Source organism: Mercenaria mercenaria, chromosome 6 (genome assembly GCF_021730395.1).
Source record: "Mercenaria mercenaria strain notata chromosome 6, MADL_Memer_1, whole genome shotgun sequence".
In the NCBI taxonomy this organism is placed as follows: domain Eukaryota; kingdom Metazoa; phylum Mollusca; class Bivalvia; order Venerida; family Veneridae; genus Mercenaria; species Mercenaria mercenaria.
Genome location: NC_069366.1, coordinates 35,295,331 through 35,439,509, shown reverse-complemented (window position 1 = coordinate 35,439,509; position 144,179 = coordinate 35,295,331). Strand labels below are relative to the sequence as shown.

Genomic DNA, 144,179 nt, shown 5'->3' with positions numbered 1-144,179 from the left:
GATAAGACTCGAAATGATGAATGAAATTCATCTTGTATATGATTTTGAATTTGAAATCATACATTGGTATACATCTATTCTGTTTATTTAATTCATTTTGCACATTTATGCTGCATATAAACATTTTAGCATACACGTGTAGTAAAATGACGACTGACATACATTTTCACATCAGCCAATCAGAGTGTGTCTGTAATCTAGAACGGAACTTCACCAGGGAAGTTCAAGCAAGTTTTTTGTGTACCTTTGAAAAAATTGTAAACTACACGTTGTTTTTCTAAGATAAGAAGTATTGAAGAATTGTGACCGGTACACAACGGAAGATAACTTACTGCTTGTTTAATATTAATAGTACACATTTACTGAACTGCGTGTTTTCGGTATGAAATACCCGATTGAAATGGGTTAGTATATTTTCCCGTTCACGACCATGGTTCTTATAGAATACCTAGGGGTAGGGTATAACACGTACGGAGGCATTTTCTTTCTGATCTGGTGCCAGTGACTCTAAGCAGTAAATTGTTGTTTTTGGTGTTTTTTTGTTTGTTATTCTTTCTTTCATTTTTTATTTTCCACAAAGTCCATCGTTCCTTTCTATATCGGATTCAAAAAATTCATTTAAAAGTTCATATATGGAATCTTTATATCCTAATTGCGTGGATAGTCTATAAAGGTAATACTAGTAACAGTAATAAGGATTTGGCGGGTTTTAAAGTATCAATTTGTAAGTCTGGGCAAAGGATCAAGTCTCAACCAATAAATACTTAGATTTTCAAATGAAATTTCTGTTTTGTCGTTAGACAAGATAGGGTAGTCCTGTCGCTGGTGATGTGGAAATCAAAGTCATAGTTTCTATAATATATTTTTCTTCTTGTAAATATTTGCAAGTTTGTAAACATTTAAAGTGAATAGATTCCTTGATTTATAAAAGAAATGGCACTAGGACTGGCATTCTTTGTCCTTGAAGGATGGTCTATAAAAGGTTCACAGTTTTGTAATGAATATACCTCTTCTTTTGATTCAGTGGGAAATGACCATGAAAGAGGGTCGAACACGGTTGATGTGCCTGTTCCCTTTCTTCTGATAATTTCGGGGAAAAACTATATTACTTTATGATAGTTTAAGATACTCCCAACGTTTGGCTCATTTGCAGTAGCCTGATCAATTTCAAGACAATAGTAGAGATTTATTTGTTTTGTTACCTGAAAAGAAACTCGATTCAACATTTTACGGCACCATATTAAAATTTAATTTGTCTTTTTTCCACTATGGTATGCAACGTAGTATAGTTATCCTTAATAAAATATGGAGACAAATCATGTTAAAGTAAGTCACCCTGCTACTGCTTAAAGTGCCCCTAAGCTAAATGTGCATCAGATTATGGAGAGAAATATATTGGCAAGTACCTTTAATGATAAATTCTTTAATCCTGTAGACTTGTTAAATATTTGTCATATGTGGTACACTATCAGTTATAATGGAAGAAGTATGGTATATTATTTTCTAGGAAGGATGACTTACATACTTACGTAACAATTGGTTTTAAGCAAGCCAAAATGTAGTCTTAGCTAGCCCCTAGACTTTGATATATATCTTTTTTATTTGTAAGGTTGCGAATATAGCCTGTCTATATCCTAGGTCCGATCCCTGAGAGAATCTGTAAGATAGACTGGCATTTGTCACTGTTATTATAAAATAAAAGACAAAATCACGGAAATCACAAAAAATCTGAAATGACAAAATCTTTGTTATTATTCTAGTGGCTTAGTCTAGCCAAAAGGCAAATATCGTTAAGATTATGTACATGTATTAATTTCAGTATATAAATATTTGGACATTACATGTTGTCAACAAGAGGAAAATACTGTCTACCAAGGCAATAGGTACTGTCCCAAGAGAGCATTATATACAGAAAAAATAAAACAATGAATGCGCACATGACACATATTACTGTGAAACTATTTAATTTCGTGGACAGAAAAAAAAATCGTTGTTTCGGCGAACATCGGTTATTTCTTGAGGACATGCATTCAAGAATCTTTAATGTTAAAGATATTATAAAATGGGATTTTATTTGTTCGATGGGATAAGATTTTGTCGTGGAGTGACGCTAACACGAAATCCATGAAAATAAATCCCCCGCAAATAATAATGATTTTACTGTAAACTGAAAATTGTTTACGAAGACTATGATGACAAACCATTTACAAGTACATCCGCTGCCGCACATAACCGATAAACTGGCAACACATTGACAGCTTTTATATAAAAAAAATACTGATAAAGATAAGACAGTAAATAATAATAAAGAATAAAAGGTTTATAAAATGGAAGTCTTGCATTGGCAACAAAATGAGGTGCACTGTGTATAACAGTCAGCATTTTCTAACCTTTCTTTTTTTGAAAAGTTATTGGCTTTGTTTTAATAATTCGAGCCAATTCCTAATTGAAAAGAATAAATATTAAAAATATTTAATTAAACGTTGAATAATTTTTTTTCTAATTGTTTAAAAGGGTGGGGCGATTTACAATATATATATACACTCTCCTGCTGCTGTGTGTTGCTGTGTAAAAATATTATGAACGTTTTTTGATCAAGTTCCCCATAGAAAATGCGTATCCTTTTTTTTCTACATAATATTGTTCTTTTTTTTCATGCCACATTTAATTATATGTGTTACACTTTGTCGTTTTTAAAGGTTCATCAAATTGGAAAAAATAGTGGGGTCAATAAAAAAGATTGGCGGGTTTTTTTGGGGAAAAAAGTCAAAAAATATACACCAAAAATTCGTCGGGAACAAAGTATACACTAGAAATCAAATTTCGACACGATCTTTCAAAACCCGTGCGACACGAATTTTGATAACAAAATTGGCTTTTTTTTTAAAAACAATTTTTTCTTCAAAATACTGGGGCCTTTTAAAATGCTTAATAGACAGACAAAACAGTACTTTTTCCCCTGCACCCTTTAAATTACCCAAACTTTTTCAAAGGCTGCAATTTTACATTGAAAAAAAAAATTTTTTAAAAAACCCAGCGTTTGTTTTCTCGTGTTTTTTGACGTGACGGACTACTTTTTTGTTACAAAAATACAAATTCACGGTGAAAAACGGCCCATTCCCCGAAATATAAAAAAGGATAGTTCTTCACGCCTTTACCTGTGGGGAGATTTCTTTTTTCCCATTATCATTCCGGGAAATTTTATAGTAAAAACTTTCTAATAGTACATTTAAAAAAGTATTCAAAGAAAAATCCTTTTTTCTTTCTTCAAAAAAATCTAAACCTGAAATAAAAATCTAGAATATGAGTTGAACTACCAACATTTTTTCAAACGTCTACTTAATTTTAAAAAGCGTTATCTTTCCCAAACTTTGTAAAAAAATTCTTACACCCAAAACTTTTTTTTTAAAAAATTTGATACCTCAGGGGGGTTTTAAGATTTGGTGAAAGGGGGGGGCGTAAAATTTTTAAGACTAAGAAAATAGGGGGGGGGTTATTCCCCGGAAAAAACTAAAAATAATGGACCATTTGGTGCATTCGGGGGTATTTATTTTTTTGAAAAAGGACAGGTTTTTTGTGACAAAAAAAACACAAAAAACACCAAATTTAAAGTCCGTCTTAAAATTGTCAACTTTTTCTTCCGAGTATCTGGGAAATTCTTAGCCGTCTTTTTTTGAGGATTTTTCTTTGGAAAGGGTTTCCTGGACTAAATATTTTTGTCTCAGAAAACTGTCCCGTTTTAAATTGCCGCAAGCGAGCGGAAAAAAATGCTTTTTTTCCTCAAAAAAAAAAAAAAAACTAAAAAAAAAAGTAAGAAAAAATACCTAAGATAGGAAAAAAAAATGCATTTTTTTTTTTTTAAAAAACCCAAAACGAAGAAAAATTAAATTTTCGAGCGTAGCAACGGAAAAAATATGCATATTTTCAGCCGAAAAAAAATAAATCATTGTGCGGCGTAGCGATGAAAAAAAATGAATTTTTTTTTCTTCAGTCAAAAAAAACAAATTTTTTACCCAAAAGCGAAAGGGGCGAGAAAAAAATGAAATTTTTTGCAATTATTTACACAAAACAAAGAAAATTACCTATCTCCGGCGATTTTGGGGGCGGAGCGACCCGTGACCCCCCCACACACACAACCCACGCCCCCCGCTATGAACCCACTAATGGTAAATTTTGCGACGCAAAATGATTATGTACAACATTCAAACCTTTTGAACTTTTTATTCAAAATTGATGTGTTTTATTGTAAAAAACGGTTTCTTTTTTGGGTTTAAGTATGCCTGCATCTTAACCTCAACAAAAAACTTTAAGCTCTCCCCAAAGTCGTTGAAAGTTTAAAATTTTGAAAAACTTTGCTAATCCCTTTCCGCATCGCCCCTTAAAAAGGCCTTTACAAAAAGGGGGGCAGGTCCGGTCTAGCCTGGGAATCCAGTCTGACAATTTCTAACCATTTTCTACCTGCAACCTGAAAATATCAAAACTCGGAGAATGCCAAAACATAATAGCAAAATTTAATTTGGTCTTTAATGTAGGAAGTTTTTTTCTGACAATATTTGTCAAGGGCTTCCCAGGCTGCCCGGTCCAAAATGTTTTATTTGAGGCAGGAAACAGTTTAAAAGAATGGTCCCCCTGGACCTTAGCTCCCAGCGTGAGTAGGAGTCGGGTGTTCTCCCCCAAAAATTTTTAAAATATAGTTATGTAATGGGGCATCGATGAATTTTTGGCAAATTTTTGAAAAATATGTTGTAACGCATCTTCTGTGTATACTGTGCTATTTACGAAAAAAAGGAGAAAGTGAGAAAATTAAGTAATCAATGTGACTTTTTATTTTGCGTTAACAAGCTTGCGTTCACACAAATAAAAGTGTTATGTAAGGGAAAAGGGACAAAAAGGCGACGTTTGCAAAAAGGGAAAAAACTTTTCCCCCCTTTTCGGTTAGTTTAAAAAATTTTCCCTTCCGGAGGTTGCAAGGAACTAAATGAGCGACAAAAAGTCTCATTCATAACTTAAAAATAACGAGGGGTTAATGTTTTAAGGAAAATTTAAAAATTTAAAAAAAATGAACAAAACTTTGCGCATGTCTCCAAAATTTTTTATATGTTTAAAAAGTTTTTTTGAATAGAAAAGGGAAACTCAAGATTGTCATCCGTCTTTAAAAGAAGGGCCACAACTCCCCAAAAAAATCGATCATAAAAGTCGGGCCTATTTTCATTCAGTTGGAGGGATTTGTGATTTTAAATTCACATTTTTCACGATGTGATGATTAGTTAAAGATCAAATGGGGCAAAACTCCAAAAAAACAACAACAAATTTGAAACAGAGTTAGCAACGTCCCCTCCCTGGGGACATTTTCATAAAATACTGTACCCAATACAGCATTTTCATAAAAAAAAAAAATAAGAGTCCGGGATGTTAATATATCTCTCGAAGATGATATAAAACTTTTCTGTACAAAACTAAAGTTTGGTAACGAAAGCCAAAACAATAATTCCATTCAAACAACCAGCGTAAAAATTTCAAAAATAATCGTTTTATTATAAAACAAGGGAAGTAAGTTTTTGATTTTTAATCCCAAAAAACCCCTTTTCCTGAGGGGTACCTTAAAATACCCCTAAAAATTTTGAAAGAAACACAGAACAAGCTTCCGTAAACGCGCGCTCCACATTGGGGGTTTGACGAAAAGAATAATTTGAAAAAAGAGACCTCTATTTTAAAAAGAAAGTACACCAAAGGGGCATAATTCCAAAAATACACAATCTGAGTTATTGGATTGAACAGACTGCGATGTGAGATAAAGATTTTTTGGGTTTTAAAGTCATTATTTATAGGAACCAAATTTTGCCAAAAACAAAGTTTTAAAAATTTTTAAATTTTAAAAGGGGGGATAATTGGTCAAAATACAAATTTTTTGGGAATTGTTCCCCACACATCAGATATGTGATAAGATACATTTAAAGTTAAAGTCTTTTCAAATTGCAAAAAGTATATTCAAGGCGAAGATTGAAAAAAAGTTTAAAGCACAAAGAGCATAATTCTTAAAAAAACCAAAATTTAAAGGTTAGGGGGTTGTGCCAAAACTGCGGTATCAAAACAAATACTTTTAATTTCAATCATTATCTTTTAAAATAAAAAAGATATTTATAAAACAACTTTCGGAAAAAAACATGAAAATAATTTAATTAAACTCTTCGGGACCTTGACCTTGGGTATTGGGCTCACCCCTTACACTATTTTGTTTATTGGAAAAGTTGAACTTGCAGTTTTTTAAAAGCAAAAGAAAACAAAAGATTACGAAAAAAAAAGGTTGCCGAAAAATTTTAAACCCTTAAAAATAACCAAGTGTAAGCCTTGTTGACCTTGACCTGGTATAGGGGCCCACCCGCCAACTTTTTTTGTATCTGGACCATGTTTATGTAAAGTTACGAAAGATATAAAAAAAAAACAAAGTATGACTAAAAAACCCAAGGGCCAAAAAAATTTTAAACCTTAAAAAAAACCAAAAATTTAACCCCTTGGTGCCTTGACCTTGGGTTAATGGGCCAGCCCCCTATACAAACTTTTTTGTATTGGAAAAAGTTTTGGGGAAGTTACGTAAGATAAAAGAATTTTAACAAGAATACGAAAAAAAGGTTGCCGAAAACTTTAACCTTAAAAAAAACCGAAGATAACACCTTGGTGCCCTTTGCCTTTTTTTTGGGGCTCACCCCACACAAATTTTGTTTTAACGGGAAAATGTTATGTGAATTTCGTAGAAAAACAAAGAAAAAAAAATACAGAAAAAAAAAGGGTTTTCCCGAAAAATTTTAACCTTAAAAATAACCCCAATATAAACCTGGGACCTTGCCCAAAATTTTAAATGGGCTCACCCCCACAAAATTTGTTTGTATCTGGACAATGTTTATGTAAAAGTTACAGAAGAAAAAAATATTACAAAGAAGACAGAAAAAAAGGTTCCCGGAAAATTTTAACCTTAAAAAAACCGAAGTATAACACCTTGGTGCCCTTTCCCTTTGGGGGTAAAATAGGCTCCCCCTATACAATTGTTTTTAACTGGAGATGTTTTTGGAAGATACGTAAGATATAAGCAATAGAAAAAAGATATGCAGAAAAAAAAAGGGTTTTTGCCGAAAAATTTTAAAAAACCTTAAAAATAACCATTTAACCCTTTGGGTGCCCTTTTGACCTTGGGTAAAAATTAGGCCACCCCTATAAAAACTTTGATTTATACGGACAATTTTTTGAAGTTACAGTAAATTAAGCAATATTAAAAAAGATTGCAGAAAACAAAGGTTCCGAAAAATTTTAACCCTTTAAAAAAAACCCAAAATATAAAAATTTGGTGACCTTGCCCTTTGGGTAAATGGGCCCACCCCCTACACTATTTTGTTTGTATACGGGGAAAATGTTTATGTAAAGGTACAGTACATTAAGCAATGTAAAAAAGATATACAAAAAAAAAGGTTCCAAAAAATTTTAACCTTAAAAATAACCCAATAAACACCTTGGTGTCTTGACCTTAAGTATAAGGGTCTCGCCCCCACACTTTTCTTTTTTTTATACTGGAAAATGTTTATTAAATTTTACAGTAAATAACATAGTAAAAAGTTTACAGAAAAAAAAGGTTGCCGAAAAATTTTAAAAAAACCTTTAAAAAAAAAACCGAAGTAAAAACCCTTTGGTCCCCTTGCCCTTGGGTTAATGGGGTCACCCCTATACAAACTTTGACTGTATACGGACTGTTTAGGGAAAGTTACAGTAGATTAACAATATTAACAAAGATAGACGAAAAAAAGGTCCAAAAAAACTTATACCTTAAAAATAACCTAAGTAAAACACCTTGGTGACCTTGCCCCTTGGGGTATAAGGGGCTCACCCCTACACATATATTGTTTGTAACTGGACAATTTTTGTGAAGTTACAGTAAGAACAACAATAGAAAACAAAGATAGACAAAAAAAACAAAGTTCCGAAAAACTTTAACCAAAAAGGGGTAACGCCCCGACCCCCGACGCCGGGGGGCGAGTAGTTTACCCCCCCTATTTTCCCAAATAGTGGCGCTAAAAATGGTCTTGATTTTTTCCCTCGGCATTAAAAAATTTTGTTATATTTGTTTATAGGAAAAACAAAGAGAATTTTAACTAAAAAAAACCCCTAATCCACACAAAAGTACTTATCATTTACCTTACGTCAAATACATCAAAAATTGGATGTAAAATGCGTGTTGACTACAGAAAAAGTTCCCCAATTTTCTCCTAGGGGTAATAGTAATAAATAGAACTTTTCGTAAAGATTAATAGACGCAAAAGGTTGGGGGGTTCTTCTCTGCACACCCTCTCATAAATTTTTTTATTTTTGCCATTGTACACAAAATCCCCCAATATGACAAGAATGCCCACGGAAAAGTCTTTTTGTATTACCTTTTCCAGTGTGACCTTTACTAGGGGTCTTGGTCTTGGGCATGACACCTGGGTTTATTATGGTGAACTTTATCCAAATTACTAAAGTCCCTTCATGGGTCGCAGAGTTATTGCCAGAACCAAAAAGACCTTTAAACCTTTTACCTCTAAGTGTGCCTTTACCTTGGGCAAGGGTTTGGGTCTTGGCATAACACGTTGTCTCTTATGGGACATTTTGCCCAGAATTCCAAAATCCCTTATGTTTTTGGGTTTTTGACCAGACGAAAAGGCCCTTTTAAACCTTTACATCTAAGTGGGGAACCTTGCTACTTAGGGCTAGTGGTTGGGGCTAGCAAAAATTTTCATTGAAACATCCCGAAACATTTTTTATAAAAAAAAGTATGAAATCCCTTCACTTTTTCTACAAGATATTTTATAAAATTTACAATTTTTATGTAAAACATCCAGAGAAGTTGAAGATTAAACAAGTCCACACTTTTAACTTCCATATTCATAATTATTAAAAGTTGTGGGATAAAATTTTTGTAAATTAATAAAAAATAGTTCTCATTCTGCAATTATTTTTTTCCCCCTATTTTGATATTTCTTCTTGATTCCCCCAATCGTTTTGGGAAAAAAGATTAAACCTTTGTATTTCCCTTTTCCCCTGTTAAAATTTTTTTTCAGAAATTTTGCTCACAAAATTTGGGAAAAGAAATTTTGCACTGGACCCCATTTTCCCCGAACAGTACCCTTCCTTAAAATTCCTTTTCAATTGCAATTGTTACATTTAATGTTTTTTTGCAAATTATCTTAGGGGTTCTTTAACTATCATTTTCTTTTTTCTCTAATACTTGATATTTTATTTCTCTGATTCGGAAATATGGGGTACATTTGCAGATGTTTGATTCCAAATAGTTCAGTTTTTGTTACCAGTGTTTAAACAATTTTGGGCCCCTTTAGATGATCATCTAATGGGAAAAATTTTTGATTTTCACACTAGTTAAACTTACTGTTTTATATGTTCATAAAACCAAAATTAAAGAAAGTAAAAACTTACAATTTAAAAATTTTTCAGTCTGACAGCTTATCAACAAAATGTCATTAAAAAGTGGAAAAACCTACCTTACACAATAAAGACAAAAAAATCAGCTTTGAATTCAAACAGATGATTATTTTTGTATGCTTCATGCATTTCCTTTTCAACAACCTAAAATGGACTGATCACTTCAATGTCCAAAGTTACAAATTTCTTATAAATTGTTTGAAACTGTCGAGGATCACAAAGTAAAGGTATTTGTGATTTTTAAAGGCATCACTCAAAAAAGTAACCTAAATGAATCTTGAATATGTGCATGCCACTTCATGTTGATAATTTCTATCAACTTACTTTTGCACTGTGACACGTATGAAAACTGTAGGAGGGGATGAAAATTTTAAATTTTTATAAAATAAAAAGGGCAAAAACTCCAAATTTAGATTTTTGGGTAAAATAGTAAAGGCCTTAATTTTACATTTTAAATACAAAGTTATTAAATTTCAAAGGGCATTAGAAGAAAGTGGGGGAGGGTGAGTCACAAAGAAACAAAAGAAAAAAACGTACTCTTTCTTTAATTTAAGTTTAAAGGGCCAAACTTTAGAAAACTGTCATCAGATGTAAAAAACCATATGTTGTGTATATTCTCTGTTGGCCCTAAGTTTCCCCTGTCCCTTTGAAAATGATGGATCTGCAGAAAAGGGTTTTTATGCAAAAAGTATGAAGGAAGCTTGATAGACAATTTTTAAAAGAAAATGCAATACTGAAGAAACAAATATCAATTTGATAGTTGACATATGTGCCTTCCTTTTATGCTGATTTAAACCAATTTTCTTTTTTTAATGATAATGTAAATTCTAAAAAAATTAATTGCAGCCTGCTTTCCTTCCTTTTTATGCTACGTCATAGTCTAGCCAAAACTCTTTAAAATGGTGCATAGAGGCATTTTGTTCACCATATCAACTGTAAATAAAAAAAAACCCAAAATGTACTTTTTTTATACAAACTTTTTTTCCAATTAACAGTGTTTTTCCATAAATTTCCATTGCAACTTAATTAAAAAAAAAATTTAAAAGTAAATTACATAATTTTAAAAACAGTTTTTTTGTTTGTAAAAATAAGGCTGAAAGCCATATCATTTTCAAAACACTTTTAAAAAACCTACCGTTAAAATGGTGTGTTTTAAAATTGGGGTCTTTTGCTTTTTGGCAATTTTTTGCATTCATTTCCCATTATTTCTTTTAAAATTTATATCTTTAATGAAAAAAGTATTTAGCATAAAAAAAAAAAATATGGAAAAATATTGGTGGTTTTCAAAAAAAATGAAGCAAAAGTGTGCTGGGGTTGGAAATTAAATAATTTTTTTTTGGTGGTCCCTTTTTTTATTGCAATAATTCAAATTTGGGGGAAAACAAATTTGGGGAAAATGTTTGAAATACCATCGATAATATTTTGAACACCTTCATTCATAATTTTTAGAGAAATTTCCGTAAGTGGGGGATAAATTTGAGTGTTTTAGACAAGGGAAAATTTTAAACAGAAATGTTTTTAACATATATGAATGGTGTTGTGTTAGTTTTTAAACTTAAAAAATTTTTAAATGTTTGTGACTTTGGTTTTTAAAAAACCCTTTCTGCACAAATTACTTAAAAAAAAAATTTTTCCTAAAAAGTTGTTGCTGAAAAAAAAATAAATTTAAAATATTTTATAAAACTTTTTTTTCCCCCCACATTTTGCGGTTTATAACCAATTCCAAATTTTTAAAAATTTCTGGTGTTTTTAAGAGATCACAGGGGCACATACTAAAAAAACAGGTAAACCTGGGTTTTTACTTTTTTTCCCTTAAATGAAAAAACCTTTTTGTTAAAGAATCTTACAAGGGAATTTTTGGGGGTATAACTTAGAAATTCTGGAAATTTTTTTATAAAACAATAAAAACATAAGGGGTCTTCAGAGCTGTAAAGGGTAAGACTTTGTAAAACATTATGACTAAGAAAATAAAGGGGTTATGAAAATTGTTGTGTTCAAATTTTAAAATTTTCACAATTTTTTTTTGAAGGGCTTCCATCACAAAGAATGAACTATTGGTAAAATAAAATGTAGTAATGAAAAGAATATTTTTTTTAAAGTGGGTTTTGATTTCATAAGAAAACCAAAACGAACAAATTAAGTTTGGGTTTTAAAAAATTTTAAAAAACAGTTGAAAACTATCCTTCTGCAAAAAGTCACACTTTGGTGCAAAAAGGGGACAAAAATTGCTAATAAATTTAAAATAACTTTAAAAACTTTAGAGCCCCCTTCATCGAAAAAATTTGCCCCCCATTTCTTTTACATTTATTTGGGTATATTTGCCCCAAAAACACATTCAAAAATGAAAGAATTAAAAATGGTGAAAAAAAAGAAAAAGCTTTTTATTTTTAAAACCACCCTTTAAAAGGGAATCAATTAATTGGAATTTGACAAATGTGGTTAATTATCTTAAAATATCATTTGCTTTTATTTCTTTTTGCTGATTCTGTGGGCTACGCCAGTTTATTTTTTGAAGTTTAACAATTCATGCATGCCATGTAAAAAAATAATTATATATTTTTTAACACATCTTGCTGTATTAGGCCTATTGTATTTTTTTCTTCCATTGTTAAAAAATTTTTGATTTTTTGGGGCATGCATGTTTTTTTTTTAGACCCTTGACCCCTTTTCGCTATGCGAGGGGGTCCTTTTTTGGCTTTTCTTATACATTGTTCTTTTTTTTCAAATTATTTTGAAATGAACACTATAAACTTGACTTTACCTAGCTGTACTTTTGGCGACATCATTATTCCCTGCTTTAACAAGAAAGTCTGGGAACGCCCCCAGGTTAAAAAATTTGAAAGACTTTTTTTTCCATGGGGGCGGTATTCATTTATCGAAAAACAACAGACGGATTTAATGCCGTGACCCTTTATTCTAAATTTTTTTCTTTTAAAAAAATTTTTGGTTTTTTTTTCGGTGATTTGCCCCTCCGTCAACATTTTTGGCAAAATGCAGGTCTATGTTTAAATTATGTCAATTCAAAATCAAAATACATCAAAGTTTTTTTTTTTGACATGATCTTTTCGGCATTCACATTCACCCATTTTCCCCCATTAAAACAAGGGGGTTTTCTTTTCAGATCTATTTCAAGTCTGAGAATGATTTGTTGAGATCTACCAGTGGGCAATGAATCTATGGCGGCAGTGATACAAGCATGCTTTGCTATTTCTCCGCCCCAAATGGCAAATCATTTTCAGACTTAAAAAGAGTCGACTGATATCAAAAATTTTTTGAATCGTTTTCAAAAAAAAATTAATTTTTTTTAAAAAAATATAACTTGCATTACCATGTTCCTATCCCAGAACAAATGGGCCGTCAAAATTTGTAAACACGGGGAGGCCTTTTTACAAGACAGTCATTAAACTTTTCCCAAGGAAAAAATCCAAATTTATTCCGTTATTTCCTATGCGATTTATCGTGAAAATTTTAAATTTTAGGGATAATGTTCGCATTAGTTTAAGCATAAAATTTAAATTTTTGTGAACCCGTGCTTTTTAAATTTTTTTTACATTACGCCGAAAATCTGAAATCCAAGAGGCCATGTGCCACTTGATCACTTTCTCGCCTAACATTTTTGTGTTTTAAAAAATATGCTGAAATTTTTCATTTATTCTGTCAATTACTTTGTGACGCAAAAACCCTTTTTCAAAAATAAAATTTAACATCTGACTTTTATGTGTATTGCCCTTGTTGATATTTGGTTTTGTCATGATCCCATTTTATCTCAAATTATTGTGAAATGATGGTCTGCTGAAAAAAAGAGAAAATAAAAATTTTTTTTAAATTATCGCTAAAAGGCACTTTCAAACAAATTTTTTTTTAAAAAAATTGATTGCTGCGGGGGGAGATATATTATCCAGGGACGTTTTGGTTTCAATTTTAGGCAGAATAATGCTTAAAAGTGCAGCTTTCATTTTGAAAAAATAGCCCCCTAAAAAAATTTTTTTCTTTTCTGCCGGGTTTTCGGACAAATTGGCATTTTTTTTTTTCAAGATATTACTTCAAAGGAGAGCAAATCATTTTAATAGGGGATTTCATTCACAAAAATGAAATTTTTCATAAAATTCCAAAATGGTTGTAATCAAGCCAAAAGTCGATATTTTTGGGTATAGAAATTTTCCTTAATTTACCCAAAAAATTTTGACAATGGTCCAATTTTATTTTTAAAGCAATATCAAAATTTGATACTGTCATCGGTCACTTATCTCCATGTGACCTGTTATACTTTTCTGTATTTTTAGAGGTTTTCAACTGGTAGACCCGATTTATCGATATGAAGTGTCAGATAAATCATAATATTTATCATTATAATCCGCATTTTATAGTTACTTGGTTTTGTGGGGTTAGTTTGTGATGTCATCTGTAGGTTGGGTAAGGTAAAAATAATGAGGAAGTTAGAAAAGGGTCACTCGGTATAAATGATTATTTGGTTTCTACATATTTCGTTTTTAACTTTTGACGGATAATATTCAATCGAACTTAGTCTGTTATTTGGTTTCTGCACATTTCAGTACCTCTCGAGATCAGACTCAATACTGTTATTTGGTTGCTACATATTAATTTCATTACCTCTCAGAACAGATTCAATGAGATAATATTCAATCGAACCTAATCTGTTATTTGGTGTCTACATGTATCAATACCTCTCGAGATTTGACTAAATCGAATCTAGCCTGTATTCAAGTTTGGTTTCTACACATTTCAATACCTCTCGAGATCAGACTCAATCGAACAAAATTTGTTATTTGGTTTCTATGCATTTCGTTAAGTTTGGAGACCAGGCCTAATCGAACCTAGTCTGTAATTTGGTTTCTACACAATTCAATAACTTTCCCGATCAGACTTAATCAAACCTAGTCTGTAATTTGGTTTTTACATTCGAGATCAGATTCGATCGAATCTAGTCTGTTATTCGGTTTCTACACATTTCATCACCTCTCCAGATCAGTTTTAATCAAGCCAGGTCTGTTATTTGGTTTCTACACTTTTCATCACCTCTCCAGATCAGACTTAATCAAGCCTGATCTGTTATTTTGGTTTCTACAGAGTTCATCACCTTATGAGATCAGACTCAATAAAATAGGGTCTGTAATTTGGTTTCTACACATTTCGTTCCGTCTTGAGATCAGATTAAATCGAACTTGTCGTCTGTTACTTGGTTTCTACACACTCGAATACATCTAGATACCAGACACAAACAAACAGGGTCTGTTATTTGGTTGCTACATATTTCACTATCTATATCGAACAGAGTGTGTTATAATTTTATTATGGATGCGTTATTTGTTTCCAGAGACATCCCTTAAAGGTGTGAATCTGAATTTGGAGAGGTATCTTAATACGTTCGAAAAATGTAAAATTGTTTTAGTGTCATGTTCCCTTAACATTTTAAAGATTAATTTCCGGGCTTATTCAGCAACGCTTTGGTTCCTGCACTACTGAATTTGTTCTTTGTGTTAGGGACTTTTCTCTTGAAATGATGAAAGGCGGAGAAGAGATCACAGATGATGAATATTTAGAACATTGTCTTGAGAGTATCGCCGGAGATCGTGAGGTTACAGAACAAACCAACAAAACAAGAACGTTCTTAAAGCGAAAGTTTCCGGTCAGAAAGTGTTTTACTTTTGACAGGCCTGCTGGGAGAAAAAAACTGCGGGAACTTGAATCACTTAGGGATAAAGATTTAAGTGAAGCATTTATAGAAGATGCAGACAAGTTTGTGAGATATATTTATGGAAGAAAGCCAAAACTGCTGCCGGAGAGGGTCGCTGTTGATGGCAAGAGTAAGTGTAATTGATACGTTACTGAAACACGGATAGATTTAATGAAGACTCCGGAATACAATCAGTCATATTTGGTTATAGTGTACAAATGACAACTAAACAAGAATTATAAACAGGTCTCCATGATTATCTATTGTCGGTTTTTGTATTTTTAGAAATTTCTCCGAGTAAGGTATGGATATTTTTTAATGAAAAAAATGTTTATGGTGTATTTAAGAATCTGGCTGTAAACGAATAAATCTTAAACTGAGATAGATTCAGAAGCGTCCTAAATGTTAAGCTCCTTTGGAACGGTTGTTTACTTGAAACACTTCATCTGTTATATCTTTCCACTACACTGTCTATTTATGCATAAGTCGGTTTTGCCATTTAGAGCTTTGTTGGCATTAACTGTACACAGCTCCTCCATAAATTCTCTTACCTGTGTGATTGGTATTTTTTTCTTTCTTACAGGAACACTTTGTAAAACTCCGAATGTACGTTCACCCAGGCAATATACAACAAAGAATCTATTTACCAAATTTGTACATGTACGTCAATTTGCGTTATAGACATATTTCTGTTTACATGAAAGCCAAAGTTGTAAACTCCCCTTTTACATCTCTGATGTTTTTGTTCTCGCAGGATAACATACTATTTTGATATTCTGCTTCACAGTTTTCTCGTGTATGTTGGTGCAGCATGTTGATTCGCTTACGGCAGGAGCTATTCCGGATATACAGGATGCTTTGACCAGGGTAGTTGAGAAAGAAAATAAAGAACTTGTAAGAATTACAAAGGCAGCTTACAGTCAAGAGATGTATGTTTTGAGATCTAAACCAATGAGTTCTGCAAGCTTTAATGAGAAATCTGACCAAATTATTCAAAGTCTGATGGATGAGTTTAGGGAAAAAGTAAGGTTTGACAGCTATCACAAATTTGAAAATCTGGCAAAGGTAGGTTGTAATACATCTTTATTTGGGATTGTTTCATAAAAATACAATAAATATCCTACCATTCAAACGCGTTTAATCATGCGTCGTATTTAGTATATTCGGTGTATGAGTGAAATTGCAAAAACTGAAATGTAAGTTGACAATTGTTTTCATTTTCTCATAACCTTTCTTTACTTTTACGCAGTAAGTCCGTCCGTTTAATATAAGCAATTCTGGTGAATGAATCTGTCACATGTGCTAGCGTAATAGCTCTAGTTATTGTTAGTAACTTTAAGAAAATATGATGAACAAGAAGTGTCTCAGGTATAACAGAAGAGCAACAAAGCAAAGGTGTATATAAAAACAAAATTTACTTTTTGGCCACCCAGTAATCACGTCCACTTACCATTGGTGACTGTTGGTGGTATTATCGTACGCATGCGGTCTTTCGTAGCTATGATGACTGAATTATTAGGACAGTCACAATAGAACTTCCTTTCCCCAGAAGTATACCAAAGTCAGAAACATGCATTCTGTGAGTGACAAACTCCAGATTCCGCTGATAGACTTGTATTTTCTATCTTTTGTTTTAAGCGAGGTAAACATTTACATAAAAACTGTTTTATTTTGTTGTCAGAACAGTTTAGAAATGATAAAAGAATCATCAAGACACAAGAATTCAAAAAAGATTTTCAAGCATTGCTATTCGGTTGTGAAAAAGTTATATGACGAGCGTATCAGAGATGGAAGTCAGTTCTTCACAATAGGAGGTCATCAGGACTATAGAGAAGAAATAGAACAATTAAAAGAGCAATATGACCAGGAATGCAGACATTTAGACTACAAACAGGTATACACTTCTTAAAGGATTTTTCATAGATATTTGAGTAAAAATGAAAATAAAGAGGTGTTGTGTGGGCACACGTGCGTGTAGAATTTTATGCTTTATGTCTAAAAGCGTATAGCCTCAAACTGTGAATCTAAACTTTAAAACATGTAGATCTAGGAACGGTGAGACAAACGATACATAGAAGATATATTTCCTTAAAGGGTACCGTGTCAATACTCAAAAGCTAGCTCGTGCACTTGAAAAAGATAATATATCACCCATGTCCCTGCTGTGCTACCGTACGCATGAGTACAACATGTATTATAATCGGACATTACAATCTCTCTTATGTAATTTAAATATACTTTTAGATGATAAAGAGTATGTTTAATTTTTACACGTCCTTTAAGATTTTTTGACTTTGCACCACTGTTAAGTGTATACACACCAAACTCTTAGCAATGCTATTAACTCTCATTCTGCATTCAAGGTAGATTGCAAATCGAAGTGTGAGATAATGATGATATTAACATATATTTTGAATGAATAATTGTAATAATCGGCTATTTACGTTTTATATTTTCATGTAAACGAGCTGTTTTCCCTATAAAAATACATACGGGTAAATTTTAATTAACAATTAGGCTATTTGTGACAGTAACAGTGTTTTCTGACCTCTTTATATCAGTATTTGCGGTTGCAGTAATACTATAATTTGAGGTCAACTACGTTGACGGACATTATAACATTTCTCTGCTGACAACTTCATTTGTCAAGTAACACAAAATAAATCCGTGATATATTAACTAAATACAAAAAAAAATGTGCTTTGGTAGTGTGTTTTAAATTAAGGTTGTAGACCTGTAATGACAGTCGGTATTTTCCGTACGATAACGTTTCCTCCGTATGTGAGTCGACATTCTCCGGTTGTTATGGAAACCATTGCTCGTGTGAGCTTCATTTACGGCCGATAATTCCGATATAACAGACGAGAATACGAAATCTAACGGAAACTGTCGGCTGTCATTTACAGGTCTTCTACTTTAAGGTTTACACGCGATTTATTACGGAAAGAAACATTGGCAGTCAATCACACTCGCTGCTTCCTATGATCGAACTGTTGCGGAAAACAAGGACTGAGCTAAGGAATCGTCATGACCAAAGTGGAGTTTGAACACGTGACCTCTGCGTTTTGCTTTCCGCTTTATCACAGATTGTACATGTTTGTTCATATAAGTCAAAACGTAATGAAGGAACATCTTTAGAAAAGCTGTTAAGTTTTGTTCTGTTCTTTCTTTTGTTGCGTTTTAGGTATTTAATACAAACTTTAATAATCAACAGATATACATTTTAAATTGCATAGCTTATGATTCAATACGAGCTGAATTGTCGAAAATTCTTTTTTAATTGATACTTTCAGGCTGATTGGGCATTCATGGCTTTAATAAATGAAAGGTCAACAACGGAAAGAAATATTGTCATGGAGGACTGTAAACTGAGGAAGGAAAAAGATTATCGTAATATATTTTATTTATATTTTTGTATTTTTGGTTTTGTCTTTAAATAGTTATATCATCAGTCTGCCCGACCTCTCGTGTTTTCAACTGTTAAGAAAACCTTAGGATACCACTTCTGTTTCTTTTTAGAAACAAGCGGGTAATTACTCTTTAGAAAAAGGTTTTACATTTAGTAAGTAAAACAAATCAGCTGACTACAGAAGATGAAAGACTGCGATCCCTAAACAGCTGCTAGAATCTCCAGTGGAAAGAAACAAAAGATTTTAAAATCTGCAACCTTTAACATGCATTAACCGGTTTTATTTTCAGTTTAATGTTACAACATTTAACTATTTGATTTCCATGATATTCTATTAAATCATTCGTGCTGTATTTTTTTTTACCGTTTATATGACTTTCTTAGAAAGATTTGTTGTTTTGCAAGGAAAAAAGTAAGCAGGCAATAAAACACGAGAAACGTCTCCTAATCTGATACTTCAGAGCCGAGCGAATCATCACACAAGCGAATGCATAAATTCACAAATAATAGTAATTCACATATTCGTAATATATACATGACGTAGAAACTAATCAAGTAAAATTACAGCACGTTAATAAGTTTTCGAAACGACTGTTCTCATCGATTAGCTTGAAAAAACAGATATGATATAACGACTATTAAAACTCAATTTTTTAAATAAATTTTCTTCAGATAACATAGACCAACTGCGAAGAGAACAGGAAAATCAAAGACTTGAAGCGAGAAGAAAGGTTGAAACATTCCAGCAACAAGAAGAAGTTAACAGGGAACGTGATAAAGAAGCTCAAAGACAAGAATTTAATCAAAGAGACAAAGCACTTGATGCTTATGCAACGGAAACAAGAAACAGGCTACCTCCTGGTTACTAGTATTTTCCATAGACTGATGGTCGAAATGTAAACAGTAGTAGGCCTACCGTTTTGATCAGTGGATATAATTGTTAAGATAATAAAGTATTAAACAATACTTACTCATCAACGTTTTCTGGACTGAAATAATCCCTGATTTTAGTATTGCTCTATGGTAATTACTGTGACATGCTCAGTGACATGTTCAAATTTTTAGTTGTATAGTATTTAAAAAAAACTGCGATTGTCGTATGCTTGCAAACAGCATTTTGTTCCAATTTAAATTCCCTGATCTAAAAGTATTATTTTGTAAATAGTTTCTGTTGTAGACTGGTAAAAACTGTCATCATTTCTGAGTATCGAGTTCAAATTGTTGTGAATTATTTTCATGCATTCATTAAATTTAAATGGAAATATACTTTTGATTTTACGTTTGATGAATAACATATTTTTATATCCTACTCAAAACGTGAGCAAGATCCAAATGTTTAATAAGTAGGCCATGCGGTAGTCTGATCAAGATCTGCACTGTTCGCCGTATCTTTTTGGCAAGCACCCCTTTTAACAGTTGATGGTACTGACCACATTGAAAGTTGCCTTGTTCATTATAGAAATTTAGCAAGATAAGGGTAAGGATAAGCTATTTCTTAATTTGTATGATACAAAGAATGTAAAAAAACTCCTCACCATTTGAATGTCTATCAACCCTACTGTTTAAATAGCCTCGGTTTTTCATCAAAGGATACCGCGTTCAAAGAATCAACATGTCTAAGATGTTTTACATGCATTCTTGCATAAAAACTACTTTTTTTCACTGGATCCGCCCATGTATATACGGGAGAAAAATCGTGTGCAAACAAGGCAATTCACGTGCTGTTAATACATGATTTTTATTTTTGAAATGCTTTGCCAGGGATATATATGTGTATTTTTGCGCACACTGATATTTGGCATCTGCGTCATGTTTCTGCCTTTAAAAAGCGTCTGTTCAGTTATTGTAAATAACTGTGAATAAATAAGTATCGCGTGTAATTTGTGCTATTGTTCGTTTTTAGGTATTATATTTATGATTTTGGTAAGTATCAGTCAGTATGTTTTTATCTAATTTCTTGAAGAATTTGTATAAACAGCTTGGAAACTTGACACTACGTTCGTACTCATCCGTACTCCAAATGCGTGTCCGTACTCAATATAACTCGAATGTAAAGTTATTATTCTTGAAATTGTGATCGAGTCCACCAAATTGTGAAATGATATGAACAATTATTGGTAATTTTATGTTTGTAATAATGAGAGATAAAAAAATCGCTTAAAAACCTTCAGGATGTGCTTTTGATAGGGTTGTTTATTTCCGGGCCCTTGATACGGATATTTAAAACATGTTTACCGTTTCCAAGAACAACAGGAATGGTAAATAAAAAATGTACCGGAATCGTCAAGTCATCACATATGAAAACAATACATAAATCGTCGTGAAATATTTTTTTATGCAAGAATAGCGACAATACACGTTTGCTTTGTGTATTAACGTCTGCAGAAGCCCTTGGGATATGTTTGTGACCTCGACCTTCGGTCTCGGTCACAAACAATCCCGCGGGCTTCTGCAGACGTTAATACACAAAAAAAAACGTGTATTATCCCTACATTGGCCAGTTTATTTACCAAATGTATCTTCACAGTACTTTTTTGAAATATAAGAACTAATATTTCGCAATTTACTTGTCTTTCGTGTGAATATCAAGCAACATACAAACAAAACGTGTCAAAAGAGTCAGTGATAATTTTCACACCACCACTGTCATACATATGTAGACTCTCATTCTGGACGATACTTCAGCATGCAAGATGGCAAATGGAAGTAGCTATCAAATAATCTCCGCTGGTGAATATGGGCTGGGCCTACAAATACTTCATGGCATCCTACATTATTTGATCATTAAATTCCTGATGTTGGTATCAGGCTGTACTCACAAACATTAAATGTTGCATCAACCCCAAGCACTTAATATCTTTTAGTTTGGTACAGATCTACTTTATATCCAGTAACAGTAACTGCTGATCATTTTATAGGAGCATTGAAAGTTCTATTGACGTTGTTACTTCCCGAACAAACTGAACGTTATGTAAATGATAGTTATGCACAATTCCATAAGCTCTAAAACTGTTGTCAGAATAGTTTCTAGGGTATTCCTCTCGAAGTAAATATTCTCCATACCACTCTCTTTGTCTAACATTTAGAGTGTTGTTTTACCTAAATACTTAATATCAAAAATTGTTCTTAATTTCAAAATTGAAATAACTGTCACAGGACGATAAAGTCAGGTGAATAGCTGAACATCCTCAAGTTTTTCAAGGCCAATTCCACAACAAATCGAAACATTCCGTGTAGAGTCTCAACGTCCAGAAAATCTTCACACTCCACAGGTTATTAATCTATTCGTTATAATGACAAATACTATTGTAATGACGACGGCAGTAATGCTGATGGTACAACAACTGATAATAATAAAACATTTCATCCCTGTTATCAATTGTTAAAACAAACATAATAAAGTCATAATATACTAAAATATAATAATAAGGATGATGATTATGATGATGATGATGATGATGATGGTAGCACGAAGAAGATAGCAATTATGAATATACTGACGAAAGTCTAAAATTTTACCTGAATGTGGGTTCGCTGGTTGGTTCAAAACCGATGATCCTGCGGTTCTGTATAAACCCACGACTGCTACCACAATAAGATATGTGCATATTAAATAGAGGCATCTGTGTGTAAAGAAATGCAGAAAAAAAATATTTAAACCAAACTAAGAATATGATCTGTTATCTTTGAAAGTCAACATATTCCCGCACACTCTATGCCCCATTTGCAACACTGTTATCGTTTGTTTGTATGTAAGTTTATTTATAGTCGCCATCGGTAACCCATATGGGCGACTCTTCCAGAAGACGCTCCAATTTCAGAAGCTTCCCTAGTTCTTTGGTGTACCAGGTGTAAAACACCCGTAGTAATTTGTACTTGGAGGAACGGCAGCTCGAACTCACGATCCCTGGTTTTATAGTCAGACAGGTTTACCACTGGACCACGGCGTCCGCACTATTATTTTATTGTGGCTGTTGAAATACCGACAAACAAATATATACCATATTCTGTAAACAAACTTACAAATGAAACGTACCTTATAGAAATATAACTTTATATTTTGCCTTCTACAAGTTTCTTGCATTTCTATTGGTCAAGTGACGTCACGTGCAGACCAGTTATATTCCATATCCGTTTAGTAATTTTCCGATATGATATATGATTAAAACAAAAGTGGCTGCCGGATAATTAAAGCTGCAGCCGCAGAGAAAATTTAGTTTTTTACTTCCATCTTAGTCAAATGATATAAATCGGAAGTAGAAGAACGGTAACTCTATAAGTGAGATTATGCAGAAATTTTGTTTAATTCGTGTTTATAAGCAAAATAATAGTAAAGCAGAGGATTCAACATTTTCTTACTCTGCAGTTTGTTGCAGGATCATTGAAAATAATCTGTTCATAACCTACGTAAATGAGCTATTGTGTTTTGTGCGTCAGTCGAAATACAGTTCACTTCATATTTTATGACAGTACATTGTAAAAATAAAACATGATCAGCCAAACAAGTTATGATCAGATGATTGAAGATTCCAGTCTACACCGTGAGAAAGTATAGCTATAGTGTACAGAATGTTTGATCATACCATTATCCATCATCTCACAGGCATTTAACCTCTATCATTCTGTAACCAATTACCGTTCCGTTATACAGTTATTGTTTATTCAGCAAATACTGAAGTACAGAGTAACCGGCAAGATAATGGGCTTTTTAAATCGTTACACGGCTGTTAAATTGGTGACCAGATATAGATTTTCAAGACAGCGTATATCACCAATATCACCGACAATCTGTGTAACTAATAATACACATACATGTAAAATGCAAAGATAAACATATTGTTCAACCTGTAAAAAATGATTATTCAAATAAAGTATCATTTGAATAAATCAAAATACTACGATATATATGACATTTCTCTTCCCTATACAAAACAACCACTGTTCAGAGTATATCAAATTAATAAGATACACTGGGTATCTAATAATGACAAAGAAACGTATATTACGTGATAACATCAAGTAAAGGTTATGTTCCTTAAATGGGTTCTGTTAAAAGGGCTTTTTTGGCTTTTATTTGAATAATATCATCTCTGGGCACATTTTATATTAGTACTAATTAAAGCTCTGGCTGTAAGCACTTTGTTTGGTGCTGCATTCAGTTTGACATCTATTCTTTTAATCATTTATTTCACTGCATTCTTTTTGCAAACCTTTTATAAATAAATTTTACTTGATGGCTAAACCATACAGTCCCACATGTTCGGAGCCAGGGCCAATAAGAATGTCAATACAGAAACAACCTGCTGGAGTTACTTCCACTGTTAATGAAGTAAATTTGCATGTGAGAAATCTGACAGAACTAACATAGGGACGGGAGCCAGTCTAATTCAAATATTCCGCTTCAGGTCTTTTATGAATCCTCTTACCTGTACTTATTATGCATGACTTAAATTCATTTCGGATGAAATATGCAACAGTATTTTAAAAGTGTATAAGATACTTTTCACAGCCAAACTTTTGTAACACTCCTCAACCTTTATCATATACACTCACGCAGCGTCCGTTTCTTAGGCAAACGTAAACGCACAGTATAAGTACTCCATGTAACAGCATTGCTATATCTCTTTCTCTCAAATTTCACATGATAGAATTTGTGTGGGAGAAACGGCTAGATACGTCTTGTTTTAACTTATAATGGAATGGGAATCGTTTTCGAGGTAAGATTTTTTATTCATTACACGTACAAGTATCATTTTCATATCCTCTGAGTCTCTATTCCATCCACCGTGCGGTACTTAGAATGTCAATAATGATATTAAACAAGAAAACATGGATATTACGTATTGCAGGACTTGGAAGGAACTGGTGCCAAAAGAAGGACGGCTCTTGCATATCTTGTAATTAAACTGGTCCAGATCATCCATATATACGATTCGATAGTAAATCACCTTTGATATAAGCAACTCAGAAATATCTTATGCAACTTCTTCTAATATACGAACATTTTTTAATTGTGTTTAACTAAAATAGTTTGTATTTGAAACATACATTTATCCTATATTACATTACAAAATCAGTACCGGTTACTCTGTACTTCAGTATTTGCTGGCGCAATTCATGGATTTTCCGGTCCTAATTTTTCGTTCATTTAACATAGGACAAACTTACAGAGTAAAACTTATTTTAAAGTTTACAAATTAAAATATGTCTATTTATACTTTATTCATTATTATATACTTTTATCTAGATGACTCACTTGATTGTACTAATTATTAGAATATATGTAGGTTATATATTTATATTAGATTCAATAGTATCGTAAAGTTCACGATAATTACTTTGTGGACCAGGAACCTTCAGACTAGGTTATAGACTATGACATACCTTTATGTATGAAGTGAGTTAAATAAAGTACCTGTTCCATTTTTTCTGTTCTGCTAGTTGTAGCATTTTTGTTAAGATCCGTAACCTTCTGGAATGATGAAATACATATAACTGATATATTTATGTAATGAAGTAAGTTCTTGTCTGCTGCACACAGATAAGAAACTAAGCGAAGTTGTAGTTATGTAAGATAATGAAGAAAAAATATTTGTGAGACTGTCATGATTCCACTTTATAAGATTTAATGAGATTCACACTTCAAACAAAATCAAATAAATGATAAAATGAAGCAAATCTATTTTGAAATAATAATTGCACGAATGCACGAATACTGAAAAAAAAACTCCTAAAACTATTGTTTAGATTGTAAATGCTTTGTGGGACCACATGTTACATATGCGATCGCATTAGTAACACCTGTTACGAATGTGGTCCTACAGTGCTTTTATCTTATTATCCATTTGTAGCTTTTTACGTGTAAATTTTGTTCTAAGGTACATAATATGTGTAGTAATATAACGGAGCAAACTTTATATGCACAGTTTACCTAAGGACCTGTGAAAAGTCCAGAAATCTATCCTAGAACTTTACCTTCAAAAGTGCATGACAACGGAATTTTTTTTCAATCGCTTAATTCACCAATGTGAATTCAATTTTTTTGAAGATATGCATTTTATAGCACCATTTCAAAGAATCGCTGTGTTAGAACAAAAAGCAAAAGTTACTTAAAAATTAAGGAATTTCAATGTTTAAGACTTCTTTTATGAAAAGTAGTTCACTAATTTTCTGTAATTGTATACATTTCCATTGCCTGCACATCTGAAACATTTTAAACCTACATTTAACAATATCAGTCTTAAGTTATCGTTAATTTCTGTTCGATTACGTAATCTATATGGCGTTTTGTCAACCTTCGGATAAAAATGTTGCTCATGTCAGTCCCTGGTTTTCCGTTCATACCGGAGAATGCCGACTTCCCGTATGCTGAACATGTAATCGAACGGAATTTCCGATCGCCGTTACGGGTGCACTACCTTAAACGAATTAAAAGGTTAGGGGGGACTAGTCATGTATGATGCAAGGAAAACATTTATGCGTAAAAACACACACTGTCAAAATACGCTAAAGAAAAGACAGAAAAAAAAGTTATGATGTCAAGCATATACATAAATTCAGATGCCATATAATTGTGTTTATGTGCCGTTAAACCTAAAAAAAATATATTTTTAGGTAATCGTAATGACGTTAAAGTACAGTTCTTAAAACAAACGCAAGAAAATTCATGTATTTGTGAATCTAGAATTGCATGTATGTGATTACCACTTTTATGTGTGATTTCATATCATAAAGTACACTTTAGAAATAGAATGAGAATAGCTTCAAGATCGCCGTGGCCGAGTGGTTAAGGTCGCTGACTTCAAATCACTTGCCCCTCATCGATGTGGGTTCGAGCCTCACTCGGGGCGTTGAATTCTTCATGTGAGGAAGCCATCCAGCTGGCTTACGGAAGGTCGGTGGTTCTACCCAGGTGCCCGCTCGTGATGCACGGAGGGGCACCTGGGGTCTTCCTCCACTATTAAAGCTGGAAAGTCGCCATATGACCTATCATGTGTCCGTGCGACGTTAAATCCAAAAAAAAAATCGTTCAGAATGGTATGTATAAAAACACATACACAAGGCTAATGGGTTTTCCTTTCAAAAGTGATTTCTTACTTATAAAGGTTACCAGTATTTCAAGCGCCAATATGCCTGATAAGCAATTCGGAAGATGGAAAACTACAAGTGGAACCAGAGCCTCTGAAGCAGATCCAGCAAATAGATGTACCGTTGGTGGTGGTGGCTATAGCGGGGCTTTACCGGACTGGAAAATCCTATCTTTTGAATAGGTTAGCCGGCTCAAGCTCAGGTAGAACAGTAAAATTTATAATATTCTATTTACATTTTGAAATTATCCTTTTCATATATTTGTTGAAAACAGACCATTCGTATGGCGAAATATGTTTACAAAATATATCAACAGGACAAGTGATATAAGTCGTGACATATTGCAGAACTTTGAGCTTAAGGAGTTCGTTCACTATATCTGTATATACATATGTATAGAAATATTTATAATTTCGCTTTATCATGTGTTAGGTATGAGGGGTGTTGTGTTGCACATTTCATAATCTTTCTTCTCATGAACAGACTATAACATGTATACAGAGTATGCTAATATGGTTTGATACATTCAAAGGAACTTCTATATATCTTATTAACTTCTGTTTATTATTATTTTCAATTTTCTGCCTTTGTCTAAATAGCATAATGCAATATTTTTCTTTCTTATCATAAGGTAAGATTTCTGTGTAACACTATAAATGTTAAATAAGTTTTGTTAGATATACTGACAAGTATCCCCGGCTGAAAAAGGTTTCCCCGTACTTGTTTTCAGATTTGTTATTTTTCTTGTCTTTTGAGATTGTGGTTTACCATAATAGAAGCCGATGCTAGGATGTCATGAAGGATGTTGCCCATTTTATTACCTCTCATGAACAGAATCAGGCAAACCGATTGTGCTGTTATTTTTGCTTGGATACATTCTATGCTTCTAAAGGCCTCTTCTTATAAATTATATTACTTAGACCGCCACAGACCAGGTAATAAATGTTCAAAAAGATAATAAAATGGTGCTTTTCCGATCACTTATGTGTAACAGTTTGAACTTTAATCGTATAAAATGAAATTATTTTAGGATTTCCTCTGGGAAAAACAATCGAGTCTAAAACCAAAGGAATTTGGGTGTGGTGCCGAGAACATCCAGAGAAACCAAGTACGGTCCTGTTGCTGCTTGACACAGAGGGTCTTGGAGATGTGGCGAAGGTATGGCCGTATGGTTTGTGAGTATACTGGAATAAGATTATAGTGTAATAAGTTTCATTTTGATTCATATTGTTCCTTGTGTGCAATTTAATATTCAGCACACTTCCCGCCCATCCGACTTCCCCACTCAAGAAAAAAGACGTTTAACATACTGACACCACTTATTTTGGTTCATGCAAAACATGGTAAGGGTCCATGATAAAAATTGTTTAATAAAGAGCTCAAACGCATTTATAAATAAATTAATGGTTGGAAAATTAATATTAATTTAACTACATGTTTTCTGATAAATGTAAGCTTTAAAGTCTTACTATACTGACGGATGAGTGTATGTAAAATGAGAAAACCCTAGTAATTTCAAATTACGTATTGTTTGGGTGTGTGTTTTTTGTGTGTGTGAAAAAATTCTTTATCACATGTTTGGCGTCGTTGGAGTGAAACAAAACCATTACATCACTTTGGTATTACAGTAGTGTAATAAAGCTTCAAAGCTTTAAGTATACGAGACGTTGAGTTGGCCTGGTCTACCAAAAAAAAACAATTGATGACATACGTTAAAAAGAATATTACGTTTGCTTCTATCCACTTGAATTTATTAAACTCGTTTATAAAATTGATAAATTTTTCGTCATAGCCTCGAATTTTATTATTTTATTCAACTCGTATGAATAGACAATCATGTAAGTTTGTGCTACTGTTATTATTATTATTATTATTAGACCATTATTATTATAATCGTCATCGTCATTATCATTATTATTATTATACAGAACTCTAAATTATTCGTTGACAGGGTGACAGTGGCCATGACAACAGGATTTTCACCGTAGTAACGCTATTAAGCAGCGTGCTTGTGTACAATATGATGTCTGTTTTCAACCAAGACGCAGTAGAAAAACTAACGTATCCTTTAGAGTTTCTGTTTCTGGTTAATGTTTAAAATAATAAATAACTCTCGGGTCCGTATGCAAGTTGCGTTGTATAGTAAGACTCGAAACACTTCTACTGGTCCACAGTATGATTTCAAATAACTGATCTAATGTCTATACGTGTAAATAAAATAAATAAATAAATAAAAACATGCATGTTCTTTGCACAGCCACGTACGCAGTCTACCAGATTTTGCAATATATTCTACTAGTATTGTACAACCTTAAGGTAGTTCTGCACGTTAGGATCGAAATTTTTTCTACAATGTAGAATTTGATTAAACTCTGATTTTTCAAAACTTCGGAATATACTAAGAAAATTCAGCAAATAAAAAAGATAGGGTCGTGTGCTTGATTTTTTGTTAGATTGATTTGAAAAATTTCGACCTCACGCATTTTTTCATAATGGGAGTCTATGGGAAAAACGCAGTTTTCATAACAATTTCGCGAATAGAATTTTTTCTACAATGTAGATTTTTATGAAACTTCTCCCAGTCGTAAATAAACATATGGCCTATAATATGGTGAAATAAAATGTATAGGTCAGTTATATTTGAGATATTTGGTTACGATTAAAGTGAACCACCTATTTCAAGCTAATTTTAAGACATTATTTTGAATTATTTAGCGTGTAAGATGCTTTAATATCATTTTTTAACTTTAGAAAGAGAGTAACAGTGACATTTTTATACATTTACTCACAGGCTGTCCTTAATTCACAAACTGATTTTCGTTTCCGTATGCCGAATCCAGGCATTATTCTACGTCTTTCGGATAAATGACGTTCCGCCATCACTTCTGGTTTATCAAAAGTGCAGAACTACCTAAACTTGGCTGTTAAGGTCAATTTACACTTAAGTAAGTTTCTTCTGTCCATAAATAAATTTTGAAAATATTACTAAAACAACTTATCAAACATTTCAAAAACATATGACTTGGATTCTCAGGACTTGTCTGGATGTCAGACTTTTGGTGGCCTGAATTTTCCAACATAATTTTATTGGAGAAAAGGATTCTGACGCAATGAAATGCACATTTTAGACTTTTAATTTTTACCTGAACCGCAGGTAAGACAACATCGAGTAATACCATAATCAGCATATATTTATTCATTTTACGAATAATTAGAGTTTTGAATTCGGGTGACGATCTGATGACAAAAATTAGCAAAAATAAAAACTTTCATGATCGATACAGTTCAAAAAAACTTTCATTTCAGTTACAACTGTATAAAATGTCATACCGATTCTAATAACAGATGTTTTAAAAGAATTACACTTAAGCCTATGCAAATTCCTCGGAATAGGTTGTGGTAGTGCTATTACCTTTTATATCTAATAAAGCAGTAATCATTACTTACCATCTGAATAAACTTTACCTAACGAATAAAAAGACATTTAGTATTAGCCTGGCTGCATGGTTATTCTTTTTAATTCTGCATAGTCATATTACAATTTATAAGCAAATTTTAAGCCTCTAAAATGGCTCATTTTTATATGATGGCTAAACCATACTTTCGGGCCAGGGTCGATAAAAAAAGCAATATAGAAACTTTCTGAAGGTATATGAGAAATATGACAGAACAAACTTACACATTTTTTCTTTACATCAACCTATCAGCTTTATATCAGAAATATCAAAGAATATCCGATTCAGTAATGCCAAGGATGGTGATGTTGGCGATGAAGAGTTAGGTCTGATCTTACCAACGTTTGTCCTATGTCTTCGGGATTTCACGCTTGTTTTGGAAATTGATGGAATGGAAATAACGGTTGACGAATATCTCGAAGATTGTCTGAAACTAAAATCTGGAAATGATAGCTCAGTAACGAAATATAACATGCCTAGGGAATGCATTAGAAAATATTTTCCAAGACGCAAATGCTTCGTTTTCGACAGACCTGGCGATAGGAAAACCATGAAGTCACTAGAATCTGTACCTTTAGAGAAGCTAGCCGAGTCATTTGTGGAGGATACAAAACTCTTTTTAGAATATATTTACACCTGCAGCCCCAAAGTTCTGATAAGTAGTAAAGAGGTGAATGGGAGAAGTAAGTTATTATGTTTACTTATGTTTTGTTGATAATTGGTTTCCTTTATGAATCTTTGTTTACGAATCTGTTCATCGGGCCATCTGTCTCTGAGCGGTCACGGTTGCTGTCTTTGAATTACCTGCCTCATACCTCTGTGGGATCGAGCCTTAAACTGTCATTTGGGGTAACCAGTATCATACCACACCAGACCACGAAACAGTAACGATGGCATGTGTTGTAACCTATAGCATTGAAACATGGTATGGGTACCGACTATTCCCGCTTAAAAGGCAAACACATGAAGTGCAGGTCGTTTGATACAGCAATAATTGGGAGCAAAACATTATTAAGTTTTCTTCAAATTACTTTTAGCTAGGTCTGAAGCGTTGGATTAGCTTGGACATGACATTCTTGGTCCCGAACAACAAGGCATACTTTTGTCAGTTGGTTAATCAAACCCAAACGTTAAGCCAAATGTATAGTAATCTGAATTGCTGAATTTTATATTACGAAGCCGTTAGATTGACAGATTATAAATAAAACGCTGTCAGGCCGTTACTCGTCTTATAAACACGAATATCAGACAAGTTCACTGGAAGTTGATTATGGTTTATAAAAATGTTAAAGAAAACACAAAATTCAATAAACCGAAAGTTTTAGGGTTTTGGAGGAAAATAGATGATACAACGAAAGTGCCTCTATTGTACATTGAAAGGTGGTGCAGATTGAAAGGTTAATCATGATAAATGTTAGATAGTATCTAATAACAATTTATTTGCTAATGGAAGTAGAATATTAAACGAGACTCACATAACTGATATCACATCAAATGTTGAGACTTTAAGAAATGTTCTTATCTGACATTCGAAATTAAATTATGTACCTTTATCATTTGATAGTGTTTGTTTCACTGGTTGAAAGTTACTTGAATGCGATAAGAAATGGGGCAGTTCCAGATGTTGATGACGCAATTATAGTTGTCGCAAATATCGAAAACGAAAGACTGGCATCCGAAGCAGTACAGATATTTGAACAAAAGATAGAACTGATTCAACTCCCAATTCTGCACTTTAATAATTTCGAGGAGCTTTACCGAGACATGCAGAAAGCTGCTCTTGCAAACTTCAGAATTGAAACATTATTCAATGCTGAAAGGTTTGAAAAACAAGCGATGGTAAGAATGTTTGAAAACATTTAAAAACGATTTTTGATATTCTCATAAATTTTGTATATATTATCGAACACGTTCAAGGTGGTTTCATGCAAGGTGTTAAACTTAATATTCAAAAATACTTCTATTTAGTCGCATACTGCTGTTCTTTCCATTGATTCCTGTTAGATAGTCCGAATTCTCCTTAATAATCTTGGCTTTGAACTTCGGAATACTCAGGTATTTTTTCAAGACTAAGAGCCGTGATTTTTATTCTAATGTACTAGATAAACATAGCGCTTTGAAAAATCTTTAATGCACCCGGTATGAAAACGAAATAATACTTGTATCTCTTGATTTTATTAGTCAGAGATGGATGAATTGTGGGAAAGAATAAAAAAGAAAAATCTGCAGTTAGTTCGAAATCATTGTGAAAGTCTGCTCGTAGCACTATATGACAAGAATATAGGAGAGAAGATGAAGCGAAACGAATACAAAGTAACAGGTGGCTATCCATTGTACAAACTCGATATGGACGCAATGAAGAACGACTATGTTGTGAAAGTAAAGGACATCGATAGATATGAGGTATCAATGGCCCAATTTAAATTTCAGCTGTTTGTATCCACAACAACCGTTAAATATTTTAGTTCAAATTTATCTTCCGGTTAATAACCATATCAAACAATGTACATAGATTGGTGATCAAGTAACTTGGCACAAATATTTACACCGTATGGTGCAGCAAGCAGATTTCACCGTATTACCGGTAACAATGTTAACTGATTACTGTCTGATGACGGTTACATTCTTTTGTCGTTGGATAATATGTGTATAAGAAAATTGATTAGTTTAGTTTTGTACTGTTATGAAACTGAAGACAACAATAACACAACTCGATCAAAGTTAGAAATGCATTTCCAGTAGCCTTCCAAAGGAATAACTTTCCGTAGAAAAACCAATCCAATGCTTATAAAAGTAACCAAAAAAAACAGCGATTACAAAATAGTAGGTCTGCTTGTGATTGAGTGATGAGAAAAGGAACTACGGGCTTTTTATTCTTTCAGGCGCAAGAAGTTCTGATGAGTTTCTTGGACAGAGAAGCGGAAAATGAAAGAAATATCATGTTGGAAGACCAAAAAATGACAGAAGAAGATAAAAAGAGTAAATATGTATATTTCTTTATAATAATATTGATACTGACACATGAAATAGACGGTTTGGATACATTTTTGCTTCACTATAAAATCGCGGCTACTGACTTTGAATTACGAAATCATTCTGTTTCTAGAATAAGCCACAGTACTAGTTTTCATTCTTTCGTGATCAAAAGTATCTGATGAATTAATTTGCACCAGTTAAAAGTAAATAATATACAAGTCAGTTTAGATCATTCGCAGTTATATGTAAAACATATTACATGTTATGTAACAAATGCGGTCGACATAAGTAATATAGTTGAGTCTATATTTTCTCAAGCCAGAGTTTCATACTTATTTACCGTTTATTTCTTTAGATGCTATATAACTAATAACAAAAAGTGTACAAAATTGTGTGTAGGTCGATCTTTGGAACCCTTATTATTTTAAGTTATATAAGCATGTTGCTTTACTGAAAATGTGCTGGGTTTTTTTTGACCACGCCTGCCTAGATCCATCCTAAAATTTTCTTTGTCATTAGGCGTAAAAAAAATATTATTTGTTTCCGGTAATCCGACCTTCCCTAAATTTTTAGTCCGACCCTAAATGTTTTTATGGCCTTTGAAAATATTTTTTCAACATTTTAACAAAAACTTGCAAAACTGCACTTTTTTGCTTTAAACATGCTCGGTGATGTTAGAAATCAACTTAATGATGCTCTAAAGGCATAACCCCTTATTTGTATTCATTTTTTGACACAAAAATAATTTATGAAAAGTCTCACTTAATGAAAACAAATCAAAAAAAAAAATCCGACCTACCTATCCTATTTTTTTAGTATGTTACCGGAAACAAAGAATTTTTCAGGCCTTAGCTTCCGATTCAACATGTGACGAACATTTATTCTGGAAATTTTGTTTTGCAAGGACAGATATAATCTAAAATTGAATAATCGTATCTAGATTTAGTTTGAATTAAAAGGTGTAAATTATGTTTTCCTCGTATTCATGTATGTGGAATTCCTGCCTTTTCGCTAAATATAATGGTCTGTTTAAAGTACAGATGAATGCATTCGACCTCCAGACATTTTAAACAGCACTATGTATTTGTATCCAGACAGAACTACATAGTCCCTATCACTTCCCCAATATGTTCGTATTCATACATCAAACTTGAGTTACAAATGGTGTTAATTATATCAGCAGTAACATAACAGTATCTGGTTATAGCCAGTCCAGAGAATGTTAGACGTTGTCTGTGTACGATGTTTTCGTCCGTCCTGTTAATTAATATAGTTATTTTAGTCATAAAATTAACTGTGTGTTTTAATCAAACAGGAGAGCTAGAACGATTACACGAAGAACACCTGAAGGCCCAAGCATCACAGCAAACATTATTTGAGAGTAAACTGATGGAAGAGAAGGAACGCGCTGAAGAACATCAGAGGAAAATGGAAGAGGAACGGAAAGAATATATGATCAAGCAAGACGAAAATATGGCAGCTATAAAACGTCAGTGGGACGTTCAAAAGGAAATAAGTGAAAAGCAGATTCAAATGATGTGTGCGGAAAACGAAGCACAACGGAAATCGTTTCAGGAGCAGATTAGCAAATTGACTGAGCAGCATCAAAAGAAAGAACAGGAAAACAAGACCTGGTTTGAAAACTTGATCCAGAGTGAGAACAAAAAAGCTCAGCAACGAATTGATGATGTCACACAAAACTTTCAAAATATGTTAGAAGTTGAAAAGAAAATGTGTTCTAATATGGAACAAAATTTACAAATGCAGAAACAAGCATTGCAAGAGGAGAAAGAAAGCAGGCAACAAATGGAGCAAGAATATCTGGGAAAAATGGAAAAATACCAAAGACAAATCGATGAATTGATTAACAAGTCCGAAAGGGATGATAAAATGAATGCAGAGCTAATGAGACTTATCAATAGAAGAGACGAATACAGACGTCAAGCATCGAGACGCAAGTGTCATATAATGTAACTAGTTAATATTTTCAGGTCAGCTTTTACTTTCTTAACATAATGGTAAACGAGGAGCATTTGGAATGTTTGTATTTTCTATATAAGACATTATAATTAGATACTTCTGTAGTCAAACTGAAAAAAAGTGTATTCAAAGCTAAATAGAGATGTTATCATACATGACAATGTTATATAGAAGACTTTTTGTATATCTTCCGTATAGTTTATACATGTGTATAGATTATAACATTTACTGCAATGTATACACTGTTTCATATAGAATTATAAATAATTTGTAACGAAGGAAATAAGATATTCTGTTTGAAACAGTATCTGTTGATAGTATTCTCCTCGTGATGACAATATTTTGTGTCTCGCGCAAAGTACAGTAAAGACTGTCTACAGTGACCAACCTTCGGAGAATTTCAAAAAGGTCATTGTAGACAGGGAGTCTCTATACACAATCTGACTAGGAGAGTCTTGGGTTTAGGCATATAACAAATGTTCTAGTTAGCATTTTATTAAGGATCTTTAAACACTCTGTTAAAGCATGCAATTATTAAAATGATCTTTTAAAGCATAGTTTAATATATATATATATATGATTTGAAGTTTTCTCCCTTTGAGAGGATGGGTCAAAAAATCGTTATAAAGGTTCGAAGTCATGGTTCAGGGCAAAGAAATCACGGTCGCTAAACGCATCAGACAGGGAGTCGCTAGAAACAAGCCAGTTCAACGTGAAATGCATCGGGACGAAATAAAAAGGTCCTTTAGACAGAAAGTCGCTGAAAGCAAGGGGTCGCTAAGACAGTCTTTACTGTAATATGGTCTGGCATTGTACAGTATTGTACTGGGATTGTTTACTAGTGGTTTTGTAATGCAACACTTGTACGTCATATTTGTCCTTATCAATGTTCTTGGATTGCGCGTGTGTATCATAACTGTCCTGATATTCATCTTAATTGCATCAATAGTATATTTTCATGAACTCTGTTAGGATGAGAAATATGTTAACATTGTCGTTACCTTTAAACAGATTAAACTCCCTCATCATAACTTCAGAAATTGTGTGTGTTGTGTGGTAGTCCGATAAACTACCAAAGTGTGTCACAAATTTTCTCTAAATTGTCAGGAAAAAGAGTTACACAGAAATCAGTTACTTTCGGGTCTCAGATTCCTTCCTTACTGATTTAAAAATGATGTAATTCAAGAATGTGCTAATATATTACAAAACTGTGATAGATTTCATAAATCTCTCTTCAAAGAAACAGACCAATTTTTATGCAATTTCTTTCATATAAAAGGGAATAAAGGAATTGAATCACTCCATACACCTCACAAACTCTGAGAAAATACGAAAATGTATTATATGAACTTTATCATTAGGCTCCTCCTTTATTAAATACTAAACATCCTTTATTTAATATTTCTGCTAAAAATCAGACTACTTCATTCATCCATTCAATGCATTAATAATTCGACAGTTTAAACATTATTAATACTTATTATACTTATTCACAAATAATTAAGACAGCTGTAAAACATCCGTTGTATTTACCTGGTGAAAATCAACCATATAATTTCAGTTTCATCAAAACAATAAAACTCCCACTAACACTCCCTCTAGAGCCCTGGAAGACCATAGTTTAATTATTCCTACTCAGGAAATCAAATGCTAAGCTGATGGTCCAGAAATACCGTGACTTAATGTTTTTTCTTCAATCATCAAGATGAACATTCTGACCAACTTTCATAAAGATCCCATGAAAATGTGACCTCTAGAGTGGTCACAAGCAAATGTTTACGCACGCACGGACGCACGGACCACGCACGCCGCGCGATCACAAAAGCTCACCTCGTCACTTTGTGACAGGTGAGCTAAAAATGTCCAAAAATGCCACTGAACTCCTTAGTGTATCCTTAACTCACCGTGTTCAAAATTTAATCAAAACTGTTTTCTTCAATGCGGTACGTTATCTTGTCACCAATTTTTTTTTTGTTGGATTTAATGTCGCACCGACACATGATAGATCATATGGCGACTTTCCAGCTTTAATGGTGAAGGAAGACCCCAGGTGCCCCTCCGTGCATTACTTCATCACGAGCGGGCACCGACCTTCCGTAAGCCAGCTGGATGGCTTCCTCATATAGAAGACGAATACCATTTTATCATAGTGTGCCCATTGTATGAGAATATAAGAAAAACATATTTAAAATCATATTATTACAGAAGGCTAAATGTAATGAAATTTATTGAACTTCTCAATAGTGATAAACAAGTTGTTATTAAAAATTTGTCTAAATTCATTTATCATGTATTTATACTGAGAACATCTTTATTGTAAATAGTGGTATACTTTTAGCTCTACGCATCCAGATGATACTTCCATGTATAGTTGTTAAATCTATAAGACTTATTCTCCATAACAATCTATGTTACATGTAAATTCAATTATTTCATTCAAAAATGCTTACGCTTTTTGTTATTTGTATAAAATCACATGACAATATTTTGATGTATGTGTTTGTATTGTATTTATGACAAAAAACAGTACAGTTTACGTCAATAAAATATTCTGTCTGTCTGTCTGTCCTCGCCAAATATTATATAACCTGACGTACTTAAACAGGTATAATTTGACAAAACGATAAATAATCATAATGATGTTCTCTCGATAAAATAATTGTCAAATGGTTACATTTATGCAAAGATTTGGAATGAAAACGGCCTATCATTCAGTGCCTAAAAGTAATATATGATCGGGCACAGGGGGCAAAACAAATAAGGTAAATAATGTCAAAAAATACACATACTTCTCTTTGCAATATTGAAAACTCAAAGCAGTCTTTTATTAAAAAACTTTAGGGCAAAATTTGAATGATATTAAGTTGCGAAAGAAAACAATGCTTTAAGACAATAATCTGCTTGCTTTTTCACCTTTAAGCCAGTCCGACACCTTCGTAAATAGTATTATCTGACCTGAAGAAATACAAAAAAAAAACATATCACATATCATCATTTTAAAATAAATACTTAAAGGTGTTCTTTTTACTTTCCTCCAAAATCCAAGCACTGTTGTGTAGTTTGCCATAGTGCCTATTGGTAATCTCCCCTTGTAATAAACGACCAATTCAATGTGTTCATATGACATATAAATGATTTAAAACATTTTCGTTTATTTTGCGCATAACAGGTCAAATGTTGTTTAATATCATTTTAGCTGTTTTTTAAGCAAAGAGCGCCTATTGGTAATCTTCCCTTGTAATAAACGACCAATGTGTTCATATGACATATAAATGATTTAAAACATGTTCGTTTATTTTGCGCATAACAGGTCAAATGTTGTTTAATATCATTTTAGCTGTTTTTAAGCAAAGCGCGCCTATTGGTAATCTCCCCTTGTAATATACGACCAATGTGTTCATATGATGTACAAATGATTTAAAACATTTTCGTTTATTTTGCGCATAACAGGTCAAATGTTGTTAAATATCATTTTAGCTGGGCTTTTTAAGCAAAGCGCTAGTTCAATTTTATTTCAACCGACAAATTAGATTCCGTCTTGATAACAAGCTCGCGTCCTATTGTATATTTATACATATCAGAAATGATTAAATTTAAGGTACAGAAAATGTTTGGCAGAGTATACGACTCTGAATGCTGACATCAAAACTGTTCTAATTCCCTCCTGGTCCCGGGATGATAAGTCAGATGAATTGCTGACACGATAGATCTGTTATCCAATTAACTCTTGCAGGAATTTGCTATTCATTAACCTGGTCAGTAAAGCACTTGGACAACGATCTTCTTGGCCTCCGTCAGAAATTTGTTTATTTTCCTGATACTGACAGATGAATTTGTGGAAATCATTCAGATTCTATTATAATTAAAGTAAATGTGTATTAATGATTCTTTTGTATGAACATAGTTAATTACATATTTTTTTAAAATATATAATGATATATATAACAGTATACGTAAACCTAAACAAAATCAATAAGGTTATAAAAAGAGGATCGGTCCACAAGTTCTGCCCAGACTTACAAAGTCACGGTTGAGATCAAGAAATCTGTTATTCTGTTTCTTTCTTCATAATGACGCTGATATTATATTTTCTTAGTAAAGGCTCATCTCAAGTCAGATATAAGAGATTATTTTATCTCCAGAAAAGGCTATCAAAGAGGATTTAATGGCAGAAATATTTATTTAAAGGATTATAACGACTGATGCCAATCTAGCTCTTTCCTTGAATATTTCTTTAAAAGTAATTTGTTTTCCCTCCAAAAACTCCCTCCAAGACTCTACTCCAGACTTTAGCATATGCACTTGATTGTAGTTATTTTCCAGCACAATATATTGTTGATGGTCTGCCCTTACTACAACAGGAAACCAATTACTGTCCGAAAAAAAACATCACAAGGTACTTACTCAAAAAATAGTATTTCGAAAAAGGATCTACTATCCATCACAAATCAAATGTAGGTGACACCTGCAGAATTCGAAGAACAATACGTCATAATGCAAAACGCGTTGTCTCAAAACTAAAGATTGTACAAAGGAGGTTCTTCCGGGGGGAAAAACGCGGGAAAACTGTCAAATTCAAAAATTGTTATTTAACATCCTCGAAGATGTTCACATCGAAACATCCCGTGTAGGGCCTCAATGACAAGAAAATTCCCACACTCCTAATACAAAGCTATTAATCCGTCTGTCCCCGAATTATCTTCACCTGATTTCCAGATAGATTTCTTTATTTCTTCCAATAGTGGAGAGCATAACGTATATACATGAGCAACATGTGTCTAATAATATATATACATGAGAACAATTATTAACACAATTATTTCAAGTAAAAAAGCATAAGCATCCATGGGCTAAAAAAATGAAAATCGAAAATAAACGAAATTAAAAGGTTTAACGCCATGAATACCAGATGCTTTGACAAAACATAATATAGCAAGAGGAGTTTATGTAATTTCTCATTTAACACCACTATATGTAAAATCGAAAACGTTAGACAGCTACTAAAGGTGTATATTTACAACTTGTATAGAGCTTTTTTGATAACTCCAGTAGAGAAATTAAAGCCAAGATACGAGCTGAATATTGATCCAATTATAAGAAAATAAGCTATATAATTTAATTAAACAGTATACGTTTAATTAATTTTGCAATATGGTAATAATTAAAGCAGAATTCATTGCTATCGATAGCGATCTGTGTACAAAACCAGCACTGATCTTTTGGAGACAAGTGGAACAAAATCTTGAACTTTTGTATTCGAGATTACACATTACATTAATATGATAATAAAAATATTACTTATAACATTTGTATTTTAAAAATGTCTTTAAAATCGAAAAATATATGGTTCAATTTTATTATGGGCTTCTTCGAAGAAGCAGTATATTGTTCTGATCATGTCGGTATTAATGTCTATTGGTTGGTCGGTGACCATTTGGTTTCTTTCCAATAACTAGAGAACACTTGGGCCTACATTGGTAAAACTGCAAAGGATGAATACCTGTGGTCAGTAGATGACCCTTGTTGTTTGGCTGTGACCAAGGGCACGGTGATTATTTCACTGAATACAATTTCTACGCAATAATTTGAGAACACTAAGGCCTTGGTCAAACTACCTGGGATAATACTCAGTTGTCAGTATATGAGCCCAATTGTTTTTAGTATCAGTAAGCTAAACGTCATGGTCAATCATGGGAGAATAGGCGTTTTACAAACAGCTCTTGTTTCTAGATGAATACGTTTGAGTGCTACCACCTTGCTTCTACACCCCAACTTGCCGAAAATACGCATTGAAATTTCCTATTCTATCCGATAAAATGAATAGTAAATCTTATTGTATTGTGGTATCAGAACAGGGACCCGGGCATTAACCAATTGTGCATTATTTAGGGATAACGTAATGCAAACCATAAGGGGAAAATACAAAAATCCCACCCGGGAATCAAACCTTGACCCGGACACTCGATCACCTTTAAGTTACTGAAGGCTTAACCGTATACAGCAAGGCTTTTTGAAGTGGTCCGTATCATGTAATCATATGTGTGCGATCACTAAATTTCTCTCGTCTCTACATTGACAACTTACGCATGATATAAATATATATATACCAGTCGTATTGGTTCCTTTGAAACATGGATTCTGTGTGTCAGAGGTAGTTTTTTTCTTGATGACCACACGCGGAAAGACAAGATTGCTCTGGTAGAAAATCAGCTTATCTTTTCTTTCTATGGTAAAGACAAGCCACGCGAGCGGGTTGTAACTTCATAATTACGACTTTTACGACAACATGAACTTTTGTTGTAAAATTTTAATTAAAATATTTTTTAAACATTACAGAGACAAAAGCGGTAGGAAAGAATAGGGATCTTACCTGCCTTTCCCTATAAGACGTGTTTTCCAAACATGTAGAATCCTTATAATCTAAGCAATGTTATATGTTTAAGGTATCTTAATTAACCCTTACCCTGCTAAATTCTATAAGGAACTTGTCCATCTTTCAATTTGGACAGTACCATTAACTGTAAAAAGGGGAGCTTACCAAGAAAGTACTGTTTGAATGGCGAACAGTGCAAGTCATGATCAGTTTGCAGACACTGGTGGTCGCAAAGGCAAAATCAATCGTGTCCAGCATGATAAGAGTTCAGAACATGTTGATTGCAAAATAATTTCACTGAACAGTGTCAATGGTTCTCTAGATATAGGTCGATTTTGGGTGTTTACTACCTTTTATTTAGAAGCATATGTACTTACGTAGTAACACGTGTATCGTTATAAAGCTTTCATGCATATGAGACAAAAACAATAACAATACATGTAACTGGTTTTAGTATGCACTACTGGATAGAACAGTAGTTTTAGCCCATATTTGATAATATGAATAGAATCTAAAGTTTTATTGAATATTTTGCATATTTAAGTACATTTTGTGATGATGAAGATTTATTTACCAAACAATGAAAGTGTTCACGCCCTCCGGCGGCCATGATTTTGTCGACTCGGAATTATTTGAACAATATTCATAGAGGAATACCTAAGAATCATTCGAGTAAAATGACTTTATGAAAGGGTCCACAGTTTCTGAGATGATGTATGTTAAGTTCTTACTGTAAACATATAGGGAAAAGTGACCATGGGCCACAACAATATACAAATAAGAAAAAGTGACCATACCCTCTGTCAGACATGCCAGACTGAATATTTGAACATTATTGGTAGGAGGTCACCAAAGGATGCATTCTGTGAATTAAATTTTAAATTAGGCGAGCAGTATTTAACAACGGATATTTTAACCAAGATTACCATCATCTAGACGGCACCAGTTGGATATATCAACACTTTTAGAATTCTACATTTTTAAATACCTACCAGAAAATCCATATTTCATGCGCATGTTTGACATTACTTTTTGATACCAAATCTCGTATTATAAAATTGGCCGAATCAGGTTTGAGACTCAAGTAATGAACCCATTTCTATGAAATTCTACTTTGAAATTTGAAACAAATATTACAGGGGAGATGCAGTTTGAAGAATGTCTATCTTTTTGGCGGTCCCTACTTGCAACCTCAAGTGAAACGGTTTTGAATCGGTAAGATGATACACCCAATTGAACAAATGCTAATATCACAATTTTCTATTTTGTTGGACGTCTTGCCGAATAGACGACGACGTTCGACGACTGGTGAGTGATCACAACAGCTCACCCAAGCATTTCGTACACCTGCGAGTTAAAATGTGGTTCCTTCGGCAGTAACTACGTCAAAGGCCTCTTTTGTTGGAAAAGATATACGTCATTTATGCGATTTTATAAGTTTCAGGATCCTCTATGATTTATATTATTTATTATACAACTCCTATTCATATAAATCGCCGGTGCATAGTTTGTGCTGTTGCTCAATACTACATTTTACTGGGCTAAAGTCAGAATTAATTTCTGATGTAATGCGATAACATGAATGGCTTAAAATCACAAGATAACGAAAGAAAAGGATCGTTTTCTTGATATTGCAAGAGATGACCGTATTTGTGAGTTGTGTGACAATCATAATTTTGGTGAGGAATGTCAATATATTATAATAATAAATTATTATATTTTAGAAAGGAAACAACTGATATTATTGAAAATCGCAACACTGTGAAAATAAAAGCAATTTTTAATTTTGAAAATATAAGCACATTAACCAAATAAGCAAAATTCTGAAAAAATCTATTACCTCGCTTCCAATAATGTCTTTTTTACAGATTTAACACACGTACACGTATGTGTAAATACAATAGTCACACATTACTTTGCAAGGAAACATTACTATGTAGCAATACAGGAACGTCGCATTTTTATGTCTTGTTATTGAGCATCATGATGCATTTTATTGTGTTCCGCAAGAGTGTTATACAGTAATGTATTTCTAACCAATGTTGATATTTCAAAGAGTCCTTGTTGCGGATTGTGAACAGGGTACATCACTAACATTATGTCCCTGAGTAATCTTAAGTAATGTTTTGATAATAATTGCGATGTCAATACATTAATTACGCATGCACTTTCAGCAGGGGCCATGTTCTTATGGAAAAAAACTAGTTTAGTACCCTTCGACCTCCAAGCACTTTAACCACGACCTTATATATCTTTCTCATACGTAAATTACTAAAACGCCATTTATATCTTGTATTTACTGCCTGACATATTTATTCTTTCACGTTGTTTTCAACCGTGTGGCGGCTGTAAAAAGTCTCTCCGTACTTGGATTCAGTGTTGTTATATTTCCTGGTTCTTTGGGATCATGAAGTCCATTCAATATCACTGTAATAAAGTTCCACTTAAGCCGGTGCTAGTGGGCGTGAGAGGTGTTGTACATTCCATTACCTTTCATAAACAGACTCAATCTAACCGAGTCTGCTATTATTTTGCTTGGTTGCATTCTATGCTTCTATTAACTATCACAACAGCAATCTTTAAGTGCCGTGTGGCGGCTGTAAAAAGTCTCAGCGTACATGGATTCAGTATTGTTATACTTCCTGGTCATAGGGTTCATTCAATATCATTGTAATAGAGTTCCGCTTAAGCAGGTGCTAGTGGGCGTGAGAGGTGTTGCACATTCCATCACTTTTCATGAACCGAGTCTGGTATTATTTTGCTTGGTTGCATTCTATGCTACCAAAGGATCTTCATATAGATTTTATAATTGATCCAGTGTTGCATAATTGTTGAAGATCTCTGACTCATAAAACATTTCAACTAAAGGCGGCAGTTCGAATATCAAACGTTCTGACGTCACGTCACAACGCATGATTTCTGTAGGGGTACGACATATGTAAACAATCGCAGCTATCTATGGAATGTTCCGCATTTAAATTAGGTCATAGCCATGTGAGTTCATCAGGAACTGTTAAAGCAATATATCTTTATCGTTGCAAACACGGGGCGAAACACATAAAGGAAAGGAAATGACATTAATCTCTCTGTATAATGTAAAAAATACTAACTTACACAGAGGCTACTATTTATATAGCGAATATAAGTATAATGTTCTATTAGCATAATACATCAATTTTATAATAAAAAGTTGAATAACGAAACATAAAACAGCCAGCATTTGTCATATAATGTTATGTTTGTCTGACCAAGCCCTCGTCCTTGCTGGAGAGAAAACATCCAACATTTTAATTTATGAGAACTTTTTCTGAAAGTTAATATCTTAATAAACATTACAAATACAACAACTGTAGTTTTAATTAAAACTATAAGTTAAAATCAGTTAATCAAAACTTTATATTGATTACGCAAATACGAGCAAAATTCCAGTTTATATTGAATTTATAATGATCTGCCACCCTTGCTTTCGTTAAAAAATGATTCACTTCTTTACTGCGCCTTCAATTGCTCTTGCAACAACATTAACAACTGGTATGAAATCCAGGATTGAAAGACCTGACGATTGCGATTGTTTTCTGTATTCGTCCCTTTCTTCTCTTAGTCTTTGAACTTCTGCATTCATTTTATCTTCCCTGCCCTGTGATTCTTTCATCACTTTTTCAATTTTCGCATCGTACGCTTCCATTGCTCTTATGTGTTCCTTTTCCATTTCTTTCCTTTTTTTCTTCTCCTTTTCAATTTCTTGCATCTGTAACTGTAAATTCTTTTCCATCTCTGCAGTTTTCTTTGCTTCAGCATCTAACATAGTTTGAAATTGATCTCGTACATCCGCAATGCGTTTCTCTGCTTTTTCATTTTCTTCTTTCAACATTTGATCAAATCTCTTCCTGTTTTCTTCTTCTTTCTGTTTATGGTCATCAGCCATTTTATTAATTTTCTCCTGAAATTCTTTCTTCTGAGCTTCATTTTCTTCTCGCATCATTTGAATCTCTGTTTCACTGATTTCTCTTTGTTGATCCCATTGATGCTGAATATCTGCCAACTTCTCTTCCTGTTTCTTCATATACTCTTTACGTTCCTCTTCCATATTTCTTTGATGTTCTTCAGCACGCTCTTTCTCTTCTTCCAGTTTAGTTTCAAATAGTTTTCGCTGTTCCACTTGAGCTTCCTTGTGTTCTGTCTGTATTCTGTCCAGCTCTCCTATTTATAAATGGTAAACAAATTTTACAATAGGTTCTTGATAAATCAAATACAAGTAAGAATGATTAACTGATTTGAAGCGTTACTGATGAAATTTAACAATGTTATTCATTTAATGTAAACCTCCAAATTAAATGACTTGAAAAATTGCAATAAATAACTTCACTATTTTCATAAATGAATGCAATTTTGAAGTAATAATGGTTTTGATTCGTCGATCAACACTTCCGTAGTGTGTCCATACAAAAAACGTCTTCAGTACAGTTTAAAGTTACTGTTTGTACTTTATTCATACGTTTCTGAATTTAAACTTTCATGAATATATATCAGCCGTAGTAATATTTAAAAAAATTGAAGACACAATCTTGTTTCTAAATTGTGTTTGTTTGTTTGTTTTGGGTTTTCAACAGTATTTCAGTCATGTAACGGCGGGCAGTTAACCTAACCAGTGTTCCTGGATTCTGTACCAGTACAAACATGTTCTCCGCAAGTAACTGCCAACTTCCCCACATGAATTATCAGAGGTGGAGGACTAATGATTTCAGACACAATGTCGTTTATCAAATAGTCACGGAGAACATACGCCCCACCCGAGGATTGAACTCGCGACCCAGCGGTCCGTAGACCAACGCTCTTACCTACTGAGCTAAGCGGGCGGGCTTCTAAATTGTGTACAGGGAAAGAACAATGCAAAGTTACAAAAGAAATCCCCATCTTGCATGCATTTAAGAAATATGTCTCTCCTTCTGGGCATGAAAATGAATGAAACACATATGTGACGTTTCTCTGCTATTAAAAGGAATGAATGTGTTATTAAAGAATTTGACCATGTTTAGTAAATAAATAATGTATAGATTGATCATAATTTGATGACATCTTTCATTTAATATCTCCCTATATTACTTTACTGACGTGCTATTACATTTTTTTTGTCTAAACTGTCCGGTTATCGCAAGAATGTAGCATTGCGGTAATATAATTTAGTATACAGATCTACGTGGTTTTAAGTTTAAAGGACGTTGATCGAACTGACTTGGCTTTTAATAGGTAAAACAGAAGAAATTTTGATATTTCAGCAGGAAAAACTAACATGTGATAAAAAGAATATTACGTTTGTTTGTTGCACATGGAATTTATTAAACTCGTTGAATAAAATTGAAAGCAAGAGGGTCATGATGACCCTGGATCGCTAACCTGAGTAATATGAGCTACATGTTTCAAATGTCAAACTGATGCTAAAATATTAAGAAAGTAGGTCAGTAGGTCACATTCATGGTCACTGAAAGTCAATTTTAAGATCGGTGTGCAAAACTGTATATGTCATTCAAATTTCAAGGCTGTATTTAAAAAAAAAAACAAGAAAGTAGGTCAGTAGGTCAAGGTCAAAGTCAAGTGAACCCTAACTACTTGGGATCATCAGGTAATTATAATTAAACAGCCTAGGGAATATAATAAAGTATTTTTCCTATATGACTCATATAAAAACTAAGTGACCATCGGGGCGGGGCCTCTTTTCACACAAGGGGCATAATTTGAACAATATTGTTAGAGAGCCACTAGGCAATGCTACATACCAAATATCAAAAGCCTAGGCCTTGAACCTTCAGTCAAGATTTTTTTTAAAGTTTTTTCCTGTATAAGTAAATAAATAAGTGGAAACTTCACAGGTCGCTCAACTTGGGACCCCAAGGGCAGGACCTCTTTTAACCCTAGAGGTATAATCTGAACAAATTTGGTAGAGGACTACTAGGCAATGCAACATACCAAATATAAAAAGTATAAGCCTTGCAGTTTCAGACAAGAAGATTTTTAAAGTTTCTTCCAATATAAGTCTATGTTAAACTTGGGACCCCCGGGCCGGGGCACTTTCCACCCCAGGGTAATAATTTGAACAATCTTGGTAGAGGACCACAAGGCAATGCTACATACCAAATATCAAAGTCCTAGGTCTTGCGGTTTCAGGCAAGAAGATTTTTAAAGTTTTTTTCCCATATAAGTCTATGTAAAACTTGGGACCCGCGGAGCGGAACCTCTTTTCACCCCAGGGCATAATTTGAACAATTTTAGTAGATGATCACAAGGCAATGCTACATACCAAATATCAAAGGCCTAGGTCTTCAGAAAAGAAGATATTTAAAGTTTTTTTCCTATATAAGTCTATGTGAACCCCAGGGCGGGACCATAATTGACACTAGGGGAATAATTTGAACAACTTTGGTAGAGTCCCACTAGATGATGCTACATACCAAATATAAAAGCCATATGACCTGTGGTTTTGGACAAGAAGACATTTTAAAAATTTCCTTTCGGTTGCCATGGCAAACAGAGTTCTGCATGGATTTCAATTCTTTGGGCAATTGTAAAAGAGGGCTACCCAAAAATCATTCCTGTGAAGTTTGGTGTAAATCTGCCAAGTTGTTTTGAAGAAGAAGATTTTTTAGAAATTGTTGACACACGACACGCGACGCAAAACGCACGACGGACGACGGACATCGAGCGGTCACAAAAACTCACCTTGAGCCTTTGGCTCTGAGCTAAAAATGATCGACAGAGTCTCGCAATTCATTATTTTATTGAACTCGTTACTAAATTCATTATGAAAAGACACCCATGTGATATCGTCAAAATGCATTCATCTAGATTAATTAACTAAAGGTTTAATGATAATACGTCAAGTTTCTGCACCAATATCTTCCGAAATTCATGTCTTTATTCCTTCACACGTATACATGTATTTATATCGTTTTGATTGCCTTTGTGTTGACTTACATAAACAATCAAGGCAAATCAGGAATTTTAGCTTGGAAAATGATCCGGATTGGAAATCAACACGTTTCGCACTATAATTTGTTAAACACATGTGTCGTGTAAAATTGCATTTATGTAAACATCTTGACAGTTAATATGACTATCTTTCTGTAAATGTACTGTGTTTCAAACGGAAATAAATAAAGCACAAATCATCTATAAAAAACAATGCTTCTCTTTCCATGTGTTCCATCTAATTCATGCTTTAGAAAAAATAAGGCTCAGTATCATTTTTCTTATATTTGTCCACAACAGTCGCACCCAGTCTGTAAACTACCGAGTAATTCGTCTAATAAATCCAGCTCGTAAAAGCACGATTTAATTTGGTTGTTACAAAAAAGACATTTACGTGAAAGTTATAGCTTTTCATTGTACTTTTTCAGTCTGTATTCGGACTCCTGTACATGAATATTTTTAGCACAATGTTTAGGTGTTTTGCATTACACAGTTATCATTACAACGATATTAAACAGCTATTAAGTTAAACACGTCAACATTTCAATTCATCTTTAGAAGTACTTCAAATACATATCAGTCTTTTGTTCTCATTAACTGGAATAATGCTCAAGCTGTGACGACAAATGGAAATTATCAAATGTGTTATGATATTCATAGACTTTCTTTCCTTTTACGCACTGTATAAAAAGATATATCTAAAAGTTACATTATATGACAACCAGACCGCGATGCTTTTTTTCTATATTCGTTTCTATCATGTTCAAGTCGTCTAAGTTCTGCATTCATCTGAGCATCCCTTAAATCTGCACGCTGCTTCAAATCATTTATTCTACTTTCGTAGGCTTTCATCTGTCGCAAATATTCTTCTTGCATTTCTCTCCTTCTCTTTTTCTCTTCCTCTATTTCCCGCTTTTGTACTTTTATATTACATTCCATATTTGAACTCCTTTTCTTTTCTACCTCTAGCATATTTTGAAATTTGTTAGTAACATCATCAACTCGCTGCTGTGCTCTGACGTTCTCATTTTGTATCATTTTATCAAACCAATTTTTGTTTTCTAGTTCTTTCCTCTTATGTTCTTCTGTCAACCTACTGACTTGCTCCTGGAATGATTTCCTTTCTGACTCATTTTGTGCACGCATCATTTCCATTTGCTTTTCACTAAGTTTCCTTTGAGCATCGAATTCATTCTTTATCGCTGTCATTTTTTCCTGTTGTCTTTTCATATATTCATTACGTTCTTCTTCCATTTTCCTTTGATGCTCTTCAGCGCGCTCTTTCTCTTCGTATAGTTTGTTCTCAAATAACATTCCCTGTGCTTCTTGGGCTTCCTGATGTTCTTTGTGTATTCTCTCCAGTTCTCCTGTTTGGTCAAAACCACACGGTTAATTTGCAAACTTAGTAGTTTTTTATAAGATATGGGCAATCCCAAATATTCTATGGACTGGCCGTACTCACTCCCTGCAATGTTACTAGACATTTAGTCAAAAGATTTTATACTTCCCGGTAAGTTCTTAAATTATGGGAACGGTAATAAATTGATATTAAAAGTGTTTCTCACAATCCACGATAAATTTTTAAAAACTGTATAAAAAGCACATCTAGTTTTCGGTAAATTTTTCATTTTTTATCAAATGAAAATAAGTTATTTCTTCAGACTGTCTAGAACTGAATTCATAGCTTACGTTATTTGTTAATGTGTTGCCGACTCAAAAATTAAATCCATTTCTGCCTTTCATCTCAAGCAAAGAACCAAGCGAATCGCATTGTAACTTTTTAAAAATTTAAAAAAGATAACCTTTATCTAACCAGTTTACAGCGCAAGGGAAGTAAACAAATAAAACAGAGATCAACACTTGTAAAACTTGATCAATACCTACATCCGACGTAAGAGTATTCTTTTTTTTTGGAACACAGATACAAAAGAAGGACTTACACTTCATTTAATGCGTTTCTATCTAAACGTTTGAAATTTGATGTCCTCTATAGTGTTTGATTGGTGTAACAGCGAAAAGTCACACTTTGTCGTTCTTAAAGTGACATGGTTACCCCAGGTTCAGTCGTTAGTGCCGCGACAAAAACTCAGTCACATCATACTGACACCGGGCTGACCAGTCCTGACACTATCCTCTTAATGCTAAGCGCCAAGGCAGTAATCTCCTAATATCGTGTTTCACGTCTTTGGTATTACGTGGCCAGGGAACAAACCCACGGGAGGATGTGAGTTCGTTCCCTGGACGCGTCATACAAAAGAAGTGAAAAATGGTACAAGGAGTTAGTAGTGTTAGGACTGGTCAGCCCGGTGTCTGTATAATGTGACTGGGCCGGATATAACATTTATAATGTTACGTGTCTACGGCGTGATGACCCCATGAGGTAGCACAATAAATTGGGCATTGCGCTCACTGCTACAAAGACTGTTAAAAGACACTTAACACGAACACACACGGACAAACACACACACAAACACACACACACACACACACGCGACTAAGCTTAACTGAAAACTGACTTCTGATATTATACGAATTTCTACCGTGGAGCTTTACTAACCCGTATATATGAGAGAATTATACGTTGTTAATTATTGATCAGTGATTTGAATGCTAGCCAATGGTTCTGAATCATGTGCAATATAGATTTACGAGACATTATACCACTGAATGTCGTATAAATAGTCACAGTGTATGTATATAATATATGCCGATTCGTTGAGAATAAAACACAGAATTTCTCGGGTTACATATGTTTTAAATAACAAAATGTCATTCAGTTACAATTTCAGTGCAGAAACTCTGTACCGTTATTTAATTACAAATTTTACAACATTACGCAGATCTATATGAAATTTTCTATTCCCAGCAGATTATTTCACACCCCTCCTGTCACCCTTATTTGTAAGAGATATGTGCAAATTGACTACATATTTAATCACAGAAGCAGTGTAATAGGTTATCCGGACATGAAAACGTAAAATCTCTAAACATTAGCCCTGAAATTAATAGTTCCTGCAATGCAATTCGTGATCTGAAAAGTTTAAATAAATATGAATATTTACTCTGCCTATCTTCTTCGGTCATTTTCTTGTCATCCAACATGATATTACTTTCAATTTCGGCTTCCTTGTCCATGAACATTATCAGAACTTGTTGTGCCTAAAAGTAGACAAACATTTCTTCTTTCTGTTGAAACTATATCGACATGCACATTTTTCATTTTTAAATCCCATGTTTCAAAATTGTTATAATTTCCTAACCATGGATTTGGTGTCATTTATATAAAAAGTAAATAATTACTAGACAATTACCAGTGAGGTGATTTGTCACACTAAAGCTGCTGCTTTATAAACCGGAAAATTGTGCGTTTTTTACTCTTATTTATTGCATTTTTTCTGTAAAATGAAACCGTTCAGAACATATGAATGCTCTCATGTGTGCATAAATTACGTTAAATAACTAATCTGACTTTAATATACCTCGTATCCATCAATGCCTTTTACATTAACCATGTAGTCTTTCTTGAAAGCTTCAATGTCCAGTTTGTACAGTGGATAGCCACCTGCCACTTTGTATTCACCACTTCTCATTTTCTCTCCTACTTTCTCATAATACAGTGCTTGCAATAGACTTTCACAATGTTCTCGAACTAATTGCAGATTTTCCGTCTTTATTTTTTCCCACAGTTCATCCATCTCTGACTGAAATAGTAGTAATTCAGAGTGATAGGAAGTTAAACATTGTTTGTAAAATATAATCTGACCGTTTGGATATTTTTTATATTTGCACACCAGTAATAAATAAAGAAGGTACAGTGCATGTGTGATAATAAGAGCTATTAAAGAGTTCATGTTAAATAACACTGTTTAAGTAGATGGTTCTTGAAAGCAGTATATATAACGTTTATACAGTAAAAGATGTTCCCAAACAACGAAATGTGTAATTCGGATTTCTTGAAATTTAAAGTGTCTTGTGGCCAAAAATTCATGGCGCTACTCTAATAAAGAATGTACTTTTCGACTGATGTATTTAATCAGACACTGCTGTATGCACTAAATTTTTACCTAATTAAATTTCAAAGAAAAAATTTGATTGATAAATGACAAAAAGTCTTCTTAACTTACCACTGCTTGTTTCTCAAACTTTTCGGCATTGAACATCGACTCAATTCTGAAGTTTGCAAGAGCAGCTTTCTGCATGTCTCTGTATAGCTCCTCAAAATTATTAGTATGTAGAATTGGGAGTTGAATCAGTTCTATCTTTTCTTTAAATATTTGCACTGCTTCTGACGCCATTCTCTCGTTTTCGATATTTGCCACAACCATGATTGCGTCATCAACATCTGGAACCGCACCATTTCTTATCGCATTCACGTAGTTTTCAACCAGTGATACAAACACTAACAAATAGATAAAACCATTTGAAACATACCAAAGATATAAACTCGAATTTCATTTTTATTTAAATATAAGTTTTATTTCAATCCCAGTTGTAAAATAAGGTTTTTCTTTACGCAGACAATCAAAAACAAGTTTGGAACAGGCTTCATTTGATTTTTTTTTTTTTTTTTTTTTTTGTTGTTGTTTTTTGTTGTTGTTGTTGTTGTTGTTTTTATTATTATTACTATTTTTTGTTGTTGCTGTTTTAAGCTCTTTCCAGAAACTTGTCAGGCAGATTTAGCAGAATCAGCTGTTAAACTTTATTCATTTTTACAGAAGATTTTGCTACATTATGCAAGAAGAATAACTCTATCAGGGTGAAAACAACACATATTGGCATAATACTAGTATACCAGATACTAGCAAAAGTACTGAAATGCACGAGTAGAAATGAAATTCGTCTTTCGTATCTTTTATCGATATTTTCTATTGTCGAATCATAAATTTTGGAAACAACAATGACACGGTTCTTTACAAAACTTCAACTTTCTGCAAATAATAGGTAAATGTACTTACTTCTCCCGTTTACCGCTTTACTGCTAATCAGAACTTTTGGGCCGCAGGTGTACATATACTCTAGAAAGAGTTCTGTCTCTTCGATAAAGGACTCGGATAATTTTTCAAAAGGTACTGACTCTAGTTTTTGCATAGTTTTTCTATCGCCAGGTCTGTCGAAAACAAAGCACTTGCGCTTAGGGAAATATTTTCTGATGCATTCCCTAGGTCTGTTGTACTTCATAACAGAAATATCATTTCCACACTTAAGTTGCAGGCTATCTTCCAGGTATTCGTCAGGTGTTATTTCGAGTCCATCTTTTTCAAGAACTAGACTGAAATCACGTAGACATAGGACAAACGTTGGTAGGATCAGTCCCAACTCTTCGTCATTAATACCATCCTTGGCATTACTGAATCGGATATTCTTTGACATTTCTGTTATAAAACTAATCGTTTTATGTAAGGAAAAATCCTACAAGCCTTGATAAAATAATATATGTATACCTAGTAACTGACGACGGATATATTGACTGATACAACTGAAAGGTATCCAATAAACATACTGTGGATTCAGCATTTAAACATTTTAGCCAAAATAACACATACTTACCTTTCTAACATATATTTTAGATATATCTTTAACTCCGTCAAACCGCTCAAATTATAATAACAAGAATTTAAAATATAACCAAAATATTTCACAATAAATTTTAGATAATCATTAACCATGTTGTTTGACAGCCATTACATTTTCTAAAAATTAGACAGTTTAAAAAGAAAGAAATTAACTGAACTACACAAAAGTTATTTCTTTATTCTTGAAAGAGGTTTTCGATTATGTGTGAAATTCATGATTTTGCAAGTATGAAAATTTGCTCTCATTGTTACAGTACATGTTTTATAAAATAAAATCTTCCTGAATTTGCAAGTAAATATATTTTTACTGAATGCAGGCAATTTCCCAAGTACATAACATTATTTCTCTAAAATGTTACAATATTTACATTAAAATTTGCGTTTATACAAACATATAATGGAAATTCTAGAATAAGACGACAAGTTGAGTAACTTTGTATACAAATTTTAACCGTGTTTACAACCAAGTCAAAGCACAGATATTGTATTTTCCTGAACAAGAAAAGACAACAAAGTATTTGTACACATGGCGTCTTTATGTCTGTTGCTTTTTCCCCGTTTCCTTATCCTAGCACTGAAATACTTGTGGAATTTGCGGAGGGGAAGTAAAATCTCATATATGCTTGTATATTGTGATACAGCAACTTTTTGTTTAGATATAATCGGGAAAGCATGAAAACATCATATATTTACACGTGGCTCAATTAATCAAGGCCTTAAAGTGATTTGTCACCAAATTTATCATGGTTCAGAGTTCAGATGCGCAGGAATTGAATCACAACATCGTTATGATCTTGCAAAGTTCTAAAGGATACGTTAACTTTTCAACAGCGTCCTGGTTGAAGGCTGACATCATGTTATACACGAGCACATTGCTCAACAAAGCTGCTATGGTAAAAACCCTGTTATCGTGGCCGCTGTCACCCTGTTAATGAATGCGTTTCTATTCTAAAAATCATGTTTTTTGTACATTCCAGCTGTTTTTGTCGTTTCCAGGAGTGTTTCAACAGACTAACATATATCTTTTAATGAGCAGTCCGTACACGTATGACCCATTAACGGAAAAATTCGAAAGAAAAAGACAGTTTAACAACACTTACATTCTCGCGAATTTCATTAACATTTTATGACCTTGATAGAAGTTTATTCACAAGTTGTTTTTTACACGTTTCATGTTAGAATAGCGTTAACTCCTGTTCATCTCGTGCTATAAATTCTGCAAGATCTTTCCGGATATGTTGATATCATTGACCTACCGGGCTCTTGCACCAATCACTCACTCGGGATACTGCAGATGTTATAACACGATAGAAAAGCATGCGTGTTCCTTTCATTGAAATACTAGGTTTTACATTCTAACATGACAACCCGTGTTTATTTTTGATACTATACACTGACGATGCCTCAGGCTAGCCACCAAGAGATAGCGCTAGCATGTTTAAATATACTTATGAACGTATTTCTCGGCATATATAACCTCTTTGTAATATCTAAATCAATTATAATTCGTTTTTGCAACATACTAGTCTTTAAGATATGCACGATATCTTGTTAGTGTATGAAACAAAATTGCAACAGGGTTAGCATAAAGCTAAAGAGAAATATGCGAATTTTAACAGTTAAGATTGCTTGTGTGCAAAATCTATGTATACATGCCTTCGCCACATCCCCTAGACCCTCTGTATCCAACAGCAACAGGACCGTGTTTGGTTTCTTAGGATGTTCTTTGCACCATACCCAAATTCCTTTGGTTTTAGACTCAATTGTTTTTCCCAGAGGAAATCCTAAAATAGTCAGTTTGATGATACGGCATCAGGAATGTATTTACGTAAAGTATTTGATACTTCTTATGTATGAAGCTACTTTAATCTGCTTTCAGATCTACTTCATATTCAATGACACATTCTACAAGATTGTTCACAACATGAGGCACATTTCTTTACGAAGTATGTGCAATAATTCTAGAGTAATCTTCTAATTGTTACAAAAGGAACAAAAAGAACACTGTTTTGCTCTGGTACTCTAGGTTTTATTTGGTGGAACAGTTCGGACACGCACTACACATTCGATATCAGTACTCTTTTCCTTACTATTGAGTGTGTACAGAATGTTCGGAGTTGCCAAAGGAATTTACCATAGTCTATTGATAATTGTATTATGGCTATGGTACAACTTGTTAACATTTGTTTACATTTGACGTTTGAACACATTATTTCCAGTATTTATATAATTGCAATAAATATAAAGCAAATGAAATGACAAAATGTGCTAAAGCCTAATAGTCTAGCATTTTAAAATTTAGCAACCATGAAAAACGTAAGGGCTAGTTTAACCTTGTCATTTATCTATATTACTTATTTTAACTGTCTGACCTGTTTCTGTAGTTATTGTTTGACCTGTATCTGCAATACACCCTTCAAACTAAATAACATATTTAGCACGAGAACAAGCACGTGAAAGAAAAAGAAACAGATTCTTCGTAATGGTCTAACTGTTACAGTATAAAAAAAGTGTTTATTGACCTACCTGAGCTTGAACCAGCCAACCGATTCAAAAGGTAAGATTTTCCAGTACGGTACAGGCCCGCTATCGCTACCGTAACCAAGGGTACATCTATCTGTTTAATCTGCTTCAAAGGTCCCTGCTCAACTTGCAGTTTTCCATCCTCCGAAGTGCTTATCAGGCACATTGGCTCTTGAAATATCGGTAATCTGTAATAAGAACTTATATCAAATTACCTTGTATTTATTGTGGTTATTCAATTCTGGAGTACTTTAAGTTTTTCTTTAAAAGATCTTTAATTTTATTACTAGATATATTTTTATGTATAATTAGGAGTACATTAACAAAGTACGCATATAAATGCGATAATCGCGTTAAAGATCTAGGTCTATTTGTGCGTTTGTGTATGTTTCGTTTTAGCTTGACTATTCGAGGAACAATGAGAACTATTCTACTCAGTCGGGCGTGAGTGTAAAGTTTTGCGTGCGACATCATATTTTAATAACAATTGCACGTATCGAATTGAAATTTAAACAATGATTCTTAGCCAAGCTGTATGTCATTGAAAACTACATGTATTTGTCTGTCTTCAGATCTATTGAAATACCCAGGTTAGATAACTCTTGATTGAAATTAGTTTCAATTATGGCTCTGTTTGGCTTAGAAATTGAAGGCAAGTTGTTATTATTGCCATGATTAAACTTTTATTTTATTGAACACCAATCTCTCTTTTGTTATGTGGAGGAGTTATATCAAAACTAGGCCCCAAATTCACGAAAAAATAAGAAATTGCTTAACTGAGTCTGGTATTTCAAATGCTTGTTTTCTTCAATATAGGTCCGAACCGTATATGACTATTTCATAGATCAAAATAGATTCTGACTTTTACAGAAAATGAAGTATAGAAATAAGAAATATACTTACGCATATACTTACATTCGTTGTATCGTTATTAAACAGAAATATCGTATTTGCGTGACTGAAATAAGTGCTGTGGACAAATACTACATAGTATAATTTAGGTCTAAAAACATTGTTATAGAAAACATCAACATTAAATAAAACTAGCCTAGACCAATAGCACAATTTTAAAATAACAGCCTTAGCTAAGTAATTTCTAAAGCTTTTTCGAGAAATTGGGGCCAGGACGAAAAGTCACATTCAAAGAGCACATCTGCTAAAGTAACATTCCACGGTGGTTGAGTATGAATGCAACTGTAAAAAAACATAGAAGTAACAAACATACATGAAACAGGACACCGCCTTGAAATGGTCAATAGCAAAACCACCACTGGGAAGTTTACTACATAAGTTTTCTGTCGAAAACACCTACCATGCTCCTGCGCTATTTTTATAATGAAGTACCAGTCCTAATGTATATGTGTCATTTCATCCTCTAGTGAAGTGATTGTGAATATAAACACCTATAAAATTTACACGTTTTAGTATATATTTTATATGGAAAGTAGACTTTCGACCCAATTTGTACACCATGGAAAATGTAGTTCATCCTGCCATAAATGACAATGTACCAATTGAAAAACAAAGATAATTCTTTCAGCTAACAGTGAAAGGCGCCATTGAGGTAATTGGTTAAGTACAAAATGATCCATAATGCGCCCGATAATATAGGCTATAATGTAAGCTACGAGTACATTCCCCACTTTTAGGCTGAAACCGCAAAGCGGTTCAACCTATTATAACCCTATCTGGAGACTGCAAGAATATCATTAATGACAGTTTTCACTTAAGCAGATTAATCCGCCGTTCTATTTCCACTCTACTTTTATTGATTATTTACAAGTATATTCCGACCGCTTATCTCTCTACATCATTTGTAAAACTTCCAGGTCAGGTTAACAATCGTTTCAAAGCACAAGATAAAAGAAAATATATCAAATTAGCTGAAATCGCAAGCTTTCTTAAGGTGTATATCTTTAGAACATCGAAAGAGAAACTATGACACACTGGCAGTTTAAAAATAGCATTTTCTATAGATTTTTAGCGTAAAGTAATGTATACATACCAACTATCTTTCAAACTGTTAAATGTTAAATGGGTATACCCTATAACTGAGTGCACTTAAATATCTTCAGAAACCATGTGGAAATGAATCATTGAGTCGAAAGGAACAAATAAAAGAAACATCGAATACAACACATACGGCTCCGCAGTATCAAGCGAACTCGCTGCGAAAACCACGCTATTTTACCTTCTTTCTAGATTATTTTACACGCACCTGTATTTATTCATAAGACAACATCAGCTCTCAAAACTTCAGCTAAACATTCCAGCAATAATAAGTAGCAATAAAAGTGAAATTAACGTTTTACTATTTATCAAGTTGATTTTGAGTGGTTAGTGATCTATTATAACCAGAGGCTATATGAGTAACTCGCCCAAAACGGAATAGTTAGATATATTTTCTTCTTGAAAAATGTAATAAGTTCTTCTCTTACGCTATGTCTAGCCCATAATATACGGTTGCAAAATTTAATCAGATATTGCCTCTTTAATTTAAATAAAAAAAAGACAAAGATCTAATACTTCTATTATCTATATTCTCTTTGTGAATATTTGTGTTTTCAATGAAACAGACACTGTATTTCTCATTGGTATCATTATAGTAAAATTTTAGTAAAGCCGATATAGGGTTGCCTTATCCAGCTCGTCAGTGTATTTCAAGACACTTGATGGTTTTAGTCGGAGCAGAATTTCTAGTATATTACGTAACATTGATGCAAATGCTTTGAATGTTATAATGTTTCATGGAAGTGACTTGAACTGTTACAGTGGAGTGGTTTATTGCACATCAAATGCAGGTTTCAACCTTTCTGTGCTGTCAGCGCTTTGATTGTTACTCAGCGCACAGCGCTGACCATAACATAATACTGTTGCGGTATCATTAATGTGTTATGTCTGCATATTGTCTAGTGTGAGTGTCATGTTTAACCTTTTAACTGAACGTTCATTAAAGAACTTGAGTGACTGATTTATTTTGTATTTGAAGTAAACATGAGATAAAAGATAAAACTAAAAGGGAAAATATTGAAAAAGGAAAATAAAATAATCTAACTTTTATGCAACTTAATTTTGTTAATTAAGATTTAATGAGCTAATTGTTTTATCATGTTTTATTCACTTATAGTTTTTACACCATAAATAATTTCCATGTTCAAGAAGTTCGTTTCGACATAAATGCCAAAGTGATAGACATGAGACATAAGCCGCGCCATGAGAAAACCAACATAGTGGCTTTGCGACCAGCATGGATCCAGACCAGCCTGCGTATCCGCACAGTCTGGTCAGATTCATACTGTTCGCTTTTAAAGCCTGTTGGAATTAGAGAAACCATTAGCGAACAGCATGGATCCTGACCAGACTGCGCGGATGCGCAGGCTGGTCTGGATCCATTCTGGTCGCAAAGCCACTATGTTGGTTTTCTCATGGCACGGCTCATTTTTATATCTTTAAGAAAAGAAAACATATATACCAACAGAAGTACACTTCACTTTTCGTTTCTAAATGTAGCACACAAGAACAGATAAGGGATTACCTGTGACCTGAAGGTTGAGATGTAGAATGATTTACGACCCCTTCCATTTAATATTGGAATAGATACGGTTCAGATAGAGTTTATATATTTTTCAGCGAATTATCGAAATATAGCTAAGAGTGAAATATATATGGTATTTTGACAGTGAAAAATATCAAATACATTGTTCGCGGGTAAGAAACCATAAAATGTGTATTTAGTCAAAACATGAAATAAAAAGAAAATGTGTTTGTTTAACATGTAAGATCAAAATATCGTTCAACCACGAACACCGTATCTTATCTATTTCACTCGTGGCTGTGCCAATCGTGAAAATATTACATCTGGTGTTCACTTGTGAAATATATTTCAATCCTACAATGAAACCTATCCTTTATAATTCAAATGATTACAAAATAAAAATAAGTCTCAATCGTTCAAAGGGGTGACTTATTATGATCTGGTGTTTTAATAGTTACCATCCCTCTAAAGTCAAACGTTATCACGCTGTCCCGAAACGTCCTAATATTTGTACCAAAACAAAAATAATAATAACAGTATTCCCTCCTAGCAATATTGAAATACGCTCAGTTCTCAAATATTATCCGAACATATGTGTAAGTTACTGACAGCAAATCTAGAGTAGCTCCTAGACTATGATATATCTTTTTACAATTTTATGATTGAATGTAGTGAAAATGTAGTTCATCCTGCCATAAATGACAATGTACCAATTGAAAAAAAATGATAACTCTTTCAGCTGACAGTAAAAGGCGCCATTGAGGTAACTGGTTAAGTACAAAATGATTTACAAAAATATCAAATACATTGTTCGCGGGTAAGAAACCATAAAATGTGTATTTAGTCAAAACATGAAATAAAAAGAAAATGTGTTTGTTTTACATGTAAGATCAAAATATCGTTCAACCACGAACACCGTATCTTATCTATTTCACTCGTGGCTGTGCCAATCGTGAAAATATTACATCAGGTGTTCACTTGTGAAATATATTTCAATCCTACAATGAAACCTATCCTTTATAATTCAAATGATTACAAAATAAAAATAAGCCTCAATCGTTCAAAGGGGTGACTTATTATGATCTGGTGTTTTAATAGTTACCATCCCTCTAAAGTCAAACGTTATCACGCTGTCCCGAAACGTCCTAATATTTGTACCAAAACAAAAATAATAATAACAGTATTCCCTCCTAGCAATATTGAAATACGCTCAGTTCTCAAATATTATCCGAACATATGTGTAAGTTACTGACAGCAAATCTAGAGTAGCTCCTAGACTATGATATATCTTTTTACAATTTTATGATTGAATGTAGTGAACTGAGCCAGTCTATATCCTATGTCCAATATCATTTCAACATCAGTCCTGTATGAAAATCTCTAAAATAGACTGGCTTTTGTCTCTATGAAATTGAATTTGTTAAAAAAGGGAAAAATATAGAAATATAGTTATTATCAGTCTAGTGGCTAGTCTAAGCAAAGGCGTACCTGGGCATACGCCTATACGCCTGTGCGTACAATTCAAATTCGGCACTGATGAAAAGGCTTAAAATGCTAAAAATGCTAAAAATACAATAAAATGTAAAGCCTAAGGAGGTAAGGTGGCTCTCTAAAGTTCTTCATTTGAACAATAGCATCTTAATGAGATTATCAATTCGTTTTTGAAATATTAGACTGATTTGTGCTTTTTTTAATAATCGTCATATAGAAAAATGTAAAAGGTAAGTGTAAATTTCATGGAATCATATAGCAGAGCTAACACAGCCAGAGACACAGACCGCCAAATAGGCCTGCCACAAATAGAAACACTCGCGCCCACACGCACGCACGTGTACACAAACTGACAGCGAGGCCAAAGCGAACGGAAATGTGTATATTGGTTATCCCTTGGTTAAAGTTTTCTATAGAAGAAATTACGCATAGAAAAAAGGCCCTGGTGGCAAACTTAAGTAGAAACATTCAACAATGCAAGTGGAAAATATGCAGGTATATGGCATGTCAAACGTTGCTAAATTATATATGTATGTTATTATTATTATTGTATGTTTGTTATTGTTATTCAATGTCTTGTCATTCATATTCTAAAAGTCATTATTGTTATTCTATATTTCGTTATTGTTATTGTATCTTTGATATTGTTATTCAATGTCGTGTCGTTCATATTGTAAGTCTTACCATTGTTATTCTATATGTCGTTATTCTTATTGTATGTTGGTTATTCTTATAGTAAACGTCATTATTGTTGTTCTATATTTCGTTATTCTTATTGTATCTTTGATATTGTTATTCAATGTCGTGTCATTCATATTCTAAGTATAACCATTGTTATTGTATATGTCGTTATTCTTATTGTATGTTCGATATTCTTATGGTAAAAGTAATCATTGTTGTTCAATATCTGACGATTCTATTTACAAAACGTGTCATTCTTATTCTATGTTATGTGATTGTATTCGTATAGCATCGCTGTGCTATTTATATCGCAGGAAATCGCACGTACAATAAGAATATCAAGCTTACAAAAACAATAATGAATATACAACAACAATAACGTCTTTTACAATAAGAATATCAAACAAGTATCGTGCAAGAGCGATCGAGCTATTGAATCACACACTTTCTTGGGTAAAGTTACATATAGGGCTGTATACCAAAAATGGTTATATTCCTCAAAGTTATTTCGTGGAATGCAACCATTTGCAATTGTAACATTGTCACGGAGCCCTGACCAATCAGCCGGGAGAGGGGCCTCCCCATAAATATGAATTTTTAATTTATCTACATATGTAATATGGTAGTCAAAACATCAGACCCGACAACAAAATAATATTATAATATGCATAAACCATTTCTTGCCACATTGTCAAATTTTCAATGGATGGTCCCAAAAACCCACTTTCTTCCCAGGTAGATGGACCTTCCCCCATCACCAGAATTCGCAGCATTTCTTGAGGGGTTCGAGCTAGCTGGCTCATATTGGCGTACACGTTCTAAAATCCCTATCGATGATAGAACTAAATAATTCTTATTTATAACATGTGCCATAAATCATGTAAGAATTCCCCTTCCTATTTCAATAGGAATATCCTGACCTGAAACGCAAGAATGTTCCAAAGGTTAGAGATGGTTACCTTTGGCTGAACTAGATAATTGTTACTTTCTATTATTGGGTGGTTAGTAGGAAGGGGTGTGTAGGGTAGCATATTTTAAAAACCCATTCAGATGATTAGGTTATAAAAATTCACACCGTTGTTTATCGTCTATTTCCCGCATAATTAATCTAGAATTACCCGGCTTTACCCGATTAAAACAACATCTACACATCACGGGGAAATGAAAACGCAAGAAGGCTTGATTGTTTAAACAGTTGAGATTTCAATAAATTTGCTGAAATTATTACGCAGATAATTTCGTTACTCAGTCATATAATTGACGCATATGCTTCTTACCGTCCGGTAACGATGTAGCAGTATATGCATTGATTTCAACTAAACACGACATGATAAGAATATACATTTTAACACGACCCATTTAGTTTCCTGTTAAACAAAGAAAACTGAATAGCATAGCTGCGGTGACCTAATGGATAAGGCACCTGTCCCGCAATCGGGAGGTCGAAGGTTCGAGCCCATTCAGAGGCGGGACTTGTTGAAGAGAGACCGGTTGGTAAGCCGACAGCTAGTTAAATAATGGTTAACGACTGCCTACCTGCATGGTGCCTGGTGCCTGGCATTAAAAATAGGAATCGGAAAGTAATACTGTTCAATGTAGGTAGGTGTATCATAAGCCATCTTGGCTGGCCCTTTCAGTAGGGGTGACACTATAATAAACAAACATTTTATATTTTTGAATTTTTATTTTTAAAATTGTGAATATAGCTAGTCTATATCTTAGGTCCAATATCATAGTCTGATAATATTAGAATCGGTTCTCTGAGAAAATATGTAAATTAGACCGGCATTTGTCACAATAACATAAATGGAAAAAACAAACCAAATCTATATTTTATTTTAAACTTTGTACGCAAATTACGTATATCAACATCAAGGTCATTTAGTTGGTCTAGTCTTACAGTACTCCTGAGGCAATACAAATTTTGTATCATTATGTCCCTTTTATTCTCAAAACATACGGTCTGTGCAAATCTGGTTTGAGCATCTCCTGAATCCTGGAGATCGGCCTTTATTTAAGGTCAAGCTATTACAGCTGAAAATGATCATGTTACATGACCTGGTGGTTCTGGGATATTTATTGCCATTCACACATGTTTATAAACGACCCATTGACCTGTAGATTACAGGGAGCACTTTGGTAAAAATTATTGAACTAGAAAGAATACCTAATGAATAATTGATATACAGTGGATTAATGCTGTTGTTTAACTTTTTATATATTATGTATTCTGTGTTTAAATTTGAATGATTTTTTTTTTAAAAAGATGTTGCACAGATGAAAATGCTTCTATATAATAATTCATGTCTTAATTGCTAAAATAAGGAAATGCTGATTGTAATCTACAGTGGATAAGAATACCCGGCAATAGGAATTTTAAGAACAGAACTAACACCTTCCTACAAAACAGAAATCACGTATAATGTGGGAAGAAGTGAAACTGCTCCCAAGGGACAAAAAGAAACTGACAACAGTTGGCAACCAAAACAAAGATTTAGGTGTTTTATGAAACAACTGAAAAATATATCTGCCTATCACTGATCTGTTTCAATTCATTATATTTTGAAATAAATAAGCGTGATCTGTATAGTTTGCTATGAATTTCTCTTTCTTGGTTTTCATTGGCTTATTATATACTAATAATACTGTATTATGTTTTGGTAAACATCCCTTTTAACAGTTAATGGTACTGTTCTAATTGAAAGATGGACAAGTTCATTGTAGAAATTTAGCAGTGTAAGGGTTAAATGATTTGCTTTGATAGATAATGTAATAATGTCTTATTAGTGCTTCAAAACAGTTCTATTAGCCTGAACATGCTTGGCATCCGCATAAAATATGATAGTATATACTGCTGTGTCAAAAGTGTAAATGCATCACAAACCAGCACTAAATGATATTCGTTCCTAAAAAATTATTTTTTATATATATTGTTGTGGGCTTACTTTGCAAATGCATGGCTTTAAGACTGTGTTTGTGGTGCTGTGCTTCCAAGAAATCTACCCTTACCTATTATCTTTTATAATTCATTGCTAAAACGTATTATAAATGAAGATGGCGTATCTGTCGTGTTATAACCAACAAACAAAATATCCAAAAATACACAAATCTAACAGAACATAAAAAGAGAAATAACAGAAAAATCTGAAGTCTAACTGGATTTAGAACGCATATCACGTCAAACTATGTATTTCAAGCCGTTCCATTTCATTTCAAACCACAGTTTGTGGTTACCATATCTTGCCATCCAAATTAATTGCCTTATTTTTTCAGTTCACTTAGAGATACTCATCTTTAAGATAATGTAAGTGCTTTTTTGCATTGTTTTAAAGAAAAGAAAGTAATATTCAAATCACTGAACTTAGCGCAAATATCGGTTAAAAACCAATAATTACCGGTATGTTGTTAGTACCCGGTAGATAAATGGATTATAGCGGTGGAAGAACAATTCATCAGATAATAGTTTGTACTGTTTTTCAAGGAATTTGTTTAATTTTTCAAAGTTTCTTTCTAAGAGTTTTACTTCAGTTTAGACCACAATTACTGTATGTGCTTGTGAACATGTAGAAAATATAAGTCTTCTTATAAAAATGCATTGAAAAAGGGGTTTCACATTCTGAGTACATTTTCATATGTTTTTATTGTTTTTATTGAAAAGGGGAAAATCTGGGTGAATTTGCCAATTTCACAATAGATACACTACTTATTTGGCAGATGTGAAATAAGTACATGCACTTGTTAAAGGACGTGTCTTAAAGAAGCTGCATAAATCTTTTGGGTATTTGATCTTTTCAAGGAAAAATAAGTTTGCTAAAACCACTTGCATTTGGTCTCCATTAAATGTTCATTAACATTAAGTCACTGTTAAATTTTGATTGGAAGATAGGTGCATTTTCTTTCGGGCGGTGATCAAATATACATGCATTAAGGCTTTCATTGCCGGACAGTTACATATTGCGTGTGTTTTTGTTTAACATAAAATTGACAGGAAAATGTGTCATTTGATGATTTTCCAGCCTTTCTGGTACTAGAGGAAGAATCCAGGCGCCCGTCAGGCACGTAGGAAGTATTTTTAGAGTGGGGGCGGGAGGGCGGCACAGATTTTGAAAGTCAGCCGAGCCATAACAAACCCAGTTCCATGAAATGTTTAACAACGTTTTCTTTAAAAAATATTTTGGTTGTTAAAACATCAAAAACAATTACAAAACTGCAGGGCACGGCTAAAATTGACTCGTTGTCAAAAGATTGCTAAGAGAATTAACTTAATTGGTCAAATAATTGGGAGGGGGCGCCCCCCCCCCCCCCCCCCCCCCCCCCCCGTTCTTACGGCCATACCCCTCCATGCATGGTACAAGAGAAAAAACATCAGGGGCCCCTCCATGCATTGTACTAGAGAAAGACCTCAGGTGCCCCTCCATGCATGACACCAGAGGAAGACCCCAGGTGCCCCTCCATGCATGGTACCAGAGGAAGACCCCAGGTGCCTCTCCAGGCATGGTATTAAAGAAAGCCCAGGTGCCCCTCCATGCATGGTACTAAAGAAAAACTCCAGGTGCCCCACCATGCATGGTAATAAAGGAAGACCCCAGGTGACCCTCCATACATGGTTCTAAAGGAAGATCCCAGGTACCCCTCCATGCATTGTTTCAAGCACAACCATCCAACTAGATGGCTTCCTCACCCGAAAGTTCTGCACCACAAGCAAGGTTTTCAACCCACAGGGGTGAGTTTAAACTCGAAACTCACTCGAAATTCACTTTTTAACTCAAAACTCACTGCTCAAAAAACAAAAAAATCCTCAAATTTATTCGAGCTATAGGTAGTTCGAACCAACTGAATTTCAAATCTAAGGTAAGCTTTCTAGAGAAACATGATGTACTACATGTCTTACTTAGCAACTGACTAAAGAAAGTATGGAGATGCTATAAATTACAGTTTTATGCTTATTTAAAAAAAAATCACATTAATTGTATACCGTATGAAGATAGAGGTTTTAAAAGGACCATAGGTCAAGAGTATAGCAGGCTGAGTTCGTGCAAATGAATTTGAATGTACCATAAACCTTTATACCATGCACTCAACGCTTTTTATTCATAAAACCTTTTTATATATACTAAAAGACGGATATAACAGTCAAAACATGTTTTAACTGTGGTTTTTTGCCCCTAAAAAGTAACTAAATCTGGGAGGTTAAGATGGTTACTAACTAGAAAATTTTAATACAATATTCAATAACACATCATAAAATGCATATATAGTAGATCTATATTGCACATACTTTTTCAACTTAAAAAATAATGGAAAACGAACATCATTAATTACGTTGTAAAACTTCTAATCCCTTCTCTATAGCTGAATCCATTGTTAAAATATTCATTCTGCCTATGACTTCTTTTCTTATTATGCACTGTGCTATTAGATAAGACTTACTGGTATCAATAGTATAAATATATATAATATTTATTAATCTAACCAATAAGAAGACTATTATAATGATTTCATTTAGGAATTATTGTTTTTATGATTGAAGACAAAGGGCAATTCTGACCTTTTTAATTTTTTGGTGTATAATCAAAAGTAGCCTGATTAAAATGAAAGACAAAATTTAACCTCAGCTCATGTGCTCACCACCTGTTAACTAAAGGCTGATTAAAATCTCTATCCATAGGAGAAATTTATTGCAGTGTGCAATACTGTGTGATCGGTCAGCTAACGGTTTATCATGAGATATCGGTCAAAAGCTCTGACCAGAGTTTACCAGACTAGATAATCAGAGCCAAGACTGATGAAGTCAAAATATATAAAAGAATTATTTTTATTTTATTTTTAGTAGCCAGACTAAAGAAACTTACTTACAGGTAAAATATTTGGTGGATTTCTCTAAAGGCGTACATAAAATCCTTGATAGTGTGTCAGAATCGAAATAATGTATCTCAAACAATGATTTGCTCTTGATGTTAATTGATTGTTTGATTGGTTAGTTGGTTGTTTTGTTGATTGATTGATTGATTGATTGATTGATTGATTGATTGATTTGAAAAGTAATTTCTTTTCTAAATGTTCCAGATGTTGATGACGCAATTATGGTTGTCGCTAATATCGAAAACGAAAGACTGGCATCCAAAGCAATACAGCTATTTGAACAAATAGTTCAAACTTATTTCCGTTAAACCAACAATAATGTACATAGTATTGGTGATCAGTAACTTGGCACAAATAATTAACCGTATGGTGCAGCAAGCAGAATATCACCGATTACGGTAACAATGTTAATGATTACTGTCTGAACGTACATTCTTTGTCATTTATAAATGATGTAGTAAAGAAACTTGATAGTTTATGTACACTATGAAACTAAACAAATGTCTTCTAATGATATACTGACATTACTAGTTTCTTTGCGCTTGACTTTTGTGTAGATAGCAATTCTGACTTTTAAATATCTATAGGTAATGCACATTTAAATAGGGTCACCTAGGTATAATTGCACGTTATCAAAATGTCTGAAATCAAGCACCAAGAGTCCTTAATCTTTAAGGCACCACTAAGCAAGCTGCAAGACAAATCCTTTCCCTCCGTCTTTTGTACTTACATGAAAAATAATAATGCATCCTTTATTATTAATTAACAAGCAATTCGATGAAGATATCCCGCCGAAGGTTTGGGTGAGGAATGGCAAAAAAAATATCCGCAAAAAGTTAAGGATGTTATAAAGCAAATAATTCATTAGTCAAAATCAGTTTAAAAGAAAACAGAATATTTAATTAAAGAGTACATAATAAATAAATGTATGATACTTTGATCCTGACTAAAGCATTTATTTTGAATGTGATATGCTTACTGTAATAAGCTTAGCTTTTAAAATTAAATGCAGTTAATTGAAATATGAGCTTGAAGTTTAACTGGAACGAAATATTGTCTTTGAGTGGTTTGGCACCAGGTGTTGTTGTTTAACATGTACATTTGAACTTAAAAAAACAGATGTCCTTATGAGAACACTGGTAAGATATCTTGAACATGACTGAGGGCAAGGCTTGTGCAGTCACAGCTTAACTTGTTGAAGGTTTGAACATTAAAAAAAAAAAAGGAATGGAAATATATATATGTATATATATTTATTTTTTAAGGGTGTGGGGGTGCGGGGGAACGGGAGAGGAAACAAAATTTCACATGTTGATTATAAATATTGATGGAAAATTAAAAATGAAAAACAAGAGGGTCATGATGACCCTGGATCGCTCACCAGAGTAATATGAGCTACATGTTTCTAATGTCAAACTGATGATTTTTAGAAATTTTTTGGAAGATTTTCCGATGTACAATCAAGTAACCCCTGGGGCGGGGCCAATTTTACCCCGGGGTCATGATTTGAACAAAGTTTGTAGAAGTCTACAACGAAATGTTACATATCAAATATCTAAGATCTAGGCCTTCTGGTTTATTTTTAGCAAATTAATGAAAATTTCCCTATGTACAATCAAGTAACCCCTGGGGCTGGGTCAATTTGACCCTGGGGGTCAAGATTTGAATCAATTTTGTAGAGGTCCACTGGGCAATGCTACATGTCAAATATCTAAGCTCTAGACCTTCTGGTTTATTTTTAGAAAATTTTGAAGATTTCTCTATTTACAATCAAGTAACCCCATGCGGCGGGGTCAATTTGACCCCGGGGTCATGATTTGAATAAATTTTGTAGAAGTCTACTAGGCAATGCTACGTGTCAAATATCTAAGATGTAGGCCTTCTAGTTTATTTTTAGAAATTTTTTGAAGATTTTCCTATGTAAAATCAAGTGACCCCTGGAGCGGGGTCAATTTTAACCCAGGGGTCATGATTTGACAAATTTTGTAGAGGTCCATTAGGCAATGCTACATGTAAAATATCTAAGCTCTAGGCCTTCTGGTTTATTTTAAGAAAAATTTTAATGATTTTCCTAAGTAAAATCAAGTGACCCCTGGGGCGGGGTCAATTTTGACCCAGGGGTCATGATTTGAACAAATTTTGTAGAGGTCCACTAGGCAATGCTACATGTGAAATATCTAAGCTCTAGGCCTTCTGGTTTATTTTAAGAAAATTTTTAATGATTTTCCTAAATAAAATCAAGTGACCCCTGGGGCGGGGTCAATTTTGACCCAGGGGTCATGATTTGAACAAATTTTGTAGAGATCCACTAGGCAATGCTACATGTGAAATATCTAAGCTCTAAGCCTTCTGGTTTATTTTAAGAAAAATTTTAATGATTTTCCTAAGTAAAATCAAGTGACCCCTGGGGCGGGGTCCATTTTGACCCCAGGGGTCATGTTTGAATAAATTTTGTAGAGGTCCACTAGGCAATGCTACATGTGAAATATCTAAGCTCTAGGCCTTCTGGTTTATCTTTAGAAAATTTTGAAGATTTTCCGATGTACAATCAAGCGACCCCTGGGGCGGGGCCAATTTGACCCCGGGGGTCATGATTTGAACAAAGTTTGTAGAAGTCTACAACGAAATGTTACATATCAAATATCTAAGATCTAGGCCTTCTGGTTTATTTTTAGCAAATTAATGAAGATTTCCCTATGTACAATCAAGTAACCCCTGGGGCTGGGTCAGTTTGACCCTGGGGGTCAAGATTTGAACCAATTTTGTAGAGGTCCACTAGGCAATGTTTACATGTCAAATATCTAAGCTCTAGACCTTCTGGTTTATTTTTAGAAAATTTTGAAGATTTTTCTATGTACAATCAAGTAACCCCATGGGGCGGGGTCAGCTTGACCCCGGGGTCATGATTTGAATAAATTTTGTAGAAGTCTACTAGGCAATGCTCATACAGTTCAAATAAATCTAAGATGTAGGCCTTCTAGTTTATTTTAGAAAATTTTATTTTGAATGAATTATTCCTATTAAAATTCAAGTGACCCCTGGGGCGGGGTCAATTTTGACCCCAAGGGTCATAAATTTGAACAAATTTTGTAGAGGTCTACTAGGCAATGCTACATATAAAATATCTAAGCTCTAGGCCTTCTTGTTTATTTTTAGAAAATTTTGAAGATTTTTCTATGTACAATGAAGTAACCCCATGGGGCGGGGTCATTTTGACCCTGGGGGTCATGATTTGAACAAATTTTGTAGAAGTCTATCAGGCAATGCTACATGTCAAATACCTAAGATCTAGGCCTTCTAGTTTTTAGAAAAAATTTGAAGATTTTCCTATGTAAAATCAAGTGATCCCTGAAGCGGGGTCAATTTTGATCCAGGGGTCATGATTTGAACAAATTTCATAGAGGTCTACTACGCAATGCTACATGTGAAATATCTAAGCTCTAGGACTTCTGGTTTATTTTTAGAATTTTTTTGAAGATTTTCCTATGTAAAATCAAGTGACACCTGGGGCAGGGTCAATTTTGATCCTGGGGTCATGATTTGAACAAATTTTGTAGAGGTCTACTAGGTAATGCTACATGTGAAATATCTAAGCTCTAGACCTTCTGGTTTATTTTTAGAAAATTTTTGAAGATTTTCCTATGTAAAATCAAGTGACTCATGGGGTGGGGTCAATTTTGACCCCGGGGTCATGATTTGAACAACTTTAGTAGAGGTCCACTAGTCAATGTTACAAGTCAAATATCTAAGCTCTAGGGCTTCTGGTTTTTGAGAAGAAGATTTTTAAAGATTTTCCTATGTAAAATCAAGTGACCCCTGGGGCGGGGTCAATTTTGACCCCGGGGTCACCCCGGGTGACCAAGGTAAGTGGGCGACCAGGTGTGGGTGCGCAACTTCACATGTTTATAATAAATGTTCACAGAAAAGAATGAAAGAAATTTAATGAAATTCTGCCAAATGGCAAGTTTGTTATGTGCAAATATGTGGGTTTTTAGACAATTAAAGGGCAATAACTCTGCAGTTACAAAAGAAATCCATATGAAATTGTGTGTGCACAACCACATTATAGTGCTCTAAATTTTGTTAAAGTTTCATAGTTCAAGGTCAAATATATCAAAAGTTATGATGCAGAAATTGCCATATTTATAGTACCCTATATAGTTAACACTAGAAACTTCTAAGGGCCATAACTCTGATGTTACTTGGGCAATCTGACTGAAGCTTGACGGGCCGCAAGAACTCATAGTGGTGAACACGTACATGAAGTTTTAAATAAATATTCCCAACCATTTCATAGATATGGCTCCGGACGGACGGACGGACGGAAGGACGGACGGACGTTCTAACGAAACGGTATTTATGTGACACCCCCATTGATCTCTCTATTGTTCTACCAGTCACATAAAAAGAAAAAGGTCACATAAACAGAACAGAATGACATCAAAGAGAAAGTACCGTTATGCAGTCACTTAACCATCATTTCGCGGGCACGGACGGACGGACGGACGGACAACGCCAAAACTATATCCCTCCGACTTTCGTTGGGGGATAAAAATTGACTCCTTATTCCCTTTCACAAAAAGGTATTGCGGAGGTATATCTCACTTTCATTGACAGCTCTGGTTTTGTTAAAACCTGCACATTGACAATAAATAAATACATGTGTAATAAATAAGGATTGTTGTGCAGAAGTCAGTGTACATAAATGCATATTCACTGGACAAGTCTGGAAGCCTGTAATATTTATTAAAAAAGCCTTGTACAACTTATATTTGATATACATGGCCCTGAAGGAAAAATGTGTTCATGTACAGCCTGGTATTACTTCACTTCATTCGAATTATGTATATTTCTAAGCTTATTCTCACATTCTGTGTCAAAGCAGTAATAATTGACTCGTCTGAAATATATTTATCAAGTGAACAATTGAATGCAAAACTACCTAATAATGTCTCCGAACTATGGACAGCAAGCTCATGTACATGTAAGGGTCCCTATTTTTATGAAAACATTCAAATATCCTGTCTGACAAAATTTTATGACTGTCTTTCCGGCAGTGATCTGTCAACAACAGCACGGGTAATACATTGGTATAAAGAGCATGCATTGACATAATTTCAGTTGTAACAATATTACAAATATCAACATAGAGGACTAAGTAGGAAGCTGTAAGCTTTTTTTTTAGAAACTCGTAGTAATACATTGTGGATCCATAGCTGAAAAGTCAAGGATACATTTGGAAGTCAAAGTTTAACGGCGTATGGTTCTTGGCTACTAGATAACTCTGTCACATTTCAAAAGTTTTTATCAATCTTGTCAAAAAAGCTCCACCATAAGGAGACAAGGTATCCTGTTATATACCAAGACTCCAATTCATACTTGGAAGTCACATTTTTATGTTCTTCTATCTTGTCCGATCATTTACTTTGTCCTGAATGGAACACTCAATAATATGGCAGAAACATTCGTCATAATCAGACAATATGAATGTGTTGTATACAGATTCTTATTTTTTCCTCAAAGTATTTTTAATCGTTTGTTTATGCAAAAGATGTGATAAATCAATGTTTTTAAAGTAATGCTGGACTTATTCAATAATAACACAACTCGATCAAAGTTAGAAATGCATTTCCAGTAGCTATCCAAAGGAATAACTTTCCGTAGAAAAACCAAACCAATGCTTATAAAAATAACCAGAAAAAAAACAGCGATTACAAAATAGTAGGTCTGCGTGTGATTAAGTGAGAAAAGGAACTACGGGTTTTTTATTCTTTCAGGCGCAAGAAGTTCTGATGAGTTTCTTGGACAGAGAAGCGGAAAATGAAAGAAATATCATGTTGGAAGACCAAAAAATGACAGAAGAAGATAAAAAGAGTAAATATGTATATTTCTTTATGATAATATTAATACTGACACATGAAATAGAAGGTTTGTGTACATTTTTGCTTCACTATAAAATTGCGGCTACTGACTTTGAATTACGAAATCATTCTGTTTCTAGAATAAGCCACAGTACTAGTTGTCATTCTTTCATGATCAAAAGTATCTGATGAATTAATTTGCATCAGTTAAAAGTAAATAATATACAAGTCAGTTTAGATCATTCGCAGTTATATGTAAAACATATAACAGGTTATGTAACAAATGCGGTCGACACAAGTAATATAGCTGAGTCTACATTTTCTCAGGCCAGAGTTTCATACTTATTTACCGTTTATTTCTTTAGACGCTATATAACTAATAACAAAAAGTGTACAAAACTGTGTGAAGGCCGATCTTGGGAACCCTTATTATTTTAAGTTATATAAGCATGTTGCTTTACTGAAAATGTGGTGTGTTTTTTTGGCCACGCCTGTCTAGATCAATCCTAAAATTTTCTTTGTCATTAGGCGTAAAAAAGATTGTTTGTTTCCGGTACTCCGACCTTCCCTAAATTTTTGGCCCGACCCTAAATGTTTTTATGGCCTTAGAAAATGTTTTTTCAACATTTTAACAAAAACTTGCAAAACTGCACTTTTATGCTTTAAACATGCTCAGTGATGTTAGAAATTAACTTAATGATGCTCTAAAGGCATAACCCCCTTATTTGTATTCATTTTTTGACACAAAAATAATTTATGAAAAGTCTCACTTAATGAAAAAAATCCAAAAAAAAAATCCGACCTACCTATCCAATTTTTTTAGCATGTTACCGGAAACAAAGAATTTTTCAGGCCTTAGCTTCCGATTCAACATGTGATGAACAGTTATTCTGGAAGTTTTGCAAGGACAGATATAATCTAAAATTGAATAGTCGTATATAGATTTAGTTTGAATTAAAAGGAGTTAATTATCTTTTTCTCGTCTTCATGTATGTGGAATTCCTGCCTAGTCCCATAAACTACCGAAGTGTGTCACAAATTTTCTCTAAATTGTCAGGAAAAAGATCGAGTTACACAGAAATCAGTTACTTCCTTCCTTACTGATTTAAAAGTGATGTAATTCAAGAATGTGCTAATGTATTACAATTCTGTGATAGATTTCATAAATCTGTCTTCAAAGAAACAGACCAATTTTTATGCAATATCTTTCATAAATAAAAGAATTGAATCTGTTCATACACCTCACAAACTCTGAGAAAAAGATGAAAATGTATTGTATGAACTTTATCCTTAGGCTCCTCCTTTATCAAATACTGAACTTCCTTTATTTAATATTTCTGCTAAAGAAACAGACTACTTCATTCTTCCATTCAATGCATTAATAACTCGACAGTTTAAAAATTATTAATACTTTAAGTTAGTATACTTATTCACAAATAATTAAGACAGCTGTAAAACATCCGTTTTATTTACCTGGTGAAAATCAACCATATAATTTCAGTTTCATCAAAACAATAAAACTCCCACTAACACTCCCTCTAGAGCCCTGGAAGACCATAGTTTAATTATTCCGACTCAGGAAATCAAATGCTAAGCTGATGGTCCAGAAATACCGTGACTTAATGTTTTTTCTTCAGTCATCAAGATGAACACTCTGACCAACTTTCATAAAGATCCCATGAAAATGTGACCTCTAGAGTGGTCACAAGCAAAAGTTTACGCACGCACGGACGCACGGATGACGGACGCCGCGCGATCACAAAAGCTCACTTTGTCACTTTGTGACAGGTGAGCTAAAAATGTCCAAAAATACCACTAAACTCTTTAGTGTATCCTTAACTCACCGTGTTCAAAAAGTAATCAAAACTGTTTTCTTCAATGCGGTACGTTATCTTGTCACCAAATATTATATAACCTGACGTACTTAAACAGGTATAATTTGACAAACGATAAATAATCATAATGATGTTCTCTCGATAAAATAACTGTCAGATGGTTACATTTATGCAAAGGTTTGGAGTGAAACCTATCATTCAGTGCCTAAAAGTAATATATGATCGGGCACAGAGGGCAAAACAAATAAGGTTAATGTCAAAAAAATACACACACTTTTCTTTGCAATATTGAAAACTCAATGCAGTATTTTATTAAAAATCTTTAGGGCAAAATTTGAATGATATTTAGTTGCGAAAGAAAATTATGCTTTAAGTCAATAATCTGCTTGCTTTTTCACCTTTAAGCCAGTCCGACACCTTCGTAAATAGTATTATCTGACAAATACAAAATATATATATATATATTAATGTATTCACATATCATCATTTTAAAATAAATACTTAAGAATATTATAAAGATGTTCTTTTTACTTTCCTCCAAAATTCAAGCACTGTTGTTAGTTTGCCATAGTGCCTATTGGTAATGTCCCCTTGTAATAAACGACCAATGTGTTCATATGACGTAATGATTTAAAACATTTTCGTTTATTTTGCGCATAACAGGTCAAATGTTGTTTAATATCATTTTAGCTGTTTTTAAGCAAAGTGCGCCTATTGGTAATCTCCCCTTGTAATTAACGACCAATGTGTTCATATGACATATAAATGATTTAAAACATTTTCGTTTATTTTGCGCATAACAGGTCAAATGTTGTTTAATTGCATTTTAGCTGTTTTTAAGCAAAGCGCGCCTATTGGTAATCTCCCCTTGTAATTAACGACCAATGTGTTCATATGACGTATATATGATTTAAAACATTTTCGTTTATTTTGCGCATAACAGGTCAAATGTTGTTTAATATCATTTTAGCTGTTTTTAAGCAAAGCGCGCCTGTTGGTAATCTCCCCTTGTAATAAACGACCAATGTGTTCATATGACGTATATATGATTTAAAACATTTTCGTTTATTTTGCGCATAACAGGTCAAATGTTGTTTAATATCATTTTAGCTGTTTTTTAAGCAAAACGCTAGTTCAGTTTTATTTCAACCAACAAATTAGATTCCGTCTTGATAACAAGCTCGCGTCCTAATTTAAGGTACATAAAATATTTGGCAGAGTATACGACTCTGAATGCTGACATCAAAACTGTTCTAATTCCCTCCTGGTCCCGGGATGATAAGTCAGATGAATTGCTGACACGATAGATCTGTCATTCATCTGTTATCCAATTAACTCTTGCAGGAATTTGCTATCCATTAACCTGGTCAGTAAAGCACTTGGACAACGATCTTCATGGCCTCCGTCAGAGTGCATCGAATATGAAATTTGTTTATTTTCCTGATACTGACAGATGAGTTTGTGGAAATCATTGAGACTCTATTATAATTAAAGTAAATGTGTATTAATGATTCTTTTGTATGAACATAGTTAATTACATATATTTTTTAAATATATAATGATATATATAACAGTATACGTAAACCTAAACAAAATCAATAAGGTTATAAAAAGAGGATCGGTCCACAAGTTCTGCCCAGACTTACAAAGTCAATTGAGATCAAGAAATCTGTTATTCTGTTTCTTTCTTCATAATGACGCTGATATTATATTTTCTTAGAAAAGGCTCATCTCAAGTCAGATATAAGAGTTTTTTGTTGTTTTTTTTTCTCCAGAAAAGGCTATCAAAGAGGATTTAATGGCAGAAATATTTATTTAAAGGACTGTAACGACTGATGCCAATCTAGCTCTTTCCTTGGATAATTCGTTAAAAGTAATTTGTTTTCCCTCCAAAAACTCCCTCCAAGATTCTACTCCAGATTTTAGCATATGCACTTGATTATGGTTATTTTCCAGCACAATATATTGTTGATGATCTGCCCTTACTACAACAGGAAACCAATTACTGTCCGAAAAAAACATCACAAGGTACTTACTCAAAAAATCATATTTCGAAAAAGGATCTACTATCCATCACAAATCAAATGTAGGTGACACCTGCAGAATTCGAAGAACAATACGTAATAATGCAAAACGCGTTGTCTCAAAACTAAAGATTGTACAAAGGAGGGGAAAAAACGCGGGAAAACTGTCAAATTCAAAAATTGTTATTTAACATCCTCGAAGATCTTCACACCGAAACATCCCTTGTAGAGCCTCAATGACAAGAAAATTCCCACACTCCTAATATAAAGCTATTAATCCGTCTTCACCTGATTTCTTCACCTGATTTCCAGATGCATCAAGCTTATCGAGATTGATACATCACACACGTGGCAGTCTGGATGTAAATTATTTTCTTTTGGGTCATTTATTAATCTTCTTTCATTTACACAGTCCATTATTTTACCGGTACATTTTATCAACTTAATGTTATTTTTATCTAAATAGAAATTACATTAAAAGTATTGTAGCATCCTATAGATCATTTTCAGTGTAGACTCGTTTTGAAAGTGGTTGACACATGACCTATTAGACACTTCTGACTGGTCATTATTGACTTTGAACTGAAATGATTTTTTGAGGAAGAGCAAGTCACACCCCCTAAAAGCGATAAAGCTTTTAACATATAAATCTATAAATTTACCGAGCTGCGGTAGCCTAACGGATAAGGCACCTGCCCCGTAATCGGGAGGTCAAATGTTCGAGCCCTATCAGAGACGGGACTTGTTACTGAAGAGAGACCGGTTGGTGAGCCGCCAATGGTTACCGATTGCCTACCTGCCAGGTGCTTGGCATTTAAAATACGAATCGGGAAGTAATGCTGTTCAATGTATATAGGTGTCTCATAAGCCAACTTGGCTGACCCTTTCAGTTGGGGTGACACTATATAATAAACGAACACTTTTGTAAATAAATTTAAGACACGAAACACTGATTTCAATGGTGTGACACACTCAATATTTCTAACTATGGATAGAACACAATATCAGTCAGCAAACGACATGTGTTGTTTTTTTTTTTTGTGTTTTTTTTTTGTTTTTTTTCTCTTTCTCTCTTATTTTGTTTTATTTGACAAAATCAACATGTGATAAAAATTCCCCATTTATCATTAAATTTGTACATTGATAGCAAAATGATTGAGTGCTTGAACAAGTACGTATCTACCTGATGTGTTCTTGGGTGCTTCGTAGCCTAAAAAAAATGGATTGGTTATAAGGTATCCGATCCACAAATAGGTATTATTAACATTTCGATACCATGCTGGTGAAATCCCATGATTTAGACTGGCATCAGTTCTTAGAGGTCTTCAAAACAAATGAGCCGCGCCATGAGAAAACCAACATAGTGGCTTTGCGACCAGCATGGATCCAGACCAGCCTGCGCATCCGCGCAGTCTGGTCAGGATCCATGCTGTTCGCTTTCAAAGCCTATTGCAATCAGAGAAACTGTTAGCGAACAGCATGGATCCTGACCAGACTGCGCGGATGCGCAGGCTGGTCTGGATCCATGCTGGTCGCAAAGCCACTATGTTGGTTTTCCCATGGCACGGCTCAAATATCTCTACTGTAAAATCCTCTTTAATAGCGCTTTGTTGAAAAATTTACAATATCTCTTATCTCTGACTCTAAGTGTTGAGATGAGCCTAGAGAGAAAATGGTTTTCTGAGAAAATATCAGTGTCACTATGAAGAGAGAATTTAACATTATTACAGATTATTAAATTTTGATCTCAACAGACTTTGTAACTTGTAAGACTACCCATGATTTTTTGGTATCATTTGAAAGAGTTGTATCTGCCGAAAACAAAAATTAGTAAATAAGATGACCATAAATGATATGCAAGAATCATTAAGTCATATTTTTTACCTGCTAAATGATAAAATCTTTCACTGTAATAACTGGATTTCTGTTGAAGTATCATTGAAGACTATAAAGTAAAAAATTTATAACATATTTTTATCACGTAATTTATATTTTCTTTTTCAGTAGACAATACACTTTCAAATGATACTAAAATTATATAGCGTTAGGCATCAATATTTGATATTTCAATAGCACTGTTTATATATAGTGTTATATATATATATATACAGAACTTGCTTATTTGTGGATCTGATACCTTAATTGAATTGTTATATTGGGAGCTTAACATTATGATGTTGTTCGATGGTCTTTGTTGCATTTTGCCAAATTGCGTCGCGAGACATCTGGTATCGGAACGGCGTGATACATTGACGGGGAGGGTATGTGAAGGGTGTCCAAATTTGGCAAATTTCACCATAAATGACACGATTTTCTTGCATTTAAGAACCATAAAATCAATTGTATCAAGACGTTATTTGTGCCAATTTTATGCCTAACATTTCTTTGTTTCCGGTAACATGCTCACAAAAATTAGGGTAGGTAGGTCGGATTTTTTTTTTCGTGGGGTGGGGGGGGGGTTATTATTATTAAAAGAGACTTTTCAGAAATTATTTTTGTGTCAAAAAATTAATACAATAAAAGGGATTGTGCCTTTAGAGCATCAGTAAGTTGATTTCTAACATCACAGACAATGTTTAAAGCATAAAAAGTGCAGTTTTGCAACTTTTTGTTAAAAGTTTGAAAAAAAAACATATTCTCCAAAGCCATAAAAACATTTAGGGTCGGGCCAAAAATTTAGGGTAGCCTAGGTCGGGATACCGGAAACAAACATTTTTTACGCCTTACCAAGTAGCTGCATTTTAGCATTGCTTTATTAAATAATTCTGATCGTCACTGAAATTTCAAAATTCAATTGTCTTGTAAACGGAGCCACAGTATCAATAGCTTGAAATTAAGGCAACTCAAGAGACTTTTGACCAAAAGATACCATTAATACCTGCTTCACATTTATTTGTAGCACAGCTTTTGTCGGCGCTTAACTCGGTGACAACTGCAGTCTTTAACAACGTTTAGATCGAAAAGTTTACCTTTGCTCTAAAAAACGTCCGGGCGCCCCGCCACCAAAAAGATAATCCCCCTACTAACTTATTGATTTTTGACACGTCCTGGCGAATCCGCTTTAATTGACACTACACGTGTCCCTGGTAACACATTGTTTTCCGGCGTTTTGCCTCCCAATTTTGCATGAGCGTAGAAAGTTGATGAAAATTCTGGAAATTAAATGATCACTCTTTTTTTATAAGAAAAGGCCAAAAGTTTTGATGATAATAAATATTTATTAGGTTACATATAGATCGCGTTTTAACAATAACACAACATACATATATGAACTAACCAAATTTTATGAGTCAGAGTAGTACATTTCTCATATAAAAGGTTAATTATCATTCACTACTGACTACTGTCAACTACAAAATAAACTTATTCATTATAAGAAAACTGAATATCTACATAAATAAGACAGTAATCATTATAAATATTCAACTAAACGCTTACTATCAGAAATCAAATAAACAACAAACAATAGACAAGTAAACATATAAATATTACATGAAATTATAAACACATATACAATAATATCAAGGGCAGGGCGGGTTCGGGTATTTTCAAAATTATTTTAGACGTGATCCAACCAAGAAAAAATACAGAATGAAGAAATTTGTCTAAATTGAATTATAAAATACAAGAATAAGCCTATCAATGATTATGATAAAAAAACCAATAGATTTAAAAAGAATAAAAACCGTTGACCAATCAGAAACGATGATACATAAGACGATTAACTTGATTTACAGACGCGAAAAAATTGCTGTTCTCAATAATTAACCGATTTTATGAATTCAGAAAATCGCCTAAATTAAATGATCACTCTTTTTTTATAAGAAAAGGCCAAAAGTTTTGATGATAATAAATATTTATTAGGTTACATATAGATCACGTTTTAACAATAACACAACATACATATATGAACTAACCAAATTTTATGAGTCAGAGTAGTACATTTCTCATATAAAAGGTTAGTTATCATTCACTACTGACTACTGTCAACTACAAAATAAACTTATTCAGTATAAGAAAACTGAATATCTACATAAATAAGACAGTAATCATTATAAATATTCAACTAAACGCCAACCCACAGGCCCAGCATAAAAACTTAATATATTATACATTTACATAAACAAACCCAGCAATTGCTACATATAACAAAACCTCAAAGAAACATATATGTAACCATCTACAGATACTATATCTACAGATACTTTATATACTGTATTGATAATTGTAAATTTACATCAAACTTCATATAAAATTGAACTCATAATAAGAATGTCTGTCCTTTATGAGATTGTTAACAGAATATTCCATAAATTTTAATGCACAAAGACAACCATATTACTACTACAATAACCAACCTTTTTCTAGGGAAACGTTACATACCATTTCCTCTAAATTATTTTATTCCAAAGTATGACATACTACTTTGTAAACTGAATCAACTTCATTTGAATAAATTTATACAAAGTGAAGTTATTGCACTTAATGCATTCCATTTTTATTAAAAGGTATTTTTTCTTATAATTATGACAACTACTAATGTTTACTTCTAATCACAATGATTCTTTGAATAAATATATAAATGTAAAGTAAATGTGCTCAGTTTCAATCTAAAGGTGTTCATACCTTTAAAGTAAGTATAAAGAAACTACTATGATTCACAGCAATGAAAACAATGTCTTTTCTTGTATGAAATGAATTAAATAAATAAATTCCTAAATAACAAGTCTATAATACAACTGTCCTTTTTCTAGGGAAACGTCACATACCATTTCCTCTAGAAATACCTTATTCCAAAGTATAAGATACTACTTTGTGAATAGATAGACTTCCTTTGATAAATTATCTGAAGTGAAGTACATGTTGTTAGATCAATAAAATTCTAAAAACACAAGTCTATAATACCACTGTCCTTTTCTAGGGAAACGTCATATACCATTTCCTCTAGAAACCCCTTATTCCAAAGTATAAGATACTACTTTGTGAATAGATAAACTTCCTTTGATAAATTATCTAAAGTGAAGTATATACTGTCAATCACTATTTGTAAAGGAATACAATCCCTTAAATAACACATAAATGTAAAAAAAAAAATGTTTAAGACATTCGAGTCTTAGACTGTTAGTGTACTGTCCCTTTTCTAGGGAAATGTTGCTTACTACTTCCTCTAGAAATATCATATTCCAAAGTATAACATACTACTTTGTGAATATATCCATCTTCCTTTGATATATTATATCCAAAGTGAAGTGAAACTCAGTTAAGCAGTAATAATAAAAAAAAAATTCTATGATGAGAATAGAACAACTTACAGAATACACAGATACTCAATTATAACTGAGTAACAATTCTAACAAGACCATATCACCACCTTCCATTCATATAGTGTTTACATATGTGCTACTGTGTTTATAAAAAATTGCTTTAGCCTTCTAGTACCCTCTAAATTTAGATGTAAGCCGCCATCTTTGATGGCGTAAAGCTCTCTACGAGGCTGATTGGCTTTGAGAAAGGGACGAAAAGTTTTTAGAAACTTAATCTTCCTATCCTTACAAATGGCTTCAAGAGATAAATTTATCTCTTTGACTTTCGTTCCTGTTTCTGAGAAATCTACTGGTCTAGGCAAGATAGAGGACAAGTATATTGTGACAGAACTATCTGTGAAGGTCTTGACCGCAGTGATTAAGTTAGAATACAGAGAGGAAATTTCACCCGAAGAAAAGTTAATGACATCATTAGTACCTACATGAATAACAATATTTTCATAATTTAAATTTATTGAACCCTTCATGATCTTAGAAGTTAAATGTCCAATAGTTATCCCAGGATAAGACCGTATGTCTGTTTCACGAATGTCAGTTACATGTTTAGCCATAGAGTCAGACAGAATTAGACACCTCTTCACTTTCGGGTTCCTGAGTTGGTTTATGCGAGAAACTGAAGTAGAAGAGAAAAACAAAAAAAAATTATTAAGAGGACACTAGAATGCTTAAAGCCACTTATCTTATTAAAAATTTAATTTATCATTTACGGATTTCATAATATCAAGTTTGTCTTCTAAAGTAAGAGAAATATATTTCTTATATACATCTGACCTCCAGTCACCTAATATCTGATATTCATCAGCTGCTACGTTCGATCGAAAGGCAAAAGTTGCAAACCCCCTACGAAATGAATGTGAGGAAAAACAGACCGGATCATAACCTAGTTCCGCAAGAACAGACTTTAATTTATTTTGAAACATATAATAATTGATCATATGTTTTTCATCCAAAGAAAATAAAGGTTGATCATCTCTAATGGTAGGAACAAATTCTAACATTTTGTAATAGGCTACAACTGGACACAAACAAGATCTAGGTAACCTCAAGAGAGGAGTTTGAAGTAATCTTTCTCCAAATTGCAAAGTTTTTGACCATCTGAAATTAACACACAAATGATCTCCGAAAGGAGTAACATCTCTTCTTAATAAAAATTTACTAACTTCAATGTCTGCTTTTTTTGTTGGTACTAAATTAGATTTTCTAGCTACTAAGAAAAAGGCAAACAAAAATAAACACCAAAAAACAATGTCATTTTTATTTGACATATCTAAAATGGAATGAATTTCACTTAAAATCTTTGGTGTAATAGGTTCTGCTTGTTTAATGAAATGTTGTTTTATTCTAGTTAAACCCTTCAGAGATAAATTTAATAAAAACTGATTTATATTATCTAACGAAAGGCCTAACAATAAATGCATGGTTCTAACACCGCTTAAATAATTTCTGATACTGTCCACTGATTTGAAAGAACGGCTCAAAAATTGAGCATACAATTGTAAAGTGTAAGTTTCAGCTGGAAGATACTGTAAATGAAAGTATAAACAAAAAAGTATAAAGGATTCCCATTGAATTTTTAAATTCTTCCGTGAACCAGATGCATATGCAGACAAATTTGAAACTTTGAGGTCCTGCTTTAATTCCTTAAACTGTTTATCTGAAATTAAATATCAAAATGTTACCAATTATTTAAAAATTTAAACATTTTCTCTGATATAAAACATTCATATACCTCCTGTTCATGTGTTAATTTTTTAAATTCATCCTGATAATGAATATCTAAATGCCACCTAGAAAGACAATCTGCTAGCCTGTTCTCATTACTAGATAAATGAATTGTTCTTATCTCACATTCATGAATAGCACACAAATAGCTAACCTCTCTTAAGCCATCTTGAAAAGTCTCTGACCTTGACCTACCTGTATTTAAAACTTGGCACACTGATTGATTGTCGCAATACACTAAAATTCTTTTTCCTTTAAATTCTTGTCCCCATAATCTAAGAGCTATTATAATAGTAACCATTTCTAACAAACCTATATCTAAATTTTTGCATTTTACAGCTTCTGGAAATTCTGAATGAAAGTAAGCTCCTTGGAAATAACCTCCACATCCAGTTAAACAACTGTCTGTGGAAAAAATACCATCTGGTTTTGTCCAATCTTTATATAACATAATAGATATTCCATTGTAACTCACAAGGAACCTATCCCACCAATTCAAATCCTTTTTAACATAATCTGGGATATCAACTTCCACTGTAGGATTTAATCCATGTATGGCTCTTAACCAGTTTAATAACCTATTTATGAAAATGCGTCCTGGTCTTACACAAGCGGCCACAAAATTTAATTTTCCAATCAGAGATTGTAATTCCTTTAAAGAAGCTTTAGTTTTATTTAACCAAAAAACAACTAACTTTTTAATTTCGTTTAACCTTTCATTGGTTAATTCCATTGTCATGGAGTTAGAGTTAAACAAAATGCCTAGAAATATCATTATTTCTGATGGTGGACAAGCTTTATCAATTGATTCTGACAAACCAGCCTTATATAAAACCTGCCTTAAGCAATGAAAGGCAAACCATGCTTTGTCATTTTTCTCTACGCCTGCTAAGTCATCTAGATAATTTAAAATTGCAATTCCTATTTTAAACATCATAAAAGCTACAGCATTTGTTACTCTTTGACAGATAGCTGCAGCATTTCTTAAACCCATTGACAAAACGGTATCACAGAAGATATGTTTTTTTCCAACGATAAGCTACTAGATTATAATCACCTGGACAAATACAAATTTGTCTATAAGCTTTCCTCAAGTCTAATTTAAACATCAAACAATGTTTTCCTTTAGCTTTTATCAAATGAATAAAATCATCGACTTTTGGGAAAATTAATTCAATATCTTCTCCTAAATAACGATCTTTTTTAATTGAATCATTAACTGCATTACCCTTAGGGAAACTAAGGTCCAGAATAATCCGTCTTTCTAACGTATCTTTTTTAGGAACAGAATTTAACGGAGAAATCTTTAACGGACTGCTAAAAGGATTTTTCTTAAAAGGACCAATAATACAGTGACTTTGCTTTTCTTTTTCCAAATAACTATTAATATCGGACTGCTAAAAGGATTTTTCTTAAAAGGACCAAGAATACAGTGACTTTGCTTTTCTTTTTCCAAATAACTATTAATATCTGAAGGGAAGCTTTCCGCTCCTTTATGATTTTTACATTTCCATAACTCTGTTTTTTCAAAAGAAGATATATTGCCTTGAAAATCTAATGGAAAACCATACTTAAATAATTCTATAACTAATACATCCTTATAACCAGATAACATTCTGTCCCAAAATTCTGTGTCTATTTTTTCATTCACTACTACTTTACAACTTAAAAAATTTGGTTGACCTGAATTTTTAACTTTTTCATGTAATTCTATTTTACTGAGAGAATCTTTATCATGACTGATTTTTGTGACTTTACAAATATCACATTTTACTGAATGATGACAAAAACAAGTATTTATTTCGACTTCTTTGTCACTAATGATTTTTACAATGTTTCTCAAACAATATTTTGGCAGAAACAAATTTTCCAGATGTTCCTTGGACGTACTAGCTTCTGTTAATTTTGAAAAACCATTTTTAAGTCACTTTTGGGCATGTGGACATGCACTTGAGCATTCTGGATGTTCAAGTTTTTTGTTGTCTTTCAACCAGCATGTTGCACAAACATGTTGTGCCCATCGTTGTTTCCCCTTTACAACCATCATGTGCGAATTGGACTTGTGTAGACATTTATTTTTCTGATATAAAGGGCAAAACCAAAATTTTTCATTAGAAATTTCTTTTCTTTTTGATTTTAAACCAAATTTGTTTGATGGTAAAGATTTTTTGACTGAAGCCCTAGCTAAAATATTTGTTTCTACATAATTGAAATCGCTGCCCCATTTTTTGTGTCCCAATTCAATTTCTCTCAAAATAGCTGCATACAGCGATTTTATGGTACTGAAATCATAAGTACCGCTTAAATACATATGCCGTTTTAAAAGTTCTACACGTGCTTTTCTTTCTTTTTCTTTTGTAGAAGAGCTGGATACAATTTCTAGTTCTCCCGCTACAAATAGATTCATTTCTAGAGTATCAAAACTTAACTTTGCATTTACATGTTCAAATCTTAAATAAGCATGTGGATATTTTTGTCTGTATTTTACATGATCTGACGACTTTGCCGAAATGCCAGATTTATTTTTATGTTTTTTTATGTTTTCTTTTGGACTCTTTAGAACTAGAGCTATCAGAGCTTGATGTTTCGTCACTACTAGAATCATCTTCATAATGTTTATTTTTGCTAGAGCTTTTCTTACTTTTCTTTTTATTTTTCTTTGACTTCTTTTCTTTACTCACTTTTTCAGAATCTTGTTTATCTGATTCAGACCCCGAATCTTCGGAACTGATGTCTGACTCTGAATTTGATTCTGAAACTAATCCAGTCTCCTTCAATTTTTTACTTGCTTCCGAACGCAATTTTTTGTCATTTCTCAAGTCTTTCAAAGAAATTTTACTGTCTTCAACTGAATTAAAGTTTTTATTCTCACCTCGTAAATCTGCTACTGACTTTTTCTTCTGCTCGATCCTTTTCTGCAATTTTGTAATTTCTGCATCCTTCCTCAACTCCGGGGCCTCCGTGGCCGAGTGGTTAGAGTCGTTGACTTCAAACCATTTGCCCCTCATCGATGTGGGTTCGAAACCTCATTTGGGGCGTAGAATTCTTCACGTGAGGAAGCCATCCAGCTGGCTTACGGAAGGTCGGTGGTTCTACCCAGGTGCCCGCTCGTGATGAAATTGTGCACGGAGGGGTGCCTGGGGTCTTCATCCACCATTAAAGCTGGAAAGTCGCCATATGACCTAAAATTGTGTCGGTGCGACGTTAAACCCAACAAAATAAATAAATAAAATCCCCAAACTCCTCCTCTTCTTGATCCAACGATTGTAACTGGCTTTGCAGAAGAGCCAAAGTCTCATCCTTCTTATTTTTCACTGGGCTGAAAATGGCGGTAGCGCCATCTTGGTTGTCCGAATTTTCGGAAGGATTTCCAGTGTCATCATCTCCGAATCCTATCTCGTTGACCTTACCGTAGTCATGGCGTGTTGTTGGTCTACCAGACTTCCTATTTTCAGACCCCGACATATTGAAAAATTTTGAAAACTACGAAATGTTCCAATAACAAATAATTAATACTTTGTATTGTCCAAATAAATTTCGAAATTCCTTTCGTTTCTACATGACTGTAAGTTGTATAAATTATAAAAAAAATTGCCAACGAAAATACTTCTGTATTAAAAACTTTTCAAAATTATTTTAGACGTGATCCAACCAAGAAAAAATACAGAATGAAGAAATTTGTCTAAATTGAATTATAAAATACAAGAATAAGCCTATCAATGATTATGATAAAAAAAACCAATAGATTTAAAAAGAATAAAAACCGTTGACCAATCAGAAACGATGATACATAAGACGATTAACTTGATTTACAGACGCGAAAAAATTGCTGTTCTCAATAATTAACCGATTTTATGAATTCAGAAAATCGCCTACATTTTCAAAAAAATTGAAACACCGTCTTGCCGTTACAGGCCGAATTATTGGGGTGGAGACCGCCACCCCAGTCGCGACGCCTCTGGGTGGTAGCTGGTCCAAACCCCAAGTATATGTGCTCTTGTAGACTTTCACCTCCGCTTCTAGCGCTGCGGATAAAGGCAATAAGTAAACTTCTGATAGATCTACATCAAAACGTTTATGTTGCGAGAAATTGTTTGTTCTGTTTTAAAGTCAAACACATTTTCCAATTTACAATCATCTGTTAACTTTGCATAAATAAAATAAGTTATTTTATTCTTCACAGCTATATATGTTTCATCGTACCTCAAAACTGACTAGTTTGATAATAAGAGCGAAAAAAAATCTTCAAAATACTACAAGGTGCGAGTACACAAAGAGATATGATTTAGTGTCATTAAACCTCAAATATCAAAGACTAATTTTGTCGCTAAATTAAAAATACGGTGTACCGTCGCACTTATCTATTCGGTTTACTCAATATTCTTCGCAGAAAATGTCACGGTTCCTTGGCAGAAAGTTAAATCGCATGTTAAGAATTAGAACGATGGCTACAGCACCTGACAGCGACTTAGAAGGAGAAGTTATACGCTCATTTCTTTCACTAGACACATTAGACCCCAACATTTTCAGGTAACCTTACCTTTTTGGGTCTATCTTCTAAAAACGTAAGAGGAAATTATCATTAAAGTACACTAGTGGTCGGACAATACCTGTAGTTTAAAAGATGGGACGTAATTTTTAAAAGGACGCGGCAATAACGTTACTTTGTTGAGTGTCGATTCAGGTTTTTTTTCTAAAATTGTGAAGAGACATTAGCTTTCTTCTTTTGAGAAAGATGTAATAATAATAATACAGTAAAAAGAAAAAGTAGAATTTTTCTTAAAATTAAAATTGGCAGTGGCTACGATTACGGTACCGTAATCCTAGCCTCCGATTCTAGGATTACGGAAGTTCCGTATTCCTAGACAACCCTATGAGGATAGGCTATGATTACGGAAATAAGTAAGGACATGCATAAATGATGTTTTAAACTTACATAATAATCATTTCACTGAAAATATCGAATTTTTTCATGCCTACCATGTTACGTGTATTTCATGTTATCGATCTGCCATTTTGGGTTAGTATAAACTTAAACGATATATTAATGGCGGCACGGAAAAATTATAGAAATATGAGGGTTAATGTTAAATTAGAAAAAAATATATTCTATACTTAAAATTTTATGAGATTAGTTTGTTTGTCACTCGAGTTTTCCACGAAAAAAAAAGGCGAAATGAACACCCGTATTTATAAGTTTTTCTTTCCAAAACCATACTAAATGTTTTTCTTTGTTGTTGTTGTTGTTGTTTCTGTTTTGTTTTTTGGAAATTGACAGACAAACGTGGATTATATTCTTAATGATACTGGAGCTCAAAAGGATTTTAAAAAAATATTTCATACATTAAATTTTATGATTTGATTTTGCCTGTCACTTTAGATTTCCGTGCAAATAGAATCGGGCGAAATCAACACCCGTATGTACGACAGGCAAGAAAAATTGCATTTTTTAAGTGAAATAAGTAAGTTTACAACATCATTTATGCATGTTCTAACATATACTTGATGCCTGTTACATACTTCCGTAAACCTAGCCTATCCTCATAGGATTGTCTAGGAATACGGAACTTCCGTAATCCTAGAATCGGAGGGTAGGATTACGGTACCGTAATCGTAGCCACTGCCATTCCAGTTGTTAATCTTAAGTATTGATTGTTAATCTTAAGTACTGTTTTGCTTAGAGCATGATATTGACTTTATTTTAGAAATACAATTTTACACTGCAGATTCAAATATTTAGTATGAGAATTATTCCATAAAGAAATTGTTTTTGGTTTCGGAAGCATATGGTTGCTTAGTCCAAATTGTCTCAATTTTTCGACAAGGCAGACTGATTTCACAGACTCAGAGGGCATTATAGTCTTTATATTTTAAAGAGCCCTTTGTGCACAAATAATACCTTGGATATTTCAGGACAGCATGATAACTTTTGACTGTCCCTGTCTTGTTTTTCTGCTGTACGGAAATCCCCAATAAAATCCATAAGGGATGTTTTTGTTATGATTAATACATCACTGATAATGAATTTAATTATGTTTACATTGAAGCATGAACCTCTTTTGAATATAATTATATGTTGTGTTTTGTCTCCTAAATTTTATTGTTATGGACAGTCATCTATTTATTGAAACCAGTGTCTGGGTATATATCCCCTTGGGCTTGGTAACAACTTACTGAAAAATTATGCGTTATATATTCAACTCATTTGAAGTTTCCTCATGAATATTAAATATATAATGTTTAATTTATTGGAGCAAGTAAGTCTGAACAATATTTTTTACTTCTTTTTTTTTCTTTTGTATTTGTTTTCCTAACAGTAAAATACAGAAGCTTGCAAGACTAAGAGGGATAGCAACTAGTTTGTTTTATGAAGTAGCTATTTTAAAATGGTGAATTAGTGGAATATTGCAGGCGATTAGGAAGGCCTAAAGAAAGTGGATTCACCAAATAGGGGAGGGGTCTGGGGACCGCCTAAATCCCTATTGGGTCCAGGGCAGTGCTCTGGTAGGGGAGCCAGGGGGCAAAGCCCCCCAGCGAAAAAAATGGTTTGCAGAATATTATACAATATTGTAAAACCATTTAATTTTGTGGGTGTGAAATTTTTGGTGAAAATAGCAATTTCATATGGATATGAATTCATGGATTTCAACTTTTGAATGGGAATTTTACTTGTTCATTGGGATTCAGTTTTGTGGATTGACTCAACCACGAAATCCATGATAAGTAGTCCGCCACAAATATTAATATGATTTCACAGTATTTCAAGCTCTTATTGTTGATATTATCGATTAAAATTTTACAATTTATGGTAATTGGAGAAACCTTAATACTGATCTACTAACACTGACTACATTCAGTCTAGATCAAGGATGTATATGTAAAAAAGATGTAAAAAAAAAAAAAAAAATTGGCAAAAATTATGTGGATTCACGAGCGCGCCTGTGTTGGTCTTTGTCATATAGAGAGAAAAAAGGCCCTGCATAAATTTGAAGATAGCTACTGTTGGTTAATCCTCAGCATACATGTCACTGACCCCATATTCAAAACATAAATGTAACCTTAATTTGAAAAGTTGTAATGAACAAGAGCAGCAAACAACTTGATGATTGTTTTCTTTGGTTTATTTTGAACCTGTAAATGTAACTTATTTTGCCAAGTTTACAAAAATGCTTAGATCTTCTTATTTCAAACATTTTATGTCTTTTCAAGATTTTATTTAAAAAAATGTTTCTATTAAAATCTATTATATGTGTCAACTTACTTTATGGTGCCTGCATAATAAAATTGTGTTATATTATGTCTCCCACCACACGATTTATGGTGTGGGAGACATATTGATTTACTCCAGTCTGTGTGTGTGTCTCATCCGATCTTCACCAAACTTAAACAAAATGTGTTTGGCCAAGTTCGATAACTAGCCAAATACGCCAAGACACTTCGGAATTATGGCTCTTGAACATAATTACCAACAACCACTGGCGTAGCATTGTAGATGGTTACTCCCATCCGCTTCTGCCGAACAGCATTGTACACCGACACAGCATTCTAGACCAGATGATTTGGTCCGAGAGCTCACGGACTTTTATTGCAACAATTGAGGCCAAAAGAAGTTTATACATTTTTGGAAACAATATTTCATATCCTCCATGAAAACCCATTTCTTAAGTGTCAAAGCCGTGCCTATCTATATTTTGTTTACTTATGTTTGTGAAAGGGGAGGTAAAACTCACTTGTAAAAATTTAGGGGGTAGGGTAAAGTTTACGTCTACCAGTTTTTTCACTGTTTAATTACAGTAGCTATATTATTGTCAGTAAATGTATATATGTCAACCAATGTCAGCAAAAAGAAATTCATCAAAAAGGAATGAAGGGCAAACTTGATATTCAAGGTTAAAGGTCAAATTTATGTACAAATCACAAAAATTGGCATATTTGAAATTTATTTTTATTATTAAAAATTAGTTTGTTATCATAAGTCACTCAGCTTTATATATGTAATGTGTATGTATCAGTCAAAGTCAGAAATGCAAATCCTATTGCAAAATGTCAAGGTCAACCCTGATAATTGAAGGTCAAAGTTCATTTTCATGCAAAAATATGAAAAATGTTACATTTACTTTTTCTAACGTTTTTAATATGTATTCACATTGTTAGTCACTGAAGTTAATTTGTTTTAATGTCTGTATGTCAGGCAAAGTCAGCAGTGCAAAGGTTACCCCAAAACTGCCAAGGGTAAAGCTTTTATCAAAGGTCAAAGGTCAAATTTTTGTGAAAAACTGCATGAATAGTTTCCTGTTTGAAATATAACAGCTATTTCTGATCATTAATGGTAATTGCTCGTAATTTTTTTTAATGTATATATGTCCGACAATGTCAGTAATAAAGATATCGTCTAAAATCAGACAAGTTCAAATGTGATATTAAGGGTCAAAGGTCATTTTCAAGTAAAAGAATGAAAAAATAGCTCTTTAACTTTTCTTCTTGTTAATGATATTTTTGTCGATATTAATAAAAAATATCAGTTCATTTTAATGTATAAAAAGTAGGCAATGTCTGGTATGCACATATTATTTCAAAACATTCAAGGTCAACCATAATTTCAAAGGTCAAAGGTCAAAAAAGTGAATAAAATGTTGCAATAATATCACCTGTTTATAATAATTTTTATTGTTTAAAAGTATTTGTTTTGTCATTTTAGTAACTGATCGTTTTTCATTTTACTGTATATAAATCAGACGATGTCACGGAAGAGAAAATAAGTCAAGGTCGAACCTGGTATTAAAGGTCAGGGGTCATTTTTGTGTATCAAATTGTAGCATACTTACTCATTACTTTGTTAAAAAATAATAGCTCTTGTTAGAATTTTCTGTTAGCAATTTATTTTAATGTATACATGTCAAGCAAGGTCAGGAATGTAGGTCTTATCCAAATAAGACAAAGCCAAACCTATTATCAAAGGTCAAAGGTCAAATTTGCGTGAAAATTAGCCAAAAAACTCAGTATTTTTGCAATGATTTTTCATTATGTTTTGAGGGTATTTAAAAACTATTAACTAATTATTATTCATTTTAAAGTATATATAACAGATGATATCATTCTTGAAATAATAATGAAAAATTAGTCAAGGTCAAATCTGACATTAAAGGTCAAAGGAGAGGGCCTTCAAAAAACTCGCCATTATGAAAAAAACTGGCTGGAATAAGTTGGGGAGTAAATGCAAAGATCCTCTGCAAATCTACACATGCTACGTACGGTACATAGCAGAGTACGCATCAACCTCATTGGTACCTGCTTCCAAAACCAGTAAAGATAAACTGGACAAGGTTAAATTTCAGGTCTAAGTATAATCCCAGGGCAATGAAAACAACTCAAATAAAATAAATCGAAAAGACAGCCAACCCTGAACCATTAGAGACAAGACGAGAGTACAAAGCTTTTGTCCATGCAGAGAAAGCAAAGAGACTACCATCCCACCCACTCCACTCATAATTCGAGAGCAGAACCAAGAATAGACTGAAAAGACAGTCTTAACCACATCGTCAAAAAACTGCAAAAAGGGAAAGCAGCAGCACTGGACACAGAGGCAGAGCCGCTCGAGCCCAATGAATGGATTCCCAGACAATGTGCTCCAAAGATCAGATTGGAGGTGCCAGGAGCAGAAGAAAAGGGAAAGCAACACCAGGTTTACCAACAATCTCTTACGCTAGAAATGATCAATAACCGCTATCCAGCACACTCTTGGATCCAAGAATATACCAATGGATCAGTGGAAAAGGCAGTTCAGAAAGCTTGGGGTGGTGCCTACATCAAATTTTCAGACAGCTCCTCCTTCATACTCTCTCATACAGTCGGCAAGAGATGCTCCAACTACAGATCCAGATGCAAGCCCTCACATCGGCGACACTCGAACAGTATGAGCGAGGAGAAAAGGGATAAAATATTCCTAACAGACCCCAAGTCAGCTGTTCAGGCTCTCTCAGCAGGTCTATCAGAAAACTTAATCAGACAGCTGTTGAAAAACATCAATCTCCTGCCTGAGAACAACAATGTAGCATTTCGATAGATTCCTGCACATGTGGGCATAGCTGGAAATGAAGCTGCGCACAAACTTGTAAAGACAGCAACCAGGCAAATACAGCCCCAACCTCCAACTTCATACAGAGAAGCTCAGACTCTGTGGAAGAACAGCTTTGCGTCAGACTGGAAGAACATAAATGGAGGTTACCTGCCAAATCAGGACTGTCTACACAAGCTAAACAGCCAATTAACTGTCTTCTGTCTGCGCACTGAAGACTGTGGCCTGAGAAAACATATGAAGAAGCTGGGAGTTGCAGAGAAAGCTTAATGTCAGTGCGGATCAGAGGAACAAACACCGTTTCACATTCTGCAGAGCTGTTCCTATATGGAAGAAGCAAGCCAGCAAGTTTGGCCAACAGACATCCCATTTGAGACCAAGCCGTGGAAAGATATCAGCGACCTGCAGAATACGGTGCAGTTCATTGCCGCATCTAATCATAAAATATAAAACGGCCATAAGAAGATGGAAGGCAGTAAGGAAGTAAGTAAGTAAAGGCTAACATTAAAATGAATTAACATCAAGTTATAACAAGATATGTTTGAACAAAGAAATAAAATAACAGTGCTATCTTTTGAATTTATTACCCGAAAATGAATTTTAAACTTTAACATCAGGGCTGATCTAGACTCATGTCTTATGATATCTCCATTGTTGACATTGACCCATATATATACATGTATGAAACTTCAAGGAATAACCATAAGATATTAATAATGACAAAATACCTTTAAACAATGAAAAGTATTGCAAAAATGCTATTTTTTGCGATCTTTCACGCAAATTTCACCTTTTACCTTTGATATAAGCTTTACCAATCACCGTTTTTGAAATTAGATCTGCATTGCTTACATTGATTTACAAATAAACATAAGACAGAATTATTTTCAATGAACAAAATGACAAGATAATTTGTAACGAAGAAGAAATTAAAAGTGCTGTATTTTGAATTTCTACATGAAAATGACCTTTGACCTTTAATGTCAGGTTTGACCTTGACTTATTTTTCATTATTATTTCAACAGTGATATTGTCAGTTGTATATACTTTAAAATGAATACTGATCAGTTTTACTAGTAGTGACAGAAATAACCTACACAATAAAGAATCAAAACCTTGAAATGTCTGATGGTTGCGGGTTTTTGGTAGATTTATTTTCTGTTTAAATGCCAGTCTATGAATATACATGAATGAGAAACAAATACAAATTTAATGTGCCTCATATCTAAGATGAACTCTGCCTGACCCAGCTTGTGATGTAACCATGGGCTGGAATACCTTATCATTGATAGATCTTATATAATCTATATGGTCAGTGTGAGTGGATACAGGTTGAATAAGAACTTCTTGTTCATTGATAATTCATCCGTACTGTTCATGAATGGGACTATTTTGTGTAGTACATGAACATCTTTTGGATGTGATTCGGAATAAAAATAAAGATGCTATGATTGTCAGAAATACACTAACTTTGGTAGCGGGATAAACCCGCAACCAAGAATCATTGCAAAATTCTTGTTATTTTGCGAATTCTTACACAAATTTGACCTTTGACCTTTGATAATAGGTTTGCCTTTGACTTATAAGGATAAGATCTACATTGCTGACCTTGCTTGACATGTATACATTAAAGTAAATTGCTAACAGTGAATTAAACAACAAGCTATTTTTGATCAAAGTAATGAGTAAGTATGGTAAAGGTTTTTATACAAAAGTGACCCTGACCTCCAATACCAGGTTTGACCTTGACTATAATTTTCTCTTCCATGACATCGTCTGATTTATATACAGTAAAATGAACAACGATCAGTTTACTAAAATGACAAAACAAATACTTTTAAACAATAAAAATTATTACAAATAGGTGATATTTTGAAACATTTTACTCACGTTTTTTGACCTTTGACCTTGATATTATGGTTGACCTAGGATGTTTTGAAATTATATGTGCATACTAGACATCGCCTAACATTTAATACATTAAAATGAACTGATATCGTTGACTAATATCGACAAAATATTATCAACAAGAATGAAAAGTTAAAGAGCAATTTTTTCATTCTTTTACATGAAAATGACCTTTGACCCTTAATATACACGTTTGAACTTTCTAATTACAGACGATATCTTTATTACTGACATTGTGGGATATATATACATTAAAATAAATCACGAGCATTACTAATAACGATTAGAAATAGCATTTAATATTTCAAACAGGAAGCTATTTATGCAATTTTTCACACAAATTATGACCTTGACCTTTGATAAAAGCTTTACCCTTGGCAGTTTTGAGGTTACATCTGCACTGCTGACTTTGCCTGGCATACAGACATTAAAACAAATTAACTTCGGTGACTAATAATGTGAATACATATCAAACAGATTAAAAAAGTAAAGGTAACATTTTTCACATTTTTGCATGAAAATGAACTTTGACCTTCAGTTATCAGGGCTGACTTTGACGTTTTGCAATAAGACTTGCATTTCTGACTTTGGCTGATATATACACATTACATAAGTAAAACTGAGTGACTTATGATAACAAACTAATTTTTAAGAATAAAAATAAATTTCAAATATGCCAATTTTTGTGATTTGTACATAAATTTGACCTTTGACCTTAAATATCAAGTTTGCCCTTCATTCCTTTTTGATTAATTTCTTTTTGCTGACATTGGTTGACATATATACATTTACTGACAATAAGATAGTTACTGTAATTAAACAGTGAAAAAACTGGTAGTCGTAAACTTTACCCTACCCCCTAAATTTTAGCAAGTGAGTTTTACCTCCCCTATCACAAACATAAGTAAACACATTATAGATAGACCCGGCTTTGACACTTAAGAAATGGGTTTTCATGGAGGATATGAAATATTGTTTCCAAAAATGTATAAACTTCTTTTGGCCTCAATTGTTGCAATAAAAGTCCGTGAGCTCTCGGACCAATTAGGCAGTTGTGGGAGACATGCACTTTTCTCAAAAGCACCTCTAGTTAATTAATACATGTATGTTCATGTTGACTTTTTTCTCAAGTATGCAGAATGTGATTATCTCTCAGTTCAGGTGAAACCTTCTACATGGTGATAGTCTACCACTTTGTTTGTTGTAAATTTAATTTTCAGTTTTCTTTTCGTAAGTGATTAATGTAGAAATGCAATAGTTTTCTTTTTTTAAAGAAATTAAAATGACTGGTAGACTTCATCTTCATTAAAAAAAAATGGTTCAGTGTGTACCATTCTACAGTATACAATATATATGGCCATTATGGGCATAATGGGATAAGGAGTGGTTTGTTGCTGTGAATATTTAGTGGGACACTCATTCCATGTTAACCGAGACAAATGGCAGTTAAAAATCATGATTTTTCAAGGTTACCAAAATCATTTGCTTTTTACGGCAGCTTGTTTATGTATGTTTCCCGGTTACTTTTCTGCAGTTTCACCAGTTGGGCTTCAATAGTTGTTGAGATATGATATTTTAAAGTATACCCCCTTCACGATCTCGGGGCTGATTTTTTTTTTAGCACAGTACTACAATGAGGAATATTTTTTCCATAGATATCTATCTAAAACACTGTACATAGACATTCCTTTGTGCCTTAATAACAACCGGCTCAGAAAAAAATGAATCAGGCGTTGCATGTATGCATTTTATTGTAAACATCAAACAATTTAAACTGGTAACCATGGTTACATAAAAAGAAATAATACACATGACCTGTGTTTAGAACCTCATAGTAACAAAACCATCTCTTCTTAACATAAACGACATATCATAAACTATAATTCTATGTGTCAATAACGCAAGTTGGTTAATGTAAGTGGTTTGCAAAAATACAGCGTTGCTTATTAAATCGAAATTTATATGTCCCGTTCATTACACTTACTTGTCCCGTTCATTACACTGTCATTTCTATAACGTAAAAAGCATCTTATAACAACACTTGTACACATTAGAATAATTAACTGTTTCAGTTGAATATAACCACATATCTATTCAATATAATTATGTCTATATAAAATTTGAAAAGCCACAAATACGATATTTACTAATTAAGATATATGTTCAAATCTTGGTTTTCTGATATTAACGGGTTATTACCATAAATCTTCAACTTTACGACGGAGCAAGCTCGTGGTGAAATGTTCAACATAATGCTATGAAACAGTGTGCATATTCTACTAAACAATTGGCGACGATCTTCATAGACTGTTGTCCCGTTCATTACTTTTGCGTTTTCGAGATATCTGTGTTTCATTACAGCATCGCTGTGTTAAGAAATGTGACATACGAAAATTTGAAAGAGATTAACTTTAAGCGGTAAATGATATTACTCAACACATCTTTTGTCATTTATTCATCGCACACAAGCTTGGGTACATTTTCAGGAACAGAATATAGGCGACCTGTTTTAGTGGTCCGCACCGGCGTTTCAATCACTTTAATGATATCCGCCATATCGCGCCATACTTTGTCCTCGGTGATGGGCCACTTAAAGCATCCTTTACGTTTACCAGAGTCGGACATGAAGTTGATATAAGCGGTGTTATCATCAAAGCAAACTTCTAATACTTGTCCAATGTATTTCTGATTGTCATATCGGGCAACGACGAAACACCCTTCACTGACTTCAATAGGGTTAAGTGACTCCTGCTCTGCCTGATTACGGGTTGTTTCATCAGCAGATTGATCCATTTCCGGTTCATCGTCTTCTTGAATGTTCCCTTCTCCGACAACATTGTTCATTCTCGTCATTACTGTAGTATTACTCCAGCTGCATTTAGACTGACTGTTGAACTTGTCTACAAAACAGTCATCACAAGCACAACTCGTATTGCGTGTCAATAGTCTACCGTCTCCCTGACCTACCACAGCATGCAGCATCATTGAGCCTTTGACAGGTTTAATGTGTGCATTTCTGTCATCAACTTCAGTTTTAGTGTGGTTGTATTCTTGTTCAGTTATTAGCTGATATTTTATACCGCGTTCCTCTTGCGAAGCCCAGGCAATAAAGTCATCAGCATCTTGGATAAGCACTTTCCCCTGTTTCACAGCGTTATCTGCGTTCCTTTTTGTCGTGCCGCCAACACCATCACATGGTCCTTTACCATGGCCACATTCAAAATAATGCCATGACGCTTTTCACCAGTCCCAGGTATGATGCTTTTCACCAGTCCCATCAGGCGGTCGATAATAGCGATGACCATAGACGCATTGTGGCTCAGAACCTCCGAGACAAAGACGTAGCTTGCATGTGTTAGCTGATTTTCATCTGACCTGAAGTATACTACAGTCGGGTGTAACGTAATCATGCAGCTATTCCAATACGCTGATTGGATTTCTTCTAGTGTATTGCATGTATAATTTTCACTGAAATCCATTTGTATTAAGACATGCTTCCTTGGCAGTTTCTCTTTCATTGTTTTAATAGCGATGTATTGGTCTTTCACTCTTTGAACGTGTCCCTCAAATGCACTGAATTCATTGGTCATCATTTCAATGAACTCACTTCTGCTTTTCTCTACTTCAACGACACGCTGGCGTTCTTTGCCATTCTTCATTTTCACTCGTTTCCATTGTTGGAATTTAACCTTTTCATCATGTGTTGGTATCTTGTTAAGTAATTCATTCAGTGACGACGGACTGTCTTGGTACAGTTGAACGAACTTGTCAGGGTTGGCACATGTCGTCAAGTTCAAAGCCTTAAGTGTTCTAAGTAGAAAGCAAAAATTCTGATGCTTTGAACAGAGGCAAACACTTCGCGACGCAAAGTTTACCGGGCATATGTAATTCGGCCTACACTTGTAAAATGATGACCTTGACATTCTTATGGTTGATTCGGCCAAGAACTTCTGGTGCAGGTTGTACATATAGTCATTTAGAACTCTTTTCTGGATTTTTCCTGACTCACTTTTAGCAGCATCAGCCTTTCCTGGCAATTATACTCTAGAATTATCATCTCTCTCAAGAAATTTTAACACTTCCTTTTTCACATTTTGTCTAAGTGTAGTTAACCGTGATCTTTTGCAGAGAAGAACCGATTTGCATACGTAAGACTTCCTTCTGTTCAGATTTGTATGTTCTTCTAATGTTGACTTCAGCCGATATCGTTTAATCACTCTTCCAGAGACAACTTTATGTACAACCTGCTTTCTGTCAGTTCTGTTTTTCTGTGCATCCTTTGCGCTTCTAATGTCTTCATTTATGCATTCCCTGAATATCAGTTTCTTTCGTATTTCAGGAACAGCTTCCGGATTTATTCCCGACTGCTTAAGAAGACTATCAGTCTTACCTCTTGGCGTAGTGCTTAGTTTTTTCTTCTCTTCATACCTTTGCAGTCGTCTTTGGGCAGATCTCAGCTTTCGTTTCAAGGCTTCATTCTGATCTTCTAATGTTTCGACCCTTCTGTATGCTCTCGACAGTGCCCTAGATGTTCTTTTCTTCCCTTTCTGTACTCTTGACGGAAAAGGCAGTTTAACAGTTAATGTTGTGTCTGTTGTGCTTGATACTTCATTTTCATTAGATTCTGCGCTTCTAGACGGTTGTGGTTCTGTACTGCTGTGGACAACAGTATTCTTCTGTTGCCGATTTCGCCTTCTAAATCGAATCTGGTTTATCCGGTTCTTTTCTCTAATTTCAATCTGCTTGCTCTCATCTAGCAACGCCATCGGTTTGAAGTAAGGTTTTGTGCGGGCACGTTCTCTCTTAAGCCACTCTTTCTCCCCAAGCTGTTGTTTCTTCCGAGCTCGGTACTCGCGCATGCGCTCTGCTTTAGATTTGGCCATTCTGAAACACAGAGATACATTTACTTTAATATGCAAAGTATAATACTGGTCAGTTTGAACTCAATGTATCTTTTTTAGTTGGTGTTGCCCATGTAATTGACGGACAAACCGTTCGTAATGAACGGGACATGTTTAATGAGGATTTTAAAAGTGGAAACAATGATGACGGTTATCCAGGTTGTATGTGTCTAAACTATAGGAAGGGGGTGCTGTAAAATCACAATAAAATATTTCTGCAGTAGTTATCAAAAGCACAACATATCGCATGGTAATGATGACCTTAGATTTAATTTTGAATTCCATTACGAACAGTTGTAATATTAAAACTATATACAGCTAAAACGCAGACTTTTATATCAATTCGTCTTACAATATACATTTCCTTCTCATAAAAGAAAGAAAAAAGACATATGAAGTGTCCCTTTACAAAATATGGGCTTTTAAGAAGTGTGAACACTTCTTTGTAATCGACGGGACTTTAATCATAATGAACGGGACAAACAGTTACATGCCTGCATAATAATCCAAGGAAGAACTGTATATTTTGAAATGCATCCAATGAATCTATCAGGTGTCTTGGTTACTGAAACAGCTTAATTTCTAAGAGTTGTATTTCCCAATAATAATAACTTATATACTTTTAATACTTACATAATCGTGGAAATTTGTCTTTCTGCAAATTATTTTTCAAACGTTTCCCGCTATGTAAACATCCGGTATAGTGTAACCTAAATGAGTAAATGAACCCAAGTAAATCAAGTAACGGCAATGAAAATCACGAATAGCGGGGTTTTTAATATTGTATGTCCCGTTGGTTACGTCTCGTTCATTACCGTCGTTTGATCTGATCGTTAAAGAGTTCGCTTAAAATGAACTATAATATAATTTTTGGGCATTTACAATGCCAATAGTGTTAAACTATTGTTTAAGCATAATATACCGACCTGATGACTGCAATAAATACTTAACGCTCCCTCGTACATGTGTATTTATAAAGGCCTCGTTCATTATTTAATGTAAATTACGCCGCAGACTAATGATTTCAATCTGTTATGTGACAAAGTTGGTTCGTATGTTCACAAGCAGTAATAGTTATTTTGAAACAATTTCCCTTTAGGATGTTTTAATACAGATAGCATCCTATATATGATATAAGGTTTGAAGAAATACTGTTGTCAGACGCCATTGTCCCGTTGATTATGCCTATTTGCGACATGAACGCCAACCAATATGTGTATATGAAAATCGGATAATATTTCAATGAAGACTGTTATATTTCTTAATTGTCACCATAACATTGTTGAAAATACCAAAGAATGGTGTTTTTTTCAGTTTAAAAGCATGAAGGATAGTTGAAATAAAAGGTTTTATTATAACGGCGACATGTAGATTTTGCTACCCCTACTGTCATAAAAACGGCAAAACTCAAAAATTTATCGTGGTTTTAATCCATTTTGTTTCTGTAAATTCTAATTATGCAACCTGTTAGTGGAAAAAATATGCTTTGACAAAGAATATTCAATATCTTTTAGAATATGATACTATTAATAGTGGCGACATCAATTGTCCAGGTTAACTTGGAATGAGTGGGGAGTGAATTTGTAAACCAGGAATTTTTAACAAGATGGGTTTTGTAACAGTGTGGGTTGGGCATGTATGTGGATTTTGTCCATTTCATCAAAAAAAAAAACAGATGGAGAGGTTTTGCCCTGCAGGGTTTTTATTTCCTTGAATATTTTGTATGGTAAGGAAACATGAAAATGCATTCACCATTTGTTAATGTGTTTAAATTTGGAAGAAAGGTGCTTCTGTTATTTCAGAGCTCCAAAAGAAAACCTTTGGCACCCACACAGAAGCAGGTTTGTATTTGGTGGGCAGGTTGTTGGTCAAGCACTGGTTGCAGCCTGTAGCACAGTCTCCCCTGATCATCATGTACACAGTCTCCACTGCTACTTCCTTAGAGGAGGTTTGAACACTTTTCTTTATATTTTCTTCTTAGATTAAAGAATAAAAAGTTAAATTCCACATATTGCAATTTCTAGATATATGTGCTTTTAAAGACACCTTTCCCTACTGCAGTCTTATAAGTAGACAAGACGACTAAATAGGGAAGCATTATTTCATGCCGCATGTATGGTGCCAAATTTAGCAGGTCGGCATAACATCAACGTGTTTCTGTGTTTGAACAGTGTAATAATATAGAAAGTAACACATCCCGCAGAGTAACAGGAGTGTATAGACCTCAAGTGAGTTATTCTCTGCACCTAAGCTACATCCAGTGTTTTTGAATAAAATGTAACATATATAATTTTGTTATATCATTTCATTTCTAAGGATCTTTTAAAATTCTTACACTCTTTCACCATCACTGAAAGGACCAAATAATATGTTGACGTGACTTCAGTATTACTGCGTTTTAACTGGAATACGCATGTATTTTTCATATTAGAATATCTGTTGCACAGTGTATCTATGTGATCAGGATTAAATCCCAAAATTCTATGATATCAAAAATCAAACAATATTCTAGGAAACTCAAATTGGCCAATTCTTTACCATGTGGACAGAACACGGGATGGAGAAACCTATGCCAGTAGGTCTGTGAAAGCTACACAAGATGGCAAGGCAATATTTACCATGCAGAGTTCATTCAAGACAGACGAGACCCAGGTTTACCACTATCAGATGGAAATGCCCAAAGTTAAAGGACCAGAGGAATATTTGGATGCAAACGAAATTCTTAAAATGAGATTAAAGTAAGTTAACCCTTGCCAAATTTTTATGATGACCTTGTCCATATTTGAATTGGGACAGTGCCATTAACTGTTAAAAGGGGTGTTTTCCAAAAAGATACTGACTGAATAGCGAACAGTGTAGATCATGATCAGACTGCACAGATGTGCAGGCTGGTTCTGATCTAGGTACACTGGTTGCAAAGGCAGAACCAGTCGTCTCCGGCATGCAAAAGGTTAATCCTTCCAACATGTTCTGTGTAGTTCTTAGTTCAAGATCTTTTTGTACCCTGCTCTTGTCCGTCCGTGCATCCGTGCGTCCGTCCGAAGTTCGTGACATGCCTAGCTCAAAAAGTATTTGATATAAATTAATGAAACATTGCATGAGTCTTTATCATGATATGAACTTGCGCACCTTCTATTTTTCGTCTGGCTCCGCCCCCTAATTTTAGAGTTATGGCCCCTGAAATAGTCAAAAATGCACATTTTCACCTTGTGACACACCTAGCTCCAAAAGTATTTGATATAGATTCATGAAACCTTGCATGAGTTTTAATCATGATATGAACTTGCGCACCTCCTATTTTTCGTCTGGCTCTGCCCTCTATTTTTAGAGTTATGGCCCCTGAAATAGTCAAAAATGCACATTTTCACCTTGTGACACGCCTAGCTCCAAAAGTATTTGATATAGATTCATGAAACCTTGCATGAGTCTTAATCATGATATAAACTTGCGCACCTCCTATTTTTCATCTGGGTCCACCCCCTATTTCTAGAGTTATGGCCCCTGAAATAGTCAAAAATGCACATTTTCACCTTGTGACACGCCTAGCTCAAAAAGTATTTGATATAAATTGATGAAACCTTGCATGAATCTTTATCATGATATGAACTTGTGCACCTCCTATTTTTCATCTGGGTCCGCCCCCTATTTCTAGAGTTATGGCCCCTGAAATAGTCAAAAAATGCACATTTTCACCTAATTATGTGCCTCACTCAAAAAATATTTAATGTAAATTCATGAAACCTTGCTTGAGTCTTTATCATAATGTGACCTTGCACACTTGGCATTCTTCTTGAGAATTTTAGCGTTTATTACAGAGTTATGGCCCTTGAAATAGCCAAAATAGTGGATTTTTTGTTTGTGATGCTCATAGCTCAAAAAGTATATGGTATAGAATAATGAATCCATTTCATAATTTTTTTTTGAGGCTATACCCCATTAAGACTGCAAACATTTGAATGATTTCCCCTTAGTTGTGACAAATGTACCAGTGGGGGGCACACCCTGTGTCCTACAGACACATTCTAGTTTCCTTACCTATGTCCTGTTTAAATTCATATTTATACAATCTCAAGAGATATTTACAATGACATGCGGTGCTGACGGAAGGATGGATACAGGCAAACCTGTAGTAAGTCAGCCAAGGGAGGTGACTCAGTAAGGCTGCTTAAGGGAGGTGACTGCTGTAAAGTTCAAATTAGAACGAAAAGTCAGTTTCTGAAGTTTACTGGCTGCTAAAGGCACTTGGTTGCTTCATGCAGGCGGCCACTAAGGTAGGTTCCGCTGTATGTCATAATTTTCTTCAACCAGTAATTTTTGTTTGTCAATTGAGGTTGAATAGATTAATCAGTCTATGATTGACAGGAATTTAAAAGCAAGTAAATATCTCAGTTTTTCATATGGCTGGCAGGGAAATGTTTGCAATGCAAATATAAAATATGAGTAGTCAGTACAATTTTCAAAACATACAGAACTGGTTTCAGATTCAGTTTTGAAATATTTGTGTCCTGTTATGAAAGAATTTTTCAGATGATGCCAATTGGTTCATAAATGACATCAGATTGTACAAGCAGTTACATGGAAAGTTCCATCCTGATATTATCGTACCAGATTCTTTATACGAAATTAACCCGTTTTTCTTTCTTTACAGAATACTTAGAGATTGAAAATATATTTGAAATAGAACAGAAATAAATTCTATTTGACATGTAGCAATGCATTAAATTTTTCATAAACTAAAGTGATATACAATGTATATAGATTATAAAATTTTGCAGTGAGGAAGACGTTTCAGATAAAGAAAAGGAATATATCAATAGAACACTGGCCGAGGAGCTACCGTTGTTAATAAGACCAACAGATCCAGAGACATTTTACCGCATCAAAAGTGGGAAACCAGAAAGACTCCTGTGGATGAGAGCTAACGGAGATATTGGTAAATATTAAGTCACTGTTGATTTTGTATATGTCTTTGTATTGTAGAGAAGAGGGGTCTCACATACAAAAAGATTTGGAGCACTTCTTAGCAGAAGAATTGAGAATACTTACAAGACCTACCGATCCACAACTTTTCTTCAAGCAAAAAGTAGGAGAGCCAAAAAGACTCTTCTGGATGAAGACAGATGGCACAATTGGTATATTTTGTAAATTAAATTCCCGAGGCCTTAAAATTTGTTTGTTTATGATTGACATGACAAAAGCAATTCAGAGGATTAGTCTGCAATTTTCTTTTTGGCTTTCATGTTTTTTTTGGCACATGAGATAAAAATCAATTCTATACCAAATATGATATTTTTTTTTTTTTTTTTTTTTTTTTTTTTTTTTTTAATATAAATTCTTATCTTTCCTCAGGTGATGATAACAAGATTCATCAGTGTGTGGCAGCGTATATGTCAGATTTCTCTCTCCTCGGTACCTCACTACAGCCGGGAGGTCCCAATTTTGAAACCAAATTTATGACATCCCTGGACCATACCATATGGTTTCACAATCCATTTAGAGTAGATGAATGGATGCTGTATGAATCGTTTAGTCCACATGCAGGTAATTTCTTTTCTGTTTAACTGAAATTTTAATTGACCTGAACTAAGTTCTGTATAATACTGAATTTGGATGGCAAAGAAATTTAGGTTTTTTGTTGTTGTTTTTTTCACAATGGATTTTTTGGCATAGCTTTATTTTGTCTCGGTTTTTAATATTTAACAAAGACAGGTTTAGTTTATTTCAGGAAAAACAACAAGAATTATTCCTGTTAAAACTACAGTTACTAATAGTTCACTTGATAAAAGCCACAAACAACTTGTTCATAAATGATGATAAAAAAATTTAAAAAGAAAATTTAAAAAAATAATAATAATTTAAATTGCTGCCCTTTAATGGAAGTAATATATTTTTTTCTAAAGTTTAGGTTGACATGTCAGTATGTTAGAACTGTCGATATTTTAGATAAACAATGATTTGGCGATTATAACATCTATTGAAACCAATGCTTTTAAAAGTAGGTTTGAAAGTTTCCATGCCTATGTTAAAAAAAGTAATTTAACACAGCTGGTTATTTGGTTTTTAAATATGCACATCAGGCTCTCTATCTGGTTCAATCTTTCTATATGTTGGTAATAATATTAACAAAAAAAGGAACACTTTAATGTCAAATATTTTAATAGATTTTCATGTTTTGATCTATCAGGTAGTGGCAAGGCACTGTGTTTGGGCAGAGTATGGAAACAAGATGGAACATTAGCAATGTCAGTGGCTCAAGAGGGAGTGGTCAGAAATACACCCCTATCAAAAATGTAGAAGGTGATATACCAGTGGATTTGATGAATGAATCCTTCCAGTGATAAAGGATTTTATTATGTGATACTATGGGGAAGCTCATTTCTGAAAAAGTGGATTTGAAATGGAAAAAACAGTATTAAATATTAGACTGCATGATCAAATGGTCTATAAGTTATTAGATAGAGTATGACAGTACATTTATTCAAGTGCTTTTATGGTACAGATGTATGCAAGACGCTTACTGACTTCTTAACTCTTTCCAAGGAAAATGACTGCTGTATGTTAACTTGAGGGATAGGAAATGGGAAGTTGTTGTTGTTGTTGTTTTGTAAATTGAGAAATTGCTATTTTATAAGTGCAGGTGCACTAGTAGTAAATCGCTATACATAACAGTATGTGTCTGCAAAACTTGTCCAGTAAGTTGAATTACATCTCTTGCTACTGGTAAATCTACACGTTTAAAACATGTAAGTCTGCTTTTACAGGTACCATTGAAAGCATATGGCTATATTTTGTGAATATCTCGCAGTTAATGTACTCAATTTCAACACCCCAGACAAACTACTGAAAGGAAGAAATCTTAAACTGTACCAATATGACATTGCAGGCTCGATTTAGAAATATTCATCTTTTTCAGCATTACTTCAATGTGATAAGATTTCATGGAAGGCTAAGTTGGAAACAGTATCTGATAATATAGACTGTTCTGTTGTTAAATATATTGTTAGATTTGTTTATTATTTTATAACAAATGTTCTTGCTGTTTTTCTTAAGCATTCAGAAATGTGAATCATCTTTGTTACAACTTACTGGTCTTGATTTTACACTTGTTTACATGCGTTGCAATTAAAGAAAAAAATATTGTTAAGAATTTAGCTTCTGTAAGGTTATGAAATACATGATTGTACATGTATATGTTTAAAGTGTGTTGAGGCCGGCCTCAATGCATACATTTAACACAACATGTATTTCATACCCAACAAAAAATCACTTGATGTTGATTAAATTTAGTAATATGTCTTGTTTCCTCTTTCTGTCGTATTGTTTCAGAATTTTTACTTGGTTTGTGTTGCATTATTATGCAGTAATAGATCAAGGCCAACATCCCCCTCACCTCAGTCATATCATATGCTTAATGAAAAACTACATCTCTTAGTAATATCATTTGTTTTATTGAAAACTACAAAACCTAGCAATAGTATGTGCTTAATTGAAAAACATACACACAAACACATTTTCTCATATTTAGCTAGTATATAGAAATAAAAATCTAAATTTTACTTGAGAAATAATAAGTTCCTTTATCGTAGAATAACCCATGTTTTGAGTTCTTATGCAGAAGAATATATCACGAATGCCGTAGGCCTGAGTGGTATATTGTTTTGCATAAGAATGAGAAACTCGGCTTATTCTACTATAAATCACTATTGGGAACTTGTTATTTCGATTCTAACACAACATACATGTACTAGTATCAACAGTGTTAGAAAAAGTGGTAACTACTTTTTACAACATGAACTACACTTCATGCTATGCACCTGGATAGAGGATGACGTCACTACTTTGCACGCGCATGTGTATATAGGTGTATATAAGTTATTTGCTGGTCGTGTTAGAACGTATTTTATGATACAGTTGCAAGTAACACATGTGATATTTTCTATATTTCTATGATAGCATTATGTTTAAAAGAAACAGGCATGTAACTGATTCAAAACTAAAGGTATATAATTTTGCTTTGCTTAGCAGTGCTCTTTAATTATATGTTTTTCAGTGAATTATTTAACAAATAATCAAGGCCTTCGCATTGTTTATCGTCTAATTTACCACGGTTCAGAGTTCAAATGCGTAGGAATTAAATACTGAAGCATCTGAACGATGAACCGTGGTAAATTAGACGATAAATCACAAGAAGATCTTGTCATTGATTGTTTTCATTCTGACATGCACGTTAATATATTTCAATAAATATTATGCTGGAATTCATTTTCGAGAGGAGTAATGTATCAGACGTCAGGCGGCTACATGACGTCAAAATTGACGTCATAATGCTCTCTTACCGGTCTGTGCGTCAACTGTTGTTTATCGCAGGATATATTGCATTTGATTTTCTTCTTTGTTTAACTGGAAATCAATTCGAGCCATATGTTAGAATATAATATATCTGATATATATCTGGTAATTACACAATGGAAAATAAATTTGATATTCTTTGCTGATATGCAACTACATTAAGAGTAAAATTTGGCAAAACTCATTGGAATTTTATACTAAATTTATTTCGTGGGCTGAGCGCGAAACTATTGTAACTGTATATAAATAAAGAACAAGATACAATAGTTTCGCGCTCAGCCCTCGATTTATGTCTTTGAAACAGAAATAAGATTTATAACATGTTTCGAGTGAATTATGGAAATATTTAAGAGAATAGATCTGGTAATTTCACAGAAGAAAAAAAGCAACCTCCACGCAGGAATATTGTCAAACAATCATCCCTGCCTTCAAGCAGATCAAATGACTATGGTACAACCATGTGATCCTAAAATGGCGACAAGCTTGGCAATGCCTGGTAAATCAAATGCTTGCCATAATCTACAGGCAAATTGACATTTATTTCACAACCCTTAAGAACATAATGAAAGTATATAATGTATCTATATTTTGCAGTGTGCCTTTTGTCAGATTCTATTACTGTACTCAAAATAGCATCAAATAATTTCATTGTTTACATTTTAGCAGGTGTGCGTTACAACACCAGAAAAAGACGTATTTTTGTATTACAGCATTATTTTTTAGTTCTTTGCTCGTTTTACAAGCAAAATATATGATATTTAACTACTGAGATAAAAACTTGGCTTAAATTCAGCCCAATTTATATGTGGTGTACCGATAAGGGGAAGTAACACTGTGATGGAGTTTGGAAAAAAAAAAGACTGAAATATCAAATATACAAAATTTGGATAAAATCACTGGAAAGCATGAAATAGAATGAAAATTTGTTTTGTAAGAGCAAGTATCTTTGACTAATGTCAACACCAGGCCCAGTGTTTACAAAACATTTTTCTGTCTCAGCTTGAGTTTGAAATTTTTGTACCGTATCAATTTTACTAAAACTTCAAGGTTAAATTCTTACTGAGATTGACAGTCAATACTGAATAGCCACTTGAAAATAGTTATTAACTTAAAATTTAGTTTTAAACATGATATTTAGATATGAATGACAAATAAAGTTCCATCATCAAACACAGCTGTGACTGAAAATGTTTTGTGAACACGGGGTCAGATTTTTTCAGAGTATTGGTATCTGGTGTTCACGGGGTGAAGAATATTTCAGTCTCACTATGAACTGTCGAGTAACTAGATAAATGTTAGAACAATTAATTGATACATGATTTTAAATTGATCAAAGAATGCTTCATTGTGCTTTCAGCCATCAGTAGGGTGTCCCAATGTCTATTTGTTAGTTTTACTTTTAAAAGTTCCTTTATAATATGCAGAAAGTAGAACTACAAGTGGACTTGAAGGGGTAGGTCCATCTATAGGCCATGTGTTCTAAACCAAGCCGTAGTTTCTGTCATTTAATGAGTTCTAAAAGAAGCATCCCAACAGAATACAATTTTAACGAAACTTTCTATGGTCAATATACCTGGCTGAACATGGTCAAAGGGAGGTAACTCAGCCTTTAAAATGATTCAGTCCAAATTTAAACCTTCAAGACTACCACACCAGATCTAGAAAACTTTCAAGGTGCTAAATACTACTTGTATAGTTGCAGTTAACTATTTTTAAGTTTTACTATTGTCTTATTTGTATTTTATCCATTGTTATAGTTTTAGAATTTAAATAAATCTCAGGAATACAACTCTTTCAGTATGTCTATTATTTTTTAAACCCTGAAATTGTCAGCATGTTTAAATTGTAATTAAATTAACAGTTAAAATTCATACATATTTTATCATTAACATTCAAAATATACCAAGTACCATGATATGAAAATGTTCAGACACTGACAATTTGAATTTGTTACAGCCTCAGTGCTTGAGTTTCATGAATAAATCTATGTTCCTGGTTCCTATTAATTTATTTGTTTTTGCACTTTTTCTGCACAAGCTATTTTGTGGGAAATTTCTGGCTAGTTTTTTTTTTTTGGTAATCCTGGTTCTCAGCTAGTTTGTGGCTTGTTTGCAGTAACTAGTTAGTTGGATGTTCGCAGCAGTTAGTTCCTGGGATGAACGCAGCAACTTGTTTGCGGGAAGCTCACAGCTACTTGTTTGCAGGGAGTTTGCGGCAACTTGTTTGTGGCAAATCTAATTTGCATGTGAAACGTGAACATTGGATTAACATCCCCCAATCATTGTATCTGTTTCATCAGGAGTTTGCTGCATGTTCACCTGATATTCGCGGCATGATCTCAACAAGTGTTCGCAGGAAACTATAATATTTCTGTAAGGACGGGACCAAATGATGTGACACTTATTGCACTGAGGTCATTAAGTATTGTTGTTAAAATGACTGAAAAGACATGAAATAAATACATTTAAGATCAAAATTGTCATTGACCTTTCAACACATGATTCTACATTTTGAATATATTCTAGTACAACAAGGGCACAACTGAAAAAAATTGTGCGTGTAAGATTTTCCTTTATATAGAATTTGTGCCTACCAAGAGAAAAAGACTTCTTTCTTACTGAACATATCGAAAAGAATGGCAGAATGATTGGGTTTTCTTATTAAATAGGCAGCGGCACACTTAATATTATTGATCTAGAAAGAAATACTCCGCTTTTCAAATACTTTCATATAAAATGGGGTTATTACAAAATTTTATAAAATCTATAAAATGTACATATAAGTAAAGATCTACTTATTATACGCCCGAAGGGACGTATTATGTTATGACACCGGTGTCCATCCATCTGTCTTTCTGTCTGTCTGTTGGTTGTTCGCAGCAGTTAGTTCCTGAGATGAACGCAGCAACTTGTTTGCGGGAAGCTCACAGCTACTTGTTTGCAGGGAGTTTGCGGCAACTTGTTTGTGGCAAATCTAATTTGCATGTGAAACGTGAACATTGGATTAACATCCCCCAATCATTGTATCTTTTTTATCAGGAGTTTGCGGCATGTTCACCTGATATTCGCAGCATGATCTCAACAAGTGTTCGCAGGAAACTATAATATTTCTGTAAGGACGGGACCAAATGATGTGACACTTATTGCACTGAGGTCATTAAGTATTGTTGTTAAAATGACTGAAAAGACATGAAATAAATACATTTAAGATCAAAATTGTCATTGACCTTTCAACACATGATTCTACATTTTGAATATATTCTAGTACAACAAGGGCACAACCGAAAAAAATTGTGCGTGTAAGATTTTCCTTTATGTAGAATTTGTGCCTACCAAGAGAAAAAGACTTCTTTCTTACTGAACATATCGAAAAGAATGGCAGAATGATTGGGTTTTCTTATTAAATAGGCAGCGGCACACTTAATATTATTGATCTAGAAAGAAATACTCCGCTTTTCAAATACTTTCATATAAAATGGGGTTATTACAAAATTTTATAAAATCTATAAAATGTACATATAAGTAAAGATCTACTTATTATACGCCCGAAGGGACGTATTATGTTATGACACCGGTGTCCATCCATCTGTCTGTCTGTCTGTCTGTTGGTTGTTAGCAGTTTCGTGTCTGCTTTGTAATTCTTGAACCCCTGAAAGGCTTTCGAAGAAACTTGACACAAATGTTTACCACATTGAGACAACATGCAGAGCACATGTTTTGGATGGCTCACTTCAAGGTCAAGTTCACACCAAAGGTCTTATGACTGTTTCGTGTCCACTCTGTAACTCCTGAACTGCTTGAAAGATTTTAAAGGAACTTGGCACAAATGTTCACCACATCGAGACAACGTGCAAATCACATGTTTTGAATGGCTCGCTTCAAGGTCAAGGTCACACTTAGGAGTCAAAGGTCATACCTTCGGACATATATTGCTCCGCATTGCAGTGCTCTTGTTTATCTCATGAATCACTGATAGAACTAATATGCAAAAAATGAAAATGACATAAAATGTTGCTCAAAATTAATTGACCACCTTTAAGGTCAATGTTCTATTAATATATACGATAATTTTGTGTGGTGTGAAAGACGGTACACCACAAAATCTTATTATATCTTTCACTTTTTGCTATATTTAAAGGTAGTTTCTCTTTCGCTACAATATTTTCTTTGAGTTCAATTTTCGAAAAGAGTATTCGGGGTGATACATTTTTTCTGCGGGTTAGTCAACTAAGCTGGCTTAAAGAAAATGCAAGTTCTTGAAAGTAAACCGGGAAAACGAAAAGAAATAATTCGATGTTTTATAATTGTCTCCAAAAGTAGCTAACATGGCTTCAAAATGTTTGGAATACTGATTTATTGATAAAAATGGAAATGGCAGAAGCGGATACATCCCTAGATTACAGCAATGCACTCTTCCAAATAATTACATTTTTGACCACTAAAGACCTCAGTTTATCATAGGTTTTTCGTTGAATCTGGAAATGTCAGAGCCAGAATCCGATGAATTCTTGTTAGTCTATTTTCCCACATCATTTTCCTCCCAAAAGGTAACTTTCTAGCTTGCTTGTTTTTAAGGTTTCTCGTTCTGAAATCGGTGACCTTGGTATGTCATGTTGAGCATTTTCGGACGTAAATATTTCGGACATATGATAATTTATGGTGCTTTTACTGTAAGCACAAGAGCTAAAATACATAAGTCAGAACGAAGCAACATAACTACAGTATTTCAGATCGTATCTGTTTCTTTCAAAAAAAGAAATATTTTTATCAACTATCACACAACCTGTCTCTGTAGATCATAAAAATAGAAACAGAGAAACTTAAACTTCATCATTCCAATATCATATGCAGGCCTTTTTTTCATCAATTTGGGAATGCCACTGACACCAGTGGAATTGGGAAAAGGCTCTCGGAAATTGTCTTAATTGGGACAATTTGCAAATTACCAAGATCTACATAAATGTGTTTTTGTGTGAAATATTAATGAATTGCATTTCAGTAATTGTTCAACAGTATTATAATTTACCTAAATATACACACAAATTAGCAAAACTATCTTAAAACAGCAAAAACCCTCAGTATTATAATTTACCTAAATATACATACAAATTAGCAAAACTATCTTAAAACAAGCAAAAACCCTAAGAGGTATAATCATTTGGGAATTTTAAATTCAACTTTGGGAAAAAACATACTTTTTTGCATTGGGATTACCTCCTTTTACCGGAGGTAGATTTATAGGGGGGAAAAGCCCTGATATGAACTCTTTTTTTTTTTTTTTTCTTTTTTTTTACCCGCACAATCAGATACTGGAACGCCTTGCCTTCTAACATCAAGGACAGTGTTAACCTTCAGTGCTTCACATCTGACCTAGCTGACTCGTATATGTACTAATGTCGAATTAGGGACAACCCAGACCAATGGGACAACCCGGACCAGACAACCCGAACCATATTTAGGACAACCCGGACCATGCTCTAGGATGATCCGGACTATAATTCTTAAAGATCTACATTACATTTTACTTCAAAATATGTGTTGCTTTGATGTTTTGATGATCTTACCATGGACAACCCAGACCATCATTTAATGAAGTTTTGTAATCCTTTAATTGTTATCAAAAGTTTAAAATGTGTTTATTAAACATAATTATTGAAATGCTTAATTGCAATTATGTTTGCCTATTCATGTTTTAAGGTGCAACATACGTGTCTTTAATCATACGTTAATTGAGATATGAACTTACTTTAATTTTCTTTCATGTTTTAAATGTGCAGCATACATACGTGTCTTTAATCATACGTCGATTGAGATACTTTAATAAAAATGAGCATTGTTTGTATTAGGCATTACTAGTAATTCTGAAACATCAAGAAACATGTATATGAATTATGATACAAAATAGTGGCGTAGAACTTTACAAAACACAGCTCAGTTCGTTCTGAAACGTGGTCCGGGTCCCAAATATGGTCAGGATTGTCTGGTCCGTATTGTCCCATAGTCCGGGTTGTCCCAGTACCCTAATGTCATTATCCTGTTTTTATTTTTAACAAAGCTGCATATATTACTGCTCTTACTGTCTTAACACATGCATATCATGTAACATAGCACGTTTTTAACGACTGCCCCAACCTCCCAGTTATGATCAGTAATTGATTGTTGGGAGTATCCCCGTAGATGTAAATGTAGACTAGAGCTGTAGGATGATTTGGATTTGTTGCAATATCGCCTGCAATATTGTAGTGGTTGTACGTATATAGGCAACTTCCAACAGCAAGGGCTGTTGGGTTAACCCTTAAGCGATGCATTAGAGTGTCTGCCTACAGATCATGAGGTCCGAGGTTCAATTCTGAGTATAGACTGGGGTATTTTATTTCTGTTGAACTTTGGTGAGAAACTTACCTACCCAGTGTAGGACTCGAACCTACTACCCCTGCTTGCAAGTCAGGTGCTCTACCAACTGAGCTAACGGGGCGTCTGGCTAACTATTGACTCCTCCTCACTTTAATTTTGAAGGCTTAAACCTTAGCGTTCAATCATAGAGCAAGGCAACTGTTCAGCTTCCAACCTGCCAACAGAGTATAGCCTCTGCAAGTAACCGCATATGCTCTATAACTAACCACATAGTCTTCCTATACAGTGGAATTGCAAAGGGAGGCATCCTGTTCAGTTTCCAACAGAGTATAGCCCCTTCAAACTGTATGCTCTACATAACCTGGCCACTGTAGCCCGCACTTTCCAATTTACCTCATCGCCAATGTTGTATTTTAGTGTGAAAATCATCTACCCAGTGTAGGACTCTAACCTTCGACTGCCTGCTTGCAAGTCAGATGCTCAACCAACTGAGCTAATGGGGCATCTGGTTAACCAGAAGCCTGGAATCACTACACTTCAATAAGGATGTTTGACGGATTCATGCATTTGGATGAGGCTAGAAACTGATAGTAGGTTCAGTTGATGCCTTGGGCTAGAAACTGATAGGAGGTTCAGTTGATGCCTGGTCCTGCAGTGTTAGAGAGGAGAGGAGTGTAGTGGTTGTCGGGGTCCAAAGCATGTCTGCTCTCCAAGTCGAACAGTTTTCATCCGATCTTCACCAAACTTGCTGACAATGTTTGTGGGCATAAGATCTCGACCAAGTTGGATAACCACCAAAATCGCCCCAAGCAATCTTGGATTATGGCCCTTGAATTACTAAAAAAAACTGCAAAATTAGCCTTGTCCACTCTCTAAATCAAACAGTTTTCAGCCGCGGGCTTATTTTGTGACAGTCTGGCACTCTTGTTTTGCATTAATGTCTGGCGAGATTACATGTGTTTTTATTATATGAAGTTTTCTGCAACTGCAGATTTAACTTTATGTTCTGTTGTTACTTATTCAATATTTTAGGTCCTGTTTGCCTTGTTTGAAAAAGAAGTTGTCTTCAAACCAGTTTATGTGAGTTTGTTTTCTGGTCAGCATAATGAGCCATGGTATGTGAGGCTGAATCCTGAGGGAAGCCATATTCCTAGATTTATAGGGGGGAAAAGCCCTGATATGAAAACTTTTTTTTTTTTTCCCCCCAGCACAATCAGATACTGGAACGCCTTGCCGTATAACATAAAGGACAGTGTTAACCTTCAGTGCTTCACATCTGACCTAGCTGACTCGTATGTGTACTAATGTCGAATTAGGGACAACCCAGACCATGGGGACAACCCGGACCAGACAACCCGGACCATGCTCTAGGATGATCCGGACTATAATTCTTAAAGTTCTATATTACATTTTACTTCAAAATATGTGTTGCTTTGATGTTTTGATGATCTTACCGTAGACCACCCAGGCCATCATTTAATGAAGTTTTGTAATCCTTTAATTGTTATCAAAAGTTTAAAATGTGTTTATTAAACATAATTATTGAAATGCTTAATTGCAATTATGTTTGCCTTTTCATGTTTTAAGGTGCAACATATGTGTCTTTAATCATACGTTAATTGAGATATGAACTTACTTTAATTTTCTTTCATGTTTTAAATGTGCAGCATACATATGTGTCTTTAATCATACGTCGATTGAGATACTTTAATAAAAATGAGCATTGTTCGTATTAGGCATTACTAGTAATTCTGAAACATCAAGAAACATGTATATGAATTATGATACAAAATAGTGGCGTAGAACTTTACAAAACACAGCTCAGTTTGTTCTAAAAACGTGGTCCGGGTCCCAAATATGGTCAGGATTGTCTGGTCCGTATTGTCCCATAGTCCGGGTTGTCCCAGATAATGTCATTATCCTGTTTTTATTTTTAACAAAGCTGCATATATTACTGCTCTTACTGTCTTAACACATGCATATCATGTAACATAGCATGTTTTTAACGACTGCCCCGACCTCCCAGTTATGATCAGTAATTGATTGTTGGGAGTATCCCCGTAGATGTAAATGTAGACTAGAGCTGTAGGATGATTTGGATTTGTTGCAATATCGCCTGCAATATTGTAGTGGTTGTAGGTATATAGGCCACTTCAAACAGCAAGGGCTGTTGGGTTAACCCTTAAGCGATGCATTAGAGTGTCTGCCTACAGATCATGAGGTCCGAGGTTCGATTCTGAGTATAGACTGGGGTATTTTATTTCTGTTGAACTTGGTGAGAAACTTACCTACCCAGTGTAGGACTCGAACCTACTACCCCTGCTTGCAAGTCAGGTGCTCTACCAACTGAGCTAACGGGGCGTCTGGCTAACTATTGACTCCTCCTCACTTTAATTTTGAAGGCTTAAACCTTAGCGTTCAATCATAGAGCAAGGCAACTGTTCAGCTTCCAACCTGCCAACAGAGTATAGCCTCTGCAAGTAACCGCATATGCTCTATAACTAACCACATAGTCTTCCTATACAGTGGAATTGCAAAGGGAGGCATCCTGTTCAGTTTCCAACAGAGTATAGCCCCTTCAAACTGTATGCTCTACATAACCTGGCCACTGTAGCCCGCACTTTCCAATTTACCTCATCGCCAATGTTGTATTTTAGTGTGAAAATCATCTACCCAGTGTAGGACTCTAACCTACGACTGCTCTCCAAGTCGAACAGTTTTCATCCGATCTTCACCAAACTTGCTGACAATGTTTGTGGGCATAAGATCTCAACCAGCTTAGATAACCACCAAAATCGCCCCAAGCAATCTTGGATTATGGCCCTTGAATTACTAAAAAAACTGCAAATTTAGCCTTGTCCACTCTCTAAATCAAACAGTTTTCAGCCGGGGGCTTATTTTGTGACAGTCTGGCACTCTTGTTTTGCATTAATGTCTGGCTAGATTACATGTGTTTTTATCATATGAAGTTTTCTGCAACTGCAGATTTAACTTTATGTTCTGTTGTTACTTATTCAATATTTTAGGTCCTGTTTGCCTTGTTTGAAAAAGAAGTTGTCTTCAAACCAGTTTATGTGAGTTTGTTTTCTGGTCAGCATAATGAGCCATGGTATGTGAGGCTGAATCCTGAGGGAAGCCATATTCCTGTGTTGAAACATGGTGCAAAGGTTTTTGCGGAACCAGCTGAAATAATTGACTACATAAGTAAATGCACTGAGAATGCAGGTATAAGATTGTTACATATACTAAAAAAGTGTGAAGTTTTAATCAGCTACGTAAAAAAAGATGTGATTTAGATGTGATCGGGTTTAAGAAATATAAGAATATTGTTACCTTTTTAGCTCACCTGTCACAAAGTGACAAGGTGAGCTTTTGTGATCGCGCGTCGTCCGTCCGTCAGTCAGTCCGTGCGTCCATAAACTTTTGCTTGTGACCACTCTACAGGTCACATTTTTTGTGGGATCTTTATGAAAGTTGGTCAGAATGTTCATCTTGATGATATCTAGGTCAAGTTCGAAACTGGGTCACGTGCCATCAAAAACTAGGTCAGTAGGTCTAAAAATAGAAAATCCTTGTGACCTCTCTAGAGGCCATATATTTCACAAGATCTTCATGAAAATTGGTCAGAATGTTCACCTTGATGATATCTAGGTCAGGCTTGAAACTGGGTCACGTGCCATCAAAAACTAGGTCAGTAGGTCTAAAAATAGAAAAACCTTGTGACCTCTCTAGAGGCCATATATTTCATGAGATCTTCATGAAAATTGGTCAGAATGTTCACCTTGATTTTATCTAGGTCAAGTTTGAAAGTGGGTCACGTGCCGTCAAAAACTAGGTCAGTAGGTCAGATAATAGAAAAACCTTGTGACCTCTCTAGAGGCCATATTTTTCATGGGATCTGTATGAAAGTTGGTCTGAATGTTCATCTTGATGATATCTAGGTCAAGTTCGAAACTGGGTCACATGCCTTCAAAAACTAGGTCAGTAGGTCAAATAATAGAAAAACCTTATGACCTCTCTAAAGGCCATATTTTTCATGGGATCTGTATGAAAGTTGGTCTGAATGTTCATCTTGATGATATCTAGGTCGAGTTCGAAACAGGGTCATGTGCGGTCAAAAACTAGGTCAGTAGGTCTAAAAATAGAAAAACCTTGTGACCTCTCTAGAGGCCATACTTGTGAATGGGTCTCCATAAAAATTGGTCAGAGTGTTCATCTTGATGTTATCTAGGTCTAGTTTGAAAGTGGGTTACGTGCCATCTAAAAGTAGGTCAGTAGGTCAAATAATGAAAAAACGTTGTGACCTCTCTAGAGGCCATATTTTTCATGGGATCTGTATGAAAGTCAGTCTGAATGTTGATCTTGATGATATATAGGTCAAGTTTGAAACTGGGTCAACTGTGATCAAAAACTAGGTCAGTAGGTCTTGAAATAGAAAAACCTTGTGACCTCTCTAGAGGCCATACCCTTGAATGGATCTTCATGAAAATTAGTCAGAATGTTCACCTTGATGATATCTAGGTCAAGTTTGAAATGGGTCACTTGCCTTAAAAAACTAGGTCAGTTGGTCAGATAATAGAAAAACCTTGTGACCTCTCTAGAGGCCATACTTTTCATGGGATCTGTATGAAAGTTGATCTGAATGTTCATCTTGATGATATCTAGGTCAAGTTTGAAATTGGGTCAACTGCTGTCAAAAACTAGGTCAGTAGGTCTAAAATTAGAAAGTCTTTTGACCTCTCTAGAGGCCATATTTTTCAATGGATCTTCATCAAAATTGATCTGAATATTCACCTTGATGATATCTAGGTCAGTTTAGAAACTGGGTCACGTACAGTCAAAAACTAGGCCAGTAGGTATAAAAATAGAAAAACCTTGTGACCTCTCGAGAGGCCATATTTTTCATGAGATCTTCATGAAAATTAGTGAGAATGTTCACCTTGATGATATCTAGATAAAGTTCAAAACAGGGTCACGTACCTTCGAAAACTAGGTCAATAGGTCAAGTAATAGAAAAACCTTGTGACCTCTCTAGAGACCGTATTTTTCAATGGACCTTCATGAAAATTGGTCGGCATTTTTATCTTGATAATATCTAGGTCAAGAACAAAACTGGGTCACATGAGCTCAAAAACTAGGTCACTATGTCAAATAATAGAAAAAACGACGTCATACTCAAAACTGGGTCATGTGGGAAGAGGTGAGCGATTCAGGACCATCATGGTCCTCTTGTTATTCATTTGTATCTGTAGAAAGGGGTTTTTAATAGCAAATACAGTCATGTGATATTGAATATAGACGAAATTCCAATGGACTTTTTCCTACATTCGTGTGCTGTTGCTTGTATCAGCACTGATGACCATTAGCACTTTAATGTTTGACTGCTTGCTTCTTATCTCAACAGTAGTCAGATTCTTCTTATTTGAGGAAGCGGTCAAGACTTGTGGTCTGGAAAGACTCTACCCAGTAACTGGGTAATTGATACCAAAGATACACTTGGAGCTTTTGGCTACAATACTCAACTGTAAAGAAAATGATGAATGTATTGTTAAGGTTCATGCTTATTCTGATTACCTTGTGATTTGTCAGACCATGTCTACAATGAAATAACAGTGAAACAAGGCCTGTAGCTTATATTTAGTTTCTGTAGAGAAGAAAACTTTATAAAGCATTCAGCATGTTCAGGGAGTGAAGTTTATGAAAGTGGCTCTTTGGTTTACATCAGTTTAATTTTTTGTCTTAGAATTTTACAATGTTAACACTAGCCACTGTATTCATGACTTTTATTTTAGGTCATCCACTGGTGCCAAGTCTGGACTCTGCCCTTGGGAAAAACGTGCAGGAATTGCGAGAGAAGTTGGACGCTGTTCCTGCAGACATATTGACATATGGAGTGATATACCATCCACAGCTGTCTAGCTCCGGATGTAACATACCATACGCGACACAAAATAGTATGAAAGGTAAACTGAGACAAAACAACAGAATAATGTCCTATAGTTTTTCAGTCTGATTCATAATGCCTCTTTTGGCAAAGATAATAGGCATGTTGTTAAAGAGTGTCCACACAAGTCAACCATAGCTCACAAGAAAGTGAATTCAATAGTCCAGATTTTTATTCTGATATTTTTGCATTATTTTTGCAAACTGGATATTCGGATAATTTCACATTTTTACATTTGTATATTATAAATAGATGTGCTAAATTCTCCCTATTACAGGACAATGTGTCACATGCAAGACCCACACCCCTAATCATTTTCTTTCCTATTCTGAAGTATGCAAGACTGGATAGCATGTATGTTTACCATACAAAGATGTATAATATATGCAAGATTTACGTCTGTAAATCTGATGTCAAGAGAACATTTAATTGAAGTCTTTGTGTTCAGATATTTTTTGCTTGACTATTCAAAGAATAGGTAGAGCTATTGGACTCACCCATGCATCAGCGTCCTCGTTAAGATTTGGTTAAGTTTTTGTATGTAAGCTTGTATCTATGTAACCTCTTGTGGGAATGGATTGAAACTTCACACACTTATTCACTGTGATAAACTAACTTTAATACATTACACAGGTTCCATAACTCTATTTTGCTCTTTTACAAAATTATGGCCCTTTCTCAACTTTTTTGGTTAATGTTTTATATGTAAGCTGGTATCGCAGTACCAACTAATGCGAATGGATTAAAACTTCAAACACTTGTCCACTGTGATGATCTGACATGCATTGCACAGGTTCCATAACTCTACTTGCCATTTTTACAAAATTATGCCCCTTTTTCAACTTAGCAGTTTTGGGTTAAGTTTTTGTATGTAAGCTGGTATCTCAGTACCCGCTAATAGGAATAGATTGAAACTTCACACATTAAATTTTGTCCATTTTCATGAGCTGATATACATTGTACAGGTTCCATAACCCTGTTTTCCAGTTTTACAAAATTATGCCCATTTTTTGGACTTCAGTATTCATTCAATAAACAAGGCTGTTTAATAGTCAAGCGTTGCTGTCCTCCGACTGCTCTTGTTATTTTTATTTCTTCCTGGACAGTCATATCCACTCAAGAACTTTGTCAATTGCGCAGTACTGATGTATACTTCTGTATTATTGTATTTACATGGCAGGGAATTTGTATCATGTTGACACATTTCTTCCTTGAAATTATATGACACCTTCAACTTAACCATATGTAAAACAATCTAAAAGTTGGGGGGAAAATTTCAAGGGAGATAATATCACAATATAATCACAAAATTAAATCCATGAAATTTTCAATTGTTGAATTTTCCAAAAACATTCTGAGTGGAAGCAGTTCTCAACAATAGAATTATATTAAAATCTTTGTTGTATTATCTTCATAGAAAATTTTGCTAGAAGGATGAGCATGTTGACTGAACTCGCAACCAAGCACCCGGACCTACGAGACAGCTACCTGGTCAAAAGTCAGACAACGGCACACAAGTTTGACATCATCACAGAGGAGGCACAGGTTGCGGCCCAGCTTGACAGTCTTGTGCCGTTATTTACAGATATTGAAAATCAATTGAAAAAAATCAAAGAAGGTAAAGCCTATATATTACCTTAAAAACATAATCATTTTTATTAGTAAGTAAACAGTGTACTTACAGTTGTAGAAAAGGTTCTTGCAACTTACTTACATTAAGAATGCTAGACCATGGTCATGGCCCAGTCTCACTGAAAATTGGACCCAACAGCTCCTAATCAGGGTCCAATTTGAACGCCCCTGCATCAGTGTGTATAGGTTTATTTTATATTTATGACTCCATAACATAATACAGTGTATCTTCTATATTGGTATTAAGGAGTCTTTTCTTTACCTGTTAGAGGTCTGACATCGTAATATGCTGAAAATATGTTTGGCTGGTGAACAAAGGGCCAGCAATTACACATTGGGGTTCTTGTTACACATACTATGACATTATGACAAAAAAAAAGTAAAAAAAAGGAAGATGTTTGCTAGAAATCTAAAGGAAAGTTCAGATTGAATTCTTGGAATGTGACAGTTAAAGTTATCTTAGGTAATTTACAAATCAAGAAAGTCTGTAAAAAGTTAATCTGAGAAAAGGAGCACAAAAACAGGAAAAAAGGCATGAAAATCAGGCTACAGGTATACAGTGTTTGTAAAGTGCAACATTAGGACTTTGCAACCAGCAAGGATCTAAATTAGTGCATATTCATACTGTTTGTTTATCCACACATCTATGCTGTTTGTTTATCCACACATCTATGCTGTGTGTTTTTCCAAATATCTATGCTGTTTTTTTTTTCCACACATCTATGCTGTTTGTTTATCCACACATCTATGCTGTTTGTTTATCCACACATCCATACTGTTTGTTTATCCATAGATCTATGCTGTTTGTTTATCCACACATCTATACTGTTTGTTTATCCACACAGCTGTGCTGTTAGTTTATCCACACATCTACACTGTACTGTTTGATTATCCACAGATCTATACTGTTTGTTTATCCACACATCTATACTGTTTGTTTACCCACACATCTGTACTGTTTGTTTATCCACACATCCATACTCTTTATCAATTTCAGCACTTGTATGCTACTGATAGCAAACAATGTGGATCCATATCAGACTTCACTTATGATATGCTGATGTAGATACATACTGGCTGGTTGCAAAGCTTTAAGATCCGTTTTTGCACAGCAGCACTATGGGTTATTTATATTTGCTTTTCACTTTCATTTCAGAGGGTGCAGATTACTCTGACGAGTTGTGGTTGTTTGGACCAATGTTCACTGCTGCTGATATTAGTCTTTCAGTATTACTTAACCGTCTTGCGTTACTCGGACTAGATGGACGATATTTTTCAACAGCAAAATGTCCTTGTATTCATCAGTATTATTGGCAAGTTAAAAAGAGAGCAGCATTTCAAAAAATAGAAAAGGAGATAGCCAACCTGAAAATGACACTGTTTTGGGAGAATTTCAAGACGGCATCACCGTATATTGCGGGTGCAATAGGCGTTGGAGCCGCAGTTGGGACGGGGTATTATATATACAAGAAATTAGATAGCTGAGAGTAATTTATATATGTTTAAATTTAAGTCTAGGCAAATATTTAAATGAATTTTGTAGTCATATGTGATAGCTTGATTAAAAAAAATATTTAAGACAGTTACAACAGTATGTACTTGACTGTGTTAGAATTTTAAAAACATATGGTCATGTTTATTGAATAAAAAATATAATGTTGATAGACACGTGTTTTCAGAATGGCCCTGAACCAGATCTATTGTCTTTTTGGGCCGGAAGCAACAGTCAGAGGGCCAATATAATAGGACATGGATCTTCTACTGGGCCATTGTGAAAGCACATGTTTATTGATGATTTTAATACATGATCATTTTAAGGGGATACTTGGGTACTTTTTATGCCCCCAAAGGGAGACATATTAGTTTTCAACTGTCCATCCATTCGTCACAACGTTAACTTTTTGCATGAAGGCACTTTCCTCGGGAACCACTGCACCCAGGACCTTCAAACTTCACATGCTGATAGTACTTATTGAGTACATGACTTTGGGGTCACCATGTCAAGGTCAAAGGTCAAGGCGCTGCAGGGGCATTTGTCACCATTAGTGACAGCTCTTGTTTCAAGAGATATTTCCATGACTCTTCTGTACTAAATTACTCAACCATTTAAAAGAAACAGAAAGAGGCTATGTTAATTGTTATGGAATTAAGTCTTACTTTATATAAATAGTCACTGTATGACCTTATTAAAAGTCGCAAAAGCGTGACAAATTTTCTGATCAATAATCTGACCAAGAAACTATTATCTTGCCTTGCACATATTAGTAAAAATGAACTATATTTAAAAAAGCAAATTACGATAATTTATCTCAATTTTTATGTGTTTCCCTAACCTGGAATACATGGGTTAGGCTAGCAAAATGATGAAAATTGCACACTGATGTTGTCAAAAGTAAGACAAAATCTTTCAGTGTTGATTAAGCATGGCAACAAGATACAAAAAAAACACCAATTCCATAATCATAAAAAGAATTTGAATTTTTCATCCACACATCTGCCTGTGTAGCCCTTTGAAATGTATTGTTAATATAAGAAAATATGCATGTCATTAAGATAATCTCACTTGATTAGTGGCTTCGTAATATCTGAAATAAAATTTAAGCAAGGCCATAGAAATTGCATGTCATGAGAAATAAAATGGTTTATTATATACCGTACTATTAATATGAATAAATTTGTACAGGATAGAAACCTGTAACAAATACCAGACAGAAGCCTGCACAGTAAATTGTTACTGGCAAGCCATTGATATTGGACATCATTTTTGAAGTTACTTCAGTCTGTGTTAAAAAAACAGGCCATTAGAAAATAAAAGTCATGTCAGTTACGTTATGGTAGACAGAATTATTAGCACTCCTAAGCCTATATTGGCACTAGTGCTTTGCCCTTGTGCATATACACTGCAAATGTAGTTGTGCTAATAACCACTAAAAGCATGTTGTTGCCGTTAAGTAAGTACATGTATATAGTAAAGGACCAGTCAAAAACGAGAGAAAAAATCCACATTGCCCAATTGTTACAAACCTTTTAAGTAGTGAGCATGCAGAAATGACAGTTATAGGGCCTATTTATTATAATCATGTTAAAAAAATCTTACCGGTAATCAGTCTAGTTTAGCTCAATATTTTTAAGTAAGTTTAAGAAAAGTGTTGCTAATTTCACAGAGCTCCGTTTAACTGCATGATAAGTGCAGTAAAACTTTTCTACATGTTTTACTGACTGCTTACCAAATATATTTATGCCAACAGCGTTGAAGACCCCGGAAGGCATATAGCATTTGAATTGCCAGTCTATCACTCCCTCTGTCTGTTGTTCCATCCATCCATCATACTTTTTTGTATACTCAACTCCTCCTACAGTTTTCTTCCATTTCAAATGGTATATTTTGTCAACATGAAGTGAGAATCCACATATTTTTGGCTCTTTCATGTCAAATTGTATTCTATCCAAAATTTTCAGGGGACATGTGTCATGCAGTGACACACTCTTATTGTTTTCCCCCTTATTTACAATTGCTAACAAATGATAATAATTTTGAAAAATATATAATAAAACATTGAAAGTCCTAACAAATGAAAATGTTTTATCAATTTCTAATAATTTGTAATAAATCTTCGAAAGTCATTGAACTTTGAATACACCAAGCTTGTATATTATTTTTTTTGCATGTATTGAGGTTTTAACCAGACAGATATTATGATTTTTATTTATATTAAGATATTTTATTGTTACGTTTATTGTACAGTATATTCTTACAGACAGGTTGTATATATGACCATATTTAATACAAGTTTTATCCCATAGTTAAAGATATGATACTTGTTGTAGTGATACTGATGATTTATGGATTTGGTCAAGTTCAAAGACTTGTGTATGTAAACAAAAAAACTCCTGTAATGTTCAGAAATAGGTCAAATAAAGCCAACTTTCATGTTTTGTTATGCCCCCGAAGGGAGGCATATTAGTTTTAAACTGTCTGTCCGGTCGTTCGTTCGTTTGTCACAACGTTAATTTTTTGCATGAAGGCACTTTACTCGCGAACAACTGCACCCAGGACCTTTACTCGCGAACAACTGCACCCAGGACCTTCAAACTTCACATGCTGGTAGTACTTACTGAGTACACAACCCCTACTGACTTTGGGGTCACCAGGTCAAAGGTCAAGGCGCTGCGGGGGCATTTGTCACAATTAGTGACAGCTCTTGTTTTCTTCAAATTTTATTGCCAGCCTGACTGATATTTGAAACTTCTTGCCATTTTAAAATCTCTGCCAAGAGACCCTACCTTTGATTTTATCAAATGTTTTTGTTATAGTTTTAGGAAAGAAAAGATCTTTTTTGTTTTTAAATACAGAAATGAAAATTTATATCTAGTCATTTGTGGTTGTTCCATTAGCTACAACATGTATGTCGTTTTATTATTTATATGTAAATTGATTCTTATTACAGAGACTTGTTTTAGTTTAAATGTTTTATTTGTATTAAGTTGTAATGGCAGGTTGTTTTTCTTATTTGATTCTTAAAGTTTTTGCATTGTTTGTAGTGTTTAAATGATCTGAATTTACGGATACGTTTCCGTCTTTTTATTTTGATTCTTTGTATGTTTTTATCCATCTGAAGCCATTTTCTGGCATTGTAAGTCCTTCTTGGGAGATGGTAATGTAGGTAGGTACTTGCAAAGTTGGACATCAAAATCGAAAAAATACTCTCTTATGAAACTTTCGCATCGTACTTTCACTCGTTAAAATTGTCCTGCTGCACTACTAAAAGTGTTTGCAAGGGGTGAAGCTGGTGAAAACTTGGTACAATGACTTTTTGCTGAATCTTCACCAGACTTGGAAATTGAAGCATATTCAAAGAATTGGAACCACTGCCTTACCCTTGCATGATCGTAAGAGGCGACTAATAGGGTCTTAACACTTGGTTTTGCAGTAACTCTGTGATTCCAGCAGGTATGCAAATTTTGGTTCCATACCTCATGTTTTTATTTCGATGTAAATGAGATGTGGACCCAAAATTTGTAGTCCTGTTTGGCGCCATATAACCTATACTGTGTTGGTGCGCCATAAAACCCAAATAAATAAATAAACAGTAACCTTTACATAAGTTTGTTCAAGCAACTAGTAGCAAGTTCATTGTTCAAACAACTAGTAGCCAGCTCTATAGTTTAATGGTACTAACAGTCTTGTTATAATAAGCAGATTAGTCATGTCACAGCTCGCCTGTTTTGATTGTACAAGTGTTGATTTCTTGGTCGTTTTGTCTGTTTTATTAAAAATAAAATTGGTCTGACCTTTGAAATTTTAGATTTTCGTGATAAATCTTGTGTTACAATTATAGTAACATAACAAATGATAACAATAACTAGTTCAAAATTGTAGTCAGTGGCTAAATTGTGCATTTAAGTATTAGCCTGTAAAAAGAGTGGAGAAAGAAGTTGTGAAAAAAACTTCTACATTTTATATTGTAGTGTGTTGAAGCTGTGAAATTATCTTTTGTTTGTATGTAAACTTATTTATACTCACCACTGGTAACCAATGTGTGCGACTCCTCCAGAGGACTATTTGTAAGTTTTTAGTTAGAGGTTAGTGCAAGATAGGGAAGATGCTCCAATTCGAGAAGTTTCCCAGGTTCTTTATCATGCCAGATGGAAAGCACCCATACACAAGACTCTATCCCAATGTTCGGAATGTAATTGGAGTACTTGGGGCTCAAACTCATGACCCCTGGTTTTATGGTCAAAACAGTGTTACAACAGGACCACTCTGTCTACTCTTGTGCTTTTATCTGTTCCATATGACTGTGTTCTTTATGCACAGGCTTGACCCGAGTTTTCTACTCACGAGAAGTCACAAAGTATACACATTTAGATTTTTGGGAATATTTTAAACAAAACTACCATTTCAGTCTACTCAATTACAGAATAATCAAGTGAAGTAGATTTTTGCAATTTTACATAAAATTTGTACAGTTGAATTTGTATTAATTCTAGCCAAGGGAGCCACTCAATATGATTGTGTAAGACAGGTAGCTGCATAAGTCAGGTTCAAATTAGAACAAAAAATCTATTTGGGAAGTTAACTAACTGGCTGCAGAAGGCAAGTGTTTGCTTATTACAGGCAGCCACGATGGCAGAATTAACTGCTTACCATAGGAAGATGATAAGATACTCCTGTGCACTGATATTTTGTTATTCAAAAAGCATTTAACTATTTCAGACTCTTACAAAGTATGGATTTGTACTTTACAGTACTACAGAAGAACCTCTTTAAATTGGACAGCCTTGAAACCAAAGGACCAGTTCATTTTCAAGGAATGTCCAATTTGGAGGGTTTTAAATTAAACAAATTTATGACTAAGATAATTATTTATTTTTGAGAGGCTTTCACTTTTCAGGGTTTTTGGTTAAAGAGAGGTCCCACTTTATCATAAAATGAGCCGTGCCATGTGAAAACCAACATAATGGCTTTGCGACCAGCATGGATCCAGACCAGACTGCGCAGATGCGCAGGCTGGTCTGGATCCATGCTGGTGGCAAAGCCACTATGTTGGTTTTCCCATGGCACAGCTCAAATGTATTTACATGAAGTGTCCTAACAAACAATCTGGTACCTTACAGCTGTTTTCATTTTTACCAAAAAATATATGTGCAACTTGCTAAAATATTAGAACTTTGAAACAGTAGAAAATGACAGTTTCTTATTCTATATTACACAGTTATAATTGCTTTATGTACTGCAGATAATGTATTTTTCACATTGTTTTTTTTCTTCCATAATAGGTGTAAAATAAAAAACTTTGTTTGAACATAATGCGGGTTTAACTTAATAGGCACACACTTTTGTAACTCCAAGTTGCACATTCTTCAGATATTAGCAAAATTTAAAACTATTGCAAATATAGTCATTCCTGTGCAAAACCAAAAACAAACTTGAAATCAGGAACCACCTGGCAATAAACACCAGTAGTTTCATTTCCTAGTTAAACATTTTCAGTTTGTTTTTTCCTGTGAATACAGACCACCTGTACATAATAACCACTGTTATTATATACCTGTATAAATTCTGTCAAAATTACGGCTTGTATTTTACAGTACAAACAGACAGAAAAATGTGTGTATTGTACCTTTTGTATTAGATGTTGCCGGGCTACTTCCATAAATATTGATGACATGACACAGTTCTATAAATAGTGCACACAAAAACTTCGCTCAGTTCTATTTAAATATTGATATGCTGTTAACCCTTGCCTTGCTAAATTTCTATAACGAACTTGTCCATCTTCCAATTTCGACAGTACCATTAACTGTTAAAAGGGGTGCTTACCAAAAAAGATACTGACTGAAGGACAAACAGTGCAGATCATGATCAGACTGCATGGAGGTGCAGGCTGATCATGATGTACACTGGTCACAAAGGCAGAATCGATCATGTCCAGCATGGTAAGGTAAAAATTTCGTTCTATAACAAAACAAACCAAAAAGCAGAAGTATATAATAAAAAAAAGTCATTATACAGTAGCTAAATCTGGAAATATGTATTCGGCTCTCGTGGATTTTGCAAGGTCTGATCACTCTCGGCGTTTGTGTGCCTTGTGATATCCGATCTGACAAAGTTATTTTCCTTTTTCCCAGACAAACTGTTATACCAAATCTACAGCAATTTGTTATTGTGTTGTCGCTTGTGTTGTGTTACTTGTAGTGTATGATATTTTAACAATTATTTATTTATACATTTAATACTGCATTTACTTGTGTTCCAAAACTGCTCCATGTCTTTATTGTGATACTCTTAATTTTGTGTAATATGTATCTATTTATAGTTATGTTTAATAAAGACAAAGAAAACATTTGCTTTCAAAGATTTTATTAATTCTTCCCAGGTTAAGTTGAGTGTTTACAAAAAAGTGTAGTCTTATCCTCTTTTCTCACAAATGCAAAACTTGTTATTCCGCCCCTCCCCTCGCCCACATCCCTGTGCTAAAAGGCTCTTGTTTTACTGTGTTTGCAATGGATTAGAATGGCTGAATTGAGAAAAGTATTTCTGGCATTTCAGATAGAATATCTGTCACCGAAAGCCCAATATATTATTGGAAGAATTTATTTTCTAGTATCCCTTCCAGTATTTTTGGGAAATTGGTTGACTGCTTCAAAAAGTTAATAGATAAAATACACGATTATCCATCAAAAAAAAGATAATTTTGTTGGGCTTGTAACAACCATACTATATAAGGAGCTAATAACTAGAAAGAACTCCAGCAAATTCTTCTGAAACTGGTTTCTGTATCTAACTAGTATGTTATTACAGTGTCATCTCGAATGAAAAACCAACATTAATGGCAATGTCATGTTGTCTGTGTGCAAATATGGTATTCTAGGAAAGAAAGAACTACGTGTTCTGTTCAGTTTCTTAAATAGCATGCTAAAAATAAAACTATTTGATCATAATGGTCATGATGCGGTATGTCTAAATTAAAATGATTATAAATATTAAAATAAATGTACATACCAAAAATGTACTACATTTAAGCACATTAAAGATTGTTATTTATATAGAATACAATACGGGCAATCTGTTTTATGCCAACGAACATGACCGGTAAATACCGAACATGAGCGATTATCATTTTATTAAAGCAGTGTATTATGTTTTTTGTGATTTAAATTGATTATTTATCATAAAATACTAGTGTATACCAAAAGTATTTGAAACTCAAGTGTATTAATGCTTTTAATTAATGTAAAAATGAAAACCTGCGATCTGATTCATGTCCGTGAACAGACTGGTAAATACCAAACATGAGCGATTATTACTCTATTAAAGCAATATATTAAGTGTTGGTGGTTAAAAATGATTATAAATATTAAAATATATGTACTTACCAAAAATACACTATTTTAAAGCTTGTTATTTATATAAAATACAAAACTTGCAATCTGTTTCATTTTTATGAACATGATTGTTAAATTCCGAGCATGCCTGATTAATTATTTTATTAAAGCATTATTATAAATAACACTGGAGGTCACAATTTTGGTCCAGTCTTGATGAAACTTGTTGAGAATGTTTTCCCCAATAAAATGTTGAAAAAGTTTGACACGGGCACATTTTGAATCAAAGCCAGGTCACTAGATCAAATAGAAAAAAAATTAAAAGGCTCGCTAACATTCGAGAGGCTACATTTCCTGCCAAATGTAAACGAAACATGGCCAGATTGTCTTTTATAAAATCTAAGTAAAGTTCGAGACAATTGTCATCCGGTCAAATTATAGAATAATTTTTTATAACACTAGATGACACATTTACCTGATCGATATGAACATGGTCAGAATGTTTGCCTTTTTGAAATCTAGGCCCAGTTTGAAACTAGATTTTATGGGTTCCAAAGCTGTTAGAATGTTTGTATTCATGAAATTGTTAAATTATCTTTGATTCAGACAAGTTAAGTAGATTAAATTGTTAACACTCCTAAAAACTGATCCACACGAGGTTTTGCCAGAATGTGGATATTTACTATATCGTGATCGCTTTGAAACATTATTCCGGGATTAACCCTTGCATTGCTAAATTTCTATAATGAACTTGTCCATTTTTCAACTTGGAAAATACCATTAACTGATAAAAGGGGTGCTTACCAAAAAGATACTTACTGAATGGCGAACAGTGCAGATCATAATCAGACTGCATAGCTGTGCAGACTAATCATGATCTACACTGGTCGCAAAGGCAGACTCAATCGTGTCCAGCATGGTAAGGGTTAAAAAACTAGCTAAATGACTAGATGACAACATAGAAACCCCGTTTTGACAGGATCTCTACGAAATTTTCATGTCTAGAACTTGTTTACGCATGCATTACTTGGCACATACATTTACGATACATGACAATAATGTCTTGCGCAACCCTACATCAATGGTCAAGAATACAATTCTTTGCTTTCACTCGACTTTTGATACATTTTGACTTTGGGTAACAAAAACAAAGTATGATACGAAATAAAGTTACACAGCTGAAGACGTGATCGTTGCCCAGGCTTTTTTCGACTAGGTTTAACTTGAGCGTGTTGTAGTTCAGTTTTATTTAGTGATACATGTATGTATCTTGCATCAAAAAAGCAATGGTAGAGAGTTTAGTGACTTATGACCGTTAAGCTTTCTTAGTTTCGTATTTTATATATGATTGCAATGCCGTATCCAACTGGGGATCTCCGAGACCGCGTGGTCAAAGGCTCATAATGCCTTTGTTTATAATATGGCTGCCACATTTTTTTTTTTTTTTGGTATGAACATAAATTGTATTGATTTCTTGTTACATCCTGTGTTCGATGATTGGTTTCTCTAATAATTGTTAAAGGTTTTAATATTGATTAACACAATAGGAAGTTTTAATAAACTCAATATTTTTTATTACTTCCCTTTATGGTTCTCATGAAATACGTTCATGTGCAGTAATAAAAGATTTATTCTTACCATATAATTATGCATAACATCTACATGGACAGTAGCCTGGGAATCCAGTCTGACAATTTCTAACTTTTTTTTCTACCTGCAAATTGACAATATGAGAAACTCGATGAATGCCAATTAACACTAATTAGCGCAAATTAAGTCGGATCAATGCATAGATATTATGTATTATTTCTTCTGACAAAGCACAAATATTATCAACGGCATCCCAGGCTACATGGACAGCTGTTTCATCTGATTTTAACATAACAATTAAAGCCCCTTATGGAACTGTAAGGTCACTGATTTCCTGTTACTTGCCACTCACTTAATGTAAGCTATCCAACTGTCTTACGGCAAGTCGCTGGTTCAACTCAAGCGCCCGTGCATGCCTAAAGTAATGCCAGTTATATGCCTGAGTTGAAATGCCTGAGAGTTGACACATGACCTATAATTTTGTCGGTGTCACGTTAATCCAAACAAAACAAAGCAAAACAAAACCGTAGCCAAAGGGTCATTCAATCGAAAATGGCCAAAGACGGACAAAAAGTCGCTCCACTGAAATCACCGACTTAAAAGCATCCGTGTCGTTCTACTGTATTCTATTCTGTTTTAATATCCTACTGTAAAGCCACCATTTCATCTTAACTTGTTTCATAGCTATATTCCAAATATATTCCTTTGAAGCAATTCGTCCACACTATTTTTGTATAATAGTGAAGTACATTAATTTCGTTGTCCCAAAATCTAGGGGTTGTTTTCCCCCCTCAAAATACACCCACAAATGACGAAAGCAATGTTTCAATTTTACGCAATTTAGTATTGATTTTCACTGGCTTACTTTTATGAAAGCCAAATACTCTGTCAAAATTTATAGATTTTTTTTCAAAGTTTCACTCCAAAAGCGAAAACTATTTATCAAGCAGACAGACCGTGGACTACAGACGGCACAACCAAACAGAAAGTTTTAGTAAGAGATCATAAAAAAAGTGTGGATTTTTATATGATTTATTATATTACACCAATTTGCTGCATTATAAAGCCATGTTATATCGGCAAACATGAAAACGTTAAAATAAATAATTTATGTACGTACGTATGTACATGATAAAAATAATGCAAGTGTTAAAATCTTTGCAATTTGTACCATTTCGCAAGCATTTCACACAAGGTCAACAAAACGCTACGGTGTACTGCCCAACAATCAAATCTGATTATAACTGGGAATTGTAATGATTCCACATGCGCATGTGCAAAGAAATCGTTAAGTCACATAATTACAAGCAAAAATTTAAAAATATTCATTAGAATCGAAAATTTCATGTTTATAAAAGTTGATCTTTAATTCTGTAACAGAAAAGACGCTGTCAAAATTCAAGAAAATAAAAATTGGTTTAAACGTTCTTGCATCTGCTGAGTTCGACGGTGAGTATGTGTGGGAGCACTTTAAGCATATCTCTGATTCCCTGCTCCACAGAGATTGTTGACTGGTACCCGAGTTTCCGAATTTTTGCGTATGACACCTCATAATCTCTTTTGTCTTTGTCTACACCTGAGTTCGACTCCGTTATATTGCAACCGTCCACGTTTTTCTGAATAAGCTGTGCAACTTGTGATTTTGTCATGTTCATTTTTTCGTCTCCGACATTGTAAGCCTGTCCTTTCATTATTGACGCATGTTCCACGGCGAAAATGAAAGCACGCGCAGCATCCTTCACGTGCAGAAACGTACGTCGGAAACTTCCCTCGTAAAGATCGAATTCTTTTAGCGTAAGTGCCTTATATGTTAGATCGTTTATGAGAAGGTCTAGTCTAAGCCTTGGCGACAAACCAAACACTGTTGCAAGTCGTAGCGCAATGCCACCGACGGCTAGCACCATTTTTTCTCCGTCGGCTTTACTGCTTCCATACAGAGTTAATGGACTTATGTTAGTTTCTTCCGTACACAAACCGTCAACAGCACCATAGCATGATCCTGTGCTGGCGTAAACTAGTATCTGGTTGGGGGTTTTAAACTCGGTGATATTTTTGGTACCCACAATGTTTGTGTTGATAGCGCATTCCGGATCTTTGTCACAAGCCGGATACCCGACAATAGCTGCTAAATGAACTATGGCGTCCTTTTCGGCCATCACACTGGCAAGATGTTCCCGATCCCTAATATCTCCTTTGATGATATGGAGGTTTGGGTTGTCTGCGATTGGCAATAAGGGGCTAATGCCCCAGAAGAAAAGGTCATATAGTGTGACCTCGTGACCCCTTTCCAGCAACATGGGAATCATTGTAGAACCGAGATAGCCGGCGCCTCCTGTTATAAGTATTTTCATCTTTAAATGGTTGATTTCCTGAAACGAAAGAATTATCAGATTAATGCGATATTTGTACTTGTTAATTCATTTATTCGTGAAATAATAGATTATAATGTACATGTACAATGAGCAACAGCCGTTTTAAAGATATTAATACAATCGCGTCGTACTCGGATTATTATTCTCCTATGATACATAATCTTAAATTATCAGATCTTGAACTGATAAATATGCTGGAGAACCGACAGCATTAAACAACAACAAGCAAAAGCCGGACAATATGCGAAATTAGTATAAGTTCATTCTATATATTCAATAACTGTCTGACACGTTCATGTAGCCATACGCCATAAGTTCGATTAAAAAAGTGAAGATTCACGTGTATTAGTAACCTTTTTTTTCTGACAAATAGCCACCTATACTGTTTAATTAACAAAAAGCCTGGTTTTCGTGATTACATTATATACAGATAATTTCTTTTCGTTTCCTGGTTTTCTGAAAAGGACGGTAAAGAAGCCTTAATTTCAACGTCTTGTTTATCTATTAGTTTTCATATTGCCATGCATCATTACATGTTAGAAATAAATTTATTGAAAACTGAAATCGGATTTTTCAAATTACTGCAAAAACTCCATACATGAATCAGAGATGAAAGGCGAATTATTACAGGTGTATATATTGTCTTCCGTCAAATCGCCATGGAGATCCTTACTTCATCTGGGGATCAAACTGCCCGCTTTTCCAGCAGTAGTTTTGTGCCCTATATAATAAGCAAAGTGGATGGGCAAAGTTTAACACATACACGGATAGTAAGTTAGTGCTAAGCTGAGTACTCCAGATAGTAAATAGGGGGAAAGAGCTGGTTTTAGACATCGCGGGTCGCAATACACCCTTCGTTTCAATATTGAATACATTTTTTTTTCTAAATTAATGTATTGTTTATACATCAGGTCATATGTAAATCCAAAAGTAATGTACAGATGCACCAATATATCAAAACAACGAATTTTGATATAAATCAGTCCTTTTACTGAATAATTTAAATCTAATTAGACTATTACATTTGCATGTGTTTTGGCACACGCGCGTGACGTCTACTTATTACTGTTGGAGGCATTTGCTGTCCGTTGTCTGTCTTGTTTCTTCATCGAATCATATTGAATAGAACGTTTATGCTTAGAAACTGCGGGTCAGTTCTCACTCGGTCAGATCGGAAAAGCTATAACTTAATATGAAAAAGCATCATATATGACCTTATCGCGTTTTCAGACGAGTGCCGAGAATGCCATTTTACAAAATGGGATGCTATTTAAAATGGCACATGCATTCAGAGCCCGCAGTATCATTTATATGATTTTTAATCAAATTTATATTTGTCACTTCAAACAAATTTTACCTCTCGCCAATATCGGGTCCATATGGGATATATACATTTGCATTCGCATTTTTAAATTGTGCGACACGACGATCAAAATTTCCTTTTACATATATAATTATGATTATGATATAAGAGGGATTCGGGTTGCACGATGTTTCGCTGGAAAATACTAGTAAGTCTCACCATGACGTAGTAAAATGGTTTATTCATTAGATGATAATTAGCAATATTCGTTTAAATCAAAATACCGACATTTGATTATATCATGCCAGCTCGACATTGAATTTTAGCTATAATGTCAACATTCATCTGACAGTAAAATAACGTTATATTGAATTACTGTATAAAGTCCTTGATATACGGTAGACTCTGTAATCCCACCGATATGGGCACTGCATATGGGATCCATGCCAATCCCATTTGTAAATCCATATGGTCTTTCCATATGGACAATGCGAGCTGGACTATGACATGTCACGGTCATCTAGGAAAGGCAACATGTTACTACAACACCATTAGATGTGATAATTCTTTTACTAGTAACTTAATGAAACAGACACTGATCAAAATTTTAACTTGCATTTCTAAAATCGAAACAAAATCATCTGAAAGCTGCGTTTTCACTACAACTCTACTTCGGTTCATTATTTTTCTTTTTCAGTAACACGGTCAAAGTTTACGTTGACCACTGTGACCGCAGCTAATAGTTATAAAGCTTGTTCTGACATATTAGAGAATTATTGAAAGACACAATTACAAAACTAATATGGCTTAAGTACTAGAGGTTGAATTTTGAAATTATTATATCACACAGGTTTATGTTGACTGGAAGAAAATTAATGGCCTTTGCCGAGTGAATGAAATATAGAAAATTTGTGTTCAGCACCAAATGTAGAATTTGAGTAAACTCTGTTTTAATTTTTTATTATCTTTACTGTTTTTTTTATTTTTTAATTTTTTAATTTTCTTTTTTGGGGGTAGGATTTTTTATCTGTTGTTGTTGTTCTTTTGCGGGGTTGTTGTTCTCGTTATTTTTTTGGTGTGTGTGTGTGTGAGGTGGTAGGATGGGGAAGGAGTTAAATCAATGTATTCAAATAAAAATGTATTTTTTTATAGAAATTCTCTACAGCTGTAAATAAATGGATTTTCTATCAATTTCTAAATCTTTATCTCTAATATTTACAAAGTTGATAACTTAATTCCGCTTGTATCAGTATTTACCGCACAGGAGACAATTTTTATTCTTTCGTATGCAGAAATCAGCTTTTAATTGAAAAATGTTTAGCCAGTACGTCCGGTTTTATTACAAGCATTCGTATTCTATACAAGCCTAAAGCTTTCTTTAACAGCATTTCACGAGTGAAGGACAAGGGTGGAGGACTTTAGATGTACACTCTAAACGCATTCTTTCCAGAAACCAAAGGGTGTTCGCCCGTCAAGGGACAAGCTTCCTCCGTTGCTTGACAAGAATCCTATGGTAATACTGAAATGTCTAATACCGGGTATTGAAACGTCTATCTCCGTGCTAGATAACTAATGACAACAGTTTATTTGACATGAATCTGGAGGCGTACAGTTTTAACCCATGTTAATACGGGTTATTTATACATGTAAACTCGAGATCAAAATAAACCAATCTTTAATCCGTTTTCACGGTTTTGTTTGGCTGTGTTTTAATGGGTTAGACACTAGGGTAGTTTACTGAAAGGACATGAAAAAGCTATTTCCAATGTAGAAAGATGGCTTAGTTCAAATATTTGTTTTGAGATTTAAACATTTTCTGTTTAATATTTCGTAAACAAACAAATATTCTCAAATGAGTGTTACACTACATGGACAAATATTGACTAAAACGAAAACCCGCGCTGCTACAGCTGCATGAAATCAATCCACGTTTTAAAATTTTAATGTTTTGAAGTAACGGTTGTCAAGCAAAGATACAGTACAATAGTTAACGGGGCATTGATCAATTTTATATATGAATTTATTTCTTCGAATTAGAACATAGAATTTCAGCAAATGCCATTCCCAGAACTGGGTGGGTTTAACACTTTCTGTAGGTCCTATTTCTTTTCACTGATATCTTTAACTATATTTCTTATAGGTAAAATGACTCCAATTTATTGGTCTAAAGTAAACATTAAAACTTAGAACAAATTGCCTGTGTGAGGGGATTGGATACTCCTTTGTTTGTTAAGTCGCTGGGGATTTCTTGCCTACCTATCGGAGAAAGTATACATTTATCCAAGCACGCGCCGGGGATAGAATATTGAATGTTTCTCATTGCAGAGTTGGTGCAGCTGTTCTGCGCAAGCGCGGAATTATTATCAAATGGAACGCACGGCAAAAATACTCATTTTTTTGCATGTCCGCACGCATTTAGTGTATAATGTGCATAATATACTGACTAAAGGTTAGGGTTAGAATCACCATGGTTACAAAATATATACATTTAAGGTATTTTTGTTCAAATTTAGTTAATCCGGTATATACCGGAGTCTGTAATATATCACGGGCGCACCAACTCTGTATTTAGTCACAGCCATAGATATTCCTGTCTTTCCCTAGGGAAAAACCTTGTCTAAAATAGCGTGCACTAAGGTGACGTCACATAGTACTGGTACCATTGTGACGTCATAAACTTTATAAATAATGTCAGGAAATACCAAAAACCTATTTGTCTCAACGATCTATTTTGAACATGATAGGCAAGAAAAATGATCTAACATGTCTGCCTGTGTAAGACGGCTGTTTTCCCAACCCTCGGCCAAGCTTGGATAAAAAACTTCGCTAACGCTCGGTTTTCCATTCCACACTGTCTCTCGGGTAGGGAAAACCCCGTCTTACACAGGCAGGCATGTAAGATCCTTATAGTCTCGTATGTCTATTATATATCTTAATATGAATTGTGTCAAAACTGCAAAGGAAAGAATCCTGTAACTTGGGCCAAGGATCAGTTATTAGACCTGCGTGGATGTGTGACGTCAATTTTAACGTCGTTTTTTCTCTGTGTCGTCGCGTTAAAAAGTTGATTCAATGATTTAACGATCGCATAATCGTTATCAAGTTTAGGTATATAATAAACGGCTCATACGATGGCGTGGGTGCACGCACGTACGCACGTACGCACGTACCTATATTGATTCTCGGGTCACGCCCTCGTGCGAATATAGGTTTAGTTGTGCTAATAACTACTACAGAGACGCTGCTGCAGTTCAATAAGAAAATCTTATTTTATTTTCTTTAAAAATATTGTTTTATAACTAAATGCGTTATATTCAAATGTATTCATTTTACTATAGCTCTAAAAAATTAAAATAAAACAGCTATTGATATTACCTTTTTTGTTATTATTTTAAATTCCCAAGTCACAGTATTTTCACTCACAGAAACTTTCTTTTCATAAATATAAATGATTTTACATTTAACTGTTACATAAAACTAATTGAAATTTGGAGACAATTATAAATTAATTGAAATCTCAACAATAAATTCAATTATTTTATAGACATGTCCACACGTAGAAGAGCATGCTTTAGGCAATTTTTAATTCAAAATAATAAGTGGGCAATAATTTGATAACGCAATCGCATGACGTATTATATGCAGGCAGTTCTGATGTTTTCTTAATTTTTAATTAAAATTCGCGTCATAATGTGATTTTAATATTTTACGAAGTAAAAGCAATCTGTACGATGAAACATTTGAATACTAGACGGTATATTTTCCATAAGATTTTATTATTACAGACATACAAAAATGATTTTTCTTATTTTACTTTATATGTGCACACAATTTAAGAGACATTTTTCGACAGACATAATTATTATATTGACTGAGACTATGCGACTTCATAAATAAAATTTTAGATTACAAGTACATGTACATCTTAAAGGTGTACACACGACATTGAAATGTCCTAAATTTTGACATCGACCTCAAAGCGCGACGGACGACATACGACATGGTCCTAACAGGATTCCGTACATATCGGATTTTTACTGGAGTTATACAGAAACGTTTAACCTTTACCCTGCTAAATTTCTAGAATGGACTCTGGTCCATCATTCATTTTGGGCCGTGCCATTTATAATTTGAAGGGTTGTGTTCTGAAAATATTCTGACTGCATAGTGAACAGTGCAGACCATGATCAGACTGCATGGATGTGCAGGCTGATCTTGGTCTGCACTGGTCGCAAAGGCAGAATCACTTGCCGCCAGCAGGCTAAAGGTTAAATTAAATTTTTACCTTAATTAACGCATAATTTTGGATCATCGACATGGTAAGCTTTTCATATTGTTGAATGTCTGTCGTCCGTCCGTCGTCCACAACTGCTTTAATAATATTTGCTTTTAAACTACCATGACACTTTCAACCTAACTTCAAAGGAATGTTACTTGGGTATTCCCAGAACTGGGTGGGTTAACACTTTCTGTAGGTCCTATTTCTTTTCAGATCCTTAAAAACTAAGTCATCCATACAGACTTCTGGTTTCCATGGCAACCAAAAGGAAAAACTTTTAAAATGTACTGGCCCTATTTTGATAGAGTTTCACAGAAATGTTCCTTGGGCGGTCCTTTAACAAATTTCTTCAAATCAGTTTGTTTCGTGAAAAAAAAAACACGGCCGCCTTATTACCGCCCCACCTCAACTTACTCACCCTGAAAAACAAATGTTTACTATTTCTGTAGTGTCTTAGATTCCTGCTGTGTCATTATTTTCCCCACACACAATGGCATTACACAATGGAAACTTAAAAAATATCCGTGTCAGAATCACAAACAATATAACAGTATTGTCCTGCCCGAAGTCCTGTTATATCTGACCACTTATTCAGTTCATCAGTTCTAATACCAGGCACTCAGTACGCGTATTTTTCTAAAAATAAAGAAAGAAAGAGGAAAACATAGTGTTACATTCCTCGATTTCTTTTTTAAATTTGGTTCTGTCGTTAGCAACATCGTGTGCTTAAACTATGTTTACGAAATGACTTTACGTTAAGTATTCATACCCTACAACTGAATATCAGCGAGATAACGGTTCGCGATATGAAATTAAAACATATCCTCACAGGAAGCAAATAGCTGATTATCAATGAAATTAAATATTACCTTATAAAGTTATCAACTGAGGCGATCCAATCCACGTTCTATATGAAAATTCCACTCAAATATTTTTTTTGCCGTTATATATCCTAATAATTAACCCCGAAAGCTTATAATACATATGTCACTGCGAGAAATGTTTAAAACCGGCTTATCATTTGAGTGGATTGTCGTAATGCGGGAACAATCGAACGGGTGTTTGCGTAAACTTGTCATTTTCTGCTTTGGAAACAAGGTGTACGATAGCGACAGAGACGGTCAGTTTCGTTGACTAGCATGGGATTTATTACAAACTTAATCGGTTATTGTTGATTCTATTATTGTAATGATTGTAAAATTGACCGCAATGGAATAACAAAGAGCGTACTATGACCTAAAGTCTGCAAATAGAGTATTAATACTGGTCAGTCAGCTGAATAGTTATTAATTTTCAAAAATTTTGAAAAAGAAAAAAATATTCAACACAAAATATTATTGCGCACAGTTTACTTACAGTTAAATTCCCTTTTAAAATTATTGTATAATATTTTAGCGGAAGAGTAATTGACAGTGACAGTACTGCATTTATACAGTGTATTTCGACGATATACGTAAAAAAAAAAATACCCCTGAAAATTGTCGCTAGCTTTAAGGTAGAGGTACACCTTCAGAAATTTCTTCTACAATATGTTGTATATTTAACTTAGCCATGTTTTATTTAAAACTTCGGAATGTACAGAGAATTATAGCCACTGAAAATTAGGGTTTCTCCTGGTCTTATGTGAAAACATTACTCTGTAGCAAGTTTTCTTGGGGAAATACCAAAACTTTAATGGTATGGGTATTTCACATACAGACACAATCTACATGAAACTTTCCAACATTGTAATCTAATCCCTTTTTACCATACGGTCAAATAAAATGTACAGAACAAAGCCTGTGTTTTAGATAGTTACCAAATTTCAAGCTG

The 144,179-nt window shown here is 34.0% G+C and overlaps 7 protein-coding genes across 12 annotated transcripts in view; 4 read left to right on the top strand and 3 right to left on the bottom strand.

The window, feature by feature from the left end:
- LOC123549210 (guanylate-binding protein 1-like) overlaps window positions 1–35,334 on the top strand; it is a 96,111-nt gene extending 60,777 nt beyond the window's left edge. Inside the window, exons 1-9 of one of the 3 annotated variants that reach the window (XM_045337114.2) lie at window positions 24,159–24,283; window positions 26,672–26,856; window positions 27,685–27,812; window positions 28,606–28,715; window positions 30,362–30,792; window positions 31,674–31,948; window positions 32,291–32,512; window positions 32,992–33,088; window positions 34,401–35,334. In XM_045337114.2, the coding sequence (XP_045193049.2) occupies window positions 24,261–24,283; window positions 26,672–26,856; window positions 27,685–27,812; window positions 28,606–28,715; window positions 30,362–30,792; window positions 31,674–31,948; window positions 32,291–32,512; window positions 32,992–33,088; window positions 34,401–35,059 (2,130 nt within the window). In that variant the 5' untranslated portion in view covers window positions 24,159–24,260 and the 3' untranslated portion in view covers window positions 35,060–35,334. Of the gene's footprint in view, window positions 1–24,158; window positions 24,284–26,671; window positions 26,857–27,684; window positions 27,813–28,605; window positions 28,716–30,361; window positions 30,793–31,673; window positions 31,949–32,290; window positions 32,513–32,991; window positions 33,089–34,400 lie in introns of those variants that run through there. The other 2 variants (XM_045337115.2, XM_053545616.1) reach the window with 2 other exon arrangements.
- Window positions 14,575–19,843, top strand: LOC123549211 (guanylate-binding protein 5-like). Its single transcript, XM_053545617.1, has 5 exons — window positions 14,575–15,287; window positions 15,945–16,222; window positions 16,839–17,051; window positions 18,451–18,547; window positions 19,239–19,843. Exons 1-5 carry the CDS (start codon window positions 14,981–14,983, stop codon window positions 19,433–19,435), a joined length of 1,092 nt encoding a protein of 363 aa, XP_053401592.1. The 5' UTR covers window positions 14,575–14,980; the 3' UTR covers window positions 19,436–19,843.
- A 9,176-nt stretch (window positions 35,335–44,510) lies between the features above and the next one.
- Window positions 44,511–56,790, bottom strand: LOC123550553 (guanylate-binding protein 1-like). Of its 2 annotated transcripts, none has more exons than XM_053545614.1 (8): window positions 56,501–56,771; window positions 55,631–55,758; window positions 54,790–54,899; window positions 53,357–53,784; window positions 52,526–52,800; window positions 51,881–52,102; window positions 51,464–51,560; window positions 44,511–45,638 (listed from the first exon to the last, which is right to left on the bottom strand). In XM_053545614.1, exons 1-8 carry the CDS (start codon window positions 56,661–56,663, stop codon window positions 44,920–44,922), a joined length of 2,142 nt encoding a protein of 713 aa, XP_053401589.1. In that variant the 5' UTR covers window positions 56,664–56,771; the 3' UTR covers window positions 44,511–44,919. The 2 variants fall into 2 exon arrangements, with proteins under 2 accessions (XP_053401589.1, XP_053401590.1); XM_053545615.1 differs by lacking the exon at window positions 44,511–45,638 and adding an exon at window positions 47,282–49,768 and having other exon boundaries at window positions 56,501–56,790.
- A 30,567-nt stretch (window positions 56,791–87,357) lies between these two features.
- On the bottom strand, window positions 87,358–88,297 carry LOC128558015 (uncharacterized). The gene is made up of 2 exons (XM_053546755.1): window positions 88,074–88,297; window positions 87,358–87,742 (listed from the first exon to the last, which is right to left on the bottom strand). The coding sequence occupies exons 1-2, from the start codon at window positions 88,295–88,297 to the stop codon at window positions 87,358–87,360; spliced, it is 609 nt and encodes a 202-aa protein (XP_053402730.1).
- Window positions 88,298–88,749: 452 nt separating this feature from the next.
- LOC123549209 (acyl-coenzyme A thioesterase 8-like) lies at window positions 88,750–112,442 on the top strand. Of its 2 annotated transcripts, none has more exons than XM_053545613.1 (6): window positions 88,750–89,362; window positions 103,519–103,664; window positions 104,229–104,454; window positions 106,697–106,848; window positions 107,066–107,257; window positions 107,901–112,442. In XM_053545613.1, exons 1-6 carry the CDS (start codon window positions 89,226–89,228, stop codon window positions 108,008–108,010), a joined length of 963 nt encoding a protein of 320 aa, XP_053401588.1. In that variant the 5' UTR covers window positions 88,750–89,225; the 3' UTR covers window positions 108,011–112,442. The 2 variants fall into 2 exon arrangements, with proteins under 2 accessions (XP_053401588.1, XP_045193048.2); XM_045337113.2 differs by lacking the exon at window positions 106,697–106,848 and adding an exon at window positions 106,492–106,649 and having other exon boundaries at window positions 89,168–89,362; window positions 107,901–112,426.
- Window positions 112,443–114,495: 2,053 nt separating this feature from the next.
- LOC123550195 (ganglioside-induced differentiation-associated protein 1-like) lies at window positions 114,496–131,841 on the top strand. The gene is made up of 5 exons (XM_053545612.1): window positions 114,496–114,611; window positions 119,445–119,643; window positions 122,211–122,381; window positions 123,780–123,980; window positions 125,151–131,841. Exons 1-5 carry the CDS (start codon window positions 114,546–114,548, stop codon window positions 125,477–125,479), a joined length of 966 nt encoding a protein of 321 aa, XP_053401587.1. The 5' UTR covers window positions 114,496–114,545; the 3' UTR covers window positions 125,480–131,841.
- A 3,596-nt stretch (window positions 131,842–135,437) lies between these two features.
- LOC123550194 (GDP-D-glycero-alpha-D-manno-heptose dehydrogenase-like) lies at window positions 135,438–143,402 on the bottom strand. Of its 2 annotated transcripts, none has more exons than XM_045338629.2 (2): window positions 143,237–143,402; window positions 135,438–136,782 (listed from the first exon to the last, which is right to left on the bottom strand). In XM_045338629.2, the coding sequence occupies exon 2, from the start codon at window positions 136,762–136,764 to the stop codon at window positions 135,832–135,834; it is 933 nt and encodes a 310-aa protein (XP_045194564.2). In that variant the 5' UTR covers window positions 136,765–136,782; window positions 143,237–143,402; the 3' UTR covers window positions 135,438–135,831. The 2 variants fall into 2 exon arrangements, with proteins under 2 accessions (XP_045194564.2, XP_045194563.2); XM_045338628.2 differs by lacking the exon at window positions 143,237–143,402 and adding an exon at window positions 142,786–143,013.
- Between the last annotated feature and the right edge of the window lie 777 nt (window positions 143,403–144,179).

Bases quoted from the DNA above. Each gene is read 5' to 3' on its own strand.
- LOC123549211 (XM_053545617.1), top strand. From the start codon at position 14,981: ATGATGAAAGGCGGAGAAGAGATCACAGATGATGAATATTTAGAACAT. The intron at 15,288-15,944 runs GTAAGTGTAATT...TCTGCTTCACAG, and splicing joins GGTCGCTGTTGATGGCAAGA to TTTTCTCGTGTATGTTGGTG. The intron at 16,223-16,838 runs GTAGGTTGTAAT...TTTTGTTGTCAG, and splicing joins AATTTGAAAATCTGGCAAAG to AACAGTTTAGAAATGATAAA.
- LOC123550553 (XM_053545614.1), bottom strand. From the start codon at position 56,663: ATGTGCCTGATAAGCACTTCGGAGGATGGAAAACTGCAAGTTGAGCAG. The intron at 53,785-54,789 runs GTATCCTTTAGA...TAAAACGATTAG, and splicing joins GACGCTGTTGAAAAGTTAAC to TTTTATAACAGAAATGTCAA. The intron at 45,639-51,463 runs GTAAATATTCAT...ATTTATAAATAG, and splicing joins GACCGAAGAAGATAGGCAGA to GAGAGCTGGACAGAATACAG.
- LOC128558015 (XM_053546755.1), bottom strand. From the start codon at position 88,297: ATGTCGGGGTCTGAAAATAGGAAGTCTGGTAGACCAACAACACGCCAT. The intron at 87,743-88,073 runs GTTTGGGGATTT...ATTGCAGAAAAG, and splicing joins TTGGATCAAGAAGAGGAGGA to GATCGAGCAGAAGAAAAAGT.
- LOC123549209 (XM_045337113.2), top strand. From the start codon at position 89,226: ATGTCACGGTTCCTTGGCAGAAAGTTAAATCGCATGTTAAGAATTAGA. The intron at 104,455-106,491 runs GTAAGTTAACCC...AAAATTTTGCAG, and splicing joins ATTCTTAAAATGAGATTAAA to TGAGGAAGACGTTTCAGATA. The intron at 106,650-107,065 runs GTAAATATTAAG...ATCTTTCCTCAG, and splicing joins GAGAGCTAACGGAGATATTG to GTGATGATAACAAGATTCAT.
- LOC123550195 (XM_053545612.1), top strand. From the start codon at position 114,546: ATGTCAGAGCCAGAATCCGATGAATTCTTGTTAGTCTATTTTCCCACA. The intron at 114,612-119,444 runs GTAACTTTCTAG...TCAATATTTTAG, and splicing joins CATCATTTTCCTCCCAAAAG to GTCCTGTTTGCCTTGTTTGA. The intron at 122,382-123,779 runs GTAAACTGAGAC...TTATCTTCATAG, and splicing joins GACACAAAATAGTATGAAAG to AAAATTTTGCTAGAAGGATG.
- LOC123550194 (XM_045338629.2), bottom strand. From the start codon at position 136,764: ATGAAAATACTTATAACAGGAGGCGCCGGCTATCTCGGTTCTACAATG.